The sequence below is a fragment of the Mesoplodon densirostris genome, chromosome 17 (assembly GCF_025265405.1).
Source record: "Mesoplodon densirostris isolate mMesDen1 chromosome 17, mMesDen1 primary haplotype, whole genome shotgun sequence".
Taxonomy (NCBI): Eukaryota; Metazoa; Chordata; class Mammalia; order Artiodactyla; family Ziphiidae; genus Mesoplodon; species Mesoplodon densirostris.
In genome coordinates this window covers 8,033,085-8,154,980 of record NC_082677.1, presented here as the reverse complement: position 1 = coordinate 8,154,980, position 121,896 = coordinate 8,033,085, and the positions used below count along the sequence as shown (strand labels likewise).

Here is a 121,896-nt window from a genome sequence, read left to right as displayed (position 1 = left end):
ACTGGACAGCCAAATTAGAGTGAGCAGTTTGGGAGGGCAAGGGATTGCAAGGGGAGAAAACCTGCACAAAGGTTGGTAGACCCTAAGGGAGAGAGAAAAGTGACATAAACAGAGAGGGGAAGAGAAGAGACACTTAAACCAACTCTGCTTTTTTCGTTTTTCTTTGTTTAGCCTGGATCTTATTCTGTTTACTGTCAAACGAACTCCCACTTTCTCTATTAATTATTTATTAATTTGGGGGGGAAAATTAAGGATAATTTGTTCACTCTAGTTTGCTGGTATTGACAGAGCAGCTCCACTTTCTATAGTGGGCTTTTTGAATGGGATCTGCTTTCTCCTCATCAGTGCTGGAAAAGGGCTAAGAGAAAGATTGCTGCCCTTAGCAAAGGGAAAATGCTTTAACTTTTCATTAATATTGTGTTTTTCATTGAATCGAGATGAGGAAATCAAAGATCTCTGAAGGTTGCTGAAGGTGGAGAGAGGCTAAGACCCTCATTATAACCCCCCTAATTTTTCTTTTAAAACGATTTACAGTCAGTGAATTGTTACGTTAATCTGAGACTTTCTCTCTCAAAAAAAGAGACAGAGATGATACATAGATGATACATAGATAGATAAATAAGATATAGATAGACGATTGACAGATTAGATAGATAGATAGATGGTAGATAGATAGCCGGATAGATAGACGGAGTGTTTGCAGTGGCTGCGGTTCACTGGATGCTATGTCTTACCGACTTGGCATAGGACACGGTGGTCAGAGGAAGAGAAGTTGTGACACGGTGCTCATACCTTCTCAATGGGAGAGGCTCCCAGTGACGCTGTGTACTGAAGAGCTGCCGTCCCCACTATGTCCAGTCTCTGCATTACCAATCTTTCCTTCCATTGAATATCAAAATGTCCATCATTCTTCTGATTTCCAGTAGAGCTACCACCTCTCTGATGAGACTCCTAATTATTATGAAGAAATTTCCACAACAGAAAGAAAAATGAACCAAGGCATGGTTACAAAGTTCTCTAGACAGGATGGGCTGAAATATTAGCAATAGACCCCTCTCCCCATAAAATCATTATACTATAACTTCCTATCATAAACAGGACTGGGACCACATAATCTCCTTTATATCTGGTCCTGTGTCTACCTCAGACTCTCTTATGTCTTAGTTCATTTAGACCCAAGACTACGGGGTTTCATGTAGCCTGGGATCTGGTGTGTAGTCATAAAATATTTTATGTAGAATTGTTTGTTGTAAATATGCAGAGTCCTAATATTCTCTCAGTGTTCCTGAACTTTTACATCTCTTTATGAGCCTTAGAGAGTTAGTTCCAGCCACCTATGAGAATAACCCAGGGAAATATTTTTCTAGAGCAATCTGAATGGTTTAATGCTGAGAAGGATGAACTTAACAGACAAAGAAAAGAACAACTCCAGAATCTACTGAATACCAACTTATCTAGCATCTTACACTCTGTAGTGTTTTCCCAAGACACATCTTATTAAATCCTCATGCCATAACCCTGTAAGATAGATGGGGAGGAATTATCCTTCTCTTAGAAACATTTGAGGTTCAAGACAGTAAGAAGCTTGTTCAAGATCACACTGCCTCTCTGTGGCTGATCTGGGACTTGAACTAGGTCTTTTGATCCCGGGTGTGAGACTTATGTTCCATTTCTACCCAAGGGTTTGAAAAGCTCATCTTTCTTTTATGGTGTTTCACAGGTTGGTGTATTCAGAAAGCAGCCTCTGAGACAGGGGGTTTATTACGGTCTACTCTTGGGATCAACCCCTGTGGAAAGGAGAAGGAGGAAGAAGGCTAGGCAGAGGGAGAAGTGAGCTCGGATGCAAGACCAGCGCCACGGGGAGCTCTGGATCCAGGTAGTTTGGTTCCAGGTCCCCCCTTCAGTGACCACATCTCATTTCCCCTGAATTTGTCAAGAGCAGGGACTGTTTATGTCTCTAATGTTTAGTGTAGTGTTTGACACATAAAAGACACTTCATGCTTTCCGAATGAATGAACAAAGTTGGAAAGAACCAAAATGCTTCACAGCAGGGAAGTGGTTAAATCAATTAGGATTAATACTTCAATGGAAAATCACTGAATCTCAATACAGAAAATATAACAATTATGAAAACTGGGGAACATGAAAAAATTGTACACTCTCGCAAAAGAAAAATAGCACCATGTAATTGTATATATGCTGGGTTGCAATGAGGGAAAACACATCTATTAACATGATAGAAAATAAATAAATGAAAATCATATTATATTAAGGTGAGGGGATTATGGGTGATTTTCATTTTTTAATTTAAGTTTCTTTCAGTGTTGCCATAGTTTAGCGTGTGCAATACTAATTACATAGTTAAAAAGAAAAGAAAACAAATCACCAGTTTGTGGCTTTTCCAGCACCACTGTCGGCCTGGGAGTGAGGCTGTTGAGCCCCAGCAGTGAGCTGGGGTTTATTGACATGGGGAGAAGATCTGGTGGTGGAAACCATTCAGCCACTCTGGAAGTCGGGGAATGCTATATTTTACTTCCTTAATCCACCCCCAGGGAAGACGTTAATCTCCTCCACTAGAGGCTCTTCCCAAATCTTTTTAACTCTTAAATTGAATCCTCAATATCTGCTGATTCAAAATTGCACTGAGTTAATGGAGTTTTGTTTCTTCTGATTCACGTTCACTTATCACAAGATGTTTGAATCCTTTAGCAAACTTTTTGTTCAATACAATCATACAAGTTCATTATTTGGCAGTGTTCTTTAAGCTTCTCATGGTGATAGACCACGAACCTATTCAGGGATTGCTGTCTTTTGGTGCAGAAAGAGACCCCTTTGCTCTCCTTCATATGCTTTGCAGGTGACTTAATAACACTCTGGCATTTTTGCTAGATAGATATTGATTCCATTTTGGCTAGTGTTCTAAATCCTCCAGGGTGCTCCAACCTGACTGCACTCTTCGCACAGAGGTTTAAAACCTGACCCTCACTCTTCCTCTTTGGATCCCTTCTCTCTTCTCTTAACTCTCTGAAGCAAATTCTGCCAAATAAAACTCTGCTGTTTGCTTAGCCACTGGGCAGTCTCTCCTGAGAGTGGGACCTAGGTCTGTTCTCTGATGCGTCCCATTCTCTGAGCAAATTTTCCCCCTCTTGTGAATCAAAGTCAAGGGTTTTACTTCACTTTACATTACCTCTGTGCTCTGCACGGCCACATTCACCCTCAGCACCAGGAAGAAGGAAGGAAGTCACATAGGCTCTCTCCTTTAAGAAAGTCTGATTTCACCAAAGATTACACAAAGGGTACTCTATTCAGTCGGTAATAAAGTTGTGAAAAAATCTTATCTGAATCTCAGTGTCTTCTTCTAGGTATGGTTTTTATACCCCTGGGTATGTTTTCTTATATATTAATGATCTATACTTTCTAATGTGGCTTTGAAGACACAGGATGTAGGCAAGGAAGAGAGTAATCAAGATGGGGAATTCTTGGAGATAAATATATATCTCTATACATATAAACACACTTCCCTCCATCCTGGATAGCACCATTTCAACCATCTAAAACCCTTGGGTTATTCTGGATAACTAAATAGTGATTTCAGGCAGCCAGGGACATACACATTTCATTCATTCATTCAACAAATTCTTGAGCACCTACTATGCATTAGGCACTGTTCTATTCTGAAGAAGGGATTAACAGAATTTGTGGGATAAAACGGCTGGCAGTCAGGGTAGGGAGAAGGTGTGTGTGTGTGTGTGTGTGTAACAGAAAAGCCCCAGAAGATGGAGACAGTGTGGGCCTAAATGCAGAGAGGGAAATGACTGAATGAGCTTTTAGAACACATTTTATTTAAGTTTTGTGTTGTTGTTTTTTTTTAACTAAACTGTAATCTGTCTTCATTACCCTCAACTGTAAGTCTGTTAATGGTACACGGAGTTGAGGGATAACACAGCCCCCCCTCCAGTATCCCTCTGCTCTGTGTGTTGGTGGCAGCACCGTATCGAGGGAGGACTGAGGCCCATGGTCCAGACGGCTGAGGCTAGAGGAGGCCCAGAGCTGGGGATCAGGGGAGAAGGAGAATGCTCACAGAATAGGAACCGATTTAGCCAACTGTAAATCCCCTGAAAATTCAAAGAAACCTCGCTTGAAGAGACTTTTGGACATTCTAACGTTATGACATGTAGGATGAGGGCTTGAGTAATTTAAATTTTAATTCTAAAAGATGGTGGAACCACAAAAAAGTTTATGAACTAATATTGGGTTGGCCAAAAAGTTCGTTCGGGGTTTCCGTAAAATGCTATGGAAAACCTGAACAAACTTTTTGGCCAATCCAATATAACTGATAGCAATATATACACTGGCAAAATTAAACAGATAATCACATTAGTGATATTTGCTTTAGGTCTTTTTTTTTCTTTTTTAGAACAATTGTTAAAGACAGATTAAAATTTTTTTCTCTCCTTCCCAGAAGTAAATCCTTTCTTAAAATTGCAGAATATCGGGGCTTCCCTGGTGGCGCAGTGGTTGGGAGTCTGCCTGCCGATGCAGGGGACACGGGTTCGTGCCCCGGTCCGGGAAGATCCCACATGCCGTGGAGCGACTGGGCCCGTGAGCCATGGCCACTGGGCCTGCGCATCCGGGGCCTGTGCTCCGCAACGGGAGAGGCCACAACAGTGAGAAGCCCGCGTACAGCAAAAAAAAAAAAAAAAAGAAAAAAAAATGCAGAATATCATTCCCATGTATAAGATATATAAGGGATATATTGTTTTGTGTTTTAAAATTTTGTGTAAATGACATAGTGTACTCCATCTTTTATAACTTTGTTTTCAGTCAATATTACATTCTTGACATTTCTCTATTTTGATACATGAGATCACTTTAACTGTTGTATGATAATGGATTGTTTTAATTAATAAGCCATAGTTTACCCATTCTCCTACTGCAGGACAGTTAGATTGCCTCTGCTTTTGTGCTAATACAAATATTGAACAAACATTGCAGCACTGAACATCTTTGTATTCATCTCTTTGTGCCCATGTGCTTTGATTTCTCTAGGGTGAACACCTGCAAGTTGAATTGCTGGTTTGTGGGATGTCTTAGCCTGGATCTCCTAGAAAAATCAGAGCCTGAGGCAAGGTTTAACAGCTAGTGCTTTATGAGGAAGCCAATCCTAGAGCAGTGAGGCTGAGAGAAGCAGAATGTGAGGCAGAGAAGGATAGGGAGCAAATGCAAGGTTTGTGCAAACGCCACAGCTTCAGAACAAGCCAAGACGAGCAGCTGGGCAGGTGGACCCACTTGGCCACACAAGGTGTCTCTGGATAGGCTTTAGGGGAACGTATTCCTAGGAACAGTTCCCTGGAGCAGGACAAGTGGAAATGGATCTGTTGGCTCCCTTTTCTCTTCTCTCTCCTATGGACAAAGTTCATTCAGAGGGGAGTAAATCACCCTGCACTTTCAGATTACATGCCCTGGCCTCTTCAGTAGCTGCTGGAGAAGCCAGATTCTACTACCCCTCCTCCGCTCTCACCTTCCTGTGGCCTGATGTGTCTTCCTGAACAGGAAGTGATGGAAGAGCCAGAGACTCTTGTACACCTGAAACATTGTAAATTAACTATACTTCAATGAAAAAAAGTTATTTATTTTTATTGAAGTGTAACTGACATAACATTACACTAGTTTCATGTGTACAACACAGTGGTTTGGTCTTCATGAGGGCAGCTCAGTGGAGTGGTGAGGGTGGAGGTCAGTGGTTGAGGAGTCATGGGAGGTGAGATGATGATGACCAAGAATGTACTATTCTTTCAAAATGTTTAGCTATAAAGAGAAGGTGAGAATAAGACAGATACTAAAGGAGGGTGCAGGAAGGTGGGATTGTCTTCTTTGCGGTGAGAATTCTGAGCATTGTGAGCTGAGGAGAAACAGCCAGCAGAGGGAGGGAGAGGCTGGTGACACGGGGAGGGAGTTTACAGATGATGGTGCGAAGTTGGAGGTGGAGCTGAATCCTGGGTCAGGAACCACATGTTTTCTGCTGGTTCCACGGGGTAATCAGGCATGTCATTGTCTCTTTATCCTAACAACATTTTTCCCAGGAGTGTAACCAGTCGTAAGTGCTGGACACCCCAGTGCATCTATGTCTGTTTAAGAGGATAATGCAGGTGATAGTAGACCTATTTATACACTTATGTGAAGAGATCAGTCTGATTAGTAGTTAAGAAGTTTGCTTGTTAGTTATCCTGATCTCTGCATTCCTGGATTTTGCTAGCAATAGGCCACCTAATTTTTAAGTTGTACTTACTGATGTATTGTTGTAAGTGCCTGTGTCCTAGAAAAGCTTCAATGTCTGAGGCTTTGCTTCAGTATTTTTTCCAGAATAGAAGCCTCCTGGAAGGAAATCCACTGAAAGGGGTGGATTTCTGAACATTGGTGGCTCTGTGCATTGATTCTTCCTGAGAAAAGGGAAATTGAGAATTGAATGATCTTTGAACTTTATGTAAACTTTTGCATTTTTAATCCATATCTACCTTCAGCAAGTGTTTTAATCCACATAATAGATCTTCCCAGAAATGGGCCAAGATGTCAGTTTATGTGACATAATCTTAAGGAAAGTCAGTTATAGAGAATGATAGAGATTTAAAGATATTTGTCTGAGGTCTTGGAAGTAGTTGATGGCTGACCTTGAACTACATCACCAGCCCCCTCACTTTTGACAGTGTATTTCCTTGTATTAAATGTGTGTTGTCTTAGCAAGAAAGTATACAACTTTCATTACAAAACCTATACTGAATCAGACACCCTCGCACCATGAAGTCAGAGAATCACTAAACAAGTGAACGTTTTACTAGCTCCCAGATAGTCCAGAAATAATTTCTTCTGTATAAAGTAGTTATGAGTTTATAACTCAAAATTGTTATGAGTTTCTTCAGGTCCTGGGGGTAGGAGGTGTCACTATGGACTGGGACCAGGCTGTTCAGACAGCAGAAGATTCCCACTCTGGATCTGCAATTTTGTCACTTGGCCTTTTTGTTCTCTATTTCTTCATTTGTAATTTGGTTCTTCCATATGTGTCATGTGGAGAAATATCCTGAAGACTAGTGTAATGAAATACATGGAGTAATAGGTTTCAACTAGCTTTCAGGGCTTTGGGAAGTATTTCTCAAGGACTTTGAGATCTCCCACTGAAAAGCCATTTAAAAGGAGAATCATCTAATTTCATTTTCCTGGTCAGAGATAAACATTATCATTATTAAATATACAGCTTCTTTCATAAACAAGGTTTCAGACAACTGACATATAAACAGAAACATACATAAACAGATAAATATATAAATAGATACATAGAGAGAGATCTTTGTAATCCTTCTCTCTTATCTACTAGAATAAGGAAATAAAATACTTATCTTCAATGTTTTGTTTCTTGAGTAAAGTTGCCTAAGTCTATTTATTAAATAGAACCATATGCCCATTTACGTTATACTGCAAAAACTAAAAAGAAATATGTCTTACATGTATTCCTTGTTAATTTTGGCAGATACATTTCCTTCAGACTCCCTTGGAATATTTATCAAACGATAGGGTGGATATGATTGATGTGAAGTCTTTACAATTTCTCATCTCTAACATGTGCATTCTCTGGATTTCTGCACTGCTTATGAACTTGAGGATGGTAAAGCAGAGTGAAGAATCACCTGGGGTGAGATAAAATCTTGAAAATGTGGCATGAGTAGATAGGTAGCAAATCACCAAATGCTAATTTGATCTGGCAACCGAGTCATCCTTAGGAGACAAACACTGGGGAGATGGGTCTGCTTCTGTGGCTCCTTGATTTTATAGAGACCAGGTAGATGAAGCCTCAGAATTGGGGTGTAAGATGGGATTGGAGGAAGGTGATACTACTATTTATACAAAAGCTCAGATATGCCTAATTTCACTTAAAGTATCTTACCATCAAGAAGCTATTTCAGCAACTGTGATTGGCATAAAATAGTTTAACTTTAATTAGATATAAAACTTAAGAATAAAACAAAGTGATGTAGAAAAGCTTGGCTATGTCTAGTACAGATAAACCACAAAGCCTCTCTTTGTACTGATGTCTGAGGTTCCATATGGATTTTTTAGAATATCTTTTTCTTCTCAAGACAAGATACGTTATACACAAAGGCATAATAGGTCGTGGATCAGGTAATTTGCCCTCACCCTCTCCTACTCAGAGATGGCACAGTCTGTGGCCTCTTAAATTCTAGAGTGACATTTAATTGATGTTTATCTTGTCATGGTAAATGGCTCATGAACAGAGGTGGTATTTTCACAACCACATAGAAATACTGGGTTTAGAAAACAAGTCTGACCCAACACAAAAGACTTCACTCAGCCCAGATAAAACACTATCATTAGCTAAAATCAAACATATTTCTGATGGTTTTCTATTTATATAGCAGTATAGAATAAGATTGTAAATCACTAAGCTATTAAAATTCTATTTTATACTATTTGTCATGCTGCTGACCAATATAGAGCTTCCATTTTTCTGTGAAATATGCTGCCAAATTCCCTGGTGCATCTGACCTTGTGCTTCTCCTCATGTCCAAAGCTCAACAGTAAGAGTGCAGACATTCACAAACAACAGTTCCCAGATCCTTGCTTCCTGGCCCATGCCTGAGGCTCGAGAATGGGAAACTGGGAGACACATTTGTGCTAAGATTGAGATACCCTACGCTCAGGATCTATTCCTTATTTATGCTTTTGATGTTGGGAAATATATTAGAAATAAATCATGTGATGTTCAAGGACTGGCAAAGGACATTTAAAAAAATAGACAAGTTGGGAAGCAACTAATCATAGTGAGGAGATAAGACAGAGGGAATTTTGAAACTATAAGGAAAAAGGGTGGCCTAGTCAATGGGTGGGACATTATTTCTAGAATAAGAGTGAAAAGATTTCCCTGGTCTAAGAAATATCTCACTTGATCAAAATAAAGGAACTCCCATGATGGTTTTAGTCAATATTAGATACTAACAGGTAAATTACCGACCCAGCTGTGATGCATAAACTCTGCAATTCTTTCTTTCCTGGATGCTACTGGATAAAAGGGCATCTCATTCAATATGCAGTAGGAGATGATGTGGAGTTCTTAGTCAGCTGCTTACATTTCATCTCATTAAAGGAACTCAGAATGAAGTGAAGAGTAAAGAAATTAAGTTACTGCTTCATGCTTTGGAAGAGGGGGGAAGAGAAAGAAAAATGTAAAGAGGTGTCTTGTTAATTGCGGTGCTGTGTTTGTTTCCTAGTTATATTCTCTACCAAGAAAAACATGGGTAACAGTCAATAAGCCCTATCTGTGGTCTTTATTGAATTTAAATAGACAAATGCAAAATATAATTTTATTTACCTGATTCTTTTTTTTTGACATATAAACTTTCCATATAAAAACATGTCCAGGACTTCACAACTACTTTTCATTTTCAAAAAACAAGTCCAAACTTATCAGCCTTTCTGTTAAAAACAATAGGAATTTATCTGAGTCCAGTGTTCTTAAATCCCCCTTAACACTTCTTATCTGTGTGTTCTATGATGGCAGAACTTGCCAGCAATAGGGATACTGCTCTTAAGAAATTATACTTTAAAACACATTAAAATGTAGTTTTTGGCAGTTGGAGTTCCCAATTTTCCTTTATGGCATGCGCAACCTTAAGAAAAGTATTTTGAGGGCTCAGTTCTTCTCACATTAAATACAAGCTGAAAAGGTGAATGGTACTAGGCGAATGGTCAGTGTGCCTCTCTGGTCATATGTTCGACTTCGAACCTTGTATGAAGTTCTGCTTTCAAAGCCGCTAATCCACGGGCCTCCATAGGGCAGGACTTGAGGTGGGTGGACATCTCGGAAATCCTTCGCTATCAGTTCAGCAGGATGCTGATGATTTCATTTGACGTTGAAAAAGCAAGGAGATGTTAGGCTTATGCTATTACCGCCACGCTAGCGTTAGATGTCGTAACTGTTTTCATTTTATGGACAGCACAATTCAATTTAAAAACAGACCATGCAGCGCCAACGTGTGGGCATCCGCTGGTAGGTTGGCCGCGTTGACGAGCTAGACAACAACTGCTTATCAGCCTGCTATTTATGGATTCACTTGTGCATTTCAGGCATGTCGGTGAGGAGAACTCTCAGGTACAGTTCTCAGCCCAGCTGATCAACAGTACAGCTGCCATCGGAATGCAGTGCCTGACATCATCCTGCCGTGCCCTCCGTGCAGAAACGTTCGCCGTTGGTAAAGATGAAAAGCACTGCAGATGTCATCTTCCAAATGCTGTGTTTTTTTAGGTAGTCCACCGAAAGTCCAGTGCTCCAAAACCATGACTAGGAAACTGGTTTCACTATATTCTCTTCGAGGTTTATTTTGTTCAAAATGCCAAGTTTCAGTGAAGAGGAGTCATCGGCCCGCACGATGGATGTAGACAAACGTTTTTTTTTAGTTCTGAAAATCGATTTCCTCTGATGTTTGTGCAGCAGCTGTTTCAACTTGTCTTTGAAAAAGCTCGTTGTGAGAGTGTAGAGGATTGGGTTCAAGGCACTGTTTACTGGGAGGAAACAAATGACGACCCAGGAAGTGATCGCTTCTGAGAAGGAAACGAAGTGCGAAAGAAAGCTGAGGTTTTCATAGACACGAGACACGTAACATTTTATAGTCAAAGCTACTTTTGAGACGGCCACCTGGCTCGTTTACGTCCTCTCTCACCTCATGGAAAAGCTCTCTGCTGGAAGAGCATGGGAGCTACGAATTCAAGGTCGTACCACCGACTTTTCTGAGTTTCAGAAACTACTTCGCACTTTGTTACGAAACAACATGGGAGGAGATATGTGAAAACACTTCATACACTATAAATTGATACACATAATGTATTTTTCTTGTTTTTATTGCCCTTCCTTATAGAAAAATAAATGGGGAAATAATTCATAATCAATAGGACAGTGTCCAGAACTAGAAGGTTCTGGTCCAGAGTCAGCTCTGACCTTGGTCTGAATTTCGGTCCTGAAGGTCTTCCTGCCCTGCCCTCATATCCCCACTGCTATATTCAGAGTGCAGTCAGAAGATTTGAAGAGCAAAAAAGAATATATCTCCAAACTCAATGAATTCCTTCTGTGTGAAGGCTTACAAAAGCTAATAGAATATTAAGGGAAATATGCCAGAAAAAGTGAGGAGAAATTTTGGATGGCAGTGTCCTTTCTGAATTCAGTTGTCCCTCAGTATCCACCATGGAAGTGGTTCCAGGAGCTCCACAGACACCGAAATCCACAGGTTCTCAAGTCCGTTAAATAAAGTGGCATAGTATTTGCATATAACCTATGCACATCCCCCCCGTATATTTTACATCATCTCTAGATTACTTCACCTAATACAAGGTACAGCCATGTAAAGAGCTGTAAATACAATGTAAGTGCTATGTAAATATTTGCCAGCACAAGGCAAATTAACGTTTTGCTTTTTGGAACTTTCTGCAAATTTTTTTCCAATATTTTCCGTCTGCAGTTGGTTGAACGCATGGATTTGGAACGCAGGGCTACGGAGGGCCGACGGTACATCAGTTGCTTGGTTAGAATGAAATCTATTTTCTCTCTTAAGCAGAGCCTGCTCCCAGGGCTACACACTTCTTAGCTGTGTGACTGTGGGCAAATCCCCTAAGCTCCTCAGACCTCAACTGCCTTATCTGTGAAAGGGGCTGACGAGAACTTACATGACTGAAGTCAGTGAGCTGGGCCGGCTCTGCGGACAACCATTTTCAGCACATTTTCAGAACCTGGGGTTCTCCAGTCCCACCACATTCTGCTGTCTCCTCCCCCATCTTCAAAAGTCTGAGAACTGCCAGCTCAGGTGAGAGCTGGACATAAGCCTAGCATCCTTCCTCTCCCCCTCTCCTTTGTGACCCCCTCCTTCCCTCCCCATCTTGTAAATTTCTCATCCTTCAGACACTGTTACTTGTTCTTCTCTTAGCCCTGCGCTGTTCCCTACATCGTGTCTGTTCTTCCTCTGGTTTACTTTTCCACTTCTTCTCTGACTTTATCTGCCCTTTCCTCCTTCCCTTTGATCTCTCCCTTCTCCTTTTTCTATGTTTGCCTTTCCTCTTCTCCACCCCATTTTCTCTTTCTTTCCCTTATTTCTTTTTAACTGGAAAGAATACGAAAGAAATACGTTTGTATTTAGCATACCTTAGATTTATTAAATGAAGTTTTATGTTACTATATTATGTCCTTAATTTTAAAAAAAATTAGATATGAACAGTTTGTGACTGAAGCAAAACAGTCAGTTGTTTTTTATCTGTTGTATCCCCAAAGGAGGTTGTGATCAGGAATGAGACTTCCTGTTCGTCTCAGGATGACTCACTGATGTAAGGTTAGCAGGTAAGTCCTGAGATGGGAGGGCTGAAGCCAGCTTATCTTTGGGGCTGACCCCATGTACTCTCAGGGACCTACCATGATGGCACAGACCCCAGAGTTCTTGGAGGGTGGGGACAGGAGGCATTTAGGTCCACGAATGTAGCAATTTCTACAACACCATGGGAAGTTGGGCAAGCGAGGAGGGGCTTAGTCAAGTTTGGTAAAGACTTCTCTCCTAGGTGCACTGAGGTAGTCAAGACAAACCTCAAAGGACTGAACTATAAAATGTAGAGAAAGACCAATGTGCGGCCCAATAACATTTTCATGATTTTTTTTCCTGTTCTAGTTCCATATCATGATCTGAAATGTCTTAGGCTCTCTCCAAGAATAATGATTACTACCCTTGCTTATCAGAAAACCTTGTTGTGAGACTAAGCTCATAGGTTAAGGGGATGCTGCAAATGTTGTATGTCATTTTGCAGTGAGGCATTTGGCAAGGCTGAGGGACATAAATAGTTGCAGGTGTTTGTTACTTGTACATTCATCGCTCTTTTATAAGGGCTTCTGATGTGTCAACCCCACGCTTGACACTTCTTTTGTTTTTATCCAAAAGATTTCATATTCCATGGAATCTCATTATAAAGTCTTACAAAGAGAATTTCACAAAATCGATTTATCTTAGGCCTATTGTCAGAAAGTTTAGTTAAGAATAAAATAGGGCCTCCCTGGTGGCGCAGTGGTTGAGAGTCCGCCTGCCGATAAAGGGGACACGGGTTCGTGCCCCGGTCTGGGAGGATCCCATATGCCGCGGAGCGGCTGGGCCCGTGAGCCATGGCCGCTGGGCCTGCGCATCCGGAGCCTGTGCTCCGCAACGGGAGAGGCCACAACAGTGAGAGGCCCGCATACCGCAAAAAAAAAAAAAAAAAAAAAAAAAAAAAAAAGAAGAATAAAATAAAATGACTGCTAAAGATGTTCCTCTGGTACAAATCCTGAAAACATCTTCTACCAAGATGAAAAAGACAATTCCTGCCCTGGAGGAACACTCCAAATAGATTTGCAATAGGCTGAAAAAGTGAGTTGAAGATGATCCCAAAGTTTGTTTCCCTGAGGGCTGGGCAAAAGCCCTGGGTGGACCCTAGGATGGCTGCAATTTCTAGGTCCCAGAAAGGCCTTCAAGCAAAATCCTAACTAATGAAAGGTGATTTTCTCTGGTTGAAGTAGGGCTGTAGCCTTTTAGATAGGCACTTGCATGGAACATTAGACCTCCCCAGGGCACAGTGTGACAACCACATGGCTAGGGCCATGAAATAGACTGGTGGTTCTTAACCAGGGGTGTGCACCTTAGAATCACAAAACACCCATGTAGAGGTCTTGGCCCCTACAGACTAAATTCAGAGGCCCAGGGTGAAACCTGGGCATGTATATTTTGTTTTGTTTTAGGTACTCTTGGTGAAGCACCACTATGTAGCTCAAGTGGAAGCAAGACACTAAGACTTAATTTTTCTCTGTCTCCTATGTTTTTGTTATTCTTGTCTGGGTTGCACCATTACTCAGTTCCTATCTTAGAATACTGATTATGAAACACTTAGGAAATCCTAAACCTTTGTATTCAAGTTGTAGGTATTTATGGAGAACTTACTATATGTGACGGACTGTATTCTCGCCTCGTCAAACAAAGGACATAAGAAAGCACAGCGTACTTGGGAATAACAGAAGGGACTGACCTGGTATTTCCACCCGGAAGAGGGAAAGGATTTTAATTACAAATACAGGAATCCAGCAGATGGCATCAGAGAACACTATAAAAAAGAAACGGTTTGCGACGGCCGCCTCTCTTCCAGTGTTATTCCTCACTTCTGAAGTCTGCAAGGCAGTTTTTTGAATGGAACAGAACATAATAGTATAGGAAAACACAATGATGAGAAAAGCCAGCAAATTCACACCTGTTGGGAAAAGTACACCTCTTAACGTCTCAGGTGTATAAATCAACAGTAGAAATATTGTGTTACTTAGATGTTCAATATGGTGCCTCTCCCCCTCCCCTGTACTTCCAGGAAGCATTCTTGTTATAAGCCCAGTGGTAAATCGGCTAAAACCCTGAATCCAAGGCTATAAACTGGAACAAGTTAAAAAAAATGGGTTTGCCAGATCAAAAAGGTATTTTAAATACATCAACACTTTTCCAAGAATTGTAGACTTTGAAATTCAGATCTATGTATATCATGAGGTAAATTTTAGCTTTTTAAAAGCAGGAAAAAAGCTATTTCATTTTTAGTTCTCTGCAAATTCAAACCTTAAGGGATTACTGTAATCACATGTACAGCTCAAGAAATCAATATGCCCCTATTCCTTTAACTTATAAATATGAATAAGATATCCTTGGAATATCAAGAAGACAACAGCCTCAGAAACATTATTTCTTATGTTTTTTGGTCTTAAAAATAATAATACACAGGACTAAAATACATTTTTATTTTTTCTTCAGATTGCCCACAGTAATCTAAACTAAAATTCAGAACCTTTTAGACTTGTTTTAGAAAAATAAGGAATAAAAGAAAAATTAAGAATTCAACTATGTAAATTACTCTTTTAGGGTCAAATATGTTCAGAAGATTCTCACTTATCATTATCGTATAATAATGACTTCTTTGTTGCTCTGTTATATTCTTGCTATTATAAAAATCCTAAAAGTGATCATCTTATTCCTTATAGTGAACATAAAATTTCCATATAATTTCAAAGTTGTTTAAAAAATGTTCATCTGATTAGACTGTATGTAAGACTGGTGAAGTCTAGGGAAAAATTCTACAAATTCAAGGTGTTCCATTGTTTTTATCCAAAAGATTTCATATTCCATGGAATCTCATTATAAATTCATACAAATAGAATTTCACAAAACTAATTTATCTCAGGCCTATTGTCAGAAAGTTTAGTTAAGAATAGAATAGAGAGTAGCTTCAAGATGGCTGAAGAGTAAGATGCAGAGATCACCTTCCTTCCCACAAATACATCAGAAGTACATCTACACGTGGAACAACTCCTACAGAACACCCACTGAACGCTGGCAGAAGACCTCAGACCTCCCAAAAGGCAAGAAACTCCCCACGTACCTGGGTAGGGCAAAAGAAAAAAGGAAAAACAGAGACAAAAGAATAGGGACGGGACCTGCACCAGTGGGAGGGAGCCGTGAAGGAGGAAAGGTTTCCACACACTAGGAGCCCCTTCGTGGGCGGAGACTGCGGGTGGCGGAGTGGGGGAGCTTCGAAGTCACGGAAGAGAGCACAGCCACAGGGGTGCGGAGGGAAAAGCGGAGAGATTCCCGCACGGAGGATCGGTGCCGACCGGCACTCACCAGCCCGAGAGGCTTGTCTGCTCACCCGCCGGGACGGGCGGGGCTGGGAGCTGAGGCTCGGGCTTCAGTCAGATCCCAGGGAGAGGACTGTGGTTGGCGGCGTTAACACAGCCTGAAGGGGGCTAGTGCGCTACAGCTAGCCGGGAGGGAGTCCGAGACAAAGTCTGGAGCTGCCGAAGAGGCAAGAGGCCATTGTTTCGGGGTGTGCGAGGAGATGGGATTCAGAGAGCTGCTTAAAGGAGCTCCAGAGACGGGCGTGAGCCGTGGCTTCAGTGCGGACCCCAGAGACGGGCATGAGACGCTAAGGCTTCTGCTGCTGCCACCAAGAAGCCTGTGTGCGAGCACAGGTCACTCTCCACACCTCCCTTCCCGGGAGCCTGTGCAGCCCGCCACTGCCAGGGTCTCGGGATCCAGGGACAACTTCCCCGGGAGAACGCACGGCGCGCCTCAGGCTGGTGCAACGTCACGCCGGCCTCTGGCGCCGCAGCCTGGCCCCGCATCCGTACCCCTCCCTCTCCCCGGCCTGAGTGAGCCAGAGCCGCAGAATCAGCGGCTCCTTTAACCCCGTCCTGTCTGAGCGAAGAACAGACGCCCTCAGGCGACCTACACGCAGAGGCGGGGCCAAATCCAAAGCTGAGACCCAGGAGCTGTGAGAACAAAGAAGAGAAAGGGAAATCTCTCCCAGCAGCCTCAGGAGCAGCGGATTAAATCTCCACAATCAACTTGATGTACCCTGCATCTGTGGAATACCTGAATAGACAACGAATCATCCCAAATTGAGGAGGTGGACTTTGGGAGCAAAGTTATGTATATAGTTTTTTCCTTTCTCTCTTTTTGTGAGCGTGTATGTGTATGCTTCTGTGTGTGATTTTGTCTTTATAGCTTTCCTTTTACCATTTGTCCTAGGGTTCTGTCTGTCCATTTATTGTGTGTTTTCTTTTTATTACTTAAAATTTTTTCATAATAATTCTTTTTTCTTTTAATAACTTTATTTTATATCATTTTACTTTATTTTATTATACCTTCTTTCTCTCTTGCTTTCTATTTTTTCTCCCTTTTGTTCTGAGCCGTGCGGATGAAAGGCTCTTGGGTGCTCCAGCCAGGCGTCAAGGCTGTGCCTCTGAGGTGGGAGAGCCAAGTTCAGGACACTGCTCCACAAGAGACCTCCCAGATCCAAGTAATATCAAATGGCGAAAATCTCCCAGAGATCTCCATCTCAACGCCAAGACCCAGGTTCACTCAACGACCAGCAAGCTACAGTGCTGGACACCCGATGTCAAACAATTAGCACGACAGGAACACAACCCCACCCATTAGCAGAGAGGCTGCCTAAAATCAGACCCCCCAAAACACACTACCAGACATGGACCTGCCCACCAGAAAGACAAGATCCAGCCTCATCCACCAGAACACAGGCACTAGTCCCCTCCACCAGGAAGCCTACACAACCCACTGAACCAAACTTAGCCACTGCAGACAGACACCAAAAACAACGGGAACTACAAACCTCCAGCCTGCGAAACGGAGACCCCAAACACAGTAAGTTAAGCAAAATGAGAAGACAGAGAAACACACAGCAGGTGAAGGAGCAAGGCAAAAACCCACCAGACCTAACAAATGAAGAGGAAATAGGCAGTCTACCTGAAAAAGAATTCAGAATAATGATAGTAAAGATGATCCAAAACCTTTTCTATACCCTGAGAAAACCATAATTCAAAAACAGTCATGTACCACAATGTTCACTGCAGCACTATTTACAATAGCCAGGACATGGAAGCAACCTAAGTGTCCATCAACAGAGGAATGGATAAAGAAGATGTGGCACATATATACAATGGAATATTACTCAGCCATAAAAAGAAACGAAATTGAGTCATTTGTAGTGAGGTGGATGGACCTAGAATCTGTCATGCAGAGTGAAGTAAGTCAGAAAGAGAAAAACAAATACCATATGCTAACACATATATATGGAATCTAAGGGGGAAAAAAAGGTCATGAAGAACCTAGGGGCAAGACGGGAATGAAGACACAGACTTACTAGAGAATGGACTTGAGGATATGGGGAGGGGGAAGGGTAAGCTGTGACAAAGTGAGAGAGTGGCATGGACATATATACACTACCAAACGTAAAACAGATAGCTAGTGGGAAGCAGCTGCATAGCACAGGGAGATCAGCTCGGTTCTTTGTGACCACCTAGAGGGGTGGGATAGGGAGGGTGGGAGGGAGGGAGACGCAAGAGGGAAGAGATATGGCAACATATGTATATGTATAGCTGATTCACTTTGTTATAAAGCAGAAACTAACACACCATTGTAAAGCAATTATACTCCAATAAAGGTGTTAAAAAAAGAATAAAATAAAATGACTGTTAAAGATGTTCCTCTGGTACAAATCCTGAAAACAGACTTATAGAAAGGTTAGGAAGTGTGTGTTCTGAGAGCACCATAGGAACGTGAGATGTTAACAGTAGGGGAACCTGGGTGAGGGGTATAAGGAAACTGTACTGTCCTGGCAAATTTTCTCTAGATCTAAATATATTCTAAAATAAAAAAATTATTTAAAAACTATATATTCTTATATTTTTTAAGCAAAAGAAGGGGCCCTAGGACTCCATCTCTCACAGATAAGCTATGTATATGTAGATGATGTTTATGTGTGTGTGCTAAACCCTTGTAGTGACGCCCATACCTTAACTGTAAGATCCAGCCATGCCATAGTTCTTTTTTTTTTTTCCACACCATAGTTCTTTTGCCCTTTATCTGGGCCTGTTCCCTGGCTGTGGGTCTCTAGCTCCTGGAACACGACCTCTGCCTTCACTTGGCTAATGTGTCCTCATCCTCTGGGCCTCCGTTTGGATTCATTTCTACTGGGATGTCTTCCCTGGTCCTCAGATCTGGGGCTCCTAGAACATCCTGTACTCCTCCTTCGTGGCATCTGTCAGCCTGTGATGTGAGGATGTGTTTCCTTGGCTTCATTCTTCTTTCTGGCTGCAGATCTGTGGGGCCAATCTGTTTTTTCTCCAGTTCCCAAAATAGTGCCTGGTCTATAGGAGGTGCTTAATAAACCCTGTTTGAACCAATGAATGTACAGTAGTGTGTGTGCATATGTGTGTGTGAGGGACAGAGGGTTTCCACGAAGTGCACCTATGCCAGGAATGGCTTACAACATTGTAGGTGTGCCATAGCCATGAAAAAAATGGCTATCAAACAGGGTTTATGTGAGGAGTATTATTAAAATGGTACAAATAAAGTGTTTTCTTTTTCAGAGGAAGAAGAGAAGGAATAGATGGAGAATAGCTGGGAGTGGTGGTTAGGGCCATTTTGTGATGGGCTTTAAGTGACTAATTTAAACTTGACCTTGGTTGTAGGGAGTTCCTGAAGGTCTCTGAGCAGAAGATACTCAGTCCTTTTGGTACTCAGGTAGTGAACAGATAAATAGGAAAGAGAAGACCCCAGAAGCCAAAAGACCAGTGAGGGCTAATGTAATAATTCAGGGCAGAGGTCATAAGGCTTTAAGCAAAGGTGACAGCAGGAGGTAGAGACTGGAAGAAAGAGAAGACAAAGGTGTATTTCGAGGGAAAAGCATTTGATGAAAAAGAAAGGATGAGGACTTCTCCGGTGGCACACTAGTTAAGAACCTGCCTGCCAATGCAGGGGACATAGGTTCAATCCCTGGTCCGGGAAGATCCCACATGCCACAGAGCAACGAAGCCCGTGCACCACAACTACTGAGCCTGCACTCCAGAGCCTGCAAGCCACAACTATTGAGCCCGCGCGCCTAGAGCCCGTGCTCCACAACAAGAGAAGCCACCGCAATGAGAAGCCTGCGCACTGCAACAAAGAGTAGCCCCTGCTCACCACAACGAAAGCCCGCGCACAGCAACGAACATCCAAAGCAGCCAAAAATAAATTAATTTAAAAAAAAGGTAACGAATATTTAAAAAAACGAAAGGATGATGGAGCTTATTGACTTCTTAGATGAGGGGACAAGATGAGAAGGGGGAATCGAAATGATAATACTGCCCTAGTTAAAGAGGGGACATGGGAATGGCCTTAGTTTTAAGCAAGAGAGATACCTACTAGACAATTTTAAAAGTCTTTTTAATCTTTAAGGGCTAAACTTCTCATTCATTTGTAATAGAGAAGGTGGCGTTTTCTTTTCTAAAACCCTTAATTCTCCCTCTTTAATTAGGGAGAATTAAGAAAACTAAAAAGCAAAGAGTTTTATTAAGCACCCCTTCTGTTGCGGACTTTGGAACTGCATTTACAAAAGGTAATAAACCTTCCTGGTATTTCCATTCAGATAATCTCCTGCTAGTCAGTTTCAAGAATTTTATTATTATTTATTTAGCTCATATCTAGACTGTAAAAAAATGAGTTTAAATAACTTGGTAGCGTCACAGGACAAGGCAGTGAACTAGAATTCCTCCAGCTCACTGTCACTTTGTATGAACATGAAATCAAAGGGCCTTATAGATAATAAAAAGATCATTCAGAGATCCTGACAGTATGTTTTTGGTTTCCGTACTAAATCTCTATAATAAAAAATTTAATAAAACCTCCTATAAGTACACAGCAAGGACTTTTCTTTAAAAAAGGAAACAGTCTTGACTATATTTGTTTACTTTCTGAAACAGAGAAATATGGCTTTACTGAAATCCATGGTATTGCTACAAAAATAACATTTGTCCAGCAAATGAAAAATATAATTTACCTAGGAAAATTCCAAGAGAATACCCTTTGCTTCCAATATCTTCTGTTTGATCATAATAAAGTGGGAAACATACTCCATTTTTTCCATAGAAGTTTCCAAAATAATCCTCCTTCCAAAATGGAATCACAGCTATGAAAAATCCCACAATCCAGATGCAAATGAGGATGACCGAGGTCTGCCATTTTCCAGGACGGATGTTACTGAAGGGAAAGACAACGGCCAGGAACTTCTCCAAAGTCAAGTATGTCAGCAAGAGGACGGAGACCTCGGTGGACAGCATGGCCAGGAAGCCCAGGAGGCGGCACTGTAAGCTCTCCATCCACAGCAACGCGTACTTCTGATACTGCCCGCGGTATTTTAGATCAAAAAAGCCAACGAAGAACAAATAAACACCCATCAGGCAGTCCGCACCTATTGAAGAGTCACAGAATGTATGTTGGTAGTTCCAGCATCTCTGTCTTAGTTTTCTGATTTAGGTCTGCTTCCTTCTTCCTGTATTAAATGAACTAACATAAAACCTACAATAGTGCCTAGAAGCCAATGGACTTCAAAAGGTGTACTATTTCTAAAGTACTACACTGCATCTTTGTTTTATAATTTTGAAAAAAATGGTGGTGGGGAGATAATTTGCGGGGGTATGGGAGGGGGTCTAGGTTTTAGAGAGTAAAAAATATTACTAACATAGTTAATAAAAGGAATAATTTTCTGGGCTTGAGGAGCATGGATGCTATTGCAATTGAAGGTTAAACAAAACATAGTTCTGTAACCCACAACCTGTCCTCTATAATCCATCCCTTAACTCATCGGCTCCCTGTTACCCCATTTCGAAGACATAAATCACTGCAGATTCATGCAATCCAGAAAAGAGTAGCGAAAGAGAACAACAGTACCTTCATACTTTAAAAAAATTGCCCAGCATATATAATTCATATTAAACGCCATCTGTTGAATGCCAATATAATCTAGAGCATAGCTCTCCGAAGATATACTTAATTCATTTATATAGGGAACATACTTACAGCAAAGGATTTTGATGGATGTAGCATGGGTCATGTTTTCAGCTTTAATGAAAGATCTCATGCCAATGACAAAAAGATTTCCAAAGCAGGTTAGAGAAGCTATAACCCAGACAAATATCCTGAGGATATTATTAGCCAAGAGGTCCTCAAATGAAGAAATGCCGTCAGTCAAGGGCATACATATTCGGACATGGGAAGCATAGGAGCAGTATCGAAAGTTTTTGAAATAACTAAAGTCAAAGGGAAAAAAGAGTCATTTAAAGCAATGACACAGAAACGACAGTTGCAGTCCTATTGGCGCTGCAGCTGTGTTAGGTATGCGGCTTCACTAGGCTTGGTTATTTTTGTTTAGTAGTGATTATGTAATTACAGAATTCTTCATTAAATATTACATTACTCTAGGCAGTGTTCTTCCTTTAAAGGTGAAGAACCTAAAGAACATAGGTATCTGCTGTGGCTTGTCCGCGGTGAGTCAGGGGAGGACATGAGAATGGGAAATCTCCAGGACTCTACTTTTCCCCATCACATTGGGTGATTCTCTAGGGTATTACAAGAAAGTAGATTGTCACTGTTAAATTGATCTTTAGCAAACATTCAGGGGCTTCGGTTTGGGATATAAGGGACCCACGGAATAGCTCACTAAAAACATTCCTGTCTTGTACTTAGTTTTAAGCATATTCACTTAAACTAGCCTTCTTTTCCCTGATACAGGCTGGAAGGGAAGGTCCCTGAGACGAGATAAATTCCGTCTCATTGAAGTGAGGAGGGAGAAGCAGCTGCTTTAAACACAGATTCCTTAATAGGGCCTGGAAGGACTTAAACCATTTCTAGAGAAAAATACAGGCCTGTCTGTGATCAATGTGTTTATGGTCTAAGTGTGTGGAATCTTGAAGGGTTGGAATTGGGGAGATCATTTGGTTTACTGCCATCCTCCAAACCTGTTATGTTTAGGATTTTCTCCCATAAAACTCATTTTATGTTTATATTCGTTCACCACCTCTTTTAGTTCTTTTCTCTTCATCTAATATTGTTTTGTCATCTCCCCATTCAATTGCTAAACTAGCAAGTTAAAGAAAGTTTGTTTATATTTTTTTACATTTACATGTGTAGATAAAACTGCTTTGGTAAAAAAAATTCCATTGGGGCTTCCCTGGTGGCGCAGTGGTTGAGAGTCCGCCTGCCGATGCAGGGGACATGGGTTCGTGCCCCGGTCTGGGAAGATCCCACATGCCGCGGAGCGGCTGGGCCCGTGAGCCATGGCCGCTGAGCCTGCGCATCCGGAGCCTGTGCTCCACAACGGGAGAGGCCACAACAGTGAGAGGCCCGTGTACCGCGAAAAAAAAAAAAAATCCATTGGATACAATTAAAAGAGCAATGAACTGTTTTATTTTAAAAAGCCAGTGTTCTCAACATATGAATACTATATCCTCTGCACTTTTTTAAAACTTCTGACGTTCAATATAATACAACAATTTAAAAACATCTGAAAGATAAGGTACAACATGGTGATTATAGTTAATAATACTGGCTTGTATATTTGAAAGTAGCTAAGAGAGTAGATCTTAAAAGTTCTCATCACAAGAAAAAAAAATTTGTAACAATGCGTGGTGATGGATGTTAACTAGACTCATTGTGGTGATCATTTTGCAATATATACAAATATTGAATCGTTATGTTGTACACAGGAAACTATAATGTTGTATGTCAATTATATCTCAGTAAAAAAGTGAAAATAAAAATAAAGTAGAAGAAAATTTGAAAAAAAAAAAAAGAGGCAGGGAAAAAAAAAAAAGAAGGCTTTACTTTGCCCCAGCTTCCAGGCCTCCCATGATTGGACCCCTGGCTACCCTGATCCGCCTCAGCACTTCCCTTCCGTGCTCACTCCAACCAGACACGTCAGCTCCCTTCTAATCCTCGAAACAAGCCAGGCTCACCCCCTTCTCAGTGCAGTGCTTTTGCTTTTCTCTCTTCCTGGAAGGATCTTCCAGGAAGAATTCTCTCCTTCCACTCAGGGCTGCTTGACTGTCACATCTCTGACTTCTAGGTGAACTACCTACATCCTCCTTCCTTCCCTTTATCTTGCTATACTTTTCTTCCCAGCATTTCTTAATGATTTATTTGTTAACTAGTTGACTTCCTGGTTCCCAAAGCTAAACGGAAGTTCTGTGAGGCAGACACTTCTCTCTCCCATTCATCCCTGTGTTCTCCCCAGCATGAAGGAAGTACTCAACAAATACTTGTTAGATGGCAAATGAATGATGCACGATTTAGTGCTGGGTGTATGTCACACAGAGATACTGAAGGCTATCCCTGCCCTCAAGTAGCTTACGGTGGTCCAACCTCTCCTCCCACTGGGACCAGGGCACTGGTTGGCAGGTGGACATGTTTCAGTAAACGATGGGCAAGGAAGATGGAAGAAGAATCACTAGGTCACTTAGTAGGGAAGTAACTAAGTCCACACACTTTCTGTTAATTGTTGGCTCCTTCTTGACCTCAACCTACGGTTCATATTTAAAGCAGCAGCTTCTCCATCAAGCTCTACAAAGGTTGAATTTCTCTGCTCTAAGGAGACTTCACCTTCTGCCTGCAGCAAGGAAATGAGAGCCTCATGAAACATGTATCTACTAGAGCCACAGAAAGAGCATTTATGAACACCATGTGGATATACATCAAATACTTGTCTTTGGGTAATCACACCTACTGCATAGACATCAACAAAATATTCTCCCAAAAGGTCACCTTCACACCAACCATTTCAGCCCCTTGCTGATCCCAACGTGATATCTTACATCGAATCCTCCCTATTTTTGTGGATAATAATGGTTGATTTTTTAAGTCATGAACACATTAGATCACACAGTTGATAAAGAAACGATCATGTCATAAACTCCTATATTAAGACAACTTACACAGTGCACTTTAGCCAAATATATTAACGTGACTTATCAGAACTACTATAAAGATTAAGTACCTCCGTTTTGCAGTGCACTCAGTAACAGAAACAACACCTGGAATTGTTTCTGTTAAGGGCTCAAATCTCAGAGTAGCTGACTGCCCACTCATGTGAGGTGAGTTAACGTTTCCAGGTCTCCTGAGTACCATTCGCCAGTGACTTCATCTTGTGTCATAGGTGGCATTCTGGTACCCTAACCTCTTCTCGGGCCTCAACTGGATAAAAAGCACGTTTCCAGAGAGAAGTGTCACTCATGTCAGCATATCATAATATTGAGCTCTATTTGAACAGGGACCGAAGGTGACAAAATTAAAAAGTTCTCAAGAGACTTTTCTTGCCTAAAAACACATTGCAGGGGCTTCCCTGGTGGCGCAGTGGTTAAGAATCCACCTGCCAAGGCAGGGGACACAGGTTCGAGCCCTGGTCCGGGAAGATCCCACATGCCGCAGAGCAACTAAGCCTGTGCGTCACAACGACTGAGCCCGCGTGCTAGAACGACTGAAGCTTGCATGCCTAGAGCCCATGTTCCTCAACAAGAGAAGCCACCGCAACAATGAGTAGCCCCCACTCGCCACAAATAAAGAAAGCCCACGAGCAGCGATGAAGACCCAACGCAGCCAAAAATAAATAAATTAATTAATTAACTAAAAAAACCCACATTGCAGTGATACATCAGACAGTTTAAAAGAGAACATCAGCAACATTTCACCATGCTTTCTTCCCCATCGGCAACATTTCACCATACTTTTTTCCCCATTCTTTCATACATACATACATGTGAGAAAGATTCTTCATGGGCTGAAACATTTGTGTGTTTATACTTGGAATCTCTATCCTTTCCAGGTCTCTGGAAAATATGCACAATAGGTTTCATGTTTTTAGGATTTAACTTTTAAATCATTGTACTCTTTGTCAATCTTAAAAACCATGCTTCAAAATCTTGTTATAAATTCAAATTAGGATGAAAATTTTACAATAAACTGTCTTAGAAAACTGCCATTTCTATTTATGCCTCCTGTAACCTGGAGCTGATTTATCACTTTCATATGCAGAACAACCTTCTAATAAAACACGTTCATTCATTTCTTTGATTTAAAAATGACAGTTGTGATTTGTATGATTTTGAAACTAACTGGCTCTGTAGTTTGATTTTATAAACCACAAAATATGAGTTAGAGGGTTTCAGACAGGACTTGATATTTTCAACCTGAGTTTTGTCAGAATCTGGATTTAAATACAGTAATTTCTTCCTGGCCTATGTATCTTTAAGGTAGAAAACCATGGAAGCAATAACGAAAGGAGCTCCGATTCAGGACAATCATTTTCTAAGACAACAGTGGGAAGCATAATTCCTGTAATTCCTCCAACCCCATAAAATGTCCACACAGGGCTCCAAGGATAACCCCTAACACTCCTCATTTATCCAGAAGCTTCTTCAAATATGGCTTCTTAGAAGACACTTTAGGATGGCATGAATTAAGGGAGTCTGCCATGTTCTCAGGAAACACAGACGGAAAGAGGATAATCTAAAAAGATAGAAACCTTTTGCTTTTTAAAGGCTTATTTTGAAAGATGTTTGATTCTCACTCAGCTTCTTTTGGGCAAATCTGAATAAGGATTTCTGGACAAGGTTCTGAGTTTTCCTTTGCATATTGAGTCCTTTACAGAGGACCTTGGTGGTCAGAAATGAGACTTAGGGAACAATTCTACCACTGAATCATCACAGGGCCCCTCCTGCAGGAAACTCTGGAGTCCTTTTTAAAGGATTCCGACCCCCCACTTCTTTCTTTTGCTCTCTAGCTTCTCCTGAACTTATCACAATTTTACCATTACATGGATTATGTGATTATTTGATGAATAGCCTGTGGTTTTCAAAAGAGCAGAGGCTACTTACTATATACTGAGTGCCCAAGACAGTGCTATGATTAAGTTGGTGGCTCATAAATGCTTGTAAAATAAATGTGTAAATGAATCTTTAGAGAAAAGAAAATGAGACAATAAAGAAAGAAAATAAATGAAGAAAGGGAAGTATGGGGTAAATAGTTACTACTTTGACTTTTCAGAAAGGCGTGATGTGTAACTTGATACTTTGCCTTTCGGAATTCAGTACGTAGTGAGTGAAGGGAAGATCATTTTGTCCACATCTTCTGGCTTCCTGAGAGCAGGAACCAAGTCTTTTTCATCACTGGATGTTCACTAATATCTATGGAGAATCTAAATCTTGTATTAATTTCCAGCAGAAAACTATTTAGCAAGAATAAAAAGTGATATTAAGGATTGGTCTTTGGAATTAAATGAAGAAAGGCTTTGGGCTGGGAGGAGGTAAAGTAATATGTACTCTGTGGGGAAAAAAACCCCAAACTTTAACCAACAATGGCTATTCATGGGAGAGGAATTGATGAGGTTCAAAGAACAACTGGCAGAGTTCTTGGCACCATTTAAAATCTAGTATGTTTGAAATTTTAAAATACTAAACAATATTAATTGTCTGAATGTTCATATTTATGGGATAATTTTTTCTTTGCTGATTGAAAAGTAAAAAGCATGCTCTGAGGACTGATATCAAGTAGACTATTGTAGGAAAGAAGAAAGGGAAAAAGGGAAAAAGTAGAGAAGTCTTATAATCTGTTATTTTTTTTTTACCGACTGCTTAGTAACAAAACTATTGCAAATTTAATTCTTTGTGAAAACTGTAAGAGATTTTTCCATGTGAATCCTGTTTTCAGGAAGGAGCTATATGTAGCTTCAAACACAGAAATGGTCTTTACACACACTGAATGGTAAAAAATGAGATTTTGTTGTCATTCAGTACATACTTGATGGTAATCATGATATTAACAACTGTCTGAGAATGCATGCTCAAATGAAAAGCCCTCCTGTGTGTCAAATACCTGTTTAAAAATAAATGTGGTCCTAGGTAAAGCACACACACTAAACTTATAATCAACATATGGTTACATTTGACTTACAGAGACTGAAGTTGTTTAAGACTTTCAAACTGGTTCTTGTGGAGATACAAAAGAGGATTGGACGACAGATTCCTTTTGTACCATTAGAAGGGAGGAGGAGAGAAGCAGGAGGATATTATTATTTTGGAAACTCAAGATGTTGCCATTTAAATCTGATGACTGTGGGAAGAAGGACTTACAGTTTTTGAAGAAGCTTCAGGTCTTTGAAGATGTGGGGTGGTAGCTCCATTATCATATTGCTCGACAGGTCCCTGTTGGTGACAGTGAAAACCCAAAGCAATTACATTGGAAATAAATGACATAGTTCTTACTCCTCACAACCGTCATCATCCCATTTGATGTAACAGAAAATACAATCCAGTTTAACCAGCCTGATAGCTTGTTACCCAACAAAGTCACGTGAGGCAGCCAAATGGATATGTGTTCCATCACTTTCAGACAGGTGACATTTTGCTCATCCAGTTCCCATCTGGAATTTCCTCTCAGCCCCTCTCCAACACACTCCCAACATGGCTTCAATGTCTACTTTGATTAATTCCCTCTGTTTTAGGTACTCTTTGTACCTTCAACCATTCATTGTTTCTGTGATTCCTATTCGGTTCATGTATGTGATATCTTGTGTATCCAACTACATTAGAAGCTTTCTGAGATCAAGACCTATGTCTCTACTTATTTTGCATTCCAACTAAGAGAGTTTTGACCACATAATATCTGCCCAGATGATCTTGAATGGATAAGTTCACATATTTTTAGTCTACTTTTATATGGTACTTTTTTTTCAAAGAAATTGAGAATCTAGATCTAAATATAATAGGGCTGTCCGATCCAGAAAGAATTGCAGGGCAGTGTCCCTACAGAATGTGAAAAAGAGATTTGTCAGGATAAGAAGGAATCAGGAATCTTGAAGGGTCCAAAATATCCTCTGAGCCAGAGAAGATGTTAAAAGTGAAACAGATGTGAAATCGCCTAGGAGTCAAACAAAAGATCTTTTCTATTTTTGATTTTGTGGTGCTCCTGATGGATATATGGGAGTGACAAATAACTAGGACTTAGTTCTTTCTCTAAAAAAGCTTACAGTTAGAGTAAACAACTAGATTGTGAAACAAAAGAATGAAACAAGTGTTATTACACAAGTACAGATGAAAAACAGAGGAAGGAATCATCAAACTTGGCCTGGGAAATTAGGAAGCGTTTGAGCAGAGTTTGATGATTTTTATAGGTGGAGTCAAAGAAGAGCAGATTTTCAAGTGAGGATTAAGCAGGACCAGAGAAACAGATGCTTGGAAGTCAGTGACATCTCCAGGAATCAGCAAGTCGTCCAACGTGGGTGGAGGATAGAAAGGATGGGGAGATGTAGAGGAGGTGAGCCTGGAAAAGAGCCTGGAGACAAAATGGGAAGGCCATGAATGCATTCCAAGGCAGTATTTCCCAGAGTACACTTCAGGCATCAGAATCAAGGAAGATGCTTATAATAAGAGCACTTTCCTGGTGCCATTCCAGAAGTATCATACCCGAATCTCTGGAAGGGAGCCTGGTAACATGCATTTAAAGCCAGCATTCCTTGTGATTCTTCTGAACGTTAACATTTGAGAACTATGTCAAGGACTGTGCTTTGTGGCAGGCAACAAGGAAGGAGAATGTTAAACAGGACAGTCGGAAAATATGCTCTGGGTTATGGGATGATAATTCTGTTAGAAGAATGAAAGATAGGATGAAATGCCAGAGATTCAGAGGAAGGAGACCTGGCAGGAGGCTGTGACTCTGGACCGGGTGAGAGCTGATACGGGTTGAAGGAGGCACTGGCAGGGCTTACGGTCTGATAGGACATCAAGTGTAAAGAGAGTTAGAAGGAAAGGGAACAGTCTTCTAGCCAGGCTGCCAGAAAGAATGCAGATTCCACGAAGATAGGCAAGCCTAGGGGAAGAAGCTGGCTGTGGGGTAACGGTCATCTGTAAATTAACTTAAATAGATTTTGAGGGATGTCATGACATCCAAGTGTAGACAGCCTGCCAGCTGGTGTTCTGATCTGGTGCTCCAGATGCAAGGAGCACGAGTGGGTCATGGCGCAGAAGAAAGCCACAGGTGTGCACAGATCAGAGGGAGAGTGACAACAAAACAAGATGACGATGATCTCGTACACCTGGAGAACGTCCTGCAAAGTGTTACCTTGAAAAAGAAAGTACAGTCTTCTGTGCGGAAAGGACCTGAGTGGCCTCATCTAAGTGCTTATTCCTCTCCGGAAGGGGTTTGTGGTCAAGAAGGCACAGTAAAATTATCTAACATTTTTGTAAACTTAAGAAACGTAAATGCCTTGTTCAAGTTAGTTCTACTGAGTTCTGAATTTCTTCTATCATACTGGTGCCATCTGGGTTGGAATGAATTATTGGTGGTCCTAAAAGAAGAAACCTAGCGTCTCTTATTTAGGCTCTTTTTTTTTTTTGGTGGGGGCAAGGGGTTGGCTTTGCCTAAGTGTAGTATAAGAGGAGGATTAGGAAAATGTTCAGAATGTGGACTCCACACCACTGTCTCCTTTAGTTTGTATAAAAACACACTCCTGTTTGTCCTGGGCTACTCCTCCATTCCACCCCCGTAACCCAAATCTGTATCCATCCTCCAAGGTCTGATCAGGAATGCCCCTGAGTGAGCTGTCTTTAATTTTTTGCCATAGAATGATAATATTTTAGTTCTAATGCGGTGCTTTGCACATTACAGTCACTTAAATATTTGTGGATTTGGTTTATGATACTCATTCATTAGATTAAATTATCTTAATTATTTGTGAATTGTTTTTCAAATTACTCTTATTGAACTACTTTTCACAGTCCTTTCTGGATTTCAAAGCAAGGCATAAAGAATGGGGGAGAAGGTGATTAAGAAACTAATTTTCATTTTTTAGACTTCAGATCAGGAGGAGATCTCTACCCTAATCACCACTATTTGTAATGTAACAGACAACTTTAAATGCCAATGATACACCATTTTGCAGGTAGTGATGAATTAATAGCAAGACAGATGATTTTCAAAAGGTTTAGATCTACACAACATATATTTGAACAGAAAAATGTACGTGAGCTCTGAATATTTTGCAATGAGCCTCTTTCTAGACATTTCTATTTGCGTCATCTGCTCTGGATGTTATAATATCTTAAGGGATAATAAGCATGTTCATTCTTTTGTTTAGTTATAATTGATTAATATTATTTCAGTCATTTATTCATTCAGCAAGCATGTACTGAGAATTAATTGTACTCTAGACATTAGAGAGGAGAATCCCTGAGTTTAAGGAGCCATGGAAAACTCATTTACTCCCAAACACACATATGTATGAAATCAGTCAAAGAAAATAGGCAAAGAAATTAGAGTAGGCTAAATCCATATTAAGCCCACTGTCTGATTTTTAATTTGCTTTTAGGATAATGTTGGTGTTCTTAATTGATTTTGAATATCCAGTAGTCTACAGGATTTTGATTGCTATTAATGAAAAGCAGTCTCACTAGTCATTTAGATTTGTAATCCTGAAGAAGCAATCATATTTTCCCAGTAGACAATGCTACTTACAGTTCTCCTAAATTTTTTAATGAAGAAAATGTCTTCTCTGGAACAAAATCAATTTGATTTCTAGGCAGAAACCTGTAAGACATGGTAAGAGTCAGCATTGTTGATTTGTGTCTGCTGTAGTAATCAGTTCTCATTGGGAGATGCCATTGATCCGGGTGTAATTTAATAAGCCTCCTTTTTTTTTTTTTTTTTTTTTTTGTGGTATGCGGGCCTCTCACAGTTGTGGCCTCTCCCGTTGCAGAGCACAGGCTCCGGACGCGCAGGCTCAGCGGCCATGGCTCACGGGCCCAGCCGCTCCGCCGCACGTGGGATCTTCCCGGACCGGGGCATGAACCCGTGTCTCCTGCATCGGCAGGCGGACTCTCAACCACTGCACCACCAGGGAAGCCCTAATAAGCCTCCTTTGAAGTCTCAAAGCAAGGCATGTTCTGGTGTGGAACACAGGCAGGAGTTTCTTACAGAGAATGTATCCATATGCTCTCTCCAGGACATGTCCCGTAAGGAACTTGAGGTGCTGAGTGTGGTTTACGGAGCTGCACTTCATTTGGATTCTGATTACTTTAGAAAGTGTTTCTTTCCCAACATACACACATGCAATGTCAAATTTGGACCCTGTTAATAATTCCGTGAAGGCTTTGAGAGGATCTCTGGGTAAGGCACATTCCTTATAAGAAGAAGTCCAGAAAAAGAGCAAAGCTTGAACCAACCCTATTTGGGCCACAAACAATTTTTTTTTTTTTTTTTTTTTGCGGTACGCGGGCCTCTCACTGTTGTGGCCTCTCCCGTTGCGGAGCACAGGCTCCAGATGTGCAGGCTCGGCGGCCATGGCTCACGGGCCCAGCCGCTCCGCGGCATGTGGGATCTTCCCGGACCAGGGCACGAACCCGTGTCCCCTGCATCGGCAGGCAGACTCGCAACCACTGTGTCACCAGGGAAGCCCCACAAACAAATTTTAAAATTGGTGGAGGAACAGTGATTTTACATTTCCTCTGTCTAGAAATGGAATCCTCCAGGACAAACGGCAGAAAAGAGGGGGTCGTCAGCTAACTACCTTACAGGGGTGTAAACAAATGAGATAATGAGTATGAAGGTGACTCAAAAGCTACATGGTGTTATAAAATAGGAGACGTGGATGGTATTTGTTTATCTTCCAGTGTTCTCTCTCATTATCCATGAGACAAAGAATAAACTCTTTGCATCTCCTATGTGGGATAGTCTCTTTTCTTACTAAATATGCTAATCTTCAATCTGATTGATAAATCTGCAACCTGGCAACAGCCTTAGCTCTTAGTCTGTTGGAGAAAAGTGGTTAGATTACTACAAATGGATATGCTCTGAATTTTCTTTTCCAACCACCCATCCAAGCAACAAACATTACTAAGTACTTACTATATATGGAGAACTATGATTAAAACAAAAGCACATTCTTGTGTTTTTAAGCTTACCAGTGCAAATGTGCCAATTAACCGATCCATCTGCCTTCCTGCCCCCATAAAAAACACAGTCAGCAATCAGAATCACCAGTCAGAATCTTTGGCCAATCAGAATACATTAGAGGTTCTTCTCTTTAGAATAAAATTTTGTTTTCTTTAAAGAGAGAGACATCAAGTGATAAGTGTCATTAGCAGTAGCCACTTTCACATACATTATCTCATTTCCTTGTTGACCATGGGGTTAGGTACGAGTTCAGCAGAGAGAGTGCAGAGAAATGATGATTGCCCTCAGAAAGGAGGAGGCTCAAATGGTTGGCAGCTAAACATAAGGCTTGGCCCTAGCATCCAAGTCAATAGATCCATGTGTACATTTTCTAGTACTGCAGTTTCAGACCAAGGCTGTAAACAAAACATACTTTAAAATTCCTTGCCAATATTTTCTTTCGATTTCCAAAGCTACTGGGTTTCCCCTCATTTACTGAATTACATTGTATACTTACAGCACTGTGAGTGAATCGCACGACAGAAAGGTGGAATTCGTAAGGTATTTTATTCCATTGCCTTCCAAATCCCTAAAAGGCAGGGAGGAAAAATATTTTTAATGTTTTTGCACAAATCATATGTCTAAAGGCAGTTTTTGGTGATATAACAGTTCTGAACTTTATTTTTACTTCATTCCAATTTTTAGGCTTTCCTCCTACTTATTGCAGGGTCAGTATAATTAATATTCTGCGTTTTTTTCCCCTTCTAATTAGTGTTAGAACTTAATAAAATTGAGCGAAAGGGCAGTCCGCCATTTAGTGAATGTGTCTCTGTGTCAGATACCATGCTATTAATTAGCATAAAATTTGTACTATAGTAATAGTAACTCCCATTTATTGGGCTTTTATAGGGTCAGGTACTGTTCTGAGTGCATAATACACACTCCCACAAAGTTGGCATTATTACCTCCCATTTAACATATGAGGAATCCGAGGATCTTGGAAATTTACTTTTCTTCTGGTCACACAGCTATTGAGGGGTAGAACTGACCTTCTAACTCAGATCCATCTGAATCTAATGCCTAGACACTTAAGTCATGGCATCCTAGATCACTATATTCTCCCCTCCCTTCCCCCAGGGTCAGGTGGATATTTGTGTCTCTATTTTGCTGCAGGAGAAACTCAGGCCAAACTATCTACCAAATACTGGATGCCAGAGTCAGGATGGTGAGTCCCAAGCTGTGTGAAGGAAAGTGCCTGCTCTTTCTACCTCCCTCCACGATGCTGATGCTGAGTGCAGTGCTGCTCCGAGGGTCCCGGGTCCCAGCATCAGCTGGGAACTTGTCAAAATGCAGATTTCCAGGCTCCACCCCAGACCCACTGAATCAGAAACCCTAGGACTGAGGTCCAGCGGTCTGTCCTAAGTCTTTGCATTGCTTGCGCTGTACGCTGATGTTGGAGAAGCACTGGTGGAGAGCTTACGTTCTGCCAAGGTGAACCTTATGAGAGCAGCACCCACATCGTCAGGGAACAACCTCAGGAACACTCTGACATGGCCGCTTCCAGCAGCACCAAGGACAGAGAGGAATGGCTCTTCTGCCAACTCTGTTCATTCCGTTTACCGCTGGCTTCCTACAGGCTTCCCGCACACGACAATAGCTGTTTTGCTTCCTCTGAACCTTTCTCACATTCACGTTAATATCACCAGTTCCTTTGTCATTGCCTTTAAAATCCTATTTTAAAGCCATCTTGGAGGTCTTGCAGGAACTCAACTTTTTTTTCACTCTTAAAATACAGCAATTGCAAATAATAAACAGTGTAGTCCCTTGAAAGTCCAAATATGGTTCAGTAGAATAGGGAAAATGTTTTTACATCTCAGAACACTTTGCAGTTGTGAGCAACAGTCCTAGCTGGTAGCAAGTGAGGGAGGAGAAGCAGGGCCAAGGCGGGGTTTTTTCTGCCTTTGAACTGGGGCGATTTGGGGTTGACCTCTCAGCTCTCATTTGTGATCAGCCAATCTTGCTAACGACATCTTTTCACTGAGTGTCTACTTTTTCCCTCGTGTCTGTGGGAGCCTAGAGTGAAAATGAGTGTCCCCAGAACCCAGGGCTTGGATGTTGCTTCCTGGTCTCCTCCTTGTTGCTGATGCCCATTTTGGGGACGGGATGGGTACAGGCTGGAGGCCTGATATTTTTCTGTTAACTTTACTCCTTCCTGTTGCTTTCCCATTGTGTGGATGTACCTGCTTAGTTTCTAAGTATTTTCCACCTATTCTTAATGAGTTTTATTCTCATGTTTTTCAGATCATCAATTCCCCCCCGCCTTTGTTTTTTTAAGGCAGCTCTGCACGGCATGTGGGATCTTAGTTCCCTGGCCAGGGATCAAACCCGTGCCCCCTGCATTGGGAGCATGGAGTCTAAACCACTGGACTGCCAGGGAAGTCCCATCGCTCCCATTTTTAACATTTAGCACGCTTACGTGAGACCCCCATTGCCTTAAAAGCCTTTTGATAACAGGTATATAAATAATTTTTTTTAAGTCAGTAAATAAACACAAGGTCATCTAATAGTGTTGTAACAAGTGAGGCTAGTTCAGAGAGGATCCAAAGCTGAGGTACTAAAATTTTATCATATTATGGGTATTGAGTCCCCTGATTTGACAATGGGGAGAGTTCTGGGGAGACAGTACAAACAACTGGCATTTTCCCAGGACAGGAAGTCGCTCCTGTGCCATTCCTGCCTGTCTCAGGAGACCGTGAATATGAACATGGTGGAATGGCAGGTAGTGGTGGTGAAACCAAATGAATGGTTTAAATGTGTATTGGTCGAAAGCTACCAAGGAGTGGAAATGGTTTAGCACGTTCATTTACAGAGTTTTTTTGGAGCACTATTATGTGCTGATTCTTGTGCTGGGTATAAAATCACAGAATTTACTGAACGGTAGGGGATAAACAGGTAAACAGATGGTTCTATGATGACAGTGCCCTGAGACAGCGGTGCAGTGGGAGGAGGGGAGGCGTGGTGGAGGCTCTCCTGTTAATCAGGGCACAGAGGCAGCCACTGAACTGGTGGGTGTGTCAGAGACGGCTTCCTGAAGGTGACGCTTAAATTGATTTTTGAAGGAAATGTCGGAGAATAAAGAAGACCTTTCAAGTTGAAGGAACAACATGTGTTCAGGGAACTGACTGAAGGAGCAGTAGTTTGGTGTATCTGAAAGGAAGGCACAAGAGGAGAAGGGGCTGGCAAAGAGACCAGGTGGAGTAAGGGATAGAGGACAACGGGTCTCTGGTGCTAAAGTGGGAGGCTTGAACTTTACCCTCACACCTGTGGGGATTCCCCAAAGATGTTTCAACCAGGAAGTGACATGATCAGATTTTGGTTTTAGAAAGAAAAGCAGAGATGAGTTCTTTGTATAATTGTGAATTAACTTCAGGGCTAGTTTCCTGAATCTGGGTGAATAACAAATTAGCTGCTAAGTGCATACTCACATCCAGTTGAGTTGAGGCATTTGGGCACACATGTGCTTGGGAAGGGCTTCTAAGTAGTTATTCACCATAGACCTTTACACAAGAAGAGATTAATTAGAAACGAAATGATATGCCACTTTAAGAACAGTATTTTTACTATTTCCACAGTTTGGGAACTTGTATGCTAAAATCAATATATTAGGATGAAGAATATAAACATAACTACCTCTTCAAAATGGTCTCTAGATATGTGTGTGGCACGGATAAGGGAGCAGATGTCAGAGAAACTATGAATGCATAAGTGTGATACATAACCTAGGAATAAATATGAAACAGTTTGACTTTATGAGATGAAACAAAAGTATATACTGGGTAATAATTTTGAAGTTCATGGTAATTTTCCTTGTAAACTTCAAATGTGCAATAATTTCCAGCATCATACATCCAAAGTTGCATTTTAAGAGAAATGTTAATCATTTACAATATTAAAAGGCCTCAGGAAACTGCATTAAATCTAAGAAGTGATAGTGGGAGGCATTTGGGGAAGAAAACAACTCATGAGCATGTTAAGCTGCATGATTAAATTTATGATACTGTGGTCCCTTTTCACAAATGGAAAATTAATGATGCTATATGATCAACTGTAAAGGAACATAATAATCCCCTGCTGATAAATCATCCCAGTATATTAATAAACACTGAAAATGTAATTATGAGAAAAGCTTAGTTGCTAAGACAAAGATTTTGGAATTTTCAGTTACTCTTGCTGGATAAAGACACATTTTCCTTTGTTAAAAATGTAGTTGGAGATTAACTCCTGGAAGACTCTAACAAATTTAAATGTAGTAAGGAGATAAAAATGAATACTATGTTTGGTGAACCACTGCAAATAAAAACATGCCTTAAAAAAACAAAACAGAACATGCCTTAGGACTAAAGGGAATTAAAGCAGATCAAAAGGAATTGAACTAGTCGGCTTAAAATATACCATGAGCCATGGACAGGAAGTAGCAACAGTAATTGTGGTTTGAAACACAGGAAAAGTTTTGACTAGTATAAATCTTAGGGGGCTTGATTTTCTTAAAGCTCTTTTTGTAAGCTAGTTTTAGATGTCACTGCAATTTATAGACAGATGGATTGAAAGGTAGATGAATACTTACAGGAAAAACAAGGAATTTAATCCAGTAAACAACCGCTGTGAAATTCTGGTTATGGGATTGCCATCTAGAATTCTGACAAAACATATCACAAACATTTCCAATGTTACATACATTAGCGAAATTAAACCAGGAAGAAATAAAAGGCTGTGGCAATCCTGTCTCCCTCCAACACCTGCTCTCCTCCTTCCTGTCTGTCCACACTTGGCTCAGGGCTCTTCCCAAAGAGCTTTTCCTTCACCCCGTGGCTGGAGCAGCACTTTCCTCCAAACCCCCATAATCCCCATCCCAGGATATATCAAGTCCCTTTGGACTTAAGATCCTTCACCTCTGGGTTCCTGGGTCCAGACAAGCTGCACTTAGCTATTGGCTGATTATGGGCTCCATAAATGCTTTGACCTACTGATTGACTGAATGAAAAATGAATGAAAAAAATTCTTAGGAAATCACAAATGGTTCCTTGGTCTCACGGTGTTTAAATGATGTAATTAGTGGGGCCTAAGCAAACAAACTTATTAGAAGCTTTGAGGGTGAAAGACTGAAAAGACTTATAAATTCAAATCACTGTTTTTAATTCTATATGGTATTCTCCTAGAAAAAAGTAGATAAGAGGAAATATGCCTTCTTTTCTCTCGTTGCCTTTGAAGCCAGGTACCATTTCCTCTTACTTTCAGAGGTACCTGAGGGTAGGATTTGGAGAAGGGGGCTTCTGAGCACCTACTATATGCCAGGCATTCTGCATGTGACACTTTATATATGTTATATGATTTAATTCTCACAACATCCCTCTTAGAAAAAAGGAATTATGATTATAGTTTAAAGATGAGGAAAAAGAGGCCTAGGAAGATCAAGAAAATTGCCTGGAACATTAAGCATGGGGCCATGGCATACACAAGGATCTGGATGAAGCTGAAGTCCTAGCTTTTTCCACTAGACCAGGCTGACCTACAGCAAATGGGAAAACTAACACAGCCTTCTAACTGCCCTTTGTTCATTTTTCCTGATGAAAACACAGACCTCTGATGTGAGACTCCTTAGGATGGAGCTGATGGCTCAGCTTGATAAGTGATGAAACACAACAAGCTCACATATTTTCAGTCTTTTCTATGAATCCTCTGGAAATCAAAAAGGGCCTTATCTTGCTTACTTTCTAGGTCTGTGGTTTTCAACAGAGGGCACTCTTTCCCCCAAGGCATATTTGGGATTGTCTGGAGACATTTTTGATTGTCACAACTCTGGGAACGAGTACTGTTGGCATCTAGTGGGGTAGAGGCCACAGATGGCACTAAACATCCTAAAATGCACGCCCCCCCCCAATCAAAGAATTATCTGGGCCAAAATGCCAGTAGAGCTGGGCTGAGACACCCTGCTATAGGTAAACGCCAGGTGGATGGATGACTTAGCAAGCCGACTTCTGGGCACAGAGGCCACCTGAAAAAACATAGCACTGATTTCTCTTCACACAACCACCATTTGGCATGCCATTATCTGAACTGCTTGGGTAACATGCTCCAGATTATGTGACAAGCAGAAAAATAAGTATAATAAAGAAGATACATAAATAGATGGAAACTATGAGCCTTGATGAGTATCATTAGGACTGTGATCCGAGGGAAGGAAAAGCTAGAATACTTACAGCCAAGTGAGATGATGTAAGTCTTTGAATACTCCAGGTCTGAGAGTTGTAATGCAGTTGTGGTTGAGATATCTACAAATAGCACGGGTGAGTAAATTAGGCAAACTTAATACTCCACTTTAGTCACATATAATTACTGGACATCTATTTCTGAAAGCACTCCACTGGATGAGCAGGGGCCAGAAAATCAAAGAACAGGCAGGAGATACAGATAACCAAAAGGCCAGTGTGACAAGCACCAGGGCCAGGACCAGGAAAGTGGCCAAAAATAATGTATTGGGACATTATATTATGTTAGAGTGTAACGGAAGAATATGTGAGGTGATTTTTGCTTTTGTCCTTTTGGTCACATCCTTAGTAGACTAACATTTTAAGAAAGTGTATAGGTAAGTTATGTATTTTCTATTTGTGGAAATGACCCAAACTTGGGGAGACAAGATTAAAGAGAGCCTTTATACCTGTCTTCTGGTAAAACTTGGAATTTTTTAGCAGTTCTTTCAGTGTAATAACTAATTACACTGTACTTTGTGAAAACTTATTTCTCCCATTTCTCTATATCCAAAGTCGAGCCTTTAAAAAAGTACCATTCATTCTACCCTTTTAATTGTCACTTAAAATTGTACTCATAATTATAAAGAAGTTACTCACAGTATTTGCAGATTATGTAATCCCAAGAATGCTTTCCTGGATATATGTCTAATACAATTATGCTGAAGGAATCTGGTAGGAATAAGATAGAAGAGTCCTGTGATTATGGCTCATGTATTTGTTAGGTTGTTTCTTCGCCTGAAGACAATTTGTGCACCTGGCTCATAAAATCCTGTCTTATTCTCATGTTGGGAGGTAGAAGCATTGCCAGTGAGAGAAGGCTGTGAGCCCAGCTGTGCCTGCTGTCCTGATAGAGCCCGTGCAATGAGACCCCAACATCTCTGACTTGAACCACTGAGGTCCAGTATGCTGCGTGTGGGGACAGAACTTGTCTTATTTCTGCACACTGGCATTCTGGTGGCCTTCCTTCTCTGACGTGCAGGACTTGCCCACCATGTGAGACTAGCCAGGCTCTCACTGCTGAGCTTTCTTGCTCTTTCAGTACAGAGTTCCACCTTCAACTCCTCATTTCTCTTCATTCTATTCCCATGAAACGAGGTGAGGGCAAGTCTCGTTCTGTTTCAAGATGCAGAGTGAGAAGGATGCAGCTAGTTAGAGAGGGGCTCAAGGTCACGAATGGCATCAGTGGCTGAACTGGGGCCAGTGTACCAACTTCAGCTCACAGGGCCATGAGCTACTTAACCGCTGAAGCAATCTAGCAAGAGTGCATGGATTCAATAATAGCACTTTCGGGCTTCCCTGGTGGCGCGGTGGTTGAGAGTCCGCCTGCTGATGCAGGGGACATGGGTTCGTGCCCCGGTCCGGGAAGATCCCATGTGCCGCGGAGCGGCTGGGCCCGTGAGCCATGGCCGCGGAGCCTGCGCATCCGGAGCCTGTGCTCCGCAACGGGAGAGGCCGCAACAGTGAGAGGCCCGTGTACCACAAAAAATAAATAAATAAATAAATAATAGCACTTTCAGGAGTATCTAAGTAAACAATTTCCATATCCTGTGCTCATTATATTAATACAATGGGAGGTTAGCCTTGATTTCATATTTTCTAAAGAACTTTAGGCAGGATATATTCACGCTATTAATAGTAACTAGTGTCTATATAATCTTCTGAGTGGCTTCCCTGTCTCTTATTTTGATTTGATTTGGGCCCTAAAGTTTTGATTTGTTTTGTTTTTGGCCATGTGGCTCGTGGGATCTTAGTTTCCCCAACCAGGGACTGAACCCATGTCCCCTGCAGTGGAAGTGCAGAGTCCTAACCACTGGACCGCCAGGGAATTCCTGCTTCCTAAAATATTTTACACTTTCTCATTGTTATGATACTTCACTGCAAAACTACTGGTAGATCTTTTGCTTGTTCAGCATCTGGCTGTACTCTGAATTTTGTTACACCACAATTATTCCCAGTGAAGCTTCCCAGCCTTTGAGTTATGACTGCGCTGTAGCTGTGCTGGGATATTGATGTCCTCAGCCCACAAGGTGGCAAAGTAAAGCCAAGATTAGCTTCCAGTTATTAACAAACCCATCTTTTATCCCAAATATTGAACAAATATTGTCATTTTCTCTGTGTACCACCATGTGGAAAAGCTGCATACTACAGAGCACACGCATTACAATTACAGTGACACACAAAGCAACAATTTCAATCCTACAAAGTAAACTTGAAAAACCCTGTAAGAACTCGTGCCATCCCATCCCCCTCTCCCTGCTGCAACATGTCTGTAAGGAGATGCTTCACATTGTAGCATAAATTCTGCTTTTGCTTTAAAGTTCTGCTATGAATAGAATGAACCCATACATATCAATATCTGTTTTAGCATTTTCAGAGCCCTTAGAGTGATTTAATGAAAGTTAATATGGTGAATTATATTACAATAGCAAATGAAAATAGAAAAAGAATACCATAATCTGCGTATTTGAAGTTCCTCTTAAATATAAAACGTACTACCTAACTAGTGCTATTTACGTTTCATTTAAGATAATTAAGTCAAAAGTGCATTGCACATTTTTTTTTTTTTTTTTTTGTGGTACGCGGGCCTCTCACTGTTGTGGCCTCTCCCGTTGCGGAGCACAGGCTCCAGATGCACAGGCTTAGTGGCCATGGCTCACGGGCCCAGCCGCTCCGCGGCACGTGGGATCTTCCCGGACCGGGGCACGAACCTGTGTCCCCTGCATCGGCAGGCGGACGCTCAACCACTGCGCCACCAGGGAAGCCCATGCATTGCACATTTTACCTACACGTTGTCAATCTTGAAGAGATGGGGGCAGTTGTAAACTGTGAATTTGACCTTGTGCTTTTGATCTGCCCGACTCACCTGATACGTTCAGTCTATCTGCCTTCACTGACACCAGTTAAGACTCCAACTTCTTAAATAATAAAGAAGCTCTAGTCTTCTATTTAGCCAGTTTGCTGGCACCCCACGGAGAACTAGAGTCCCAGGTCTCTCGTCTCAGACTTAGGCTGATGAATTTTTTAACTTGATCCTTCAGTATCTGCTTTCTTTTTTACAGAATAGTAGCTTGGTGAATATGAGGGGAAATTTGGAAACATGACAGTTTGGCAAGTGGTGTCCTCTTTTTCTTCACAGCTGAGATATGAGCTCGTTGGATATACTTTACACTGAATGGTTTTTCTAAGAATAACTTACTGGTTCATGAATTCCTGCTGTTTCAGCTGTCAGGACTTTTCAAGCAGAAACGCCAGGAATTTATGTACCTGAAACTAAAGCAAATAAATGCTTTAATGGCATGCATGTTTATAGGCTATTTTTTTAACGCAACATTTTGTACTCATGAGCCAGGCAGACTCCTTGAATTACATTCTGTTGCCAATGATTGCATTGAAAAGGAACCCAGTTTAAGAAGGAATTCCTAATTTATATAAAATTTATGTCACAGTGAGGAGAGGAACTGCTGTTGGTTTCCGTGGTAGCAGTGATGAAGTACTATGGTCAAGCTCATAAACTGTATTTTATTTCTTTCTCTCAAAGATCCTCTTAAATTGCTTCTTACCCCCTAATGTTAGAAAGTTTAAAAGAATATTAAAAAGAATAAACTGATCGCTAGTGAAAGCATTCAGATAAGTGACATTTGTTCATCTAGCAATTAACATTTTATTTTGACTTAGGAATTTCTTTTTCTGGATGCCTAACTGACCTTAATTTCACTGTGAATACTTAGAGCATGCAAGACCGGAGACGCACTTGACGTTAAATTGGGTGATCCCTTAGGATATATCCCAATACAACTTAAAGATGCATATCAACTTTATAAGCTCAATACAATCTAAAACACATATTCACACGTGTCTTTTCCCTGGTCAAACAGAATAAAGCCCAGATGCTCTAGCCTAGCGTTCAAAGGTCCTACAATCAGGATTCAATGTCCTCTCCAGCATACACTCCATCATTCCTGTGGGAACTCTTTTCCTTTAGACAAACGTCCCTGGTCACCCTCTTCCTGACATCCTTTGAGTGTTTCTGCTGATGCTTCTTTGGTCCTCCTTGCTGAAGATGCTCCCCACCTTCTCTTTAGCCCTGTATGTGAGTCCCACACACCATTCCTTTAACAAATGCACCCTGATCCTCATATATGTTTCAGCGTATGTGACAATGAGGGGTGCAGGCAGTGGCGGTGCATGGTAGTAGGAGAGCCAGAGGACCGTCCAGTTCAGGAAGAGGACAGGATGGTAATAAGGGGCTTCGTCACAGCCCAAGGATGAAGGTGAGGGGTTCACAAAATGGAATCATAATTGAAAGAATGACCTAAGACATGTTCAAAACTCAGACAGTGAAGAATACAATGGGCAGTAGAAATCAATTTCTACTTATATTTTGGAAACAAGAAAATGCTAAGGAAAAGCCCAAGCCTGCTGTATGGGACATGTTTTATATTATCATGAAATAATAAAAATTACATAAATTCTCAACTCCTACATTGTTCTTGTCTTCTTGGTCAATGAAGGTGATCTCAGGACTGAAGTGAATACACAGGATACAGCGCTGTGGCAGTGAAAGCCCAAAATGGTAGAATAAGTTAATCAAAATGAGTTAAAGCCTCTGGTTTGGACAATTTCTCCTAGAAACTGAGAAACACTGAAAATGCGTACACTCAGTCGTGATCAGTGGAATCTGCAAAAAGATTCTGGAAAAAGATCTGGAAAAAGATAGTTGGATGAGCTTGAACTTGGTTCTGGGTGGGATCGTAGGACAGGATATTGTGATGCTGCTTTGTGAGCACCTCAGAGAGAACAGGAACAGGGCAGTTCACGAAAAAGAGGGCACGTCAGACCAACTTGATTTTCTTCATTCAAAGACTGATCAGATAAAACTGTGTGGTCGACTTTGCTTATATGTCTACCAGGCATTGATTAAGTGGTTTTATGATGCTTTTATAGACAAAATAAAGAATATTGGCAGGGTCCTGCTCAATATCCTGCTCCATGACTTAGGTAAAGACGGCTCATCTTATTTTCAGATAACAGAGTGCTGGGATGAAGAGTGAATCTGTTGGATGAGCCCAAAAGATCTTCCCAGTCTGGTAAGAAAAGCTGAATCTAACAGGGTGAAACTGAACAGGGATAAATCTGAAGTGCCACAACTAGTTCTCAGGTGCTAAGCGCACAAGTACAGGATGGAGAAGCTGTCACTTGTCAGTTATGCATATGGTACAGGACGAGGGATTTGAGAGACATAATCACTAGGAGTTAAGAATATGAAGTAGCCACAAAAAGAACAAATGTAACCTCAGGGCATAAGCAGTTTAGAAAGGAAGGGTTGCTAGCTTCCCCCTGCTCTGCCCTTGTATGTGTCATACAAGTGATCATATTACATTTATTCTAGATACTACACGTAAGGAATATGTAGGTGACCATATACAGAGTGACAAACAGATGTGAAACCAGGCCCTTTGGGGAAGAAGTTAAGGATTCGAGGCTGCATGGGGAGAAACCTGTGGTGGGGTGCATGGTGATAATGGCCAGCTTTGAATATCAGAGGAGTTACATAGAAGACTTATTGGGTGTGTTCTGATCAGTCTCATGGGGTAACGCTCAGAATCATGGCGAGCTTTTCAGATGTTTTGGGCAGTAGTAGAGTTATGTGACAGGACAGTTTATTAGCATAGAGTTTGAAATTCCTTTCCCTCGGCACCTCCTAATTCCCTTCCTGGTTTATTTTTTTCCCCCATAATCACGATCTAACATATTACGCAGTTTTATCTTTCTCCATGGGAAGTTGAGCTCCTTGAGGAGAGGGCTTTCCATATGTGTTGTTTACCACTATATCCTTGACACCTCATAGGTATCAATGAATATTTGTTGAAAGAATGAACGAACATGTGGGCTTGGCCAGCTTTCACCCTCCTGCTGTCTCTACCAAGAGTTCTGGGGGTGTCCATCCAGTTTCTTCCTTCCCCTGACACCTCTTCCTGGGGATGGTTTGTGTTTTGCTACGTTGGTTGTTTGGACTGTTGTAATGCAGGATGAGGAAGAAAAGGGACAGGACAGGACAAGGGCTTGCCTGACACTGGGGAGATTTTTCTGCAGCTTCTGGAGAATGACAGGAGGAGCTGAGTGGTGTGAAAAGGGGATGGGGGAGGGGAAGGAGATTTAAAGAAGAGTTGTTGAGCTTATGAACTGCTTTAGGATATTTGAATAATGTTTATAAGGAACTTGGGTTATTTTGAAACCAAAGTTTGTTTTCTGGACACTTTCATCGATGGTAACAATATTCTGAGATTGGCCCATGGGGGTGGACTTCCAGAGGACTATAGTCAGAGGTCTGGCTTTGAAGCCAAGTTCTAATACTTGTCAGCTGGCTGACTTTGGACCAACAACCTTTCTTCTCCAAGGATGGTTTCCTCATTCCTGAAAGGAACCTGACGCTGTCTACCCTACCTCACAGACCTTGAGGGTCAAAGTCCAAATGAGAATTCCAAATGTTGGAAGTCTTTGTCAACTTTAAAAAGTGACAGATGAATGTAAGAAATTGTGTTTAATCCCCCTTGATGTGCCTTGCAGGTAAGAGACACTTGGTGAATGTTTATTGATAAGAGTCTTATAATTTTTTTCTCTCTGAGTCTCTGGGAGAATCAAATTGCCTCAAAAGCATCAAATAACAGCTTGCAATTAAGAGAAACCCTGCTGAGTGATACTCAGGTTATGATGTGGTACCTAAGTTTTCTCAGACTTAGGAGAAATTAAACATTTAATTGGAGAAATTTCCAGCTGATCTGGGCAATCTGGTGGGAAAAAGATCTCTACTTTTTTTCACTAGGGAAAACTGGGGCCTGTATTATCAATAGTGCTTCCACATTCTTCCCTTCAGTGGGCTACCAGATACCGAGAGAGAAGTATTGACACAGAACAAAGCTACGAATCCGTGGTCCAGGGGAGGACTTGGCCTGTGAAGTCTAATTTTAAATCTCCTTGCTTAACCTTCTAGTGATACCTCTGCCCCCTCCCAGAAGTCAGCTTTCCCCAATTTCGGGGGCAAAAGATATAGAAGGGAGTCCTGCATGGGACAGAAGAGTATGTGTTGGTAGAAGATTCAGTTAGATGCCAGAGCAATTTCTTTCCATCTCTAGGTGTCTGGTTATTGTAGAATAAACACTGCACTGGGCATCAGAAGATATGGGCGGTAATTCTAGCTCTTCTACTAGTTAGTTGTAGATCTTAGGTAAGTCATTTAACTGTTGCAGACTTTAGTTACCTTGTAAATAATGAGAAGACTTAATTAGGAATTCATAAGACTTCTAAGACTCTAGATAATAGTTTTAAACAGCTACTCTAAAACATGAATATTTTTCCTTCCTTTCTGCTAGGCTATTTTAGTTTTCTTCCCTTCAGCATTATTCAGGGAGTGCAAGGGCAATACTGATTTGTAGAAATGAACAGGCTGTGATTCTAAGCATTTCCAGTAAGACCAGAAGCAGTATAGTTAAGATTTCTTCTCTAGAGGAATCTGGAACCCCAGAGCCAATGCATAGCTACTCCAGGGGACAATGACAACATGACCACGTTCTCCAGGATGGAGAAGAAGGAGCTCACTGAATCACGAAGGCTACAATCAAACATAGGCATGATTCTCTATGTTCACACAAGATTCTTCCTCACTAATGGACTTCCTTCAGGGACTTCCTTTCTTGTATAAGGGAGTCTGTACCTAAATTCATGAGCAGCACAGAACTGTTGACGGTATTTCAAACCAAATGTGTTTGTCCAGTATCAGCAAAGGATCAGATTATTTTTTATCCTGAATGTTAATATATATCACATTTCTAGAAACTTTCCCTTCTATTCTGAATGTTAAAGGGCAAAATTGTAAGATGATGGTACTACCTAGGGGCCTTACAACATTGTCTTGCTAATTTTCTAATCTAGTCTAATGATCATCTTGGCAAGCGCAGAAAGTTGACCTCTCCATTATCCCAGAGTGACTCAGGCTCAGAGGGACTGACACATAGTAACCAAACTCTCAAGAGGTTGAATATTTAATTGCTTTATTTATTTATCTATCTACCTATCTCTCTATTTATTTATTGGCCACGCCGTGCAGCATGTGGGATTTCAGTTCCCCGACCAGGGATGGAACCCATGCCCCCTACAGTGGAAGTGTGAAGCCTTAACCACTGGACTGCCAGGGAATTCCCTAATTGCTTTATTTAAATAGGATGTATTCCACTCCACTAATTAGAATGTTAGAATTATTCCCCATCCAAGGTAACCTCCCAGATACTTTAGTATGAATAATTTGGTAAGTTAATGTAGTCATCATAAGGTTGATTGATGAGCCAGGAATCAAAGCAAAGAGATTCTCCATCTTGATATGAACAGTGTCACAATAAAGTTCATGGGAGTCATGGTGGAGATGCACAATCCATCCCTGCCCCCCAACAGAGACTATCTCTAGGGATTGTATCTCTCAGATCCTGGTTTTCTTTTTTTGATGATGCTGGAAGCATCCTGACACTTTGTTTCTCATGGCTGACCGTGTCCTATTTGTTGTTTTCTTTCCTCAGATATGCTAATATCACCGATTTCAACCAAGATCGTGTTTTTGCTCTTTTTGTCCTGGGAAACAGTCCATATCCTATCATTATATGTTTTAAACGATGGTTCTTGTCTATGCTAACACTCTTCCAGGTTAAAAAGTGCATCTAGTGCCTCTGAATCTGCAATGTCATTTTCCAAATGATCTGGAGTAAAACCGTGGAACTATGTATTTTCTTACTGAGATGCTCAATCCAGTTTAACTCTCTATGGAAGGTTTAAGTAAAACCAGTTGTTATTTTAAATTATGAAATGGAAAGAAAGAATACTTTTCAATGCTTTATTGTCTAATCTTAATTACATTTAGAAAAATAACTTTAATGATAAAGGTAATCAACCTTATATTTCATTTTACTCTTAGATTAAAAACAACTTAAACAAAACATCCCATAGATTTCCCCATAAAAACACTATTAATAGCTACTTACATCTTTTTAAGTTCTGTGTATTTGATGAAAACTTTATCTGAAAGACTGTGAATATTGTTTTTCTTAAGAGACCTAAAATAACATGGAAAGAAAACGTTATTATGGATTTTATGACCAACCAAACTCTTCCCTAGAAGCTGCATGCTTGAGAATATTTGATGATGCTCCATACTATGTCACACACGTTTGAAAATGCCCATAATAAATAAGAATCTTCAAGTGAGAACGAAAAGTCCATAAAGCAAAATTAAAGCAGTTTGCAAATATCTGACAAGGTTAGCCAGTTAGTGAAATATAATAGACAGGAACATCTATGGTGATTTAACTTTTTCTTCTCTAGATAATTTAACAAAACACAACAAAAATCCTAACCAACTCATGCATGCCCAAATTATGATATGTCCGCAGGCAAATTCCTGAGGCTCTCATAACTTCTATGCAGAGTTCAGAAAAACTTGCACAATTATGTCACAGCTAGCCTCGTGGATCTTTTATACCTTAAAGTCTTGGACAAATTACCACTATTTAAAATGAGATAGAATAAGTGAGTACCTTTCCTTTTTTTCAAATTTTTATTTTTACTTGTATAGTACTGGCATATTAGTAATAATATATGAATTGGAAAGTAATTGAAAATAACTCCAGGCCACAGACATTTGTGAGCTAAATGATAACCTGGCTAATCTAACATACAGTGTTTAAAACATTTTTTCCCTGGAGAAGGAGTGTGCAGAGTTCTCTGATGGCTGGTGGTTTTAAAGGGATTTTCTATGATTTTGCTAATGTATAAGTAGCATAAAACAGAACAAAGAGAGTTTAGATTAGACTACACGGTTTTCATGTGACTTTAAGAGCAAATATCAAGATGTGAATTTTACTCACAGTAATGTCACATTGCTGGAAACGGTTGGCACAGACTTCAAGCCAGCATTTATACATTCCAACTCAGTTTCTTTGCACTCACAGCGTTGTGGGTACTGACTTAATACTAGGGGGCAAAAAGAGTAACGATTCAATAGAAAAAAAACCCTCTTTAATTATGACTTTATTTCTAGTAACTGGCATTGTTCTTTTTCCATTGAATGTATAACATTCACATCTTGTTAAATGAACTTATTCTGGCCCATAATAAAAGCAAACAAGAATTTTCTCCTAGTCAGATATAGACTTGGGACTTCCCTGGTGGCGCAGTGGTTAAGAATCCGCCTGCCAATGCAAGGGACACGGGTTCGAGCCCTAGTCTGGGAAGATCCCACATGCTGCGGAGCAACTAAGCCCATGCGCCACAACTAGTGAGCCTGCGTGCTGCACCTACTGAAGCCTGCGTGCCTAGAGCCCGTGCTCCGCAACAAGAGAAGCCACCGCAATGAGAAGCCCATGCACTGCAACAGGAGTAGCCCCTGCTCACCACAACTAGAGAAAGCCTGTGCACAGCAGTAAAGACCCAATGCAGCCAAAAATAAATAAATAAATAAAGTATGAACAAAACCAAAAACAAATATAGACTCATGTGGTATTCATCTCAGTTCTAACTTCCACTGGTCATTTCAGAGGCATTTAACAAGGGATTAGAAAGAAACCACAGGGATGTTTAAATAGCATAAAAGCATATGGTGAACAAGATTAAGTTCTTCTCAATGAAATACATGAGTATGATTGAGTAAATCTTCAATGGGTATAACGGAGTCAATTCCATTTAACTGAATGGCACAAAGAGGTGGCTCAGTAAATGCTTGTTGGTTAAAATTAAACTCAATTATTTTCCCCCTTTCAAACTTCTCTTAGAGCTGCGACAAGAGTGAGATGCAGGCTGGGCAGTGGCCATCACGGTGCCTTAGTGAAATCAACCAACCCAGACACCCTATCATTCCGGCTCTTAGCTGTTCATTACTATGAAGTTAACGTGGTAGGTAAAAGTTGTAGAGAAACTGTAAAGCAGAAAAAGACCAAAGATCCATCTATCTGAAGCATTCAGAAGGAAGAAAAACACTTTAGGATTTACTTTGAAGGAACTCACATAATTATTAATACAATGGCATATTACCATAATTAGTAAGATTTATAATAATATATTAATAATATATAAGCACTATCACATAATTCTTTTATTTATATATTATGTGGTTATTAATTATGTTAATTGTTAAAATAATGGCATATGAGAAATCTATGGAGAAACCAGGCCAAGTTGGTCCACAGAACAATGACTCTCTGTGTGTGTGTATGTGTGTGTGTGTGTGTGAGAGAGAGAGAGAGACAGAGAGAGAGAGAGAGAGTTGGGGGATGATATTAATGGAGCATTTGATGTTGCCTCTGATCCTGTGGGTATTTTTTTTGAAGGAGCTATAAAAAGTGAGAGTTATTTTCCAATATTTATATTTAGTATTTATTTAAATCTGATTATAAGTTCTAATTACTCTGCTTCTTTTAGATCACTTTTATTCAAACCTTATGTTTAAAATCAATTTCACCAAATTTTAGTAAATCCAACAAACTTTTATTGAGTGCCTCCCTAATCCAAAAGATGCATTCGAGTGCAAAAGTGTTCAGAAAATATTCTGTGGTGTTTGTAGGCTTATGCTAATCATCTCAACTTCCTAAAGATAACTCCAGATTGTTTACTTCAATGTTTAATTGACACTGAAAATAGCGGTTACATTATTAGATTGAAAGCCTAGGATTGGAAGCTCTTATTTACCCATAAGAGAATCTCGCATACTCCAAGCTGAGCCAGTTGACTAAACCAGAAATGTGAGCGTAACTCCCTCACCTGCAGGTCAGTCAAACCCCAGCCTCTGGATTCTTCTTCTGAAGCACCTCTTGAAGCTCTCTCTACCTCACTCTCCCCAGAGGTCTTTTCTGGGCTCAGGTTCTTAGTATTAGTCTGGAGCATTGCGAGAAACATAACGTTCAGTGCCTCTTTCACCGAGCTTTCTCCTCAACCTCGGCAAAGCTGACATTGGGGTCAGATCAGGATCATTCTCTGTCCTGAGGAGCTGTCCTGTGTGCTGTAGAAGGTGCAGCAGCAGCCTTGGCCTCCCTCCGCTAGAGGCCAGCAGTCACCCACCCCTCTCCAGCTGTGACAACCCAGGATGTCTCCAGACATTGACAAATGTTCTCCAGGGGCAGAATTGTCTCAGGGTGAGAACACTGTTCTAATCCATTCTTTAAAATTCTGGTAGAAGAATCATTTTCACATACACTTCTTATCACTTCCTCTTCCTCTTCACTAAATGGAAATAAGCTCACAACTTTGGTGGTTGCCCCCTTGTATACAGCAGTGACCTCCACAATGGCATGTGTACAAGATGACCCACTGTGGTTCCGGGAGAAAATGTTAGAATTTTCAGTTATATTTATTTTTAAGCTTTTTAGTGTACTCTTTTCAATTTCTAACTTTATGTATGATATATTTGTGTATAATGAAGTATATAATAAGTGGTAATTATAACCAGGTATTATAAAGTGCATAATATACTATAGTGTAGTATTTAATATATGGACTTTATATACATATATTATGTATACATACTAATGTATGCTTGTAATTGTACATACACCTACATAATTATATCTATGTATATACATATTATATGTAATATAATAATATATTAACATACAATATAATCTGTGTATATACAGATATATAATTCTATCTCTGGGACAGAGGCCAAACTCCAAAGAGTGCACCCAAAACCCTTTGCGGGCTGGCCCCACCCTTCCAACGCATGTACTAGAACGAATGTGAAGCAGGCTCTGGCTGACCCCACTGTTTTGCTGATCGTCCTCCCCTGCTCATCCTGTCACCTCTTCCCCTTCCCTCCATCCAAGGACTTCCAAGCCCATCTCAAGGTCACCTTGTCTGTGGATTTCTCCCCATCCCTGGCACAGCCATCATTTCTCCCAAAGGGCTTCCACATTCCCTTGTGCAAACATCCTTCCTTCAGTTTCGCACAAATATTGTACCATTCCTGCTTCTATAAGGGTCTGTCTTTCCCGCAACAGCGTGAGGTATTTGAGGACCTTAGTCATCCTTGCACTCTCAGTGCCTAACATAGGTCCTGGAAAGTAGCTGGTGCTTAATATCTTTATTAAAGAAAGCAAGCAAAGGGAGTAAGATCTTTATTATTTGTCACAAGTATTCAGTACCTATGTATTCTTGCACTCACAGGCTAATACATAGAATGAGCATGAATGGAGCATGTTGTTTTCTTCTTTCTATCTTTTCAGTCCCAAGAGCAGATAACAGACCAGTTGACCACTGAAATACACTGAACTGAAATTGAAATTCTAAAGGGAATTTATCACACTACCCATATAAATCCATGCCCCATAAATAATGTTGCTCGCAAAGCTGAGGCCGAGTCTTCAAACCAATACCACTTACAGCACTCCTGTGTTAATGCCACATTATTAGCATCTCCATGGACCGTGCCAAACAGAGTCGCCCATCCACTAGTGTCTCCTGTGAAACACACGGCGATGAACATGTGTCAGTTATTCTAGAAATAAAATATCAAATTACAAAACGAAAGTATAAAAATTTGATCATGAAATCAATTTTAAAAATTTAAGTAACAGAAAGATAACAAGGGAGGAAAAGGTAGGCAAACATCTGGAGTCTTGTCTTTTTCTGCAATTACAAATAGTTTAAATGTGTGTATCATAAAATATATAATGAAAATAGACACATGTATCCATCTTGAAAAATATCACCTGTTTCTAATGCTGACATTTTAAATGTTTGATCTTAATTTTGAGGTCCTCAGAAGAAAATATAACCTGAATTTTATTTTATCATATGCATACATGTATGTAGATACATACTTGATATATGTAATGAGTTCTGGCAAAGTTTATAGCACCTGACCTTTTTAATAAGGAAAAAACCAAGTTCCTTTTAATAAAGCCTGTCTAGTCCTGATGAGAAAAATATTTTCTCAACTTGTCAGATGATATAATCTGCTTATTTGCCAGGTTTTCCATTTTTTGCAATAAAATTGTATTCTTTTAAAAAAGAAGGCTTGGGCTTCCCTGGTGGCGCAGTGGTTGAGAATCTGCCTGCCAATGCAGGGGACATGGGTTCGAGCCCTGGTCTGGGAAGATCCCGCATGCCGCGGAGCAACTAGGCCCGTGAGCCACAACTACTGAGCCTGCACGTCTGGAGCCTGTGCTCCGCAACAAGAGAGGCCGCGATAGTGACAGGCCCGCGCACCGTGATGAAGAGTGGCCCCCACTTGCCGCAAATAGAGAAAGCCCTCGCACAGAAACGAAGACCCAACACAGCCAAAAATAAATAAATAAATAAATAAGGCTTGATTTTTGAAGCATCATTACTTTAGCATAAGCTATTAAAGTGATAAAACACACAATATGATGTATGATACTAAAGTTCATACAAATAGAAAAGTAAATTTAAATAACTGCCCGCAGGTCCCTTTGATCTCTGAAAATTTTAGTTTATTTTTATTTCTTGCTGATAACCTCAGTGGTTTTTAAAATTATTCTATTTGATGCCTTTACATGAATTATTTCACTTGCATTCCTAACACCCTCATGAGGTAGATAACGTGCACGGTCTAAGATTTCCACTGAAGAGGAAAGGCCAAGAATTTGAGTGACTTGCCATTGGCACCCAGAGAGCTGCCCCATCATGAGCACTGATTGTATTCTACTGTTCTAGGATCTGGTGACACCAAAACAAATAAGAACTGTCCTCAAGGAGCTTATGTCCAATGAGAGAAGTACAGTGTAAAGACAAGGCAGTCCTTAGTACAGTCGTCCGGGTATACCCAGGGTGCTATGGCAACAGAGAGAAAGGGTGCTTGTCCTAGACCTGGGGTAGAGCTTCAGAGTGGGGAGGTGTGGCTGGGAAAGCCAAGCTTCTCAGGAGAGGAAGGGACACCTAAACTGCACCCTACAGGCTGAGTAGGAGTGATTCACAGGTGGTGAAGGCAGTGGTGCTGGGAGCACGCATGAGTTCCCAGGGGCAGGAGAGCGGATCCTAGAGATGCACACTGGCACTCCTGGACTTTGCTGTCGCCTCTGATTGCTAGCTGGGCAGTGCCAAGGAGTGGCAGTTCTGTGTGGTATAAAACACACAGGATTCATTCAGATTCAGGAGACCTGGGTTCTAGTGTATACTCTGTGACTAACTAGACACGTCAACCTCTCTTGGCTTCGGTTTCTTCGAGAGAAAAATACGCGGGTTAGATGAGATGACATGTACAGTCCTGATATACAGACCTAAAATGGCCTATAAGACCTTTCGGGATCTGACCCCTGTTACCTCTTTACCCTCTTTATCCTTGCTCACTCCGCCCAAGCCAATCAGGCTTTGCCTTCCCACAAACACACTGTCTTGGTTCATTCAGCCTCAGGGCCTTTGCATTATGCTGTCTCCTTTGCCTGGAATTTTGCCAGAATAGTTCATGGTTTCTTTCTTCTTTTCGTTTCATTCTCAATTCAAATGTCATCATCTCAGAGAGGGTTTTTCTGGCTATATCTTTAAAGTAGCCTTTCCCCCAACTCACTTTCTATCCCATTATTCTGCTCTATATACTTCATGGCACTTATCGCTCTCTGAAATTATTTAATTTGTTTACGTACAAGTTTACTGTCGTCCTTCTTCACGTGGTCCCTTGTCTCCCCTGAGCCTGCTGAGTCCTGGTGACTTGGAGAGCACACAACGGGCACTGGATACAGGTCTACTGAATAACTTAATTCTCCAGGCAGGCCCATTTGCACTTTAAGGATATTCCTGAAGCTGAACCAAATTAGCAAGCCATAGGGAAGTGGTCATAGTAAGCCATTTAAAATTAAAATATGGGTATCCAAGTAGAACTTTAAATAATTTTATTTTTTCATCAAATACAGCTTTTTGTAATACTGTATTTCTGATTTAAGCAACCTCAATATATGAAAATTCTGGTAATTATCACAAATCCATTGGGGAGCAATTAGTTGTGTCACAATAGGATTCCCTATAGAATACCAAATCCCCTTTTCCCCTTTTTCATCACCATTAGCATTTTTTTCATGTTTCTTTTTTTTTTTTACATCTTTATTGGAGTATAATTGCTTTACAATGGTGTGTTGGTTTCTGCTTTATAACAAAGTGAATCAGTAATACATATACATATGTCCCTGTATCTCTTCCCTCTTGCGTCTCCCTCCCTCCCACCCCTCTAGGTGGTCATAAAGCACCGAGCTGATCTCCCTGTGCTATGCGGCTGCTTCCCACTAGGTATCTATTTTACATTTGGTAGTGTATATATGTCCATGCCACTCTCTCACTTTGTCCCAGCTTACCCTTCCTCCTCCCCATATCCTCAAGTCCATACAGAGTGAATAAGTCAGAAAGAGAAAGACAAATATCGTATGCTAACACATATATATGGAATTTAAGAAGAAAGGAAAAAAATGTCATGAAGAAGCTAGGGGTAAGACAGGAATAAAGACCATTAGCATTTGATCCACCCACAGTTCTGGGCGGTTCACAAGGGGTGCTGTCCGTATGGAGCTGAGCCCAGGACTCACCACAGTTCTCCTCGTCAGCTCCATTCCCGCAGTCGTCCATGCCGTCACAGTGAAAAGCACGGGGTAAGCACTGGGTCAGGTTCCCACAGGGAAAATATCCTTTTGGGCACAAAGGTGTGACTGTACTTCCTTCGGTCAGTGCAAAATCTATGTGAAAGAGGGGACACAAGTCTTAGGTAATGGGAAGAAACTGTTAATATGGCCAAACTCTTTTCATGTTATCCCATTTAATTTTCACAAAATGCTATGAGTTGAGTTTGTCTGGTGTTATTCTTAGTGTACAGTTTCTCTGAAAAAAATATAATGTTATAATTTTAATTATAACATTTAAAATAATCACAATCATACCAAACACCAGCTATACCAAGAGTGGAATCAAGGCTCATTTTGAATTTGCTTCAGGAAGGCAACGGTAAACAAAACCAAAGCAATTGTCCTACTTTTGTATGAAATTAAAAGACCTGTTCACTCCTGGAAACAAAAAGGTAAAACTATGAGCTAACAGGACCAAGTAGGTGGATTTATTTACTTATTAATCCTTTATAAGGAGGATTTGAGGTGACATAATGAAAATACACATGCAAAAGGAGAGTTTAAGTGTGCATGACAGTGAAATCCAGAACTGCATTGGAACAAGGAGAGATAATATTGAGTAATAACATCTAACGCTCATTGGGCTTACTGTGTGCCAGGTAGTTTGCACAGTGGTTAATCTCGGTTACTCCTTCAACAAGTCTATGTGTGGGTGATAGTATCCTTCCTATTTCAGGGTTAGGGAACTTGAATGCAAAATCACACAGGTAGATTTGATCATCCCTCTGACCCCAGAGGCCCATTTTTAACCGACTTGCTAGGGGTAATCAGGGACCTGCATTTCAAGGAGCATAAGTCCTCTATGAGGATGAATTAAAAACAGTCTTCTTGTGCTGGGAATGTAAGAGAAAATGAATGAGAGTTGAACAGCTGCTGGGTTGAATGAGAAAGCACAGAAAGGAAATATAATTAACATTTACAAAGTTACTCTATCTGTGGATAGGATGACCAAAGAAATTCCAGAATTTTAGATGCAAGAGACACTCTTTTAATTTTGAAAGATCAGTTTCCAGAAAATAAAGAGATGTGGGTTTTTTGTAAATACTTTAGTAAAAATTTGCAAGTCATGTATTTTTTTTTTAAAAAGGGAGTATGGGTTGGACAGAAATAGGCGAGGGAGATTAAGAGGTACAAACTTCCAGCTGCAAAATAAATGAGTCAAGGGTATAAAATGTGACTGGGGGTGGGGGAAAAGGAGTGCAAGATGAAACTTCACAGAAACAGATTTAAGGAGCATGTAGACTCAGGCAGAGAGTAGTGTAGTAGTCTACTCAGTACAGACTCATCATGACTAACTGAAGGGAACAAGGGTTGTTGGCAAAGTTTTCCTAACCGCACCACTGAAGGTTGGCTTCATGGCCAGGAATTTTCTTGGGTTGGGGGTACGGGGCTTTTTAATACTGCAGAGGACTAGAGAACCAACCTTCGTGGAGCATCTTCTACTGTGGGCTGGGTGTTTCCTAATTATTTCACTTAATCCTAACAGCAACGTGTCAGTAGTTTCTGCAGCAGTTTCTATGGGACCTGTGTCAAACACACAGCTGAGAGGAGGTTTGAACATATGAAAGAAAATTTCTCCATAATGGTCTTTCTCGTCTCTCTTCTGGTCAATGTTCTGGACATATCTGTGCAAAGGGATTCTAAAATGACTCCTTGATAGCTTTTGGAAACCAACTGACTGCTACCTAAGGACATACTTTGTTGCCCACAAACCCCTTCCTTGTTGGGAAACTACCGGTGAGAATGATCTTACAGGTGCTCAGTTTGAGAATCGATGGAGGTGATCAAGACCCTCTCTGCTTTCTCTGATTCTCTGCCAATGCTTGTCCTGCATGAAGTTGAAGAAAGCCTTTATCGTCTCAGCCTGGTTTTCTGGCTGAGACTCTCTGAACAGCCCTGCCAGGGATGAAGGTCCCACCACCCACAGGAAGCCCAAAGGATCCTGGCCAGTGAGGCAGTTTCCCAGCGTGCACTGCTCCTAGTGGGGTTCAATCCAGTTCGGATGCAGGGGAGCCTCTGCCATTTACTCTAAAGAGCCGGTTACCGCAGCACAGGAAGAAACATTCATTTAACATCTAGGAAATTTTAGTTGAGTGCGTACTACATGCTACCTCAACAAGGCAGACAACGTGCATTCCCACCTGGAGCTCAGGTGGCAGGATCTCCAAGAGGAGCAGCAGCACTACTCAGTGAAGCAAAGGTGAATCCAGTTCATTCGCTGGGTCCACCTACTGGACGCCCCCCTCCTTCTGGGAAGAGTCTGAGCGCCACTAAAACCTCACCTTTCTAGGGCACCCAATTTATTATTTGTTTGAAGGAAACTAGTAAAGTCTGCCTTAAAAAGTGGTTATGTTAAGGTGAGTGGACAGAAATTACCCTCTTGGTGGTTGTTTTTTGAAGTTAGAAATCTTGTCCCTTTATGCTACGGGTCAGACCTCCCAGCTTTCACAATACTGTGTGGCCATATCAGTCAGTATGTGTAGAATTCAGATCCAGTTGCATGCACACATTTACCCCAACTTCTTCCCATTTCAAAGATTCCTACCTTAACTGAGTTTCTCTAAGCCCCTATTTTCTGTAGTGTTCTTCTGAGACAAACCCACCACCTCTGACTGGTGAATGTCCTTCAGGATCCTACTCACAGATTTTCTGCAGAAACCATCACCCCATCTCCCTCTTCAGACTATTGCCCAATGTTCAGGCAGATTTGGGGAAATGATGCTTAAGCTATGTGGGACAGAGTATAGGTTCAATACGTGTTGATTTAAATAGGAAAAAAACAGAATTTTAAATTGCCAACATCATCCTCACCAGGGATGGATTTCCATCCTATGTCCCCCTTGGCTGGGTGCTTTTACGTAGGTCACAAACTGAACACCATGGTTCTTGGTGGGTTCTAAGGTATATGCAGGCACAAGAAAGATTTCTCTTCCCAAAACATCTCTTCTACTGACCAGTAAAAACTGCTTAAGCTTCATTTTAAGGGATGCATTCTTTTAGGTTCATATCTTGTCTTTTAGTATTGAAATTCCTATCTTGTGCTGCATGAGTTTGAGAGACTGGCTTCTTCCTAGAATCTGCCTGTGTACAATGAACTCAGAGAATGGACACTGTGGTGGATGAAGGGAAGAAGAACATGGAAGGGGTGATGATGAAAGAGACAGGGTGACATCTGACAGACACTTGGCGTGGGACATGTGGAGAGGAGAGAAGATGATAGCTTTCTCCTTTCACGGCTCTCTTCCAATTCTTCTGAGTGGGTGACTGCTCCGTCTCTAGGGACTTTCACTGGCTCTTCTTCTTGGCGGTCATTCTCTCAAATTCTAGTCAAATCAACTTACATATTAACCTGTATCCTAGGCTGCTGCATATGACTGGGCAGGATGTACCTCGCACAAGTATGGGGCACTGTTCACACAGCTGCTAGTGTTGAGCTGTGTAGAAGCCACACGGTACAAGGCTGAGGCCCTGGATGCTTATTTTATGATGCACCAAGGTTGATGGGCTCCCTTCCTGCCCACAGGAAAGCCTCGCGTCTGTGTTCTATATTCCACTTCCTCTTCTCTTCTCAGAAACTCTCTCCATTATCTCCTTTCTCTCCTGTATTTCCAATATTCCTGTCTCTCCACTGGTTTTTCTGTTCACACTAATCTTATTCAATCATCCCCCATCTTCAAAACAAATAAATCAATCAACCAACTAACCAGTCAAGCAAGCAAGCAAGCAAGCAAGCAAGCAACCAACCAACCAACCAACCAACCAACTAACCAACCCAAATGCTATTATAGTCACTGGAACTGAGACACCCTTCTCTCTTCAAAGTTAAATTTCTCAGAAAAATCATACTAGTCAGTGTTTCCACTTCCTCACCAGCCTTTCTTCAGCTCACAGCATTCGGTCTTGGGCTCCACTGAAACCCTTCCCACTGGGATCACTAATGGCCTCTTTGTTACTAACACCAGACATACCTTATAGTCTTCACGTTACTTAGTTCTCTGCAGCATCTGACCCGGCCAATCACAGTCACCAGGTTGAAACCTTTTCTCCCTTGGCTTTGTGATGTCTCACTGCCCTGGTTTACTTCCTTCTTCTCCACGCTCTCTAATGGCCCTGTCTCTATTCCCACCCATCTCCTTAATGCACTGGCTCTTTTTTTTGGTCAATATCCTGAATGTCACTGATATGCATTGGGTCAGAATCAAATCAATCAGAGAATTTAGAGGGGCCTGCAAAGAGTTACTAGTATTTTAGTTTGTCAAACAAGAACATTAAAAAAACCTAAATTACCACTATTATAATAATGATTATAAGAAAAATGGTATTTTATTGCTAAAAATTTGAGAGAATATATGCACAGAAGAAAAGACAAGCCTTTGAAAGGAATACATTTAGCTTCACAAAAAAACTAACTTATTTTTGCTCACGGACTGGTGAAACTTTCATTCCTGACAGCAGTGGCCTGGAACACTGTGTTTGGAACGCTGTGTGAGAAAACCAAATCTGGCAATGTTGACCAGAATTCTTCACAGCAGTTAGCCCTCTGTTCCATAACTCACAAATATTTTCTCCCAGTTTGTCACTTGTCTTTAACTTTGCTTACAATAGAGGCTCCAGAGAGGAAACGATCTGTTCCTGACTTTAAAATAACTATGCAAACTAAAAATAGAAAACATTCTATTTTTAGAATATTCTATATAAAATATTTAAATATTCTATAATAAAAACCCATAGCATATAATATAATTAATGGTAACTTTTTGAAGACATTTAGTTTGAGGTTGGGATCAGGGCAGTGATGTCTATCATTACTACATCTTTGCAAGGCTGTCGTGGAGGACTTAGCAAATGTAGTGAGGCAAGGCAAGCAAATCAATCATATACAAGTTGCGAGAAATAAAACTGTCATTATTCATGAATGATATGAGTGTGAACATAAAAAATCCAAAATAATAAATTATTAGTGCCAGAGAGTTTATCAAGGTTTCTGTAAAATCAATTTAATTTCTATATATCATCTACAAACAATGAGAAAGTGAAATGTTTAAAAAATACTTTTACTATAGCATCAACTGTGTCATATTTAGGAATACATCGAACAAAAGTCTGCAAGACATTTATGTAAAGTATATAAAATTATTGATAGACATTAAAGACCTAAATAAATGGAGTTCATTCTCTCAAACTGGGGAATTCTCTGGGGGTCCAATGGTAAAGAATCAGCCTTCCAATGCAGGGGACGCCGGTTCGATCCCTCGTCAGGGCACTAAGATCCCACATGCCGCCGGGGCAATTAAGCCCGCGTTCCACAACTACTGAGCTCGCGTGCCTCAATGAGACAGTCGTGTGCCACAAAGTACAGAGCCTATGTGCCCTGGAGCCCACCTGCCAGGACTAGAGAGAAAATCTGCACGCCACAACTAGAGAGAAGCCCAAGCGCCACAACGAAGATCCCATGTGCCGCAACTAAGACCCGACACAGCCAAAAAAATAAATAAATATTTTTTAAAAAACAGCTTTATATATATATATAATTGAAAAGCTGACATTAAAAAAAAAGACCTAAATAAATGGAGTTAATTCTTTTCTTAGATTGATCTATGGGTTCACAGCAATTCCAATAAGAATCCAGGAGTGTACATGTATATGTATGTGTGCATAGATACGGATAAGCTGTTTTATATACATGGTGGGGATAAAGGACAGGAGGAGCTAGCTGTGTCTTGAAGAAGGAACACAAGGTGAGAGAACTGTTTACCTGTATATCAGGACTTATGATAATGATACAATAATTCAGAAAGTTCAGAAAAATACAGATACACACAGACATTTGATTTAGGACCAAGTGGCACTGCAGAGCAGTAGTGGGGGTTAGTCACCCCTAAGTAGATTATGGATCTAAAGATTAAAGGTGAGACAATAGAGTTTCTGGAAGATGATATAGGAGAAAAGATTTATCACTTTAGGGGTAGGATTTTAAGGGAAATAAAAAACAAAACAAAAAATGAAAGCATTAATCATAAAAGATAGCTAAATTAGACTATATTAAAATTCAGAACTTCTGTTAACCCAAAAATAAAAATAAAACAAAGTCACCATTAAGAACATGTAGAGGCAAGCCTCAGAGTAGAAGATGTTTTTGCAAAAAGGTTTGTAATTAGGAGAGAGGGAAAGAGAGAGAGAGGTCAGTCCTACAAATTAATAAGGAAAAGACGAACAGTAAATAGAAAAATGGGCAAGAGACTTGAACAGACACTAAACAAAAGAGGATATCCAAATGGCCAAAAACATCTGAAAAGGCATAAATCTTATTAGTAGTCAGGGAAATGCAAATTACCATATGCAAAAATAAATGACCAGTATGGTTATGTATAATTTAAAAAACTACCAATCAGGGCCTCCCTGGTGGCGCAGTGGTTAAGAGTCCGCCTGCCGATGCAGGGGATACGGGTTCGTGCCCCGGTCTGGGAGGATCCCATATGCCGCGGAGCGGCTGGGCCCGTGAGCCATGGCCGCTGGGCCTGCGCATCCGGAGCCTGTGCTCCGCAACGGGAGAGGCCACAACAGTGAGAGGCCCGCATATCGCAAAAAGAAAAAAAAAAAAAAAAAAAAAAAAAAAAAAAAAAAAAAAAACTACCAATCATACACTGGTGAGAATGTCAAGCTATGCAAACTCTCCTGCACTGATAGAAAGTGTTAACTGGAACAACTGCTTTGGGAAACAGTTTGTCATTATCTACTAAACTTGACGATTGAGAACCTTATGAGTCAGCAGTTTTAGGTCTCGGTACATGCCCATAGAAATGCATGCATGTGTGCACCAAGAGACTCAGACAGACAGCAATATTCACAGAAGCATTACTTATAACAGCCCCAAACTGGAAACAATACAGACGTCCTTGAAAAAAATAAAGTGTATAAAAATTGTGGTATATTTTTCAATGGTATACTATATAGTATTGAAAATGAACAAAAAGTCACTCAAACTGATTTTAGATCAAGCATAGCCAGTGAGCAGTTCTCCTTTACTTTTTTTTTTTTAACATCTTTATTGGAGTGTAATTGCTTTACAGTGGTGTGTTAGTTTCTGCTTTATAACAAAGTGAATCAGCTATACATATACATATATCCCCATATCTCCTCCCTCTTGAGTCTCCCTCCCACCCTCCCTATCCCACCCTCCCTATCCCACCCCTCTACGTGGACACAAAGCACCGAGCTGATCTCCCTGTGCTATGTGGCTGCTTCCCACTAGCTATCTAATTTACATTTGGTAATGTATATATGTCCATGCCACTCTCTCACTTCGTCCCAGCTTACCCTTCCCACTCCCTGTGTCCTCAAGTGCATTCTCTACATGCGTCTTTATTCCTGTCCTGCCCCTAGGTTCATCAGAACCATTTTTTTTTTAGATTCCATATATATGTGTTAGCATACGGTATTTGTTTTTCTCTTTCTGACTTACTTCACTCTATATGACAGACTCTAGGTCCATCCACCTCACTAGAAATGACTCAATTTCGTTTCTTTTTATGGCTGAGTAATATTCCATTGTATATATGTGCCACATCTTCTTTATCCATTCATCTGTTGGTGGACACTTAGGTTCCTTCCATGACCTGGTTACTGTAAATAGAGCTGCAATGAACATTGTGGTACATGACTCTTTGAATTATGGTTTTCTCAGTGTATATACCCAGTAGTGGGATTCCTGGGTCGTATGGTAGTTCTATTTTTAGTTTTTTAAGGAACCTCCATCCTGTTCTCCATAGTGGCTGTATCAATTTACATTCCCACCAACAGTGCAAGAGGGTTCCCTTTTGTCCACACCCTCTCCAGCATTTACTGTTTGTAGATTTTTTGATGATGGCCATTCTGACTGGCGTGAGGTGATACCTCATTGTAGTTTTGATTTGCATTTCTCTAATGATTAGTGATGTTGAGCATCCTTTCATGTGTTTGTTGGCAATCTGTATATCTTCTTTGGAGAAATGTCTATTTAGGTCTTCTGCCCATTTTTGGATTGGGTTGTTGGTTTTTTTTTGATATTGAGCTGCATGAGCTGCTTGTAAATTTTGGAGAATAATCCTTTGTCAGTTGCTTCATTTGCAAATAGTTTCTCCCATTCTGAGGGTTGTCTTTTAGTGTTGTTTGTTCTCCTTTGCTGTGCAAAAGCTTTTAAGTTTCATTAGGTCCCATTTGTTTATTTTTGTTTTTATTTCCATTTCTCTAGGAGGTAGGTTAAAAAGGATCTTGTTGTGATTTATGTCATAGAGCGTTCTACCTATGTTTTCCTCTAAGAGTTTTATAGTGTCTGGCCTTACATTTAGGTCTTTAATCCATTTTGAGTTTATTTTTGTGTATGGTGTTAGGGAGTGTTCTAATTTCATTCTTTTACATGTAGCTGTCCAGTTTTCCCAGCACCACTTACTGAAGAGGCTGTCTTTTCTCCATTGTATATTCTTGCCTCCTTTGTCAAAAATAAGGTGACCATAGGTGCGTGGGTTTATCTCTGGGCTTTCTATCCTGTTCCATTGATCTATATTTCTGTTTTTGTGCCAGTACCATACTGTCTTGATTATGGTAGCTTTGTAATATAGTCTGAAGTCTGGGAGCCTGATTCCTCCAGCTCCATTTTTCTTTCTCAAGATTGCTTTGGCTGTTCGGGATCTTTTGTGTTTCCATACCAATTGTGAAATTTTTTGTTCTAGTTCTGTGAAAAATTCCAGTGGTAGTTTGATAGGGATTGCATTGAATCTGTAGATTGCTTTGGGTAGTAGTCATTTTCACAATGTTGATTCTTCTAATCCAAGAACATGGTATATCTCTCCATCTGTTTGTGTCATCTTTAATTTCTTGTGTACTCAGCAAAACCATTGTGTTGTTGGTTTACTAATTTCTTATTTCTTAAAGAGGGAGTGGTAATTAGCATCAAGACTACTTTATAGCTAAAGTTGTGTATTAATTATACTTTTTTTGAATTTTACTGTCCATTCAGTATATTGATCATTAGATCAGCTATTCCCTTGCCTAATACTTAATTTGTCCTTATAACCCCCAAAATTGAAAAAAAGAAGACTTTTCAGGTAGTATTAACATGTCAAATAATCCAAGTGAATCCAATTAGCAATCCTGGTATGCACAAAGAGTATAACAAGGAATTAGCATCCCTTACAGAAAAAAACCCTACTCATATTTTGATGTGCTAACTGCAATACCAGTGTTTCCAGAGGTGTGACCTATGGGGCAGATTCATCAGACGACCTAGAATGATTCTTAAATGTACAGAGTCCCACACCCCACCTTAGACGTATCAGATCTATGGGGGTGGCTAGAGTCCTAGAGTCTATTTCTTTACCATAATCACAAGTGATTCTTAGCAATTCAGTAATTGCACTGATGTCTGGCTATGGCTGAGAGGTTCTCTGGTATGCTGAAGGTCAAAGGCTTCAGAGGATCAGGGCTGTGACTTGACCACAGGTTGGCTCACCCCTAAATCTAGCATCCTTGCCACTCTGCTGCCCCTCCTATCCTAACCCTTTCCATTGTGTAGCACTCTACTGCATTATTTCAAATCTCCGGTGTGTATGCCCTTTCATGTCCAATCTCTGATTAAGCAAACTCTGAAGAATTAAAACCTACCTTGTTTTCTAAGCTTTGGGTCAAAGATGATCTATTGTGAGCAAATCCTAAATATGCTTCCCACAACATTTACTTTTCCAAAGATAGAGAAGACTGTTACTATGTTTTTTCACTGAAATGTTTAGTTTATTGAAGAGAGAATCTCCACAGAACGTGAACAGAGAAAAAGCTGCTGTTGTGAGAGGAGCTAAGCCCACTTGGTGGACTGGAGCCTAGATTGGATGAGCAGTTAGATCTGGCTCCCATGCTTGTTTGAGAAAGTGGCTGAATGCAGACTGACCAGCAGAGGCCGGGACCTACATGAAGCTACCAGCTGGGACAGAGCCCCTAACAATGCATGGGGGATGAAATGCCTCTGCTGACCACCTGAGGTTATGATTTGAATACTGCTCCTTGCCCATGGCCTGTAGGGAAAGCAGTGGTGGTATCTCTGCAAACTGAGCATGAGATTTGGAACTGGATCACCCACAAGGTAAAATCCCTGAGATACTCATAAACTACGGCTCAGAACTGAACACTCCAATGGACTCTGTTGAGGCAATTCTGAGACCACTCATAGGGAGACATGTGCAGGAGAAAAATCCCTCCAACTTCATGAAAATGTCCAGGCCTCCAAAAAAGAAAGAATTCATACCTGGGGAACTGGGAGATAACATTATCTTCCCCTTATCAAACATATTCTATTAACACAGAACTCCCCTGGGCAAAAAAAAAAAAAAAAAGTGATATACCATTGATGAGAACAATATTTATTGCAAGCTTCGTTTTCTTCTATACATACACAACATCTAGAATTATAGGGATGAAGAATTGATGCATGTGAACAAAGCACTTAAAAATGTTTCCTCTAATTCCACTATGATTTCTTTTTAATTAATTAATTAATTATTGGCTGCATTGGATCTTCATTGCTGTGTATGGGCTTTTTCTAGTAGTGGCGAGCAGGGGCCACCCCTCGTTGCAGTGCACTGGCTTCTTATTGCGGTGGCTTCTCCCGTTGCGGAGCATGGGCTCTAGGTGCACAGGCTTCAGTAGTTGTGGTGCACGGGCTCAGTACTTGTGGCACACGGGCTCTAGAGCGTAGGCTCAGGAGTTGTGGCGCACGGGCTTTGTTGCTCCGCGGCATGTGGGCTCTTCCCCGACCAGGGCTCGAACCCGTGTCCTCCGCACTGGCAGGCGGACTCTCAACCACTGCGCCACCAGGGAAGCCCTCCACTATGATTTCTTATATAAACCAAGCACATTCCTTTTGCCTGGTGAATGGTAAGTTACATTTTTACCAAACAAGGAAACCAAGCTGTTTTGGGTTCTCAAACATATATATACTCCTAAAAAGTCTGTGCATTTATCATCATATAACTATGTACACAAAAACTATTCTTAGTTAATTGAATTTTATTCAAGCCACAATTTCTTAGGACGAATGTGCCATTTTTCAACATCAGCTTATTTGAAGCAACATCCCCATTTTCGCATTAAAATTCAGGTGACAGCCAATTTTGTCACTTCAAGTGAGAGTCCTTGAAAATCTTTTATTGCATCTGGTCACATTCATTCACAGTAAGATGAACAAATGAATAAACATCTGTTGTGAGATGTATTTAGTTAGTGCCTTTAGAGATAACTTATCTCAAATGGCCTTAACTTCTGGGTTTCTGGTATTTTTCCTCTTCCCTCACAGCAGGCTCCATTCAGCCCTGAAGCAGGTGAGTTTCTTTTTCATTAGTGGTGCTGCTTTAGCCTCTCAGTATGACTGTCCTGCAATATAATTGATTTTCACAGCTATCGGCAGCATGGATACAATTGTGTGAAATTAAAATTTAGTTCAAAAACGTTTTCTTAAGTCACAGCATCCAAGTCGAACTGACATTACTGAGAAAGAACCAAGATGAGATTTGAACTAGTCCATTAGGGGGCAGTCAAATACTGTTCACATCCAAATGCTGCTCTAGCCCTGCTTTTGATGACTACCTTTTTCAAGGTTAGCAAATTATTTGAATAAGTAGCAACTGGTAGTTATCCAGTAGCATTCTCAATACGTCATGCTTTCAGTTTCCCATATAAGCCCATGTTTTTTGGTTTGCAATATTGTTCATAATTAGTCCATAAAAAACTTTTTTTGGAGGGAGTTTGAAGCTGGTTAACAAGAATACCCAGTGAATAAATGGATGATAAAATACATGAAAAAAGTGATAATAAGACATGTTATCTTTACTTATCATTTAATGTCTGTAGCTTAAGATGGTTGTATCATTTATTCATTAGGCATGCAAGGGTGATCATGGCCAGAAGAGAAAAGATAATCATATAATTGTTAACTTTTCCCTTTGTTTAGATCTGGTCTAAGAATCTATCACAAATATTCATTTAAATTTAAAAAGCAATTTTTACTCTTACATAATTCTAAATGACTTTTCTTTGTTTATGATAAAGAGCCTTACTGCTTTAACTGTATAATTTTAACTGCTTTAATTTAACTCTAATTTTATTGTGAAAAAGAAAAAAGTTTTGTTAATATATATAGCAAATTATTATTTTTATAAGTAGGAATAAGATATCAAAGCATTGGTTGACATATCTAACTTTGAAAATAAATGATTTTAAATATAAATTATCAATTGAAAATAATATAAAATTAGAAAGTAAAAATTTCCAGGGAATTACAATTGAATATCAGATTGATACTATGGATTTTAAATGACATTTACTTAGAAATAAAAAAAAATCATGTTTAAAATTTCTTTCCTTCTTTTTTTAAAGAACACCATTACTTTGTGGTAAATCTTGAAACATTATTTTAGTAATAGATATTTTTCTTCTCATAAAGATTTTGTTTTTCTAAGGCAAATCAATTAGATGCATTACCATAAGCAAAAGTAGTTAAAGCTGGTTAACTATAGTTACTGTCTTGTACATTAAAGAATTTTTTAAGGGCATAGATAACCTCTATGAAATGTGTTGAATCCAAGAACCTATTTTTTAACTGTCTATCCTTAAAAATCATAAAGAATTGAATATTATAAATGTGCATAGGGCATGAACTTCTGAGGGAAGAGGACCTTATATCAAGAGGAAACTGCTTTCTACAACTGTATTACATGCTAAATGAGTTCATATATTGTTTCTCCTTAGATAACACTTAAGTTTTCATGTAAGAAAGATTAAAATATAAGATAAAAATCATGTTACATGTATTAAAATATTTTAAAATAATTTGCAACAAAGTTTTAGTATTTCAAATTCAAACTAAAATTTAAATATTAAAAAATATTTGATCTGTTAGAAGTTCTTAAATAACTGTTCATAAATACTGCATTTTATTTCAATATTTAAAATATTCAGTTGACTTCATTTAATAAAATTAAACATTTTAAAAACCTAAAACGAATTTCTCAGAAAAGAAAAATAATTTTGAATTATAACTTTAATCTCAGAGGTTTATCATAAGTCTTTAAGAAAGACTATGAACTTAAATACATTTTAAAATAATAATAATAAACCCAACGTGCCTTGGGTATGATGAATAGATTATTTACAAGTGTACACGCTCATAAAAAAACAAGTCTATATTTTTCTTTAAAACCAGGGGAAGATTAAATTTTATTTTATTTTTTCAGCTTTACAATAAAAATACTGCCAACTTGAAAATGAGCAGTTGCTAAAATGAAAAGTTTAAAAGTAAAAAATAGAAAATAGAATTATCTGAATAGGTAACTTTTGTCCATTTTTAATTATTTTATTTTACATAGGTTTGCTCTTAGGGAGAGATACTGATTTTTAGATTTGTCTTGGGCTTTGCAGTTCCCAGTTTAACTATGTTAACAATGAAACATAGCAACTAACAATTATATAAAATTTATGAACAGATTTCAACAGGTTGAAATTTCATAAGGCAAAATTTTAAGTTATTGTCATACATTTTTTCAAATACTAAAAAAAATTTCTCCATTATAATTGATTTCTTCAACATTGTTTTTTAAAGCTATCTTATTACAATTTTAACAACATTTGAAGGCAAGTTTCCATGAAAAATTTGTTGCACCTAGAAATTGCTAGGATGGGACTATAGGCAACTAGTGATAATGACAATGCAAACTGGATGTCTGTTTATCAAACACTGCAATGAGTGTATTATAAATATGATAGAACCAAGTAGAAGTATTCTGTTCTTTTGGAATTGCACTCATTCAAGCAAGAAAGCAGTAGCCTTACCTTTGACATCCATCAGAACGATGAAATGAAGTAGAAGGAACATTGCAATCAATCTGCAGCTGAAGAGACGCTTAATACCAGAAAAATAACAACGGGTTCACAGCAATTGAGTTATTAGATGTATGCTCCTTAACCTCAGAAGGAGTTCTGATATAGTAACTTCAGTGCCTCCCCTGTGTCTGAGCATGCTCAACAGCTAGAACTTTACTGGCACGAGAGGAGACGGTCTTTGTCACTATGCAGCCTATCTTTTTCATTCTTTCTTTTTTGGTTTCATTTTATTTTAAATCTACAGTTGTATTCTTGGTCGTTAATTCATTATAGTATGTACAGAGAGACATATATAAGACTCTGGTATTATTAGATAAGAAACATTTTTTTACATCACTCTAAAAATATGTTCCCCTTAGAGCATGTAGTACAATTTGCTCTTAATTTAAATCCAAACATATACAGAAATTCTCAAATAGAAAGGGATATAGATTTACACTGAAAAGGTGATGAAACTCTTTGAAAGTGTATTTTTCATGCAATAAAAAAGTGACAAAAAAAATACTCACTGGCAAATACGTGAAGAACTCCTACTTCCATTCAAATGCACTTAAATGTTTTCAAATGACATACAGAAAGTAATAACTAAAATATACGGCCCTGTGTTTAATAGTTACTTATTGTAAGACATTCACACAATATTTTAAACTTCATTTACTTCCTCTATAATCATATTCTTTTTTAAAAATGGATTTTATTCTTGCTTTCAATCCCATGTTGCATACCTATTAGAAAATATTAATTATAATTCAGTTCTTACATCCTGAAAGCAGCTTTTAAAACAGCATAGTTAGTGCAAGTTAAAGTATAGAAAAGGACTTTGGTTGTAGGATTCAGTTGATCCTAGTATAATGATAACGAGTCTACAAAAGGACATTGTAGAATTTCATTGTCTATGAAATTCTGAGAAATGTCTATGTAGACATATGAAACATTTTGTAGTTCTGATTTGGACATAGGATTTTGTAAGGGAATGATACAGGTTCTCTTATATGTTATTAACCATAACAACACTGAAACAACACTGAAAAACTATTCTGTGACAAATGGCTATCGTCATCACAAATCATAAGAGAGGGGGTTTTCATTGCTCTTTCTTTCATTCCAGCCTTTGATAGAATAAAGATTCAAAGGGAATTTCAAATAGAAAATATTTTATTTATCATATAATGTAGTTAATTCTTTTCTCTTTTAAGAAGTGAGCTAAATTCCCTAAGACTTTTTCCAGATACATTTAGATGTGTTCTCATCTTATTTTTCAAACCAAAAGAGAAAGCAACAAAGAAAATAAAGGAAAAACAATGAAAAGAAGTATTTCAAGGTTTTTTCTTATATTTCAAGCACCTTTTTCTCTTCATTAACCTCGGGGTCTTTTTAGATAAAATTTGCCTTAGTTCATGTAAAAAAAATTCAGAGTGATCAGTTTTTCTTCCATTTTGTGTTCTACTAACAAGATCATGGGTGCTAGTTTCTGGCACTGAAACTTTGAGCATGAATTTTTAAGTGCAATTAAATACCATGAATTGCCCATCACAGGTCTATTTGAAATTTAAATATATACTCCATGAAAACACAATTTTTGGAGAAAGAAGAAATGTCAAGATTTCAAAGAACTTAATTTCGACTTCTTCATGAATATTAAGCCTTAGAAATAGATTTAAATTGTTAAAAAGTTGAATCACCATCCCTTTGTGTTAAGCTTTTCAAAGTTGATCTTTGAAATATTAACATAAAAAATTCAGAACTCCATAATTATAAATAATAGTTAAGAACATGTTAGGCTCATTCATTATTGGTTTCTAAAGACGGAGAGTGCAAGTACTGAAACGTGTTTCATTTAATATGTTTTAACTTTGATTTACTTAGTATGAGTATCCAGCATTTTGAACTGAAACCCAAATGGTTTAAAGGTACACAAGGATATAATATATGTGTTTAAATAAGGGTGAATGGATTTACTCTTTCCTTGGAGACACGGTTGGTAAGGAAGCTCCAGAGAGTGCTTCATGCAGAGCTGAGAGGAAGACTTGTACAAACTGATTCAACCCTGGATATTAACTCCAAATTTGCACAAGTGTATTTTATTGATCCTTGCCTGAATCAATTTATTCCTTCATTCCAATCTCCTGTGGGTAGCACTCGTATTTTTGGCAATAACACTATAAAAGCTCATATAAATATAGTATTTAATAAATAGCATAATTCAATATAATTCTCGCTAATTCAAGGGAATTTATTTACTGAAAGGACTAATTACCTAGTTTGACAGTGGGGGGGCGAGGTTGGCGCAGAGGTAGGGGCATTTTCTTAGCCTCTACTGTAACTTTTATTCACATCTTAGAAGCCATTGTTACATATAAAGTTCTGAAATCCAGAACATAATTTAAAGATGGTCAGAAAACCCTGATATTAACTCACTTTCAGAAGTGTGTGATTGTTTTTCATATAAGCTATAATTTACTATCTTGCTAAATCAATATTTTCAATCAAGATATTTGCTAAATACTCACACTGTATAGGCTTGTTAAATGCCTCTTATTTCCACAGTCTCTAGTCTTTCATTCACAAAACCTATTCATTAGCTGTTTAGTATCACTTTCTGTTTTGAGGGAAAGGACATAGGATAGTCAATGAAGGAATTATATTAATAGATAAGATTTTCCCCAAAAAGATAAATTATAGAAAAATAAATATAAGAATCCCACGCTCATGATATTAGGCCAACAATGGCAATGTTCACTTGAATAGCCTCCATATATGAAGTTATAGTAAAACCTTAGATATTCAGCTATACCAGCTAAGTATTTGTGATTATAATTATGTTAGCCTTTCTTCATGAGATTATATCATTAACTCGTCATTCAGTAAGACTGATATTTTGAGTAACCTTTTCAGCAATGGTTGCAGACTTATTTGCACTCTGTAGACAGAGCAAACCTAACTGAATCACATCATCTCATTAGCATAGAGTGTCAGTCAATTAAGCAAACCAGTCCTGATATAGGGTCCATTTTGAGAAGAGAAGTCTCAGTTAGGTGTTCTAACTCTGATATTTTACATTTAAAATAATTTAAGTCATGCTCCATTTATCTGGGAATTTCAACTCTTGGCAAGCTCAGTGATTAGGAGCATAGCTACAAACCCAGAGTAAAAAATATCACCAAGACATCCACTCCTGGCAGGATGGTAGATTAGATACTCTGAAAAAGCCTTCTTGCTTGAAAATAATAGCTCCTGCATAAAACAATTTTCACTGCATTTCTGGAGTGTTAAAAATGAGAAGAATTAAGTCTAAAGGAAAAGCACAAGACAAAACAAAAATAAAATGCTGAAACAGCAATGCAGAACAGTAAACAAGTAAACAGTAAACAAACATAAAAGGCAAGACGTGCCTACAAACAAATGCGGAACTCAACTTTTAGACCAAGCTTGTGTCAGTGGCAAGGTCTCAGGGCTCAGCCTCAGCCTCCCCAGAGGATTAAGCTGAGCAATGTCAAAGAGGCACCCTGTAGCACCGTGAAAGAGAAACAAACTCTGTAGAAAACATCCTTAATTTAGTTCCTTAGAGTTTACCCAGATTAACATCAACCAAATATAGGCTCATTATCAAAGATCAACCAAGCACACTTGGGTGACACGTAGCAGAAATAAAAGCAATGGATTTAGAACCCCAAGAACTTCAAATATTGACATTATCAGTTATGGAATATAAAATGTTTACAGGAAGAAACACAGGGAATCACAAAAATGAGTAAGAAATAAGAAACCATTCAAAAGAACCAAAGAGAATTTTCAGACACGAACAACATATTTGTGGAACTTAAGAACTCAATGGATGGGTGAAAGTAGTCATTAAGACGTAGTTGAGGAAAAAAGTTGTAGATTGGAATAAAGAGGTAAAGAAATTATCCAGAATGTAGCACATAAACAGGGAACGAATAAAATTAAAGAAGTTAAGAGTTAGGAGGAAAGAGTGAAAAGTTTCAACATAAAGCTAATTAGAGTCCCAGAAGGAGTGAGTTGTGAGAATAAGGAAGAGAGAATATTTGGGGGAGATCATGACTAAGAATTTTCTAGAAATGATAAAATATAAATTTTACAGATGTAGGAAGAACAATTTCTAGTAGGCAGTGCAAATAAAAATAAATCCACATCTGGACATTTGGTGTTGAAATGGGGTAATATCAAATATACAGAGAAGGCTTTAAAGGAAAGCAGAAAAAAACAGGTGAGCTACAAAGGGAAAACTAGAATACTAGCAGACTTCTCAGCAACGATGATGGAAGCCAGAATAGGTGCAAACAGCATTTAAATTCTGAGAGAAAATGACTGGCAACTAAAAACCGTGTTCCTAGGAAAACTATATTTTAAAGGGAGCAAAAGATATATTAAAAAGTTAAGTAAGAACCCAAATGAAGGATACAGATAAGTTAAATGGCCTTTCAGAGAAGGGAACAATCTGTTTGAGATGCAAAGACCATTAGATGAAACCTGTGCTCTGCATATCTTGAATATAACGGGTTGAGAGATTAAGAAGTCATGTCAGCTCTTCTACAGAGGTATTAAGATACTCTCAAGTCAGGCTGATGGCAGAAGGAAGTAAAGCAGATTCTTGTACCTGAGTGAGACTGAGAGAATACTGCCCACACATACATGGCCAGACCAAAAAGAGGATAGTTACTCAAAAAGCATATGAGAGATACTGTGGTACATTAGATTAGCATTCCCGATTATTCCACTTTCTGCAAAAGGATTATGCACTCTCACTTTTTGCCATGTGACTTGGCAGTACCTCTTATAGGTAGTGTATATTTCTCTGCTGCATTGACTTTTGCCTTTGTCGTGAGACTGATTTTGACCGATTAAATGTGACTAGATGTAGCATGTGCCACGTTCCAGCAGAGGCTTTAAATGTGCTTGTGTGGTGTGGCTTGGCTCCCCCCACACTCCCTAGCCAGAACGAGAGTCACGTGCAGCATGCTTGAACCTGAGTCCAGCCAAGCCCAGAAGAGCCACAGATGACCCACAGACCCGTGAGCAAGGCTTACATGTTTACTGTTGTAAGCCACTGAGATTTCTATTTTATTGCTGCTGTTTTGGTTGCCACAACAAACCCTAACTCAGACAGATGGATCTGGAAGTCATTGCTCCTGATCTTAGTTTTTCAGGACAAAAACTGAGGATATTGGGTTAGCAGCATGTGCTACATATACTGAATAAATTAGTGCACAAATTCCATTTTTATTTGAAGAAATTTTCTTCTTTTGGAATGTCTTTTACATTATATATTATTCTGAAATTTCTTAAGAGTAAATTATTAAGATATTACTTGCAGAGGTGACATTCCCTTCATTATTCACAAAATCATTCCTAAAGTTACTAAGTTCTTTTGTTTTTCTGAAATTCTGTATAATATGACTGAGCTTAAATAAACAAATAGGTGCTATTTTCTAGTGCATGTGTACCGTGGTCTCTAATTGCCTTCATTTTAAAGCTTCAGGTAACATAAAATAAATTAGAACACTATTTGGTGAATGTTTTAATTTTCAGGTCTGTGTATTGAGTTTACCCTGAATGAACGTACCTTTATTTATAAAATACAATCCTGTATATTGCTGAGTAATGATCTTTGATGTAAAGTGAAAAGCCACAAATCATTTTTATCTAAATTCTTCTTGCATTCGTTACGCCAGCCCTTCGTTTTATAGGATCATAAAAACACAAACCTGGCAGAGCCTACCAATGCCCTCAAATCAGCCCGAATGCTCACAACGGCCATTATTCTCATCCTGTTCTCTTATTTTGCCTTTTGCTTAAGTATGAACACTGATCTGTGCACTGCTTCTTCATTCTATAATTTTACATTCTGACAGCTGAATGCAGTATCCAGAAAAGTGCCCAAATTGTTGGCCTTAGATGGGAGAGTGAGCGGAAGACCCTAAATAGGTAATAAACCGGTTAATTTCTGGACAGCCGAGTTAACGCTGTTCACCTTTGGGCAACTCTTTGTTAACTCATGATGGATATTTTCATTTCATTTGTGGACTTATTCATTCAACAAATCTTTATTGAGCTTACTTATGTTGGAGCTGAAAAGTGGGGGGCGTGTGGCCTTACAGAGGGTGGACTGAACGGGGCTGTGGGAAGGTGCCCAATGCTTTCGTGGAACAGGGACAAGCTTAGGAAGTGCTTTTCAAGCCATGGGAAGAAACGTAGACTTTATGTGGCAGGAAAGGGAGAGTTGTTGAGAAGCTTTAATCAAATAGAAGGGGAAGTGGGCTGGCCATTGTGTGGAGGGTATGCTGGAGAGGATACAGCCTGGAAGCAGGAGGACCCATTAGATCCACTGCAGTAGCCCAGGAAGGCATGGACCAAGGCAGAAGGAACAGAGAAGAGGGAACAAATCTGAGATATACTTAGGAGGTAAAATTGAAGGGATATGGTGAGCAATGGAAGGAAGGGAGAGAAAGATGCCTCAGGTGATTCTCAGATCTCTAAACTGAGCCACTGGGTAGCAGACCCAGGAGGAGGAGTGTTTTATCAGAGACAATGTTGACTGAATATTTCCATGTGCTGAACCTGAGGGGCCTGAGGCACATCCAGATAGCAATGTCTAGCCAACAGTTGGAAATAGAAGTTAGAATTCAGGAAAGAGGTATGGTGTGGGAAACAAGGAGTCTCATTCATAGAATAATTACCTAAAATACTTTAAAATAAAGAGATTGAAAAGCTACAATTAAAAATTTTTAATCATATAGTTGCTATACATATGTATAAGAAGATATTCATTGGAAGCTTTACTTAAAAGTCATTAAAATTCTAAGGCACTAGAGCTACACACAGCTAATTTCAGATTACTATCTAATGAACATTCATTATAGGACCAGCATACCTGGTCTCCATTTGGGTAAACCAAAGTAAAAGATCCACAAAAAAAAAAATGACAATATCACAGAGAGTAGGTGAAGTAATTATATGTACACATGCATATTCCAAACACATATGCAGAAAATTAGTAAGATCCTGTCAATACAATGGTACTGGATTTTAGAATGCATACTTAAGGCACATAAAGCTGACAAATGAATAGGAGTAAACACTAAACTTCGTGAAAATATCAAAAAGTTTTATGTTGTGGGATCTGATACAGCAGCTGACTTCAGAATCAAGTTGATGAATCCAAATAAGTAGGGCCAAGCACAAGGCTAGATAAAGGCTAAAGTTCTCTATTAAATCACAGAGCTGTCCCTGAGGCAGATGCATGTAAGGATGACTTCTCTAGGTATTTTAGGAGTCCCCTGAGCTCCAATGAGAACCAAGGGAGCTCAAAGAGACTCTGGAAGGCAGCCTGGATAGGAGCTGAGGTGAGAGAGAGAGAAAGAGAAATGATTTCACTGGCTAGTGCCAACAGTGGCCTAAAGTTCTTACGTGAGTCATGCAGTACAGCAGGCTGCCTGGAATCAATACTTTCTTCCTGTCCACATGCCTCTGTAGGCTTAAGACATCTCCCATTCTTTTAGTCATATTTAACATATATATGTGTGTGTGTATACACACACAGACACACATATGACATAGGAAGATGGTAGAGGGAGGGGATGCACCATCAGAGTACAGTATTTGAAAAGCAAATAGGCCAAGAGGAACTAAGTAGTAGAACAATTCATAATAAGAACTTATGAAGTGAACATGTACACTGGAGAACAGTGAAGAAAAATAGGCTAAAATAAAGAGATGTTTCCAAATGTCATAGCCATACTTAAGAGTAAGCCCATGGAAGAAAAGGAAAAATCCAGAATTGTATACTTATATACATTTTTTTCTTTTCTGCTCCGGAAAGCTCAGAGAGTGAAAAAGCTTCCAAAAATATGTTAATAATAATTACAGTTTTGTTCATCTCACATCTGGTAGTGTTATTTTTCTATTCGAGACAGTTAATAACCAGTTATTCTGGAAGTCACACAACCATACCAGGCAGGATCATATACAGATAATCGTTAATAAAACAACAATCCAAGGCTCAGCAATAAACAGCAGTCTTCCCAGGAGTGGCTTGGATGCTGATTTTTGAGGAAGGCCAAAGCTTACGTCATCACAGACTACTATGACATTTACATGAAGTGGTGCTCAAGAAATATTTAGCTCTCCTATAAAATTTCCCAAAAAAATTTCTATAAAATTTTCCAAAAAATTTTCCAAAGAATTTTGACTTCCTATAGCAGAGTTCTTTTGTCATTTCCTTATCTTTATGTTGTTCAATTTTTACCTTCAGTTTTTGCTGTTGAAGTTTTTCAGAAAAAATCTGAAACTCATATTATAATTGTGTAACAACTGCCAAATGTAGCAATGAAGTCGCCAATGGATATAAGATACATACAGGAAATCCCTAAAAAATTAAAACAGAATATGCAACTCTGTGTTTCTTATAAAATGGAGAGATTTGATTTCTAAGACTTTCCCAGGACAGACCTCTGGGTCCTAAATGAGCTCATGGTCTGAACGGAGCACTCTGTAAAACACTATCTTCCCAGGGGAAAATCACTTCTAACTCACTCTTCTATTAGACTCAATGTAAACCAAAATGTTGTGTACAATAATAGGTATATGTTTATATAGTTTAACAACTTTACTGAGTTGTAGATTATATACAATAAAATGTTTAAAAAATATAGCCTATATACCAATTTTGTGTATGTATTTATATAAATTTTACCTCTTACATTTAAGTTTAAAAGACCAGAAAATTGTTACAGTCTAGGATTACAGAGATGGACTGAATATGCTGGGTGGTAAATATTATAGAGGGCTTTAACTTTTTTGGCATGAAGGCTTTGGGCTTGATGCCGCAGGTGACAAGAAGCTGCTTGTGGCCACTGAGCAGGAGAAGCATGTGTGGGAAGGTCTGTTTTGGGGAGACAGGTCAAGCAGTGGTGTGAACGATGCAACAGAGTTAAGAGGGAGAGACCAGAAAATAGGAGAGGAATTTGGAAAAAAGATAAAATTAGATCTGTATCTCACATTGAATGTAAGAATTAACTCCAAATGGATTAGAGCACAAAAGGTTAAAGATGAAAGCACACAAGCACTAGAAGACAACATGGATGAATTCTTCTTTAAGGTGTAAGGGAAGACTTTCTAACTATGAATCAAAGTGCAAAGGTAATAAAAGAAAAAAAAAATATATATATATATATATATATATATTTATAGGCTTACTTCTGGTGCTTTCTCATGGGAACCCTCACTGTTGGGTTAGCTCATTTCCTACTAGAATGCTGGGTGACGTGTTGATGTGCTGGTCTTTCTGTCAAATTTATTGGGCCAGGGTTTCATTTATCTACTGTGGCTCTATTAGAATGAGAAGCAGCTGCTCTGTGATTTTAGGTCTTCCTTTACTAGAAGTAGGGTATGAAAAACTACAATAGCAGAGGGCTCTGCTCTCAGAAGTCTTCCATCGTTTGCTTTTTTCTTCCAAGCAGCCCTTTCTTCCTTTTCTCCGCCTCTGACTAGCCCTTGTATCATATTTAGGGGTTCACCTGTTAGACCCCTACATAATGGTGTAAAAGAAAAATTTAACCATTTCTCACATAAAATAATTCTGGAAAGTTGGTTGTCCAGGCTGGCTTGGTAGATTCGCTATGTCAACAAGGACTCATGCCACACCGAGAATAGGAGATGTAGTCTTTCATTCCAGGTGGAAACATGCAAATGAAAAAGCAGGGCTAAGTTACTAGGAAGGAAGGAGAGAGGGATGTTGCAATGGTCAGCTTGCAATCTCTAAAGCACCGTCCCTTAGCTTGCAGGTCTTAGGAAACCTCTTTTAGGATGCTTTTTTTAAAAAAATTAATTTTTATTGGCGCATGGTTGCTTTACAATGTTGTGTCAGTCTCCACTGCACAACAAAATGAATCAGCCAGACACATACAGATATCCCCTCCCTTCTGGACTTCCCTCCCATTTAGATTACCACAGTGTTAGGATGCTTTTTATATAGTAATTCATGTCTGTTTCCTTTACCACTATATTCAATAGCAAAGACTATTACTTCATCATCATTTTATCCTGAGTTCTTATCACAGTCCTTGTCATATACATATGTATAATATGTTGAATTATATTGCTTGAAAAACTCCTGCCACTTCTACCTATGGCTTTATCGTATCATTTGAAATTACAGTCCCTAAATTAAATAGAAAGAGCTCTTCTAAGGAGGGAAGGGTTTACTATATTTGTTGAAGAGCTCATTTACCTGAAGAAGAGACTCTGTGATCTAAACAGCTGACAGTCCACGCTTGCCCAGTAAAGTCTCCATTAGCTGTGAAGTGGGGACTTCAGAGAGACATGGGAGGTGCCATATTGTTCTCCCTCACTCCCACTCTTCTACCTGAGGGCCCCATCTGCACTTTGGATAGGTGAATTCTTCCCATAAATGTTGACCCATGTTTCTAGCTTCTACTGGTGCATCAGTTTTATACCTTGTTCTTGTTTTCATGACTATTTTAAAGACAGGTTGGAAGGAGGCAAATCAGGGGCCACTAGTTGGGTTCTATTTTATTACAGAGATCGCACATTATAGAATTTCCATGGGAATTGTCTTGCCAAAAGAAAAATTAAAAATCTTGCCAAAACTTCAGATTCTTAATGTATAACAGAATCTTGAAATAGTTGCATTCCCAACAATAGTATCTGTAAAATACATGTCTTTCCATTGAGTCAATAAGACCCATTGATTTTCATTATAAAACCAAAAATATATTTCTCTAGAAAACATTGGCCCTAAAATATCAGGAAAACCATGTTTCATGATACAGCATATCCTTTAATTTATATAAAGAAAGATTTTGCAGTTCCAGTAAAATAAATAAATAAATGCAAATAAACTCTAATAATATATATTTTTTAAATCTACACAATTATTTTTCTTGTTTTGCTTAAAGCTCTAAATGGTAAATAATATGAAGTTTACACTTTTGCTAAATTAGAAAGTTGCAGCTTTGTAAAACTCTTTCTCCAGTATTTTAAAGCAGAATATATTTCACCTTTCCTTGGTTTGCATTCTCAGACATGTTTTCTGTCCCTTTCAGAAGCCATTGCTAACAGAACACTACAGAAATAGAGGAGGATATGTGTATGTAGTATGTGTGTATGTATGAGAGAGAGAGAGACAGAGAGAGACAGAGAGAGAGAGAGAGGAGGAGAGTGAAAGGGAGAGGGAGGGGGAGGGGGAGGGGGAGAGAGAGAATCCTTTGAGTCTGAAAAAACTGAAAGAGCAAAATAGTGTTAACAATCCAGAAAGTCTGGCCATTGAATAAACCAGAAAACCTCATTTGCTGAAACAAACACCGAGACTCTGATAAGTCTGCGGAGTCTGTCTTTAGCATATGTTGAAGTAGTTCTGTAGCTTAAAAACTGTCTAAGTACTAAATTTAGCAAATTGAATCTGTTGGATTTTATAACAGGCACCAATTATGTATTTGAGTAATTATATATTCAATTATATTGAATAATTGAACACTTTTCAGTTAATGTGTCTTTTAGGAATACAAACAAGTTGGCATTCCATAAATACGTAACTTTTGATTAGGATCATGAAATTCTGAACTCAGAACATGATCACATATTGTATAATATTTGTTGGAGAAACATGTTGGATTACTTTGGATTTGGCAAATCTCCAGCCCATGGGCCAAATCTGGCTTCAACTCTAGTTCATCTGAACCTTGACAAATATCCCCTGTGTGAGTGTGGGCCACTTCATGCTTCCTTGACTCCAGCCACTCAGTCTACATTAATGCTTTCCAAATGCATCCATGATTTTTCACCTACAACCTCTGTTCACATACTGTTCTCCCTGCCTGCAGTGGTTGCCTAGGAGTCTACGTTTGTCCAAATACATATAATGTGTCCTTCAAGACCTGATAAAAGTCTCACTACCTTCTCACCAAAACTCTTCCAAACTTCCCAGCTCACAGATATTTCTCCCTCTTCTCAATTTCTGAGGCAGTTTTTGTTCACAATATTGCTGCCTATATAGTGTGGTGACATTATTTGCTCTTTTGGGTATATGTTCTCATTCCTCTTCTAAGTTCTAAGCTCTTCAGTGGCAGAGATCTTGATGTCCATGGTGCATTAAAGTGAGTCGGTTATAGTAATTCCTCCGTAATTATCTGCTCACTGTAACATAAAAGGTATGTCTGATCTCTAGTTTGAAGAATAAAAGTGGGAGACTTTCCCCTACTCTTGGAAGCTTTGTTCTTATGAGCAGTAAATGAGGTAATACATTTCAACCATGGTTTATTAGCCTTGTTATTTTATGACCTCCTCAAATACTGGCTTTTATGATATGAGAAACGCCTGACTTTTCAATTCGGTTTTAACTTGATCCCTTTTCTAATTAGTAATTCAGTTATATAACAATAAATATAATAACTGATAATATTTCACTTTACACTTTGCAAAGTGTCTTTACAGACCTCGTTTAATCTTTGTAACAACTCTGAAATAGGCACGATTAATATTTTTCACCCCGTTTTTTTATCAGGTGACAAATTCAGGCCGACAGAGTTCAAATGGCTTCCTCAAGGTCACTTCAGCACTGCCTATGTATCTCAGCTCCTTGTCCAATGCACTTGCCCCACTTTAAAGATTCACGTTTATGATTATTTCCCAGTGGTGGTGAGAAGAGACACATGACTTCCGTTTGCTCTGTCAGTTTGGAAGAACTGAAATCTCAAGCTTCTTTTGTGGCTGAGTTAACCTAGAGCAATAAAACTCTGGGAAACAGGGCGATGCTGTCCAAACCCATAGCAGTTCAAGTTGAAGCAGAAAGCCAACTTAGCCATTTTTAATGAGGAAAATGATTGCCAGGATGTCGACAGGGAATATCAACACATTTTCCCTCCTAGCAGTGAAGCCTGTTTTGGAAACCAAATTACCAATCCATTCTATCTGAATAGAGATTTTCATAGTTACCAAAGCACTTTTAAATATCTATTCTCAGTTGATCCCATCACCCTTCAGTGTGAAGCAGAACAGACATGATTATCCCCCTTCTCATTCTATAGCAGGAAATGGGGTTGCTGGCAGGCTCTCTGAGGGGAGAAGTCCTACAGATCTTCCTTAAGACCACCCAACAGTGGGGCTCTGGGGAAGGGACACACAAGGGCAGGGAACCTTAAGTGTATTGTGGAGTTTCTTGTAATTAATTACTGTTCTTCCCCAAAGTCTTCACTTTCCCTTGTGACTAGTTGTAAAATAACTGTGAAACAAAAAAGGAGTTCTTTGAAAAAGAGGATGAATGGGTAAGGCACGCACTGCTGAAACTGAGATGAGGACCAACCTTTTGTGAGATAATAGGAAATAAATATCTATCGGCTTCTGCCCCTGGTTCCTGATGTTTGTTCCTCGATGCTGGTTCCTGACACAGAGCTCCTAAATCCCTTGTAATTTCCTCGTGATAGGAATGTCTTTTGTTCTAATGAGGTGACTTTTGATGGATTCCTGGATTGGGGCTGGTCACCAGAAAGACCAAGGCATGATCAGAGGCTTGGAACATTCAGGCCCACCTCCCATTCTCGGGAGAGGTGAGAGGGGCTGGCAATGAGTAAATAAATGATCAAACCTTCATAAAAAAATCCCTAAGGGTGCAGGGTTCAGAGAAACTTCCAGGTTGGTGAACACATCTACAAGCTGGGGGAAGACACACTACAACTCTATAGGGACAGAAGCTCCTGTGCTCAGGACCCTTCCAGACCTCGCCCTATGTAACACTTCTCTCCTGTTGTTCATTTGTATCCACTGAAATATCCTTTGTAATAAATCAGCAGTAGTAAGTAAACTGTTTTCCTAAATTCTGTGAGCTGCTTTAGCATATTACTGAACCCAAGGAGAGGGTCATGGGAACCTCTAATTTTAGCCAAGAAGGACATAAATGGTGGGCAACCTGAGGACTCAACCCTTGTGATGGGCATCTGAAGGAGGGGGCAGTCTTGTGGGGTCTGTGATAACTCTGTTTAGTGTTAGAAATGAATGGAATTGTAGGACACCCAGCTGGTGTGGGAGAATCGGTGGGTGTGGGAACAAAGCCCCGCACCTGGTGTATTATGAACGTTAGAACTGAGGAAAACTCTGTGCTTTTCATAGACACCTTTGTGCCCCCTTCTCAGAAATCAAACAGTTCATTTAGAAGCAAGATTGCAAGCTTGGTTTCAGGCTTTAAAATTGGCTGACTTCGGGGCTTCCCTGGTGGCGCAGTGGTTGAGAATCTGCCTGCTAATGCAGGGGACACGGGTTCGAGCCCTGGTCTGGGAGGATCCCGCATGCCACGGAGCGGCTAGGCCCGTGAGCCACAACTACTGAGCCTGCAGGTCTGGAGCCTGTGCTCCGCAACGAGAGAGGCTGTGATAGTGAGAGACCCATGCACCACGATGAAGAGTGGCCCCCGCTTGCCACAACTAGAGAAAGCCCTCGCACAGAAATGAAAACCTAACACAGCACTAAATAAATAAATAAATAAATAAATAAACTCCTACCCCCAACATCTTTAAAAAAAAAACAATTTGGCTGACTTGTTTACAAACCACCTGGGGGTAGGAATGGGGATAGCAAGGACCCAGGAAACACGCTAAGTGTCAAGCTCAGAGAAATTTTTGCTAAATTACCGATATATTTGATTCTAGCTTATTCTTAATATTGAAAAATTCAAATAGAAATATTTTAGCCCAAATATTCTCATAGGTAATTGGTCTCCATTGAGAGTATCTTTCTTCTTCATACATATTTTAAAATTGAGCTATAATTGACGTATAACATATTACTTTCAGGTGTACAACATAACAATTTGATATTTGTATACATTATGAAACTCTCACCACAATAAGTCTAGTTATCCCTCACCATGTAGAGTTGCAAATTTCTTTTCCTGTGATAAAAACTTTAAAGGTTTACTGTCTCAGCAGCTTGCAAATATACAACATAGTATTATTAACCATAGTCATCATGGTGTACATGTCCATGACTTATTTTATAACTGGAGATCTGTACCTTTTGACACCTTTACCCATTTCAACCCTTACTCCCTCCCTGTCTCTGGCAACTACCAATCTGTTTTCTGTATCTATGAGCTCGGTTTCTTTGTTTTTGTTTTAAACTTCATATATTAGTGAGATTATATGGTATGTGCCTCTGTCTGACTTACTTCATTTAGCATACCTTCAAGGTCCATCCATGTTGTAAAAATTGGCAAGATTTCATTCTTTTTATGGATGAATATATTCCATTGTGTGTGTGTGTGTATATATATATATATATATATATATATATCACATTTTCTTTATTCATTCATCCATTGGTGGTCACTTAGGTTCTTTCCATGTCTTGGCTATTGTAAGTAAAACTGCAATGGACATGGGGGCACATATAACTTTTTGTTATATGTTATAAATTTGTTATAAATTATTGTTTTCTTTGAATAAATGCCCCGATGTGAATTGCTGGATTACATGGTAGTTCTATTTTCAATTTTTTGAGGAAACTCCATGCTGTTTTCCATAGTGGTTGCACCAATTTACATTCCCACCAACAGTGCACAAGAGTTCCTTTTTCTTCACATTCTCCCTAACACTTGTCATTTCTTGTCTTTTTTATAGTAATCATTTTAATAGGTGTGAGGTGATACTTCATTGTGGTTTTTGATTTGCATTTCCTTGAAGATTAGTGATGTTGAGCATCTTTTTACATACATGTTGGTCTTTTGAATGTCCTCTTTGGAAAAATGTCTATACAGATCCTCTGCCCATTTTTCAATCGATTTTTTTTTCCTATTGAGTTGAAGGAGTTCTTTATATATTTTGGATATTAGCCACTTATTAGATATAGGATTTGTAAATATTTGAAAATACGAAAATGTTGACTCTTCCAAGAACATGGTATATCTCTCCATCTATTTGTATCATCTTTAATTTCTTTCATCAGTGTCTTATAATTTTCTGCATACAGGTCTTCTGTCTCCTTAGGTAGGTTTATTCCTAGATATTTAATTCTTTGTGTTGCAATGGTAAATGGCAGTGTTTCCTTAATTTCACTTTCAGATTTTTCATCATTAGTGTATAGGAATGCAAGAGATTTCTGTGCATTGATTTTGTATCCTGATACTTTACCAAATTCATTGATTAGCTCTAGTAGTTTTCTGGTAGCATCTTCAGGATTCTCTATGTATAGTATCATGTCATCTGCAAACAGTGATAGCTTTACTTCTTCTTTTCCGATGTGGATTCCTTTTATTTCCTTTTCTTCTATGATTGCTGTGGCTAAAACTTCCAAAACTATGTTGAATAATAGTCGTGAGAGTGGGCAACCTTGTCTTGTTCCTGATCTTAGTGGAAATGGTTTCAATTTTTCACCATTGAGGACGATGTTGGCTGTGGGTTTGTCATATATGGCCTTTATTATTTTGAGGAAAGTTACCTCTATGCCTACTTTCTGGAGGGTTTTTTATCATAAATGAGTGTTGAATTTTGTTGAAAGTTTTCTCTGCATCTATTGAGATGATCATATGGTTTTTGTCCTTTAATTTGTTAATATGGTGTATCACATTGATTGATTTGCGTATACTGAAGAATCCTTGCATTCCTGTGATAAAAGCCACTTGATTATGGTGTATAATCCTTTTAATCTGCTGTTGGATACTGTTTGCTAGTATTTTGTTGAGGATTTTTGCATCTGTGTTCATCAGTGATATTGGCCTGCAGTTTTCTTTCTTTGTGACATCTTTGTCTGGTTTTGGTATCAGGGTGACGGTGGCCTTGTAGAATGAGTTTGGGAGTGTTCCTCCCTTTGCTATGTTTTGGAAGACTTTGAGAAGGATAGGTGACAGCTCTTCTCTAAATGTTGATAGAATTCGCCTGTGAAGCCAACTGGTCCTGGGCTTTTGTTTGTTGGAAGAATTTTAATCACAGTTTCAATTTCAGTGCTTGTGATTGGTCTGTTCATATTTTCTATTTCTTCCTGGTTCAGTCTCGGAAGGTTGTGCATTTCTAAGAATTTGTCCATTTCTTCCAGGTTGCCCATTTTATTGGCATAGAGTTGCTTGTAGTAATCTCTCATGATCCATTGTATTTCTGCAGTGTCAGTTGTTACATATCCTTTTTCATTTCTAAATCTGTTGACTTGAGTCTTCTCCCTTTTTTTCTTGATGAGTCTGGTTAATGGTTTATCAATTTTATTTATCTTCTCGAAGAACCAGCTTTTAGTTTTATTGATCTTTGCTATTGTTTCCTTCATTTCTTTTTCATTTATTTCTGATCTGATTTTTATGATTTCTTTCCTTCTGCTAACTTTGGGGTTGTTTTGTTCTTCCTTCTCTAATTCCTTTCGGCGTAAGGTTAGGTTGTTTGAGATATTTCTTGTTTCTTAAGGTAGGATTGTATTGCTATAAACTTCCCTCTTAGAACTGCTTTTGCTGCGTCCCATAGGTTTTGGATCATTGTGTTTTCATTGTCATTTGTTTTAAAGTATTTTTTGATTTCCTCTTTGATTTCTTCAGTGATCCCCTGATTATTTAGTAGTGTATTGTTTAGCCTCCATGTGTTTGCATATTTTACAGATTTTTTTCCTGTAATTGATATCTAGTCTCATAGCGTTGTGGTTGGAAAAGATACTTGAAACGATTTCAATTTTCTTAAATTTACCAAGGCTTGATTTGTGACCCAAGATATGATCTATCCTGGAGAATGTTCCATGAGCACTTGAGAAGAATGTGTATTCTGTTGTTTTTGGATGGAATGTCCTATAAATATCAATTAAGTCCATCTTGTTTAATGTGTCATTTAAAGCTTGTGTTTATTTATTTTCATTTTGGATGATCTGTCCATTGTTGAAAGTAGTGTGTTAAAGTCCCCTACTATGATTGTGTTACTGTCAATTTCCCCTTTTATGGCTGTTAGTATTTGCCTTATGTATTGAGATGCTCCTATGTTGGGTGCATAAATATTTACAATTGTTACATCTTCGTCTTGGATTGATCCCTTGATCATCATGTAGTGTCCTTCTTTGTCTGTTGTAATTGTCTGTTTTAAAGTCTATTTTGTATGATATGAGAATTGCTACACCAGCTTTCTTTTGATGTCCATTTGCATGGAATATCTTTTTCCATCTCCTCACTTTCAGTCTGTATGTGTCCCTAGGACTGAAGTGGGTCTCTTGTAGACAGCATATATACGGCTCTTGTTTCTGTATCCATTCAGCCAGTCTATGTTTTTTGGTGGGAGCAGTTAATCCATTTACATTTTCGATTATCGATATGTATGCTCCTATTCCCATTTTCTTAATTGTTTTGGGTTTGTTATTGTAGGTCTTTTCTTTCTCTTGTGTTTCCTGCCTAAAGAAGTTCCTTTAGCATTTGTTGTAAAGCTGGTTTGGTGGTGCTGAATTCTCTTAGCTTTTGCTTGTCTGTAAAGGTTTTATTTTCCCTGTCAAATCTGACTGAGGTCCTTGTTGTATAGAGTAATGTTGGTTGTAGGCTTTTCTCCTTCATCACTTTAAATATGTCCTGCCACTCCCTTCTGACTTGCAGAGCTTCTGCTGAAAGAGCAGCTGTTAACCTTATAGGGATTCCCTTGTGTTATTTGTTGTCTTTCCCTTGCTGCTTTTAATACTTGTTCTTTGTATTTTTTGTGTGTGTGTGTGGTACGCGGGCCTCTCACCACAGTGGCCTCTCCCGCTGCAGAGCACAGGCTCCGGACGCGCAGGCCCAGCGGCCATGGCTCACGTGCCCAGCCGCTCCGCGGCACATGGGATCCTCCCAGACCGGGGCACGAACCCGTATCCCCCGCATCAGCAGGCGGACTCTCAACCACTGCGCCACCAGGGAAGCCCTGTATTTAATTTTTGATAGTTTGATTAATATGTCTTGGCATGTTTCTCCTTGGATTTATCCTGTATGGGACTCTGTGTGCTTCCTGGACTTGATTAACTATTTCCTTTCCCATATTAGGGAAGTTTTCAACTATAATCTCTTCAAATATTTTCTTAGTCCCTTTCTTTTTCTCTCCCTCTTCTGGGACCCCTATAATTCGAATGTTGGTGCGTTTAATGTTGTCCCAGAGGTCTCTGAGACTGTCCTCAATTCTTTTCATTCTTTTTTCTTTATTACGCTCTGCAGTAGTTATTTCCACTATTTTATCTTCCAGGTCACTTATCTGTTCTTCTGCCTCAGTTATTCTGCTATTGATCCCTTCTAGAGAATTTTTAATTTCATTTATTGTGCTTTTCCTCACTGTTTGCTCTTTAGTTCTTCTAGGTCCTTGTTTAATGTTTCTTGTATTTTCTCCATTCTATTTCCAAGATTTTGGGATGATTTACAATTGTTATATCCTCCTTTGGGATGATTCGTTGTCTATTCAGGTATTCCACAGATGCAGGTGCATCAAGTTGATTGTGGAGATTTAATCCACTGCTCCTGAGGCTGCTGGGAAAGATTTCCCGTTCTCTTCTTTGTTCACACAGCTCCTGGGGTTCAGCTTTGGATTTGGCCCCACCCCTGCGTGTAGGTCGCCTGAGGGCATCTGTTCCCCGCTCAGACAGGATGGGGTTAAAGGAGCCGCTGATTCGGGGACTCTGGCTGACTCAGGCCGCGGGGAGAGAGGGGTACAGAGTGCGGGCGAGCCTGCGGCAGCAGAATCAGGTATGATGTTGCATCAACCTGAGGCACTCCGTGTGCTCTCCCGGGGAAGTTGTCCCTGGATCAGGGACCCTGGCAGTGGTGGGCTGCACAGGCTCCCAGGAGGGGAGGACAATGACCTGTGTTTGCATCCAGGCTTCTTGGTGTGGCAGCAGCAGCCTTAGCATCTCATGCTCATCTTTGGGGTCCGCACTGATAGCCGTGGCTCGCGCCCATCTCTGGAGCTCCTATAAGTGGTGCTATTAATCCCCCCTCCTCCCGCACCAGGAAACAAAGAGGCAAGAAAAGTATCCTGCCTCTTTGGTAGCTCCAGACTTTTTCCTGGACTCCCTCCCGGCTAGCTGTGGCGCATTAGCCCCCTTCAGGCTGTGTTCACGCAGCTAACCCCAGTCCTCTCCCTGGAATCTGACCTCCGAAGCCGGAGCCTCAGCTCCCAGCCCCCCGCCCACCCTGGTGGGTGAGCAGACAAGCCTCTCAGGCTGGTGAGTGCTGGTTGGCACCGATCCTCCGTGCGGGAATCTCTCCGCTTTGCCCTCCGCACCCCTGTTGCTGTGCTCTCCTCCGTGGCTCCGAAGCTTCCCCTCTGCCCACCCCCCATGTCTACCAGTGAAGGGGCTTCTAGTGTGTGGAAACCTTTCCTCCTTCACAGCTCCCTCCCACTGGTGCAGGTCCCGTTCCTATTCTTTTGTCTGTTTTTTCTTTTTTCCTTTGCCCTACCCAGGTACGTGGGGAGTTTCTTGCCTTTTGGGAGGTCTGAGGTCTTCTGCCAGCGTTCAGTAGGTGCTCTGTAGGAGTTGTTCCACGTGTAGATGAATTTCTGATGTATCTGTGGGGAGGAAGGTGATCTCTGAGTCTTAGTCTTCTGCCATCTTGAAGCTCCCACCTCGTTTAATCTTTTTTTTTTTTTTTTTTAGCGGTACGTGGGCCTCTCACTGTTGTGGCCTCTCCCGTTGTGGAGCACAGGCTCCGGACGCGCAGGCTCAGCGGCCATGGCTCACGGGCCCAGCCGCTCTGCGGCACGTGGGATCTTCCCGGACCAGGACACGAACCCGCGTCCCCTGCATCGGCAGGCGGACTCTCAACCACTGTGCCACCAGGGAAGCCCTCGTTTAATCTTAATTGCCTCTTTAAATGCCCTGTCTCCGGGGGCTTCCCTGGTGGCACAGTGGTTGAGAGTCCGCCTGCCGATGCAGGGGACACGGGTTCGTGCCCCGGTCCGGGAGGATCCCACATGCCGTGGAGCGGCTGGGCCCATGAGCCATGGCCGCTGAGCCTGCGTGTCTGGAGCCTGTGCTCCACAGTGGGAGAGGCCACAACAGTGAGAGGCCCGCATACCACAAAAAGAAAATTAAAAAAAAAAAAATAATAATAAATGCCCTATCTCCAAATACTGTCACATTCTGAGGGACTGCGGGTTAAGACCTCAATATATGAATTTTGGGGAGGAGGAGCATGCAATTCAGCCCATAAGAACAGCAAAGAGAGGAGGCACACACTGCCATGCTGTGTTTTGTAGGAGTAACGTCTTCTCCTCCTTGCATGGCTACCTAGTCCCTGGTGTGGTCTCTGACCCTTCCAGGGTCTAAGTGGAAGCCACAGAAAAAGCAGGAGAAGCAGGAAAGGACTTACTTGGTTTGTACCAATCTAACCAGACTTTGGCTCTTTCTTTGGCAGATATTTAAAGCTGATTTTCTGGGCTTGGTGGCGAATGAGCAAAGCTGATTCTTTTTCTTGGGGTGCAGGTCTGTGGCTTTCAGAAGTCCTGACTGGCAACACTTGGCCACGGTTGCTGGACACTCTCCTGGCTGGCCACTTGAGGTTCCTCCACTGGCTTCTGATAACTTTGTGGGGGGCCACTCCTCCTGGCTGTCTTCTGGGGCAATATTTAAAATGGACCCAGATTGGCTTTCTCTCCTGAGTGGCCCATGTTGACTCCAGAGGAAATACATTCTTGCTCTCTTTTTCTCTGGCTGCCATGGTTTTTAACTTCAATTACCTGAGTAGTCACTTGGGATCTCACCATATCCACAGCTGAAGCAGCTGTTATAAAGACACCAGTGGTTTGCTAGGGAGGCTTCCCTCCGTGGTTGTGAAAGGTACTGAGCCTCAGGGAGCCCGAGCAGAGTTGGGCTCCACAGAGAGGCCAGGAGAAGAAAATGTCCCCAGAAAAAGGTGCCACTTGTGGACACCTATTTTCAGAGTAACCATGCCTCTGCTCAGAAACTCGTATAGTAGAAACAATACAACCAGTCTGTGATTTCACACCACTGAGAACCTCATGCCGTGACTCATGGAAATGGTTATGTGAGGTCCCTGGTTCTCTTTCTTCTAATTATAGAGGTTCAAATTTGGTTCATGGGGCTGTGTAGCAGTAGACCCCTCACCACCCCTACCCATGGGGTGAGGAAGACCATGGGGTGGGGAGATCAGGGGAGGAAGCTGCATCTCCACCCTCCCCTCAAGCCCCTACTTACGCTAAACCTCTCTCTCCTTTCTAGTCACACGATGAAAACCATGTGCACAAATGGATGTAGAACAAAGAAGGTTGTCTGTTCTGCTCAGCCAGAAAATGTCTAGTTATAACTGAAAATAAATTAAACTGTTCCAAATGTGGTTTCAACATCACAATCATTATTATTTTAGCTAATATTTTAAAGCTCTTTCTATGCAAAAATGATGTTCTAACTACTTTTTACTACTATTTTTTAACTATATTAATCCTCACAACAATCTCATGAAGTGAATACTACAGATGTGTAGGAAACAATATCATACAACTATTAAAAAGCATGTTAAAAAAAAGAAACTTAAGGATATAGAAAATGCTCAGAGCAAATTGAATGGAAAAAGAAAGTTAAATTATTTAGATAGTATGATCCCAATTTTTTTAATGAAAATTATACATGCATAGGAGAAAAACTGGAAACAACTATAATTATAATCTCAGTGGGTGATGGAATTATAAATTATTTTATTTTCTTCTATTATACATTGCTGTATTTTTCAATTTTTTTCACAATTAGCATGTATTACTTTTATAATCAGAGAACTGTTACTCAAGAAAGATATGTCTGTCAGCAGTGTGGAAGATGGTTAGGACAGGGGAATGATGGTTCCAACAAAAACTAATATTTATGAAGCTCTTGTTATGTACCAGGCATGATATTAAACACTTATATTACTTAAAGTGATTTCCACAATAACTTTATGAGGTGGTTACTATTATTGCCCCCATTTTATAGATGAAGAAACTGAAGCACAGAGAGGTCAAGTTGCCTGAGGAAGGCAGAGCCAGCGTCCAAAGTCAGCCCTGGGTCTGTGTTGGATCCTTGAACACATTCCTGGCTCTTGGGGCACAGCCATTAGGCACCTAATGCTACAATCCAGAAGGAGCTTGTTATCACTGGTGGCTCTTCAAAGGATGGATTTATACAGCCCCTGTGCTAAGTGTTCTAGCCTGCCATCAAAGGAAGGCCCAGAAGGCACCGATGAAGGGATCTTGGCTGACATTCCCAACAGTACTCCCCAGACGACACGGTTCTGGACATGGTCAGAAGAAAAATCCATTTTAGGGAGCAAATTGCCAAGAAGAAGCTAAAGGGCATTTAACTAGATATTAGTTCAGAGAGTAAACCTTGGAACCGATCGAGGTGGCCGACCTGCTGGACACTGATCCACAAATCTGAACCCACCAAACCCACTCTTCCCTCAGACTTCTCCACAGGCTGTTCCTCTTCACAGAATGTGCTTTCCCCAGATCTTGGTGGAGTTAAAGCTCTCACTTCACTCAGGTCCAGGCTCAGAGAGGCCCTGCTGACTAGGTTATCCAAAATATCCAACTAACCATCCTGCTACTTCCCGTCACTCTGCTTTCCCTCTTAGCCCTCTCTCCACCCACAATCATTTTATATATTTATGGATGTGTTGTCAGTCTCCTGTCTTCAGAATGTAAGTTCCTCAAGGCCAAGGTCTGGGACTGTTTTCTTCATTATCTATCCCAAGTACCTACAACATGCTTGGCTATAGCTGATGCTCAATAAGTTATATGTGGAGGGACTGAGTGAGTGAATTCATGAGCGAATGAAAACCTCTGTATAGTGTGAAGAGAGAAGGGCTGGCATGCTGAAATTTGGGAGCAATTTCTCTAGCTTAACGGCTTTGTCATTGCTCGTGGCTTTGGTGCGTGGAGCGGCCACCACACTGAGTGATGACAGCAGGGAACATGTGCTCTCAATAAGCCACGTGGCTCCTCTGTGTTGAGAACACATTACCTGGAGGAGGAAGCGTCAGGGTCTGCTAAGGTCACCTTATCTAAAGAAAAGATTTGAAGAAAGGACTCTGGAAAGTAGAAGTCAGTCCAGAAAACAGAGCTGAGATGATTTTGCTGCTCCAAAGGGATTTTATGACTTTAATGTAGCTTCTTTCTGGGTAAGAAATTCTCCACCCACCTTGCAGGGGCTGGTCCATAATTTTTGCTTGAAATGAAATCCATTATGAGTAAGTATGTAGCAAATAGTAACAACTTTTAAACCGAAATAGGGAAAAACATCTGGATTACTTGGCAATATAGAAGTCCAGCCTGATGATGAAAGCCAGGCACTGTAATTTGGATTGCCTGAGGGGTATGATTCATCACATTATCACTCCTTAGGGGCAGAATCGAATCTGTTTACAAATGAGGAATTCTAAAAACAGAGAAGCAGCTGCAGATTTTCCTGGATTAGACCAGCCATTGTCTCAGGTCTAAGGTAAACTTTAGAGCTTTTCTCCACTCGCTACTCTATTGATTAAGTAAAAGCCAGATACAATAATTTGGAGCCCTGAGTGGTTGGGGATCTTTGATGGATTGGGAGCTAGGAAGGCAGAAGACAGCTGTTCAACTCCTCCAGACCTTGTAGTCAGGAAGCTGGGACTTCCAACTATGTATGTTGCAGTGGAGAAGCAGGAAAGAAAAGTTTTTCCAGAGTTGGTTTTGTTTTAACATATTTTATTTTTGTAAATATTTTTGAAGTATAACATGCAAAAAAGTGTGCAAATCTTAGCCGTACAGCTGAATACATCTTCACATAGTGAATGCACTCATGTGATCTGCAGACACAGATTATGAAACTGCACTGCACCAAAGACCGCCCCTCCTACGTCTCCCTCTTATCCCTGCCCACTGCCACTGGGCAACCACCACTGTGACTTCCAAAAGCATACGTTTTTTGGCCTGTTCTTTTATTCCACACAAGTGGAAGCATACGTTTTTTGGCCTGTTCTTTTATTCCACACAAGTGGAATCACGCACACATTCTGCTGTGTGAGTAGCCTTCCTCACTCAACACCACAGCTGCAAAACTCAACTAAATTTTGCAACTAAACCTCCATCCATTCTCACTGTTTTCCACCAAAGACTGTATGTAGACCCATCCACCACCCCTCACAGATGAACTTCTGTACTGCTCCAGTCTGTGGCCACTGCAAACAGTGGTTCCATGAACATCTGTAGATGTGTCTTTTGGTGAGCGTATGTGTGTACTTAGTTGGGTATATATCAATACCTAGGAGCAGAATTGCTCAGCCACAGGCTCCTCACAAGCAGCACATTTAAATCCAAACTCCATAGCACAGACCCCAGCGCCCTACATTCCATGAACCTGTGGTCTGTTTCAGGCCCATCTCTCATATCCCACTCTGCAATTCCTAAGACTGATTGTCAAGATATCTCATGTCCTGTGCCAAGGCCATTTATTCCCCTTTCTTGCCTGACAAACCCCTTCTGATTCTTCAAAGTTCAACTTAAATATTAGTGAGCCCTTGCCTGAGGAGTGCTCTTTTTTTTTTTTTTTTTTTTTTTTTTTTTGCGGTATGTGGGCCTCTCACTGTTGTGGCCTCTCCCGTTGCGGAGCACAGGCTCCGGACGCACAGGCTCCGGACGCGCAGGCTCAACAGCCATGGCCCACGGGCCCAGCTGCTCTGCGGCATGTGGGATCCTCCCAGACCGGGGCACGAACCCGTGTCCCCTGCATCGGCAGGCGGACTCTCAACCACTGCGCCACCAGGGAAGCCCCTGAGGAGTGCTCTTAAAGGAAAGATGGCTAGAGGATCCATTTATGGAAGAAATCACTTGAGGCCACGATTGTAGCTCCCTGATAAGTTCAGTATGTTAATTTTAAATTAATGCTTTAATTTTTTATAAAATATATGTTCATTACGGTTCATTACGGAAAACTGAAAAGAGACAGGAAAAATGTAGTAAAAAAAATAAATAAAAGGTACCCAATGAAAGTGCCGTTGCCATTATGGACTGCTATGTACCATCATCTTTGTGCTGAAGTTGATGATGCCCTTTCAAACCTCAACGTTTCTCATCACTATTACTGACTCTTGATACTCACAATTTTCAGTGACTACATAATATTTCTTGCATGGATATACTATAATTTGTTTAACTCTTCCCAGTTGGATTGGTTCCAATTTTTGTTATCATAAATTATGGTGTGCAGAGTACCTATGTGCACACAGCTTTGTCTACATTTCTGTTTATTTCCTTGTGAGAGATTGTTAGAAGTTGACTACTCAAAACAGACATGAAGATTTTTAAGACTCTTTATACATACCATCAAGTTGCTTTAAAAAAATATTAGATCACTACTCCCACCTGCAATGTATTAGAGTTTGTTTCACAGCACCCTAACCAGAATTGTGTATCTTTAAATTTTTTTTTTTGCTTATTCCATTGGGTTTGTTTTTGTTTTGTTTTGTTTTTCATATCTTGCTGTTATACTTTAACTTCTTTGTTTATTAGTTCAGTTGAACCTTTTTCTTCATATGTTTACCAGCTATTTGTTTTTTTTCTTCTATGAGCTAAGTTAGAATTAACCAGTCTCAAGGTACAGAATTGAACATCAGTGAATATGTTCAATAGTAAGAAAATTCATTTACCTCACTCATTGATCAAATTGAGCTATTGTATAAACTCTTATATAAGATTATTTGTCAAATTAAGTTTAGTTTTTAAAAAACCATGTTAAAAAACACATAAGGAAGAACTTAATTCATTCAACACTAATTGATAGTCTGTTGTGTACCATTACTGTGCTAGAGATGCTAGACAAAGATAAATTAAACATATTTTGCTCTCAAGATGCTCAGAAGTTACAGCATAAAGAGTGTAAAACAGATATTCGGTAGAGAGAAGAAAACTCAGAGTTCATTGTGCACTCAGAGGAGAGGATCTAACTCCTTCCCACGAATTAGAGAAATCAGAAAGGGCAGGAGGTTTCTGAGAGAAACACTAAGAGTGAGAAGGAGTTTACAAGGCAGAAAAAGTTACCTTGTCTAACAGATACCAATTATTAAGGGATCCTTCTGTGTCCTGCTGTCCTACTAGGAAAAGGTCAGATGCTTGGTGGGATTGGAGAATAAGGTGCATTAGGAAGAGATAAGAGGCAGCAAAGGTTAGTTCAAAGCTAAAATATGAAGCTTAAATGTACTGATAAGGCATTTGGAGTTATCTTATTTTTGGTAAGGAGTCAACATTTCAAAACAAGAGACTATTATTATCCTTATTTTTCAGCTGAAGAATTGGAGATTTAGAGAGGTTAAGTGATTTGCCAAGTTATGCTGTCAGGAAGTGAAAGAATTTGAAACCATATCATCTGACTCCTGAAACAGGGTTTTTTGTACAATGCTACAATTCTTCCTATTATTCCACGCATCCTCACCATACCCGTAGGAACCATGCTCCAGGAACTGAGCTAGATGCTCCAGACAGCAGGAGACAAACCTGCTCTGTTCTCTCTGCACTGCACACCTCCACACCCGACACCCCCCACTAACATCACACACACAACAAGAGAGGAAAAGCCACCCATCTACCTGGCAAAGGCTAGGATGTGGGAGATGATGCAGCAGGTGCTGGGCTCTCAACATCCTTTGTTTTAGGCTCAGAACCAAAGAATATATTCATTGACAACAAGAATACTAATCACACTTCTATTTATCTTCCCACAACCCTCAGATATCAAGGGTTACAGAGCATTTTTAAAAATTTACACCCAAACTGATTAAAGAGAATTCTTATTCAGATAATTAGCCTTTGTAAATTGGAATGAAAGGGAAAAAATGCTTTTTTCCCTGGACTTCAGGATAATCATTCTGTCCCTTATTAAAGACCCATTGTTTGGGAACTTTGGGCCATAATCTAGAAAAGCAAACCCCTACACAACAGGGGTGTAGCTCAGTGGTAGAAAGCGTGTTTAGCAAATCCCATTCCCTGACAGCATCCATGAAAGCAAGTTTTCACTTCTATCCTATCGATCTTCTCTTCACTTTCAATGACCTGGCCTCCAAAGTTAAAGAAAACCTGAAAATACTGTCTGTGTTCTTAAGACCTATAGTTTCCTTCCCAGCACTTGAAAGTTACTGGAGATATTTTGCAGGTCTGTTTAGTTTCTATGAATTATTCCCATATGTGTGGGCAGATGCAAGGAGCTGAAGTATCGATAAGAGGTTTGCTGTATTTTGGCAGGCTCTCTGCTGGATAAGCAGCTCATAAAGAACAAAGTCAGGTGGTGAACCTTGTGCCTAGGATGATGGGAGGGACCTCTCCAGAAAAGGCTGGAATTCATTAACCACCATTCGGAGATGGGGTTAAGGTTCCACCTGAGATCTAAGGCACGTGAAGCCTCATTGTTTTTCTGCAGCCTGTTAATTGTTCAGGAGATGCACATCAACCCTTTGACAGAAGCCCAAAGCTAGTCACACAGATTTGGTGGCAGAGAATTACTTTCACCTTCAAGCTCTTGACATGGTAACCCCTTTATTTTATTTATTTTTTAAATTAATTTATTTATTTGTTTTTATTTTTGGCTGTGTTGTGTCTTTGTTGCTGCGTGCAGGCTTTCTCTAGTTGTGGTGAGTGGGGGCTACTCTTCGCTGTGGTGCGCGGGCTTCTCATTGTTGTGGCTTCTCTTGTTCCAGAGAACGGGCTCTAGGCACGCGGGCTTCAGTAGTTGTGGCACGTGGGCTCAGTAGTTGTGGCTCGCGGGCTCTAGAGCCCAGGCTCAGTAGTTGTGGCGCATGGGCTTCGTTGCTCCATGGCATGTGGGATCTTCCTGGACCAGGGCTCGAACCCATGTCCCCTTCATTGGCAGGCAGATCCTTAACCACTGCGCCACCAGAGAAGCCTGGCAAACCCCTTTATTTTGATGTGATTTTTTAATTTATAAAATACATTTGAATATTTATATTTATTTCACTTATATTCTATTTATTTTGATTCCCCATTGATTCTTCATAGTCTGCCTTTGTACATCATTCTTGACTCTTTTTTTGTAAAGAGCACTTCCCCTTTCCTCAAAGGGTCACTGCATGTATACTGGGGAAGACTTGAGAAATGCTGGCAAAGGTCTGGGCATTTTTATTAATTTGCACTGGCCATGTAGCTGCTCAGATTTTAAAAGAAAATATAAAGTACACAACTATGAATTGCATTTTCTAAAAATCTACCGCTTTTCATCTGAGATATAATAAACAGCAAGATAAGGTAACTTCTGCAAAGACACAGTCAAAGATTTGAGTTTGATAGAATAAGTTTCTAGAACTAGATGATTTTCAAACTATTAAGTATAAGATTCAAAATAAAAGAACACATGTCTGGGCTTCCCTGGTGGCGCGGTGGTTGAGAATCTGCCTGCCAATGCAGGGAACACGGGTTTGAGCCCTGGTCTGGGAAGATCCCACATGCCGCGGGGCGGCTAGTCCCGTGAGCCACAACTACTGAGCCTGCGCGTCTGGAGCCTGTGCTCCGCAACGAGAGGCCACAACAGTGAGAGGCCCGTGCACCGCGATGAAGAGTAACCCCCACTTGCCACAACTAGAGAAAGCCCTCGCACAGAAACGAAGACCCAACACAGCCAAAAAAAAAAAAAAAAAAAAAAAGAACACATGTCTAATATTCAAAGCAAAGATGTTTGTTTTGTCTAGTAAAGTTCAGATGTTGACTATTTATTGTATTTTTTATGGGTAACAATGTGATACTGATTACCAAGATAAACCAGAGATAAATAAACACAATTATGGGAAATTTCTTCTGATTTTATATATATATATATATATATATACATAAAATGGGATCTGAGTTTCTGCTTTTTAGCTTGAAGCCATATATGGAATCTTTTGAAAGATTTATTGATTCTTCCAGGAGAAAGTAATTTTCTTCAGAAACTAAAATAGTACCTTCTGTTTATTGTAAAGAGAACATCTGTTAATTATGATTTTTTTTCTTAATTCAGGAATCTTTAAGTGAACGAAAAGAGGGCATTAACCAATAAGAGAAACGTTAAGACATCAGTAGATAAACGAGCAAAGAGCTCGAGCAGAAAACAGACAAAAGAGGAAATATGGCTGGAGAAAAACGGAGGAAAAAATAATGGTTAAAAGTGATTGGCATAATTACTCAGGGAGAAAACTGCATTTGTTTAGCAAAACACTAAATGGGCCATTTCAGCTTGTGAAAAGACAGCCCTAGGACATGGCCAAGTGGAAATGAGAGGGGGACTACAGGCCTCTGACAAGCACAGGGCAAGGAGCACAGGACTCAGGGGCGAGAGGGGAGCTTGACAAGGTGTGGTCAGGAAGAGGCAGGCCAGCCAGATGCAGGGAACCAGGATCCAAGAAGGAAAGGGATCAATGAGAATTTCCGAGGAGCAGGAATGGCTGGGCCCTTATATTTATTTTATTTTTTATAAGTAAATTAAAGTAAATGAGATAAGTGTTTTTTTAATTAAAAAAAATTTTTTTTTGCCCACATGGCATGTGGGATCTTAGTTCCACAACCAGGGCTCAAACCTGTACCCCCTGCAGTGGAAGCGTGTAGTCTTAACTGGACCGTCAGGGAGGTCCCAGCTGTGCCCTTTTATGATAGAAATGTCTCATGTTTAACTTTTAGGTTGTTTGCCGTGCTAAGAGGTTTTGTTTACTTGCAAGTTCCATCCCTCCTTTTGCTGCCCCTCGTATGAAGAGAGTGATGAGAGTCACATGAGGTAAGAAATGGGAGAGACTGAGAGTTCCATTGATTCAAAAAATTAGAGTAAGAATTGACTAGACGAAAAATATCAAGTCTCCAGACCTGTCACAGTGGACACTAGGTTTTCATCACCCAAGGGAACTGAAGCTACGGAATATTTTAATTTAAATATAACGGAGGGACTTCCCCGTTGGGACAGTGGTTAAGAATCCGTCTGCCAATGCAGGGGACACAGGTTCCAGCCCTGGTCCGGGAAAATCCCACATGCCGTGGAACAACTAAGCCCATGCGTCACAACTACTGAGCCTGCGCTCTAGAGCCCGCAAGCCACAACTACTGAGCCCACATGCTGCAACTACTGAAGCCTGTGTGCCTGGAGCCTGTGCTCCACAACAAGAGAAGCCACCACAATGAGAAGCCCACGCACTGCAACGAAGAGTAGCCCCTGCTTGCTGCAACTAGAGAAAGCCCACGTGCAGCAAAGAAGACCCAATGCAGCCAAAAATAAATTTTAAAAAAAATAATAATATAAATAAATAAATAAATAAATATAATGGAACAAGGTGAAACCAGCAAGCAGGAGAATTTGCTAACATCCCTGCAGCTTATGTGAAGGTAACAGATTCTTCCTCAAAAGAATAAAAGATGGACAAATTAAAATAAGCACCAGGCACTATTTTAGCTATCAAAATAGGGAGGGAAAATATTCACGATGAGCTAGAGTCTTGCCGTTTTGTACCTTCATATATCACTGAAGTCACTGGAAAAGGAACTGACCTTTTAGAAAAGCAATTTAGTAATTATATATCAAGAGACATAAATATGTCAATATGCATAGATCAGTAATCTCACTGTGAGACTAGATCCTGAGAAAATCATCCAAATATGAAGATGACATCGTCACTATTTACAGAAGCTAAAAAGTAGAAATGATGTAGATTGACAATTGTTTGAGTCCACTGATTTGCCTTGTTTTTCTCCTTAATTCCACTGAAATTGGCAAAGAATTAAGAGGAAATTTTTAAGAGGAAATCCCGTATCCGCTCTGAAAAATTAGGGACAGTACTATAAACAAGGGGAAAATAACGAATCATTTTTAGACGATATAGCAGTAACCAGAGAAGACTGCTCACATTTCAACATGAGCAAAGGAGAGACCTCACCTAGGAAATGAGTGCACAGGATCCCCCAAAGGGACCCCCAATGAGCCCTGGGAAACCTCAGACACAGGAAGAGAAGGCTGGCCATCAATCAGTCCACGGGGTGCAGGGGTGATACCTGCTTAACGGCACCAGTTTCCCCCACTTTTGCCCCAGTCTTCACTGACACAGGTCGGCAGTGGGCTCATGAAGACAGTGGTCGTGCTGCATTACCCACACAGGGAACAGCAGCAAAATCCAACCACTGGCGCCCAGCAGGGATGGTTCCACCCACGGCAGCCTCTTCTCTCCCCCACTCCTCACCCACTACCTGTGCACCTACCTCACTGCCCAGAACAATCGTTCAGCCAGCAGGTTAGGCTTCTGATCACTGTACCCTCACACCTCACAGCCCATGGGGACCACACTGTGGTAAAATAAAACTTTAGAAAATATAAAGTTTCCTCTTTCACTTTTTGGCAACCGCTGAAAGGTTTAACACGCAATCTCAAAAACAAAACAAAACAAAAAAAGCTGCTTCGGGGCTTCCCTGGTGGCGCAGTGGTTGAGAGTCCGCCTGGCGATGCAGGGGACACGGGTTCGTGCCCCGGTCCGGGAGAATCCCACATGCCGCGGAGCGGCTGGGCCCGTGAGCCATGGCCGCTGGGCGTGCGCGTCCAGAGCCTGTGCTCCGCAACAGGAGAGACCTCAACAGTGAGAGACCCGCGTACCGCCAAAAAAAAAAAAAAAAAAAAAGGAAAAAAAAAAAGCTGTTTCAACTCCTGATACTGAACAAACACACATTTTCTCAAGTTGAATAAAGGAAAATCAACAGATAAATAACAATATTCTGTCAAAGGAAGAATAACAATACTTTGTTAAAGGATAAATAACAATATTGTTAAAGGATAACTTTTTTCAAAAAAGTGAATCATGTTGGCCCCACAAATACAGAACGAACATGTGTCAAAGGTTTCATTTAGTTCATTTTCCAGTAAGATGTAAAAAAGGTGGGAGGGGCAAGGACAAATCCAAAGAGTAGACACAGACATAAACAATCAGGAACACAGAGGTGCACTTGTGATTAGATGCAAAACTAGCCTCTTGCACAGAGCAGCCAATCACATCTTCACCTTGTGAAAGGCGTGGTTAGCATGACGGTTGGCCCTCTAAGAATTAAGTTCTATCTCTACAGAGTTGCAAAATTGTCAAGCCAATGAAAAGCTCAGATCCCCCCCACATCCAATAACCTATTAGAATCCTCTAGACCAGGGGGTCTGTGAACGTTTTTCTAAAATATTTCTATAGCTATTTTAGGGGTTGTAAGGTCTCTCTCAACTACCCAACTCTTCCCAAGGCCTGGGACTAGTGCAGTCCTACAGGGGCCCATGCTGAGAAGAACCCTGTGCTTGGGGTTTAATGCTCTGTGATTGCAGCCTCCAAATTCTTAATAATTTCATCTTTGAATTTGTGTTTTCTAAGTGAAGTCCATTGGGACAATGGAGCACATGCTGAAGGCTTGGAGCTTGGCTCCTGTGGTCCCCCCACCTCCCCACGATGGGTTCTCTGCTATATGCTCCCCACCCCACGAAGCCCCGGGCCCTCTCTGTCCCTGCAACCACCGCTACCCTCTACCTGGGCGTCAACCTGGTGGGGACATTTCCTGGACTCGAATATAAGGAAGGTCAGGGCTGGGCACCTGGCCACTCCTGCTGGCGCTTCCACAGCATGTTCAATGGGCAGCTGGTTAGGGGGGGTGGCTCTCACCCACCCCTGATCCAGGAACAATTGTGCCCCAGCATGAAGATGGCACTTTGCCATCTGGGTCACTCATTTGCCCTGGGTTGGGGCTGTGGATCCCTAGAAGGGGAGATAATTTGGTGGGTAAAAGTGAGTAGCTTATTGTTTTAATATGGCTTCTCACACATTGTCTGATTTATCCTTGATGCTTTCAGCCAAGTAAGCCAAAGGGCAGCTGATACTGAGCTAGAAATTTACTCCAAGTGTTTCCAGGTTTTCTTTCATCCTCAACTCCCTTCTGCTTGCACTTGTTTTCCTCTCCCAGCTGCAGACTGCAATTCTGACCTTAACCCCATTCCAACTCTTTGTTATATTTGCTGTCATTTTGGTTTTTTTAGCCTTCATTTGTATGTGTATTGGGTGTTATGTGTTTGTAACAATATAGGCTTAAATGTCTGCATAGTTACTTTCACAGACGTTTTCCTAGTGTCTTATTTCATCACTTTTAACTGAGAAAATTACCCTGAGCGTTCTGTTCTATTCTATTGCTCCGTCTGCCTATGCTTTCATCAGCAGCATGTGGGTTCCATGTCAGTGTAGAGGGGTGAAGAGAGAAGCCCAGGAATTAGGCAGACCCTGGCTTCACAGCTGATTAGCTGTTTGATCTTGAAGAAGTGAGTAATCTTGAACAACCACTTTAATTCCATCACTTCTTCTGTAAAATACGGATACTAATAGTGCCTATTTCCCAGCATTATTGTGAAGATTAGAAAAGATAATGTGCAGAAAGTGGTTAGCATAATGCCCAGCACCTCACAAGTGCTCAACAAATGATAGTTTATCATCATCACTGTCATTAGCTTTAAGATGGATTTTGAAACCCAGTAGTTCACTTCATAATTCATCTTTTTTAAGCATTTTGCCTGATTATTTTTTCAATAATTTGCAATCAGTCTGCAAATTTCCAGAACTCTTTTGGGACTTTTACATTGTAATTATATTAATCCTCTAAGATAATAGGGTCAGTATCGTTAAAAGATTCATTATTCCCACCTGAGAACTCAGTGGATCTCTCCGTTTATCCAACTGTTACATCTATTGGGAGAATTTGTCATTTTCTTCATATTGGCAACTAGACACTATGCAGGAGGGACATTTGTCAAGGAGAGGCCCACTGCCCATGTGAGGGGCAAGATTTAGCATCACACCAGGGTCAGAGAAAAGGTGGAACCACGAGGGCCTATTTGGAGGGTTGGGGGCATGCAGACTCTGAGAAAAGGTTCCTAGCTACAGAATGTATGTTTGTGTGCCTCTAATGGCCATCTGCAAACCAGGCAGTGGGCTCTCACCAGAGACCCTGATTCTGGACTTCCCAGCCTCCAGAACTGTGAGGAATTCTAAGCCACTCAGTCTGTGTTCTGTTAGAGCAGCTGACCAGGCTAAGACATGCATCTTGTTTCCATCTGAAGTTGTGTTATTCCCCCAAGTCTTCTGTGAATTGCCCTCAAGTGTTAGTTGGGTCTTCAGCTGTGTGCCTGAGTCCCGTGGACTTGGGCAGAGCAGCACAGCATAGCCTGGGGCAGCCTCTGGAGACGGTAGGATGACTTGGTGAAAAGAGGAGAGCAAAGCAGGCCCTGGAGATAGGCCACTGATTGAGTGACGTTCAGGATGGATTTCTGGAAACATGCAAACTTAGATTCCTTTATCCTCCGGCTCTGCCCCTCCATCTGCAGTCCTTTTCAGACCTCACAAGACAGGAGTAGACACCTCTGGTAGGAAAGCTAGGGACCAGATCAACATTTTAAGTTAAAGGAAGCATCTTCCCAAGTGTTCTCTCCCGCCTGCTTCTCTCCCTGCTGACTGACCTGGGGGCATGGACGATCTCCCACTGATTTCAGTCTGGAGATCTGAGGGGTTGGGTAGCACCCAACAGGAGAGAAAAATGGAAAACGGATTGCTTGCTCTGAGCTTAAGGTGGGAACAGGAGGAAAGAGAAAGGCAATCTTCTGCTTCCATTCTACACTGTGTCGGTTGCCTGGAGAGAAGAGTGAGGGTCCCCCATACGGGCACCCAGCTGACTTCTTCATAAACTAAGACATGAGCATTTTGTCATGGAGCAGAGAGGGCTGACTCTGGCCTGCTTTGGGGGATAAGAACCCTGGTGTGGCCGAGGCCTCCCTCAAGCCAGGTTCACGTTTATATTTGTAAAACTTCTTCCCTTTCTCTGCCTTCCCGACTACACCTTCTGAGATCTGGAAGTCTCAGATTTTATCCAGTTATCAAAAAGCCTCATGAAAACACTTTTAAGACTAAGCCAGGTCTAAACCACCCACTTGCCTCAGACCTACAGTCAAATGGAGGTGGACACTCACACAGTTGAGAAAAACGTCCTTCTGCTGGGAATGTTGCCACACAGACTGTGAATTTTGTATACAGTTGACCCTTGAACAACATGGATTTGAACAGCAAGGGCCCATATAGACAGGTTTTTTTGTTTTGTTTTGTTTTGTTTTGTTTTCCACACGCACACACAGTATTTTATTTTTACAAGAGATAAATAGACTGACACCAAGCATTGTAAATGGATGACCACAACAAAAGCAACAATGATTGCAATTACCAAACACGAAACACACTCATACTGTGTCATAATATTGATATTCAGTCCAGTAATCCTCCACTGTAACAGCTCCTTTACTCTGCAGTGAAAACTGATTGGTATATTTTTTGCATCTGAGTCCTTGTGGGATTTTTTTTTAATTCAAACAGAAAGTCACAAAAATTATAATCATCCTCATCAGTTCACTCAGTCCCATATAATTAATTTTTTTTATCTTGATCTTTTGTTAGCACTTTTATGAGTTCATCAGTTTTCCATTAGAGTTCTGAAAATGCTTATTCATTCAGTTCAGCAGTATAGTCCGTTTAGACAGGTTTTTCCCCCCCAACAAATATGTATTGGGTTGGCCAAAAAGTTCGTTCAGGTTTTTCCGTAACATCTTATGGAAAAACCCACACGAACTTTTTGGCCAACCCAGTACTACAGTGCTACGTGAACAGGGCTGGTGGAATCCACAGATGCAGAACTGTGGATACAGAGGGATGACCGTAAAGTTATACTTGAGTTTTCCATTGTCCAGAGGGGTCAGTGCCCCTAACCCCCGCACTGTTTAAAGGTCAACTGTACATCCACTCCCTGCTTCCACCTTCCTGCCCTCACAGAGGGAGCCACAGCCTCCAGAAGGAGAATTCCCAGCCCCGTTCCAGCCAGTCCCCTTCCCAAGCCCAGCTCACCTTTCCCCATCATTTTGCTTCTTCAACAAGCAGTGTGCTGAAGAGCAGAATTTACAGATCACACTCTGCCGTGGGTGCTAGTAAGGTCAACTACAGGTAGTAGAAAAAAAGAGACTCTGGGGGAAAGATTAAGAGGCCAGCTAGGAAGGAGAGGGGTTGTCCAGAAAACAAGAAAGGGTGCCAAGAGACATGGAGTCCTAATTCCATCAAACACCTCAGAGAATTCCTGTGAAATGGGCACAGACACATAAGGCCATGGGTCACATTAGCAGAGCAGTTTCAGTGGAGTGCTGGGAGAGGGCTCCAGATTCCAGGGGGGTCAGAAATGACCAGGCAATGAGGCAACAGGAACTCATGGCGCTGCTCTTTTTTTCTTTTGCCTTATTTGATATGTTCAAAAGCACATTATGGGCCTTCCCTGGTGGCGCAGTGGTTGAGAGTCCGCCTGCCGATGCGGGGGACGCGGGTTCGTGCCCCGGTCCGGGAAGATCCCACCTGCCGCGGGGCGGCTGGGCCCATGAGCCATGGCCGCTGAGCCTGCGCGTCCGGAGCCTGTACTCCGCAACGGGAGAAGCCACAACAGTGAGAGGCCCGCGTACCACACACACACACACACACACACAAAAAGCACATTATGTAACATGCATGTAAGTCATGGTACATAGTGATGAAATGAACACCACCACCTGCCTGAAGAACAGAGCACAGCCAATGCTATTGCATCTACCGGGCCCTGAGGACCGCTTTTCCAAGCAGTTTGATTCTAAAGGACAGAATAAAGTGAGTGATATAAGCTAGAGCGGGAAGAAGGCAGGAAAAGCACTTTTTCAAAAGACAGACTGGGAAGCTGAAGACACAGGGGAGAGTGGAAACACGCTTAGCAGCCTTGCAGGGCCCATCAGAGGAGGGCCGGGGACCAAGAAACAGGCTTCCGGCAAGTTTTGCAGCTGTGCTCTTCCTGAAGGAGGAGCGGCTAGCCCTTCTCTTTCTCTGATGGGCCAAGTCTAGGAAGAGCATGATTAACACCGACGAGAGGGATGCAGGTCAAAGCGTCACCGGCAAAGCCCATTCACAATTCCCGGGAAATAAAAATAGAAGCTGGGTAACAAAATAAAGTCTAACCTTTTGTTTTCTTTTCCTTTGTGCTTAGTCTAGTTTCACTGGCTCACAGGGTGCTGCATTCCGAGGCGTCACATCCGGCACTTTAGACCAGAGCTCCCGGTAACAACCGACTGCGCTGGCACCTCAGCTCAGCGTCTGCCCACGACACTCAATCCAAGATGGCGGCAGCGGGGCGGGCAGAGAGGCGGTGCCGGGCTCTGGAGCTGGAGCGAGAATAGCACAACTGCGCCTGCGCCCACTCGCAAAGACTCCTCCTCCTCCCCTCCCTGCAGTCGATTTCCGATTTCGGTATAAAGCAGCTCCACCCACTGTTTGTTCGGAGAACGTCTGCTCTAGCGTGGGAGCTCTCGTCTCTCCATTCTCTGATTAAAGAGGAACGCTTTCTTCTGCTTCTGAACCAAATTCTGAACTCGTTTCATTGATGCCGGCGACACAGGGCAGGAGGACCCTTGTTAGGACCCAACTGGAAAGGGTCGATGACAAAAGCTCCGTATTTGTTGCAGAGGTAAGGCACCGAAGCCTAATTCCTGAGCGGTGATAGAAAGGCTCCCAGCTCGGCCTGGGCTGCGCTGCACAGTGGCGGGAGCTCAAGTCAAACGGCCATTTTGACTTTCTCCCACAGAATGTCACTTTCTGTCCCTAAGCTCAGGATCCAGTCCCCTTGATGCAGCAGGTAAGGAAACGCCCCCCTCATAAAGACAAAACATATCCTCAAGACAGAAGCAAAGGTTTCAAGAAGAGACTCTGGGGGACAGAAACCAAGTAGTTCCTGACAATGTGCCCCTGTGTATGTCACCCCTTCGTGGTTCTCATCACCATGACACCTGATGCGTTCAGACACTCCTATCCCTCTGCCCTCAGGCTCACATGTGGAAAAGACATATTGTTCTTTTCAACTTTCCCCCTAACCAGAACTAAAATCATCTGGGTTAGAAAAACAGCAATAACAAAAAAACCCTCCCAAATTAACTGATAAAATAGAGCAATATTTTCTGAACATAAAAAAGTACTGAATTTTTTTTTTTTTTTTTTTTTTTTTTTTGCAGTACACGGGCCTCTCACTGTTGTGGCTTCTCCCGTTGCAGAGCACAGGCTCCGGACGCGCAGCACGCCAGCCACTCTGCGACATGTGGGATCTTCCCAGATCGGGGCACGAACCCGTGTCCCCTGCATCGGCAGGCGGACTCTCAGCCACTGCGCCACCAGGGAAGCCCCAAAAAGTACTGAACTTTGAAAGTACCAACTTTGGGCTCTTTGGTTACAATCTGTTCTCCTACCAGCTCTGCCCTTGACCAAGAACAAATTTTATTTAACACTTGTTATGTTCTAGGAATGGGCCAAGTGCTTCAAATGGATTATCTCGTTCAGTTTTTATACCATTTCTCATGAGGCAGTTGTTAATAAGATTATCTCATAATTTTTTTGTAAATGAAGCCACTGAAGCTTGGAGACGGGAATAACTTCCCCAAGTTTACAAGGTGTAGCACTGGCAGAGTTGGGATTCGAACTTTCTTATGAAGGACACCTGACTCACTTATGCCAGACAGCCTTGGATTTGTCCTTCAGTCACTGCAGGATCCACCCATAGCCTCTCGGAGTGGTGCTTCATACAAGGTGTCCATTCTTCACTGCCCTGTCTCCCCTTCATTTGATGTGCTGTAGATGTTACAACTCTTTCGAGATAAAGTCCCCAGAATTAAATCTCCTCCTTCAGCTGAGGTCTGGCCTGGGCATAGGATGGTTGGTCTATTGCTTTCTTTGTGATGAACATAAATTTTTTTTTGGCGATGAACCTATTTCTTTGTTAGTGAAAGACTACTCTGTGCATTTATTTCTGTTAGTTCAGTGTTGTCCATCCTGCACTATATCACAAATTTATTTTTAAAGGTAAATGAAGGATTTTATATTTATCCTTATTAAATTTTATCTTATTTGTTTCAGCCTATTTTTTGAGCACATCAAATCTTTTCAACATTTTTTTCATCCAGCATATTAGTTTTTTCTCCAACTTTTTAGTATCTGTGTACCTTTACCCATAAGATATCAAAGAGATCGATCCAAGAACATAGCTTTATGGCCCTACAGATCATCTTTAGTTGCCACTGATCCTTCAGATAATGCTGGATTTCTTTTTATTCAACCAGATAGGAACACAGCTAATTATACTATCTCATAGCAATATTTAAAAAATATTCTTTAATGAAGGTTTAAAAGACACTGTCAAATAACCCGCTTTTACTGAAGATATAATGTTCTCAATTCACGAACTCTGATAAACAAAACAATGTAATTATACTTTTATTAAATATGTTCTCTATCTTGATTTGTCATTGTACCTAAGAGCAAAGCTTAATCTAGGTTTGTCCAGGTAAAATCAATCAATACTGTGCGTATCTGATTGTGTATTTCTTTTAGTAGCACACGAAGCAGGCTCACTGGTGAAAGCAAAGATTGCAGAGAGGAGAGAACAGGTGTGTGTGTGTGTGTGTGTGTGTGTGTGATGAGTAGAACTGAGCAGAAAGGAGAAGACAGGAAATTATCTTTTTGGAGAGTGAACAAGCGCACATAATAGAAAGTGTGCTCATCTGAGTTGCCATTATATACTTACAGAGAAACAAGTCTGCTTGATTGTATATTTGACACAGCATTGTTGAGCTGCTTGTGTGCAAGGCCAGTGAAGTTACGGAGGGAGGCGTGAGGGGATTGTTTCTAATAATGATCTATGGAAGCTATGCCGAGTAAGAAGGGGCACAAGCCCAAGGGCGTGGCTGTAGGAAAGGATCAGGTCGATGCTTTGGTAGGTCTGAGAATTTCTGGAGTGGACACTCAGGGTAGGAAACCTGGAAGGAAAAGATGTGGTCATCAGGCAGAGGGCTTTTTTTTTTTTTTTTTTTTTGCGGTACGTGGGCCTCTCCCTGTTGCGGCCTCTCCCGTTGCGGAGCACAGGCTCCGGCCGCGCAGGCTCAGTGGCCATGGCTCACGGGCCCAGCAGCTCTGCGGCATGTGGGATCCTCCCAGACCGGGGCACGAACCTGCGTCCCCTGCATCGGCCGGCGGACTCCCAACCATCGCGCCACCACGGAAGCCCCAGGCAGAGGGCTTTTTAAAGATTCCAGAAGAGCTGCTGAGGTGGGAAGAATGAACACATCGCTGGAAGCAAACAGCCCAAGGATTTGAGAGACCGAGATACTGAATCAGTTGTCTATGTGGATGTTGAAGTCGTTAAGATTGATGACAGGAGTGAGAAAGAGCACAGTTGGTAAAATCATAAAAGGATGAGAGGGAGTGGGGAGGGGTTTACAGACAGCAACAACGAAGAGGGGCAGCAAGAGGTCGAGTGTGATGGCGTGGATTTCAGCTGATGAGGTGTTGGTCATCTGGAGAGTTAGAAATGATCACGTGATCTGGACACCAACATCAGAGAGGTCAGATGTGCAGCTGGTTGCCTGTGCTTTTTCATTTTTGTTTGGATATTGTGGCACAGTGTGGGAAGGGCTACAAATACAGAGTTAAAAAGGGGAAGAAAACCTCTGCTTTCTGAAGAATGCTCAGTGTTAATTACATTACAATATGCTTAATGTACCCCCACTGGCAATGGCAGACATTTGAACAAAGAAATCAAGATGCTCTAGGGCTGGTAGCAAATGGTGGGTGAAAAACATACTAATAACTCCACTGTTTCTGACGTTGGAAGAAGGAGTTTCACTCCAGGCAGACTAAACATAGAGGTTTTGCCTGGAGACTATTAAAAAAAAAAAAAATCCCAAGCTACTAAGAGAAACAGAGCTGTAATTGGACTCATCTAGCAAAAATAAAATTTAGATAAAATGAAAGTTCTCTGTGAAATTATTGTGGGTCATTTTTTGTAATGCAGCTGAACCATATCCCTAAGGCTGTTTGGTGTGATTTTTTTTCATATCTTACAATGATGATGAATTCAGTTTGATTTCTGATTATGTTAACTGGAATTTACAACAAACACACAAAAGATATGTGTAAGATAAAGCTAGGTTTTATAATGCAGTTTGTACAGGTTTTGCCGTTAATTAACTAGAAATGGAGGAAATTAAATAATGTAGAATTCATTAAATCCAAGAGAAAATGTAAAATATGTAATCCAGGAGTATATGTATAATATATAATCTCTTTTCTGTCACCTTCAAAAATACTGAAGTGTTTTCTATCACAAATGAAACCAACCCAAGCCCCATCTCCTTCATAAAACCTTCTAGAATTTCCCTAGGTCTCATGATCTCTTCTGAAATCCTATAGCATTTTCATTCAACAAAATATTATTGATCACCGTTTATGTATCAAGTACTGTACCAAGAATTGGGGCAGTGGGAAAATAATATAACTAATCAGAGGGGAGAAATAGTAAACGCAACAATTAAAATGACTTGTTCTTACTTGCCAGGCATTGTTATAAGTGCTTTTGCATGTACTAACTCTTTGATTTCTCACTGCAACATTGTGAGGTAAATATTACTATAATGCCCATTTCAGAGATGAGGAAATAAAGGCACAGACAGGTTATGTTACTTGCTAAAGGTCACAGAGCTAGTGGTTTGGTAGACTCAGATTCAAAAGGAGTTCTCCCTGGTTCTAAAGCTCTTAACTACCTAAGTCACTCAATTGCTTTATATCTCGATATCCGTATCTTAGGGGAAAAAAGCATAATACTCTACATCTGCCCTACCTAATTTAAAAGGTTGTTATATGAGATTCAAGTAAGATAATAGGTTTGGAAATACTACTTCAAAAATTAAATCTTCTGTAGTAATGCTAAGCATTACTTATTATGATGACATTTGTGAATTGTTTTACATGGACTAACTCATTTGTCTCTCAGAACGACACTCTGGGGCAGCTCTTAAGGTCATGTCCATTTTATGATGGGGAAACTAAGATACAGAAAGTACACACCTGTTCAAGGGTCCAACCCAGGGAGTCTGACTTCAGCGGCCATGCTCGTAGCCCCTAAATTCTGCTGCCTGTTTATTAAACTTTGTCCTGTGGACAGTACATGGGGCCAGGCTGGGCCAGGTGTCCATGGTGCTAGAGGTGGGCACTGCTGAATGAGGACTAGACCTCAGGGAAGATGCTCCTCCTTTCCCTGGCCTATGTTTAGCCTAGACCAGAGGCCATACAGATAAGCCCTGTCCCCTACCACATGGGTATCAACCCACACCCCCAGCAAAATGACTGGATGGCAGGGCCCTGCCATGAAGCCTGTCACTGAGTAAGCTCTTGCCCTTCACAAGGCAGCTGAAGCAAATATCAGTTCCTGAACTAAAAATCACATCCCACCTTTCCCACAGGAAATGCTCAGAGTACCTGTTTCCAGTAATTCCAGATTGCCTCTGTGTGGACATTTCCCAGGACCGAAACCAACTGCCTCCAGAAAGAGTCCTTTCCATTTTTACTTAGCTCTGCTTTGTAAAGAGTCCTTCTTTAGATAGAACTGTAAATGGCTTAAATTGAACTATGAATCGAACACTTTTGGACTGGTTCAAGATATGCCCTACTTCTCATAACAAAACTGCTTTGGCTTAGTGTCTATATTCCTGGTACAGAAAGACTTGCTCCGGCCCAAACCCTCATTGTCTTCTTACTCACTGTGAGAGCTGTGTTGGGGGGTGGAGTGGGGTGTGCAGGGGGTTACCTACTGGTCTGGCAGCAGGCCCCTCCCTTTACAGCGCACTCCACTCCTGTGTAGGAGAATGAAAATCATATTAGCAAGTTTAATAGTCTGAACATGGTAAGGAGACTGGTTTAACTCTGTCAGCCCATCATTTCTCCAAATTCGTTGCCAACAAGACTCCTTTTTAAAAAGCAGAATATCTGTTAACTCACTGTAGAGCCAGAAGTAGAGAAAAAGAAACCAATTTCAACAAATGGAAGTTACCACTGTCAATAAAGCTTGGCATCTGAAGCCTTTCTAAGTATCAGCTGGTGGTTTTCACTGTGAAAAGTGAAATAATTTCTAAACCATCAACTTCTTCATAAAGGCAATTTGGAAATACATTTTGGGAAATGTTGGCTAGAGGATGTATAACTGAAACTATAATCAAGTGGTAATCTAACAGACACTGCCTCAGGTTCTAATCTCAAAGAAAATATGATTAATACTTCTTGCCAATAGATTCAATGAAGGCATTTTTATGAGTTTGCACAGGCTCAAAAACATTGCAGAGAGCACTCCATGCAAATTCTGCATCATTAAAGTGTAAAATCGTTTGGCAGTTCAAGAGAAGAAAATATTCTATTGATGTGAAGTACAATTTTTACATGCTAATACATTTAATCACTTTCAGCCTCTATGAAAATTAAGAGATCTTGGAAATCATCTAGTTCAACTAATTTCACAAATGTGAAACCTGAGGCCCAGAAAAAGATTCTATTCATAATCACACAGCTAGTGAGCAAGACAGAGCAAGAATACAAGACTTCCAATTCCATACTTCAATTTGGTTCCAACAAAAATTTGAGCATGAGGAATATACTTTCATAAATCAAATATATGTGAGTAATTAGTGCTCAACATTTCAGCAGATATAATGGAAAGAATATTTTCACTCCACCCTCTAGATCTTTCTGAAGTTGGTTATCTTGAGAGTTGTACAACATATGAGAGGCCTTTTCAGATATCATAAAATAGCTTTAGAATGGGACAAGAAAGGAAATTCCAACATTAATGGCAAAAGGACCATTTCTGTATGAACCAGAGTTTATCTTCTATGAAGATATTTACAGAGGCCACTCAAGATATTTACAAAGCCCACTAAGTCTCTGTTTCATATAAGTATAAAAACGACTCTTTATAAATTTCTTTGGGGAGGAGATTGACAGGCTTGATACATCCAATGAGAGAAAATTTTCATCTGATAATAGAGTTGTTACTAGTTCAACAAAAATACTTGACACGTAATGTAAAAATTTATTGCCTCCAAAATTTTTCTGTAAGATCTGAAATAAAACTTTATATCACATTTTATTACATGGCTTTCCTCCTTTACTTTGATACAAGTGAAAAGAATATAAAATTTTCTCATTTATTCAACACCAAATATATTAAATTGTTATTTCCTTAGATCATCCCTGACAGTAAAAATTCTTTTCGTACCACTATTTGTTAGGGAATAAATCAAGAAAAACCAATTTCAACAAATTGGAAACATTTCAACAAATGGAAATCATCACTGTCTATCAAGTTGTTGGGAGCCTTTCTAAGCATCTGATGGTATTTTCTACTTGACAAAGTGAAAAATCTAAGCCACCAATTTCTTCATAAAGGCAATTTAGAAGGAGTTCATATTTGAATTAGGGTTCTACTCAACTTAGGTAAATGTAAAGGAATCAGAATGAATTTTGTGTTTACAATACAGTGAAAATAATTCAAATAGGAATTTTCTAAAGTGAAATCATTCCCTTAGATACTTGAGAATTTTCATGCATGGATCCAGGATGTTAGGGTTAATTTTTAAGTAATTCCTCTGCATGCCAATGTAACATTTTTACTGGAAAATACTTTTCTTCTCAAGAAATTTCAGAATTACATACCCTCCCCCCACACATGGTCACATATTCCTTAGCCCAAACAAGCATGGGTAGATATGAGTGGAATAGACATTAGACAGAGGAAAGTGGCTGTCAAACGATGTGCTGAGGAGTGAGGATTTATTCAATGCCTCCTTGGAGTTTGGTTCCCATAGCTGTAGAGGACGGGACTCTATGTGTGAAGAACTGAAAGAAACATCTACTGAGTAAGTCTACGCATGAGCAGTTTTCTCTTCTCTAAACATTACCACCAACTGTGCTCTTTGGCATCATGCTTCGTGGTCCCTTAATGTCCCTTCAGCAGATTCTAGATCTTTCTGTTCACTTTCAGATATTATAATCCACTCTGGTTCAACATCTCAAGCTTAAACCAGATTTGGATTTCATTCTGAAGCTCTTCTCCCCTACCCCCAACGTGGTCATCGTTAGAACTGTTTAAGAATCTTCTCGTCCTCCTTCTGAGGACATGGCAGGAAAGAACTCCCACCGCCTTTGAACTTAGGTTGGCCATATGACTTGGGTTTGGCCAATGAAATACGAGCAGAAATGACATGTATCACATCTGGGCGGAAGGTTTAAGAGCTGGTGCATGATTTGCTGCATCCCCTTCCTTCCTACGCTGGTGAGGGAAGTCCATGTCCAGGTGAAGCCTCCTTCAGCCCAGGTCTGTGAGTGACCACTGTGAGTACAGCCCTCTGCCAATGTGCTTTGGAAACAGCATGAGTGAGAAGTAACCTGCTATATTGAGCCTTTGAGACATGGGACTTTTCTGAGAGGCTGCAGCCTATTCTGCACCTAGCCTATTCTGGCTCCTACATCCCAGCATAGACTTGACCTGTAAACCCATCTGCTTGGAATTGAAGGAGGTGGTGGGGTGTATGATCTGCCTCTGCAATGAGGCTTCTCTCAGTTAGGACCAGTCCCTCCTAACTTGGAAGGAGGAAGAAAGGAATCACAGAGAAGATAAGGAATGTCTCATATCCACTGGCTGATGCTGGTGGCAGGGAGTGTCGCTGGCCTTATTCAGGTTATACCTGCTCCTGGGCGTCCTCTGCTGACACAGTGGTCGCTGCAGATGGACACGTGGTGTTGAGTGTCTCTCTGGCTCTCTCTGTTGCTGAGGATCCCTTCAGGCAGGGACATTTACTGTCACTGCCCAGCAGGGGGCTCCCTCCTGGCCTGGTGTCCACCTTGGCCACTCGATACCTCCTGTGTCTGGTCCTCTACCCCAAGCTCCTTCATGGGACCAAAGGACATGAGGAATTAGCGTGAGGGTGTCCACTCCTGTCCTTTTCTTTCCAGGCACACTAGGCTACGATAATAAGACCCCTTTTTGCTTGCTAAACGATTTACTTGATGTGGGCTCCACCATCAAGCCTCCTGCCTTTGGGAATATCCACCTGAGAAGCAAACCCCAGTTTCCGTATTTTTACATCCTTATTCCTGAGGACACCCCAGACTTTCCCAGGAACTCTCTCACCATGCTCAGCCAGTACCGAGTTGGGGAACAAGAGCTGGGCTTCCTTTCTTGCTGGCACATCTCATGGATGCACATGGGTGCCTAGGACTCTCCTCCTTCACTTGGTATTGGAGGCAGAGGGATAAATCCCACAGGAATACCACCGTCCCCATAAGGTTAATGATGGCCACTTTCCTCCCTCTCCCGGGACCTCTTCTCAGAGGAGACTTGGGGGATGCTGAATGTAGGTGGTGGTTAGTTGTAGTAGGGCCTGGGGTGGGGGGTGAACATCTGGCTTTTCTTGTTATGGGCTCTCTTTAGAATGTGTCACACCTTCTTGTCTATGACTCTGTGGTTTAATAGTCACAGGCTAGTCCCACTAGGCATCAGGTCACATTTATATTTGGAACTAAGTTGATGGGCTGGATATGCTAGGGGACAGAGAAACAGGGCATTGACTCAATCATTTGTGCCTTCTTTTATTCCAGTATTTATCAAGTGTGACTATGTCCCTGGCACTCTTCCAGGCACTAGAGATATGGAGCTGTAAGACACTGCAGGAGTTAGTAGTTTGATGGAGGAGTACTTATCAAACAGTATTATGTATCACATTATGGATGTATCACATGTGGAATTCTCTAGGGGACTGTGGGGAGGCCACTAACCCAGGCTTGAGGTTGGAGAAGGATAAAGGATGAGCAGGAATAACACAGGTAAAGGAGGATGGGGAAGAGTGTTGTAGCAGGGGGGCCACCAGTGGCTGGGTCCCAGGTGTGCACCGGGAGGGTTCAGTCTGGCCAGGCGTTGAGTGTGAATGGAAGTGGCTGGTTCTACCTGGGAGGTAAACAGGGTGAGGTCTGGGGCCTTGCATGTCCCTTAAGGAATCTGAACTTTCTGCGGAGGGCAAAGAGAAAGCCATAAAGGATTTAAGGCCGGGAGCAACACAATCACGTTTATGTTTTAGAAAGTGGACTGGCAGCGCTGTGGGTGATAAATTCTGTAGGGCCCAGGCTGCAGGCAGGCAAGTCAGTTGCAGTGATTCTGGAAACAGAGGAGACTGTCCTAAACTAAACATTTCCGTGTCAGTGAGGCCCACGATCTTGTAAAAAAATGACAAACCAGCCTGGAGACACACTGAGACTGGAACCTGAGATGAGGCTATTTGTGTACAAATCATTTCCACACAACTCAGAAATGACACTTGCATAAAATCATGCATCTCTTTATCTGATATTTTCGTTGTCTGGTTCTCAGATAGAAATCTCAAAAACACCCAATGGAGATGTTTCACATCAGGTAAGTGTAAACCCAGTTTCAAAGCTGTGGTTTTAGGCTTATAAAAGCAATTGAGGTCAGTGCTGTGAAACACAGTGTAGGTGAGGCTTGAGAGTTTTAGCCTCACCGCAGAGCCCTGAGGTCAGCTATTAATCCTGTTCCACTCCCTCCCCCAATCAAAGGAGAAGGCTGCTGTCTGAAATGACAGGCTTCTGAAACCAACCGTACATTACCAGTATTTGCCTCAGTTCTGGATCCTGTCCCTCAAGACCACTAGGTGACACTGGAACATAGTCATTGCATTCAGGTATTTTCTCAGGCTGGAAAAGGAATGCAGCTTTATATCCCCCCTGCCAAGTTTTAGAAAAGCCACTTGCTTGTCAACCATTTCCCCCAATGCAGTTATTTCCCACTAGGTGGAATAGCTGGGTTCAAAAAAAGAAAAGTCACTAGAAAAGTTTGCCATTTAATGGATGAATTTCTTTGTCATACTCTTAGAATACAGCTACCTCCAAATTAGTTGGTTCTGTGAGAAGCAGCCGCATAGCACAGGGAGATCAGCTCGGTGCTTTGTGACCACCTAGAGGGGTGGGATAGGGAGGGTGGGAGGGAGACGCAAGAGGGAGGAGATATGGGGACATATGTATATGTATAGCTGATTCGCTTTGTTATAAAGCAGAAACTAACACGCCATTGTAAAGCAATTATACTCCAATAAAGATGTTTAAAAAAAAAAAAAGGATGTTCGTTTAGGAGGTTTTCTTGACTGGAGTGATACCAGCAGTGATAATCCTCATCCCCCCGCCACCAAAAAAGAATTGTTTATGCTGTTAACACTGTCCTTGGGCTTTGGGCTTTGGGTTTGCTGCACTGGGGTTTGTTTTTTCCTGATCCTCTGAAATATAGTCTTCTGATAGCAGGGGATTTGTGTTTTCTCCCATTACTATATCCACGCCCTATGTACTTAATGGTTTTCCTCTTTTTCTCATTTTTATAACTTCTTGTTCTGCTCCCTTGAATAGTTCTGTATTTACCTACTTTATTTATTTATTTATGCATACTCTAAAGATTTGTGGTTGCATTGTTCTTCTTATGGAAAAGACATTGTGCAGCTGGAAACAGACATTTCTCTGCATTCTACCTTGAGGGACATACAACTGATTACATCTTTTTAAGATTATTTTTCAGATTATCTCATCTTTCTGGATACTTGATGAAACAAATATATGTTTCTTTTTTTTTGCTGTTGGTTTTTGTTTGTTTCCCTTTTTTTTTGTTTTTAGTTTGCCTCAACAACTTTAGCAGATTGAATTTCTTATTTTCATCATTGAAACTCAAATTTTACTTTTACTGTAAATGTACATCCTTCCCTTTATTTAGCATCAGATCAACTTGGCATTCCTAGGCTATTTTTTCCCTCCAATTTCTCCTTTAGAAAAGATTGTATTGCTTGGTTTGCCATATTGATCAATTATAGGTTTCTGATTTATAGATCAGGAGAACAACAAAAAGTGTCAATCCCTGTCCAGGACCCAGCTCCAGCTGAGCTGTGAACAACGAACACAGTTTCAGTTACTTAAGATTGATGCTTCACTCCACCAGCCCCAGAGGATTCCACGTGGGCCACATGTGGGTCTATCAGCAGCTGTCAGTGGGCTATGGAGTTGGCAAGGAACCTTCAGCTGCTAGACCCAAGAGTACCTTTCTTCATGTCAGTGACGATTACAGCAGCATCTGTCCGAGCTGACCCCCCACCCCACCCCGAGGGAATCTAGCAGCAGATTGATTCACTTCCTGTTGGGTCTCTAGGACTCCTGGAGTTTCTCTTTTCCTTCAAGGTTCCAGCCGCCATGACAGCCCATGCTTTGAACACTGCTTTTCTGGTTTGTTTAAAAGATGTGAAAACTTTGTGACAGAATTTTCTAAACGGATCTCTGGAAATAGTCAAAATATAAGCAAGTTTTAGAATATTCTTCTAGTAGTGGTATGGAAGGTGGCTTTCAGAAGGACAGATCTCTGAAAGGACTCAAAGCATAAAAATGTTGCATCATTATATCCTGTCCTATTTGTTATCATTTATTTTTTATTTTTAACAATGCTGTACAAGAATGTGATGCCACATGGTTTATAATGAAAAATAGCTTCTATTGCTTTTTTATTTTTATTCTTTTGGTGTAGAACATTATCTATTGACTTCCAACTTTAATAGAACAGAGGATTCAGGTCCCACATATATCTTTAGGTCATATTTTTTAGTTACATCAATATTCAATGAAGGGTTGCCGGTGTTGAGTTAGTCTCGTTATCAGGAATAAAAACCAGCTTCACACTGCCTACCTCATGACTGTCCCGTGGCCAAGGATGATTGTACAATGTTTATTATTCTAAAATGCATCTAAAAAAGTTGTCAGAGTTCTTAAAATGGAAAAATGAGCTTCAGAATTGACAAACACCTATCTATTGATGAGCTTCTCAGCAAAGTGATTTGATGGGATATTTTGATGAGAGATTTCCCACTCTTGGACCCCTAGGTGTCTTCCTCTCCATGGCTTATTGGTTTCCCCGGAGAGGGAATCTTCTAAGCTCTCACCTGTGGCTATTGTTCTGGGCAATAGAGGCACATCTCAGACCTAGTACATCCTAAATTGAATTCTTGCTCTTCTCCCCCAAAACTGCTCTTCCTTCAGTCTTCTCATTTGTTAGTGACAAATATATAGTCTCTTATTCTAAAATGCTGGTGTCATTCTATTTTTTAAAAATTGATTTATTTTATTGAAATATAGTTGATTTACAATGTTTCAGGTGTACAGCAAGTGATCAGTTATATATATATATGTATCTATATATAGATACATATATATATATATATACTTTTTCAGGTTCTTTTCCATTACAGTTTATTACAAGATATTGAATATAGTTCCCTGTGCTATATAGTAGGTTCTCGTTATTTACCTATTTTATATATAAGAGTATATATTTGTTAATGCCCAAACTCCTAATTTATCTCTCCCCACCTTTTCCCCTTTGGTAACCATAAGTTTGTTTTCTATGTCTGTGAGTCTATTTCTGTTTTGTAAATAAGTTCACTTGTATCATTTAAAAATGCTGGTGTCGTTCTTAATGCTTCTCTCTCTCCCATACTCCACAATGCAATGACTGAGAAATACTGTTGGTTGTACCTTCAGTATAGATCTAGAGACTCACCACTTCTCAGCCCTTCCATTACCACTCGGCTACCATTCTGGTCCAAGACACCATAGTTTCTCCTCGATGACTGCCGTAGCCCCTCCCCAGTCTCTATGCTTCTTCCCTTACTCCCAGCACTGCTTGACCCCTGCCCTCACCACCCACAGCCTGTTCTCAACCCAGCTGTAAGAGCGATGCATTTCAATTACAAGTCAGAGCATGTCAGTCCCTGCTTAACAACTTACAGTAGTTCCCATCTCACTTCGAGTGAAAGCCTGAATTCTTACAACGGCTCCCAAGCCCCAGATGATCAGGACCTTTCTGACTTTCTTTCCTACCTCTTTCCCCCTCACTCCCTGCACTCCACCCTTCGCTCTCCCTGTTGCTCCTCAAACACGCCAGGAAACCTCAGGGTCTTTGCTCCAGCCAACCCCCTCCTGGCATGCTTGTCCTTCAGAAATCTACATAGTCAACTCCTTCACCTCCTTTTAGTCTTTGCCCAAATGTCTCCCCCTCAATAAGCCTGACCACTTTATTTAAAACGATGCCACATCTGCTTCATACCTGATTCCCCTTACTTTGCTTTGTTTTGTTTTTCCTTTATCACTTATTACCTTCCAACATACTACAACATATTTTATTTCTTTATTGTCTGTCTTCCTCTACTTTCTAGGTATAATTGTTTTGTTCACTGATGTGTAACAGTTGAGTAGTTGCTCAATAAATATATGCTGCAGAATTAATAACTTCACAGGATATATTCCCTCTTAAGGATTCAAGATAAGATTTAATGAATATCTACAGTGTAACCAAATATTTATGCACATTATCTCATTTAATCTTATCTATAACCCCATGAAGTAACACTCTCTGTACTTGACAAACGTGCAAACATTTAAGGTAATTTTTCTGAAGGTTCTTAATTGATTGTGGAAGGTGGAATCTGAATGTTGGTAACTAAACCCCACATTTTCCCCATTATGTCATGTTGCCTCCAACTCTTAAACCATCCAAGCTCAGCTGCCTCCTCTTAATTACCACTGCGTCTATAAGTGCCCAATCCAAGATGGTAGCCACTAGGCATACATGGTTATTGAGCCCTTGAAATGTGGCTAGTCCAAGTAAAGATGTAAAACACGTAAGATTTCAGACAGTATGAAAAAGAATTAAAATATCTTGATGAGAATTTTAAAGTATTTATTATATGTTGAAA

General features: G+C 40.6%; 1 protein-coding gene across 5 annotated transcripts; it reads right to left on the bottom strand.

The window, feature by feature from the left end:
• Window positions 1-9,384: 9,384 nt before the first annotated feature.
• RXFP2 (relaxin family peptide receptor 2) lies at window positions 9,385-107,327 on the bottom strand. Of its 5 annotated transcripts, XM_060079647.1 has the most exons (18): window positions 107,201-107,327; window positions 55,219-55,365; window positions 52,067-52,144; window positions 48,562-48,667; window positions 47,680-47,751; window positions 39,251-39,322; window positions 38,603-38,674; window positions 36,970-37,041; window positions 35,831-35,902; window positions 32,863-32,934; window positions 30,930-31,001; window positions 27,551-27,622; window positions 27,372-27,443; window positions 25,178-25,249; window positions 21,450-21,679; window positions 20,431-20,841; window positions 14,089-14,307; window positions 9,385-10,608 (listed from the first exon to the last, which is right to left on the bottom strand). In XM_060079647.1, exons 2-18 carry the CDS (start codon window positions 55,256-55,258, stop codon window positions 10,349-10,351), a joined length of 2,064 nt encoding a protein of 687 aa, XP_059935630.1. In that variant the 5' UTR covers window positions 55,259-55,365; window positions 107,201-107,327; the 3' UTR covers window positions 9,385-10,348. The 5 variants fall into 5 exon arrangements, with proteins under 5 accessions (XP_059935630.1, XP_059935632.1, XP_059935631.1 ...); XM_060079649.1 differs by lacking the exon at window positions 27,372-27,443; XM_060079648.1 differs by lacking the exon at window positions 107,201-107,327 and having other exon boundaries at window positions 52,067-52,181; window positions 55,219-55,266.
• Window positions 107,328-121,896: the final 14,569 nt, after the last annotated feature.

Coding starts and splice junctions, on each gene's coding strand:
- RXFP2 (XM_060079647.1), bottom strand. CDS start 55,258: ATGGACGACTGCGGGAATGGAGCTGACGAGGAGAACTGTG. Junction 32,935..35,830: donor ATGCCTCAACTCAACTGGAT/GTGAGTATGCAC, acceptor CCTGCCTTTTAG/GGATTTGGAAGGCAATGGAA. Junction 25,250..27,371: donor CTTAAACAACTTCAGTCTCT/GTAAGTCAAATG, acceptor CATATTTTCCAG/AGACCTGGAAAGGATAGAGA.